This window comes from Nuphar pumila, chromosome 4 (assembly GCF_984573655.1).
Source record: "Nuphar pumila chromosome 4, dmNupPumi1.hap1.1, whole genome shotgun sequence".
NCBI classification, from domain to species: domain Eukaryota; kingdom Viridiplantae; phylum Streptophyta; class Magnoliopsida; order Nymphaeales; family Nymphaeaceae; genus Nuphar; species Nuphar pumila.
Genome location: NC_143252.1, coordinates 28,175,149 through 28,319,327, shown reverse-complemented (window position 1 = coordinate 28,319,327; position 144,179 = coordinate 28,175,149). Strand labels below are relative to the sequence as shown.

The following is a 144,179-nucleotide window of genomic DNA, read 5'->3' as shown; positions in this document are numbered from 1 at the left end:
GGTATGTGTTCTCGGATTTGAATGAGTGCCACGTATGTAAGCATGTGGGGTGTGTTTCCCTATGTATGTCAACATTACTTAGCATCAGAGTCTGTTGTGTTTGTAAAGACTTAAGTACCCTTTCCCGCCATTAGCGTCATAAAATGACATTTTGAGTAAATGACAAAAATGTCCTCCCACCAAAAAGGGTTAAAATCATCATCATTTTCGCCCTAAGGAGTAAACTCCTCTGCTTTAACAAGAGATCCTCGCAATATGTCACCCTAAACATTTTGGATCACCGTTTGATGATGCACCATCTGCTGTAATAGGATCTCCCTTTAACGACGCAGCCTTTGTCGTAGTCTGCTGCCACGGGAGCACCCTTTGTCGTCGTCTGCTACCGTCAGAGCACCCCTTTGTCATCGTCTGCTACCGTCGGAGCACCACTTTTTGTCGTCTGCTATCGTCGGAGCATAGTCGGAGCATTGTTGCCACCATCGGCGTCATCTACCTTCTAGGTGTTTCTCCTCCACTATCGGAACAACAAAACTTGTGTCCTTTTAGAGAGTTTTGTGTAAGGTCTTGTTATGTAAATAAATCAATTTGTAAATCTGAATGCTAAATCTTACAACTGGTTGTACTATTCATGCTAAATAACACCTATTTTCATATTGAAACAAATCGATTTGTACCTATCCACCTTCTGGGCATCGAAAAATAGTTAGCACGATTTGTTCGTATGAAGGCCAAACATTACAACGATAAATACTTATGAAGGCTAAATTTCTACAATGATTTGTAAGTTTGAATTTAACAATGATTTATACATTTAATGCAGTAGCGATTTATTTGATGCAGCAACGATTTATACGTTTGAAGCAGTAGTGATTTACGATTTATAATTCATAATTTATACATTTAAAGCAGTAACGATTTATACATTTAATGCAGTAGCGATTTATGATTTACAATGATATGTACTTATGAAGGGTTCGATTTTTACAACGATTTGTACGGTTGAAGCAGTGATTTGTATGTTCGATGCAACAACGATTTATACGTTTGAAGCAGTAGTCATGTGTTTTTAATTTATGAAGTTACCACGATTTGTACTTAAGTTTGCTAAATTGTACTACGATGTTTACTTATGAAGCCAAAACGTTATAAGGATATGTACTTATGAAGGGTGTGATTTGTACAATGATTTGTATGTTTGAAGCAACAACGATTTATACGTTTGATGCAGTAGTGATGTGTAATTATGAAGTTACTTCAATTTGTACTTAATTTTGCTAAATCGTACTACGATGATTACTTATGAAGTCAAATATTGTGATGACTTGCAATGTTGGTGATTGTGTAATGAATGTGATAATTTGTAATAATATATATTTGGAGAGGCGGTTGTAACATATAATGCTGCGGTTAAATTTATGTGTTTTGCAGGTTATCATTGACTATAATTCGTAAGCCAAGAAAGCCTTCGCCGTTGGAGGGGATGACTCTTGCAAAAATCATACGCCAATCCAATATATATGAGGATTATGTAAAGTACCAAAATATAATGAACATTGAGAATGGAAAAGACAAGAACAAATTGTTGGATATTTATTATGTGGAGCATGATCCATCAAATATTGAAGATGAAAAGCAAACAAAGAAAGATGAGGAAGGACTAAGGATGACAAAGAGAAGGAAAAGCAAAGGAAGAATGAGGAGAATGAAAACTATGCACACTATGAGGCAAAAGGATTTCTTCCTGCTGACCATGCAAAATTAAATCTACATGCACATCACTCTTCATATTATCTGTCATGATCGTCAATTATGGCTGACATATACGTCATTGCGTAAATCACATAAATCATCAACCGAAATCCAGATCTCACAAGGTATATTGATTTTTGACAACGAGCGGGATGTGGAACGGCATTTATTGTTGAAGCCCAAATGTTATAACTATATGTACTTATGAAGGGTTTGATTTCTACATTTGTTTGTATGTTTGAAGCAACGATTTGTACGTTCGATGCAGCAATGATTTATACGTTTAAAGCAGTAGTCATATGTTTATGATTTATGAAGTTACCACGATTTGTACTTAAGTTTGCTAAATCATACTACAATGTTTACTTATGAAGCCAAAATGTTACAAGGACATGTACTTATGAAGGGTGCGATTTGTACGTTTGAAGCAACAACGATTCATACGTTTGATGCAGTAGCGATGTGTAATTATGAAGTTACCTTGATTTGTACTTAATTTTGTTAAATCGTACTACGATGTTTACTTATAAAGCCAAATATTGCAACGACTTGTAATGTTGGTGATTATGTAACGAATGTGATAATTTGTAATAACATATACTTGGGGAGGCAGTTGTAACATATAATGATGCGGTTAAATTTATGTGTTTTGCAGGTTAGCAATGACTACAGTTCGTAAGCCAAGAAAGTCTTCGTCGTTGGAGGGGATGACTCTTGCAGAAATCATACGTCAATCCAATATATATGAGGATTATGTAAAGTACCAAAATATAATGAACATTGAGAATGGAAAAGACAAGAAGAAATTGTTGGATATTTATTATGCGAAGCCTAATCCATCAGATATTGAAGATGAAAAGCAAACAAAGAAAGATGAGGAAGGACTAAGGATGAAGAAGAAGAAGAAGAAGAAGAAGAAGGATGACGAAGAGAATGAAAAGCAAAGGAAGAAGGAAAAGAATGAAAACTACGCGCACTTATGAGGCAAAAGAATTTCTTTCTGCCGACCATGCAAAATTAAATCTACATGCACATCATTCTTCATGTTATCTGTCATGATCGTCAGTTGTGGCCGACATATACGTCATTGCGTAAATCGCATAAATCGTCAACCGGAATTCAGGTCTCACATGGTATATCAATTTTTTACAACGAGCAGGATGTGGAACGACGTTTACTGTTGAAGCCCAAATGTTACAACGATATATGCTTATGAAGGGTTTGATTTCTACATCGATTTGTACATTTGAAGCAACAATTTGTATGTTCGATGCAGCAACGATTTATACGTTTGATGAAATAGCGATTTATACTTGTTGACGATAGCAATTCATGTGACAACTATTTAATTACAGGTACGAAGCTTTGAAGCGATTTCCATAGAAATCGCTAAATGAGCAACGATTTGAACACCAAATGGCCACCTCATGTCGCTACAATGTAAATTCCTCCCGCACAGTTTTCAATTACATACTACAACATCTAACCTAAACCTAAACTCTAACCATAAACCCTAAACCTTTTATCCTAAACTCTAAACCCTAAACCTTTTATCCTAAACTCTAAACCCTAAACCTAAACCTAAACCTAAACCTAAACCTAAACCTAAACCTAAATCTAAATCTAAATCCTAACCCTAAATCCTAAACCCTAAACCTTAACCCTAATCCTATACCCCAAATCCTAAATCCCTAACCCTAAGCCCTAAACCCTAAAACCCTAAACCCTAAACTTAAACCCTAACCCTAAAAGTAAACCCTCAATTTATATGTTGATTCTGTATATCGATTTATAAGCTACCAACATGAATTTTCATATCGATTTGTATGATATTTGATCATCGATTTGTGTGATACTATGATAATATTTTTGTAACAAAGGCAAATTGATTAAACATTACAACGATTTTTAAGATATCAATAGGAATTGCCATATTGATTTAAGATATTGTTTTGATTCTTAATATCGATTTAAGATATAATTTTGATTCTAAATATCGATTTTTAAGATATCAATACGAATTTTCAAATCGATTTAAGATATTGTTCTGAATCTTAATATCGATTTTTATGTTGATTCTTAATATCGATTTAAGATATTATTTTGATTCTTAATATCGATTTAAGATATTGTTTTGATTCTAAATATCGATTTTTAAGATATCAATAGGAATTTTCATATCGATTTAAGATGTTGTTTTGATTCTTAATATCGATTTAAGATATTGTTTTGAATATAAATATCGATTTTGTAAGATATCAATGTGAATTTTCAAATCGATTTAAGATATTGTTCTGAATCTTAGTATCGATTTCTATGCTGATTCTTAATATCAATTTAAGATATTGTTTTGATTCTTAATATTGATTTAAAATATTGTTTTGATTCTAAATATTGATTTTTAAGATATCAATAGGAATTTCCATATCAATTTAAGATGTTTTTTTTATTCTTAATATCGATTTAAGATATTGTTTTGATTCTAAATATCAATTTTTAAGATATCAATACGAATTTCCAAATCGATTTAAGATATTATTCTGAATCTTAATATTGATTTCTATGCTGATTCTTAATATCAATTTAAGATATTGTTTTGATTCATAATATCGTTTTAAGATATTGTTTTGATTCTAAATATTAATTTTTAATATATCAATAGGAATTTTCATATCGATTTAAGATGTTTTGATTTTTAATATTGATTTAAGATATTGTTTTGATTCTAAATATTGATTTTGTAAGATATCAATACGAATTTCGAAATCGATTTAAGATATTGTTCTGAATCTTAATATCAATTTCTTTGTTGATTGTTAATATTGATTTAAGATATTGTTTTGATTCTTAATATCAATTTAAGATATTGTTTTGATTATAAATATCAATTTTTAAGATATCAATAGGAATTTTCATATCAATTTAAGTTGTTGTTTTTATTCTTAATATCGATTTAAGATATTGTTTTGATTATAAATATCGATTTTGTAAGATATCAATATGAATTTCCAAATCAATTTAAGATATTATTCTGAATCTTAATATTGATTTCTATGTTGATTCTGGTTATTGATTTAAGATATTATTTTGATTCATAATATCGATTTAACATATTGTTTTGATTCTAAATATCGTTTTTTAAGATATCAATAGGAATTTCTATATTAATTTAAGATGTTGTTTTGATTCTTAATATTGATTTAAGATATTGTTTTGATTCTAAATATCGATTTTGTAAGATATCAATATGAATTTCCAAATCGATTTAAGATATTATTCTGAATCTTAATATCAATTTTTATATTGATTGTTATCAATTTAAGATATTATTTTGATTCTTAATATTGATTTCTATCCTGATTCTGTATATCAATTTACAAACTATCAACAGGAATTTCCATATCGATTTGTGGCCGACAAAGACGTCATTGCGTAAACCGCCTAAAATGTGAACCGCTTAAACGTATATGTTATTTTATTATAAAATCTTTGGCGGGTCCCATAAGCTTTAAGCTCCTTTGCTATAAAATGAGATCCTTGCAATATTTTCCCATAAACGTTCCACAAAAAATCTAACGCTTTGTCTTCTTTCGCCGGAGCACCCTTTGTCATCTTGGTGAGTTTTTGTGTTGTGCATGTTACCAATGGCTTACATTCGTAAGAGAAGAAACACTTTGTCGTTAGAGGAGAAATCTCTTGATGAGATCGTCAAGAGATTTATTTGTATGAGCAATTAGAAGCGTACTACAAAATAATGATGATTGAGAATGATAAAGAAAAGGATCTATTGCTGGAAAAGTATAGAGCGAAGCCTAATTCGTCAGATATTGAAGATAATAATCCAACGAAGAATGATGAGGAAGAAGTACAGATGAAAAAGAGGAAGAACGGTGATGAAGAGAAGCAAAAGAAAATGAAGGAGGAGGATAATGAAAAAAAGCAAATGAAATCAAGGCAAATGAAGGAGGTGGATGATAGGGAAAAGCAAAGGAAGAATAAGGAGAAGGAGGAAGAAAAGCGAAGGCAAAAGGAGGAGGAGGAGAGGAAAAAACAAAGGAAGAATAAGGAGAAAGAGGAAGAGAAGTGAAGGCAGAAGAAGGAGGAGGAGGAGAGGGAAAAGCAAAGGAAGAATAAAGAGGAGGAAGAGAAGCGAAGGCAATTAAAGAAGAAGGAGGAGGAGGAAGAGAAGCAAAGACACTTGAAAAAGAAGGAGGAAGAAGAGAAGCAAAGACAATTGAAGAAGGAAGAAGAAAGGCAAATAAAACTGATTCAGGATGAGGAAGAGAAGGAAATGCAAAGGAAGGAGAAGGAAGACGAGGAAGAGAAGGAAAGACAAAGGAAGGAGAAGGAGGACGAGGAAGAGAATGAAAGACAAAGGAAGGAGAAGGGGGACGAGGAAGAGAAGGAAAGGGAAAGAAAAAAGCAGAGGATAAACACAAAAGAGCAAAGGAAGGAAGAAGTACAAAAGCAGAGGAAGGGAGGGGATGAAGAGGAGAAAAGTGTGACCAAGGTAAGTTAATTGCTACTGTCTGTCGTATACTGTTATAGGTATTATTATGTATAGCGATTACTATGTATAGTGATTACTATGAATAGTGATTACTATGAATAGTGATTACTCTGTATAGAGATTACTGTGATAGTGATTACTATGTATAGCAATTACTTTGTATAGCAATACTCTGTATAGCAATTACTACGATAGTGATTACTATGTATAGCGATTAATTGTGATTTGATATTTTGTGTTACAGGCAGGTTAGAAGAGAAGCAGTGCAGCAGGTGAAAAGCTGAAAGGGCGGTGTCAGTGGCCTGTAGTTCTGTCGTGGTACAAAAAGCTGAGTAAATATCAGAAGGACCAATTACGAAAGATGCACTTCGGCGGCCTTCTGGACCAACATTATTTTAAAAATTGCTGGAACACCATGACCCACCTAGTCAATAAGTGGAACCATAAGACAACATATTCCAGATTGGGGGTTTTGAGATCACCATGACCCTAGAAAATGTGGCACGAATTACGGGTCTTAAGTGCCATGGAAGTGTTGTCCTAACACAGGATTCAAACTATAACCCAAGGGACAATTGCACGGCCCTTCTAGGAATGTCGATGGAGGAATGGCGTGAGTGTATTTTTGGTGGAAGCAATTCCTCATCAATGAAAGCTTATTTTTTCCGTAATAAATATGAAGGTCGGTCTGTTGCATGTGCATCTTAAGCGGCTGACCAAGAGTTACGCGACTTCATTCTTTATTTTTTTGGACTGACTTTATTTTTCGATTATTCTGGTTCGAGAAAAAGTTACTTGTAGTTGCAGTTCCTTGAAGACTTAGATGAAGTCAACAACTGGGCATGGGGTGCTGCTATGCTCGCACACTTGTACAGTCAATTTTACCATGCGAGTAAGGGTACAAAAACCGTCAGGGGGTTTTGGTTATTTGTTTATTACATATTTAGTACTTGTAGACTAAGCTCGTTGAAGGTTGTAGTCTTATTAATATATTATTTTTATAGGCTTGGATGTGGGAGCATATTGTTGCCTTGTGTCCTCAGTGTGGCCCTACAGTTTGTGGTTTTCCCAAGATCGGCTAGTGGGCTTCAATAAATGTCAAGGAAGAAAATGCTCAGTTCATTTTAGATGGACTGCAATTAAATGAGGTAAATGGTTTTAAATTATTGTAATGTTTAGCATTCTTAAGTAATCATCGCTTTAGGATTTTGTTTGTATTAGTATAAATCATTATCTCCTTAGCATCTAACTTTCATTAGCGTAAATCGTTGTAATGTTTAGCATTCTTAAGTAATCATCGCTTTAGAATTTTGTCTTCCTTAGTACAAATCGTTTTCTCCTTAGCATCTAACATTCATTAGCGTAAATCATTATAATGTTTGGCATTCTTAAGTAATCATCGCTTTAGGATTTTGTCTATATTAGTACAAATCGTTATCTCCTTAGCATCTAACTTTCATTAGCGTAAATCATTGTAATGTTTAGCATTCTTAAGTAATCATCGCTTTAGGATTTTGTTTTTCTTAGTATAAATCATTATCTCCTTAGCATCTAACTTTCATTAGCGCAAATTGTTATAATGTTTAGCATTCTTAAGTAATCATCGCTTTAGGGTTTTGTCTTCCTTAGTACAAATCATTATCTCCTTAGCATCTAACTTTCATTAGCGTAAATCATTATAATGTTTAGCATTCTTAAGTAATCATCGCTTTAGGATTTTGTCTTTCTTAGTACAAATCGTTATCTCTTTAGCATCTAACTTTCATTAGCGTAAATCATTATAATGTTTAGCATTCTTAAGTAATCAACATTTTAGGATTTTGTCTTCCTTAGTACAAATCGTTATCGCATTCAGTATTTTGCATAAATAATTATGTCTATATCTAAACCACAATCTCGATTGTACAGGTTGTGTGGAGACCGTATGGACAAGAGGAGGACGAGGACAAAGAGGTTGTTGCTGTGTCTGCGAGACTGTTGTCTACAATATTTGACTCTTTAACAAATATAAAGCCGAGTTGCAACATGGTAGTCGAGTACTCCTATAAACTGGCTTGGGACAGTCGATACCAAAAGTGCATGTGCTATTGATAAGGAAGATGAATAGTGGTAGGGACAGGAACGTGAATTGGCATGAACGCTTCAGAAAACAATTGGATAGCTGGAACAAAGGAGGTGTTCATGCCATATCATATGATTATAAAGAACGACAATATGACCCCAACTATTTCAAACAATATTGGCTACCCATATGTCGAAATCGATAGATTGAGGAGAAGCAACCAGAAAGTAAGGACACTCTTGTCCCCGAGCATGTCATCTTCCAACATAGACGTAACGTCCATCGTGTCCCTTTAGCGGATACTATGATTCTCTTTGTTGCAGTACACGATAAGGAGCAAACACAACTCTCAAAGGAGAAGGTATTGTTCGACAACAGGTTAGCGATGCTGGAGAGGGAGAATAAGAAGTTACTGAAGGACGTGCAGAATTTGGGGAGACAAATTGGGTCACTGGTTGAGATGATTACCAGTGGGTTTAATAAGAGCAAAGGAATGAAGAGGCGAATAAAGAGTCTCCACCAAGGCAAAGAAAGAGACGATTTGTATGTCCATCTGACTCGTCAAGTACCAGTGAATAAACATATTAGGTGATTTGTGTATCCTGATAATTCTATGTTGTAATTCTATCATTCTTTGTTGTAATTATATAATTCTTATCTTAATAAGTGTAACACAGAAATACCACTGAAAATTGGCAAGACTACAAAAACTTAGGTTTGTAATTATAGAATTTTTTGCATGATTTGTACTTACATTTGCTAAATCGTATAACAATTAATGTCTTAGAGTTTATTATGTACGTGATTCCTGTGATAGCAATTACTCTGTATATCGATTATGAAGTTACGTTTGCTAAATCGTATAGCAATTACTAATTTTGAGTTTATTATATATAGTGATTCTTGTAATAACGATTACTTAGTATAACGACTATGAAGTTACCATGATTTGTACTTGTGTTTGTTAAATCGTATAGGGATTACTGTTTTAGAGTTTATTACTTATATCGTTTCTTGTGATAGCGATTACTCAGTATAGCAATTATGAAGGTACCATGATTTGTACTTACGTTTGCTAAATCGTATAGCGATTACTGGTTTTGAGTTTATTATTTATAGTGTTTCCTGTGATAGTGATTACTTAGTATAGCAATTAATAGGTGTAACGATTATGAAGTTACCACGATTTGTACTTATGTTTACTAAATCGTATAGCGATTACTAGTTTTGAGTTTATTTTGTATAGTGATTCTTATAATAGTGATTACTAGGTATAGCGATTATGAAGTTACCACGATTTGTACTTAGGTTTGCTCAATCGTTAAGGGATTACTGGTTTAGGGTTTATTATTTATAGCGTTTCTTTTAAGTGCAAGGAACATCGCATAACATTAGTTTAGGGTTTAGGGTCTAGAGTTTAGGGAAACGTCATCTGACACGCTACTGATGTTATGTGACGTGTCATTCATTTACACGTACTAACATCGTTTTGATGATACTAGCAAATGAAACAATATCTTTTAATTAATGTGCAATGTAATTTATTTATTTGTTAATATTCTTTGGGCATGATTTTTTAAAACTGACGGGATGTGAAACAACATAAAGAATAAATGAATGAAGCATCGCATAACTTCAGTAGTGTGTTCTGCAAGGAACATACGACGTTTCATTTAAAGAAGAACCAGAGCCTTTCCTATAACCTGCTTCGTGAGCAACAAACAAAAAAACTGACATTTCTTTAACCTCCTTCATCGTAAAAGTTGTATCGATGTTGAAGAAAGAAGCTGTGATTCAGTCGAACATCCACAAAAAAGGGTACCTTTGATTCCTTTAACCAGCTTCATCTTTTTATGTCATTTACAGTTCGTTTACTGAATATAATGTTACAGTTCGTTTACTAAATATTCAGCTAATTTCAGTGCAACATGCACAAAATAAGGTGCTAGAAAACTCAGCAAAGTGCTCAAAGAGAACATCGATCGGATGCGAGATGAATTTGCAGAAAAAAACACTATCAGTAATTTTGTACATATAAAACCACTATCAATTATACATTTACGTATGCCATGGGTATGCATATTAACAAGTGCATATTTGTTGTAAACAGACTATACACAATGTCGTCATGTATATTCAAAGCAAGGGAACAACCATGTCGGTCCACGTTGTCACCATTTATTTTGATATATATTGGTTATCTTATATGTTTATTTTCTTTTTTAATTTACTAATGTACCTTCATGTTTTAAACTTACTATTATTATTGTTTCATTCAATAGAGTATTGTCCGTTGAATGCCATACGCGACTGGATTTCTAGACGGACTACAATACTGGAATAACGATGACCAAATGGCAGACTTTTGGTCAAGTGAAAAGGTTTGTGACCATATTGTTTTGTAAGATGTTAAATCTATTTAAGATCATGTTTTGATTCTTAATATTGATTTTTAAGCTATCAGTAAGAATTTACACATCAATTGAAAATATTGTTTTGATTCTTAATATCGATTTTTATGCTGATTATAAATATTGATTTTTAAGATATCAATAGGAATTTCCAAATCGATTTAAGATATTGTTTTGATTCTTAATATTGATTTCTATGTTGATTCTTAATATAAATTTAAGATGTTGTTTTAATTCTTAATATTGATTTCTTTGTTGATTCTTAATATCTATTTTTATGCTATCAATTGGAATTTCCATATCGATTTAAGATATTGTCTTGATTTTTAATATTGATTTCTATGCTGATTCTTAATATCGATTTAAGATATTGTTTTGATTCATAATATCGATTTATATGCTGATTTTTAACATCGATTTTTATGTTATCAATATGCATTTTCATATCGATTTTGTAAGATATTTTATAATCAATTTGCAGGTATTGATTCTTATATTGTGACAATTGAAAAAGCATTGGGTCTTATATGTGTTGGATGTACAAAAAAAATATATTTTTATACAACTCCTTGGACTATAACATTGGTGTAGACCGTGACATTGTGCATTTGGTAAATTTCTATCTATAAGATTACTGTATTTTGTACTGTGGCCCGAAATTTACTTGCTTTTGCATAAACCATAGGTTAGATTTTTTAGAGACATGTTGGGTGTCGACCTTGGTCCATGGAGGTTTCACGTCGTAGGGGATGCTCCTTTACAAAATAATGGCAACGATTGTGGCATCTTTGTAATGAAGTATATTGAAGCAATATACTATCAACGACAACCAGAATTCATCGTTGTATGTTGTATACTTAAACATGTTTTATTATACCATATTATTGGTGACTACATTTCAATATTGGTCTGACTTTAATTTTTTTTTTTTTGCAGGATGATATACCTAGATTTTGTACAAAACTATGCGAAAAAATGAACGATTTTCTAATTGCGAAAGATACAAAAACCTAGATTGCAAGATTACCTAAAAAGCAACGAAGGACGCAAGACCCCCAGGAGTAAGAGGAAGTCGTTTTAAACGTCTACCTATTCTCAAGGATAACGTTAAGAGGGTTACGTTCTACTACTGAGAGAGAGAGAGATATAACAATTTTTGGTTCAACATTCAATTTGCCAAACATGATAACTTTTTTTTGTACAGAAATTTGTAATAGATTTTGTAGACTGTGAATATAAATTTTGTAAGACTGTGTACAAAATTCACAATGATCAAAAAACCAAAATTACGCATGTGGCACACGTGTGTTGAATACGCAAATTGCCACATTAAGCACACAAATCGCAATAATGTAAATTCTGCAGGCACACATTTCAAAATAATAATACAAATATCTTGCAAATCGATACTAGTAAACACATAATATCTTACAAATCGATATAATATTGCATAATATATTACAAATTGATTCTTAATATCAATTTGTATGCTTATTCTTAATATCGATTTCTAAGTTATTAATAGGAATTTCCCTCTCAATTTTTATGATATTTCATCATCGATTTACAGATATTGCTTCCTAACACGATGTCTGCTATAAATTTATAGGATATTATATTGATTGAGATGACGGATGGCATTATTTTTCAGTTGCCCGTTGAGAACATGACATCGATTTAAAATTTTGAACAGGCAAGAGAGAAAAGCAAAGGAAGAATGAGGAGGAGAAGTGAAAAGGTTTATGACCATATCGATTTGTAAGATGTTAAATCTATTTAAGATCTCGTTTTGATTCTTAATATCGATTTTTAAGCTATCAGTAGGAATTTGTATATCGATTTAAAATATTGTTTTGATTATTAATATCGATTTCTATGCTGATTATAAATATCAATTTTTAATATATTAATAAGAATTTTCAAATTGATTTAAGATATTGTTTTGATTCTTAATATCGATTTCTATGTTGATTCTTAATATCTATTTTTAATCTATTAATAGGAATTTTCATATCGATTTAAGATATTCTTCTGATTTTTAATATTGATTTCTATGCTTATTCTTAATATCAATTTAAGATATTATTTTGATTTTTAATATTGATTTCTATGCTTATTCTTAATATCGATTTAAGATATTGTTTTGTTTCTTAATATCGATTTTCATGTTGATTCTTAATATCAATTTAAGATATTGTTTTGATTCTTAATATCGATTTAAGATATTGTTTTGATTCTAAATATCGATTTTTAAGATATTAATAGGAATTTCCATATCAATTTAAGATGTTGTTTTGATTCTTAATATCGATTTAAGATATTGTTTTGATTCTAAATATCGATTTTTAAGATATCAGTATGAATTTTCAAATCGATTTAAGATATTATTCTGAATCTTAATATTGATTTCTATGTTGATTCTTAGTATCGATTTAAGATATTGTTTTGATTCATAATATTGATTTATATATTGATTCTTAACATCAATTTTTATGTTATCAATACACATTTCTATATAGATTTTGTAAGATATTTTATAATTGATTTGCAGATATTGATTTCTACATTGTGGCAATAAAAAAAGTATTGGGTCTTATACGTGTTAAGAATAGGACATCGATTTAAAATTTTGAACTGGCAGGGGAAAAAAGCAAAGGAAGAATGAGGAGGAGAATGAAAACTACGCACTTATGAGGCAAAAGGATTTCTTCCTGCCGACCATGCAAAATTAAATCTACATGAACATCATTCTTTATGTTATCTGTCATGATCGTCAGTTGCATTGCACTATACTATGCATTGAGTTGTTATTTATCGTTCCAATAAAAGAAATGACTTATCACATATGTGTGTTGACGATAGCAATTCACGTGATAGTGATTTAATAAACAACGATTTGAATATGCAAATCGCCACCACAATTGTACAATAATGTAAATGTCGCACGCACACGTTTCAATATCATAATACAAATATCTTACAAATCGACACTAGCAAACGCATAATATGTTACAAATCGATATACATATCGCATAATATATTACTAATCGATACGAAAATTCAGCATAATAGCTTACAAATCGATTTAAGATATTGTTATCAATAAACATCGTGTTGATTTGTTATTTCTTTCTTTTTTGCCTTTTATCTGTCATTATGTAAATCATGATAGGACAAATCGTTTCTACCTATTTTTGTGAAATATTGTTTTGTTTGTTAATATCGATTTGTAAGCTATTATGTTGAATTATCGTATCAATTTGTAATATATTATGCTGAATTGTCGTATATCGATTTGTAAGATATTATGTGTTTTCTAGTGTTGATTTTTATGATATTTGTAGTATAATTTCTATTTTAGAATTACAATAAAGAATTACAACATTACAACAAAGAATTATATAATTACAACAAAGAATTATCGATTTACAACAAAGAATTATAGAATTACAACAAAGAATTATCGATTTTCAACAAGAAATTATAGAATTACAACAAAGAATTATATAATGTTAAACATTACAATAATTTACACTAATGAAAGTTAAATGCTATAACTATTTTATAGCTGAAGAATCCACACGCGATTTCTGTGTTGTATTGCTCACTTTTGAATTGAACTGAGTCTGTCATGAAATAGAACAATATCAGGCACTACATTAAGTTCAACAAGAAATGCAAACATTCTCCCAAAATTGTTACATACCAAAAGACTTGTCATACTCATGTCATTGTTCCACTCAAACAGGTCAGGAGGATTACAGTTTCCAACGTTGTAGTGCACGTCTGTAGGATATTGCTGCATGTTAGAAATCATAAGTTAGATATTGATAAGTTGCACGTAATATAATTTACATGGGAAGCAATATACTGTATTATATACATGTTCATGTGAAGGGTTTGGTTTCTTAGGGGTTGGTTGTTTCTTAGACATTTTCTTGCCAACCAATTCTAGTGCACCCTTTGTCCTTCGACAACTGCGATCAGAGGCAGGTTTTCTTTTGATACCCTTCACTAGGTAAATAATTCTATCATAATCTACAACGTTTACTCTTGACTTGTCGAAGATGATGTTTACGCTTCGGCGCAACTTCTCATAAGGGCCAGAGGAAGCATGATTTTCACCTATGTTGTTCAATTCATTTTTTTAGATTGGTCTTCATAAGCTGCAATGGACTCATGATGAATTAACTGCACTTTTTCAAGTAATTCCCTTGACACTTTTCTCATACATACATAGGCTTCTTCGCTTTTCGATGTCAAATCTGCAACATGCATAAGTGACCTACATAGTTGTTGATAATATAAGGCTATGTGGCATTTCTCATCAACACCAGATGAACTGACATTATTTGTATCCAGCAGTTTAATCTTTGCTTGTCTCATCCATCTTCACATTATATATGACTCAGGTATTTCTTGTATTTTATCTTGATTAAGTGCCTTTAATGCATGACGACATAAAATACCTTTGAATTCAAAAAATTTGCACGTACATTCAACTGTTCTGTTACCACATTGTACGTAACATGCGCTTCTTTCCTTTTTGGATGCTCTCCGCCCTCTCATACAACATGGTATTTGTGTATATTTATATATTGCATACATCCTTCTATGTTGCAATTCATGACGTGTATAACCTCCTTCTTAGTCTATTCAAATACAGTTAGTGTATACAGATATGCAGATCACGTCAATATTTTCATGTCCAAAGTTACAAGGCGGGTGTTGAAGTATTTCACATCTTGTTCAAGCTCATTTTGTCTAAGACCGTCTACAAATAATTCATATTATTCCATGAAGCGAAACATTGTTAAACATGAATACAAGGTTTTTTTCAGTATGACATGCACAGATTCAGCTCTTTGTGTGCTTATCATACCTGCACAAAAGTATTGTCTTCCATATGCCAATACCCACTTCTCTTTATCTGCATATAAATGTTGTAACCACATACAGTCTTTAAGGTCGTGCATCTGAATCATTTGCTCCCAATCAGACATAAAGGTGACCTCGTCTATGCTCTTAAGTACACACTTTCCAAACTTTTTATCAAACCCTGTCTTCTAAATTAAAAATGTGTCCTATGTTCTTTGTTGCATTTTAAAAGATATGCCACAAACATAGAAGATAATGCGCATATGGCCATACATGAGACACTGCAGCCACAATTGCATGATCACTATCTGTAAGTACAGCTCCAGGGTGCTTTCCATTCATTGCCTATGTAAATACTCTGAACAACCACTCAAAGGTTTCCTTAGTCTGGTCATACAAAAAAGTGTCGCCTAATATGCAACTCCGTGAGTGATGGTTCACTCCGGCAAACTGCACAAATGGCCACTATTTCGTAATAATTTTCACTATCGTATAAAAAACAAGCACATCAATGAAGCATTCATAATCTACTCTTGACTTTGAATTTGCCCAAAACATATTCACAGCATACCCATCTTTATCCAGTTGCATTGCACTAAAGAAACCAGAGTCATTGCTTGAATTCTTCTGTAGATAATCAACCAAAGAACATATTCCTCCATTCTTCATGTTGTCTGACCTCTTCCTTCTCAAGTGGTTTCTTAGATCTATAGGTGTAAATGGTACATTCTCGCGATCACCATCTATCTGCGCGCATAAATTGTATGTCTTCTTTAGTGCAATGTCGACGCTATCAGTTATTTTAGCAATTGCAGCATGCGCTTCAGTTACTTTACAATGTAACCTTAACATAGGAGTCATAAATGAAGCAGCTAATTCATGGTTATGATCATTGATTAAAGTACGAACTACATATTTCTCATTCGGAAGTCTTCTTAACACCATTCTCGTTGGACAGCCACATCTTGAATCTGGCTTGCTCCTTGTTGGATTTTCACTTGATTTCTTTCAACCTTGCTTAGAACAAACATATGTCTTTCTCACCACGACACCCTGTCCATTTTTCGCCCAAGAATACCTTCTAACACTAAAGCCAAGTTTTAAGACATAATCATTGTAAAATTTGTATGCAGCTTTCTCATTATTAAACTGCATTTTCTCTACGGGAACAGAGTCAAGTGTACTATCATGTAGACTTGAGGTGCATGCACCTTTGTCAAGTGCACTGTCATGATCGTCTACCTCATTATCGAATTGCATTTTGTCTGCTTGAATATTCAAGTCAATAGTGAATTCAATGCCTGCACCTTTCTTATCATGTGCATCATTAGTGCACATATTTACTTCTTCAGGTGCGTCGATAGTACGGATGTCTGTTGCTCTATGACTTTTCAATGATTGAGATACATAATCTTCACTGCAACTAGTTGATATGCTCAACACTGTCATGAGCACAATATCAATTTGTGTTAGCCATCACATACATTTACTGTGATTTATTCAGGATGCATATAACAACGGCTACTGATTAGTTAAGCAAGTCAAAGAAACGATTAAATGAATCACAGTATCAAAGCAACAACATAATAACTTACAAATTGATAATAACAAACAAAACCATATCTCACAAATCAACACTAGAAAACATATAATATCTTACAAATCGATATACGACAATTCAGCATAATATATTACATATCGGTATACGACAATTCAGCATAATATCTTACAAATCGATATACGGCAATTCAGCATAATATATTACAAATTGATATTAAAAAACAAAACAATATCTCACAAATCGACACTAGAAAACACATAATATCTTACAAATTGATATACGATAATTCAACATAATATATTATAAATTGATATTAACAAACAAAACAATAGCTCACAAATCGAGACTAGAAAACACATAATATCTTATAAATCGATATACGGCAATTCAGCATAATATATTATAAATCGATATTAAAAAATAAAACAATATCTCACAAATTAACACTAGAAAATACATAATATCCTACAAATCGATATTAACAAACAAAATAATAACTCACGAATTGACAATAGAAAACACATAATATCTTACAAATCGTTATACGATAATTTAGCATAATATATTACAAATTGATATTAACAAACAAAATAATATCTCACAAATTGACACTAGAAAACATATAATATCTTACAAATTGATATACGGCAATTCAGCATAATATATTATAAATCGCTATTAAAAAATAAAACAATATCTCATAAATCGATACTAGAAAACACATAATATCTTACAAATTGATACAACAATTCAGTATAATATATTACAAATTGATATTAACAAACAAAGCATTATTGTCAACAGATCCCTTGCTCGCATCTGTAAGATACCGAATGGGGTAGAGGCCCTTGCTCGCATCTGTAACCAAGCATTCTTGTTAACAGATCTCACTGCCTTACAAATATCTTTAAGTTTCCAATCGTCGAAATGATAAAATCTACCTGCAATAACAAAACAATGCCTTAATGACACTCACAACAACATGCATTCTTCAACAATAGCATGATGACATGGAAAGGTACTCACCACGCTTTAATGGTACTTATTGGAATATTTGTGTGTAATTGCTTTTTTCTATACTGCCTAACGAAAATAAAGAAGAAGAGAAGACTGTAAAAAGAGATGGTCGACAAATCCCCTTATGACGCCCACTAATGATCGAACCAGTCGTTCGATTTATAGTTATCTTCATGAGGTAGGAACGAACCCAGAAAAGTTTTATAACACAAGGCAGGAATGAGAAGGCAGCCATGTGTTGTAACACAAGCTAAAAAAAAAGGTGGAACATGCAAATCTATATACGGGGAGCGGGAGAACATTTTTGTCCAACACATATCTATCTTATGGGAGGACATTTCTATCAAAAGCATATCTACCTTTTTTATAGGTTATTTTATTATAAAGTCATCATGGGCAACATTGGCATATGAATTATCGTGGGTCCCAAGATATTCCTCCGTACACACCGGAACACGCAAATTTGTGTGCCATGGAGAACACACAACACCCTCTCGTATTCCTTGCATGGCAGTAAGAAGGACAAGTTGACATCTCTAGTGTGTCGCCAATGAAGGCCCTCGACCGTTTTCTCAATATCTTCCTTGGTTTCATGCTTGAAGAGCCAGAGTACCTTGATTCTTCCAGCTGCTCGATTCCATCGTATCCTGCGTGTGCACCTTCGTGTCGGGCAATGTTGTTGACAGAAGCATCGCGTGCAGGCGCAACGCCCTCCTTGGTTGCTTGAGCGTAGCTTCTGAAGGATCCATCTTCCGGTTTAAGGCCAACCAATATAGCAGTTGTAAGATGCACCGTTAGCCAACCCTGCTCGAAAGACACCCACCGCCGAAACCTCAGGGGTCCCTGGTTTGCAGACATCTCTACACTTGGGTTCTCGATCATTGTCGCCCTCCCCTCAGATCTCAAGAGAGAGAAAACCTAGCACTATTCGCCAGCTAAGAAATGAAAATTTTAGGTGGACTGAACATGATAAAACTTTCTAATATTTATATTTATCATTTGGCGGTTGGATCTATGCAAACAAGAGTTTGCTACCATATTTGATCATGGTATATATATATGTATGTATACTTTTAAAGGTGTTCTGACAAACGAAAATCACCATAGTTTTCCAACCTCTCTACCTCCTAATGTGGGTTCAGCGAAACTTGTTACGGTGAATCACGACTTTGGTTATGCTTTGCTGAACTACTTGGTATTCTACGTAGCTTGTTTAGGTTTAGTTGGCTTCATTATTGTTATTATTAATGAAGAGAGAGGACTAAGATAAGGACATAACATGATTTCAAGATTTATGGCTAACATGATTGCAAAAGGAAGAGGAAAGCGTATTGGGAGTAAATAGGGATGTAAACGGTTCGGGTGCAACCCGATACCCAACCCCAATCAGAGTCTATTAAGTGGGTTTGGTAGTCAAATCTAGATCTGATTAATAATCGAATCCGGGTTTGGTATTAAGTTTTGCATTCAAACTCCAACCTGAATCCCACTAAAACCCAAATCAAACTAAAAACCTCACCCGAGTAAGTGTAAATACTGGGTTTTAAGCTTGTCGGATCCGTCTTTAGTTTTATCTTTTTTCATCCGAATCTGAGTCCGACTCTGAACCTGATTAGGCCAAACCCGATTAAGTCGGACTTGGTAATGCCTAGATCCGAACCGAATCCGAACCGTTTACATCCCTAAGAGTAAAGTGTTTGTAGTTGACCTTTAAGCATGTGTTGGGTTTTGTTGGTGGACTTTGTTTAAATTGGAAATTTGTTATCACCGGTGGGCGGGGGGACCTCGAGGGTTTTACCAACTGAAGGCCAGCTAATGTGCGGTCGGTGATGGGGAAATTTTTTCCTTGGATTATACAAAAGAAGGAGAAAAAAATCACCATGTTGAGGGTTTCCATAGGTTTTATTTAAAATAAGAAAAAGTGGCTATCTCCAATTTTCTCTATGGGTAGGAACAGTAGAAAATCAACTCGACCACATTGATCTATCCCCTTTGCGAATGTAAGGTACTATGGCTTAAAAACTCAATTAAACTTAACTTAGAAAAGCCAAGGCAGAGGAATACAATTTTGATACTCTTATTTCTTAGGCAAGGTGATTGGTTGCAGAGAGCATGAGTAGGACCATGGTCAGAAAGGAAAATCTCACAATAAATTAAAAACCTCTCTTTCGAAAAAAAATGAGAAAATATCAGTATATTTAAAATTTAAAGATTTATGAGAAAATATATAAAAATATAAAAAAAATAAATATCACATTAATAATGTGGTAATATTGCGATAAAAATGATATTTGCAAAATAGGCAATATGTTGAAAATATCACACATTTTTTGCTATTGTATCTGTTTTGAAAATCTGGTGATAAAATTGTGATATTTTAATAAAAAAGCGGCAATATTGTGACTGAATAGGACCTTTATTTTTGTTTTCCTACTTAATTTCTTATTTTTTTTCTCAGGCTTTGCCTAGTTGCCCGGGACTAAGGCTGGTAAACAAGCTGAACAACTGTATTCAAGCTCGGCTCATGCTTGTAGTGAACTGAGCCAAGCTCGAGTTGGCTCATTTAATAAAAAATTACATAGATTTAAACTCTAGACCTATAGAGAGTTGGCTCGTCTAGAAAAGGAATACATTGTTCCAAAGTTGGAAGCAATAAGATTTGAAACTTAAAACCTATTGTTTGCAAATCAAACACTTTAGCCATTTGTTATGCACAAACTCTATGATGTAAAAAAAATCTAACATATATTTTTTATTACTTAGCCAGCCTATACAAGCTGAGGTCAGTGGAAAACCTATTGTTTGTGTTTAGCTTGTTGAGCCCATTTTATGAGTTCGAATAAGCTCTTTACAAGTTGAGCCATGAGTAGCTCGACTTGTCTCCCAACCCTGCCCAGAACCAAGTTTTGTAGGGATTAGGGCGAGAACTGGTGGAGAATTCAACTCCACACACAACAGTCTACACTTTGACCAGTGATATGGATAAAAATAAAAGAACCTTGAGTCAAGGTGCATCTCATAGGGCTTGACATTATGAGTAATTGAGGGCAGGGGTGTCCGCACCATACCCTATAGAGTCAGGCGATAAACAAGAAGCTTCATTTAGAACTGAAATCAAATGTTTTTCAAGAGAGAACATGTTTTCTCCATACTACCAAAAAAATCAGCTTTCCTAAAAAAGATTTTGGGTTTTAAAACCTTCATGCAAAAACAATATCGGTGTCTATGTGAATCTAGACTAACACGCATTTGGAGATCATCCAACGCCATGTTCATGTATTTTAACATTATACACACATACAAGTTAAAGTGTACCTACTTCAAAATTGTTGGGCTTTACGAAAGACTCTTCCTGTAATTTCGTCTTTACGGAATAGCTCCTTCACATAGCTGCACACTCAATGGAGATGAAACCAGAATAACTCTTTCCCATAGGCATCCTTTTCAGATAGGGGCGTGAGTAAAGAAGAAGAGCGAGAGAGAGGCATGTGAGAGAGAGAAGAGAGAGAGAAGTCCTCTAATTAAACCAAGAAACCTCTTAGCAATCTTAGCTAATTATGATTTTAAATAAATTAAGGAAACCTCTATGAATCCTAACTAATTAGGATGCCTAATCAATTAAGGAAACAAGTAAGCAATCTAGCTATTTAGGATTTTAATGAATTAAAAAAACAATTAGGAAAATCTTAAATAATTAAATAAGCTAAGTAAAAGAAAAAAGGAAAGTAGGTGAGGACGTCCCACCTTGAGGTTGACTTGGCTTGGCTTGAGTCCTTCCTATCTTGTACTCTCATTCTAAGAGGGCCAACATTAAATGGGCATCTCACCCCATACATCCTAATTGCCATATTAAATGTCCATTTTAGGATGCAGATACTGAAATTGCAAGTATCTAAATTAATATCTAAATATTAGAATTGCAATTATCCAAATTTAAATTGAAATTCAAACAAAACTTGAGATGTGAATTTCATCTTTGTTTCTCAAAAATTTATCAAAAAAACTCAGGTATTACATTCTTCTCCTCTAAAAATATATATATCATCAAAATTTGATACAAGGACTACTCAAACAAACTGGAGTATTTCTTTTTCATACTTGCCTTAGGCTCCCATGTACATTCATCAATACCACAATGCTACCAACACACCTTGATGAGTGAACTGGTCTTGGATCTCAACACTTATTCTCTTCTATCAATAATCTCCACTGACTTTTCCTCAATTATTAGGTCTTCTCAGATATCCATATCCTCATATTAAATAACATGAAACTCATCATGAATATATATTTTGAAAACATTGTGAATCTGTGTGTATTAAGGAGGTAATGCCATACAGTACACTTCTTCGTCAATCCATTTCAGGATTTCAAAATGACCAACAAATCTGGGACTCAATTTTTTTTTCTCGAATCAAAACATATTCTTAGTATGAGATACCTTGACAAAGACAAAATATTTCATATCAAACGTGAGTTCTTTGCATCATTGGTCCACATAGCTCTTCTGTCGACTCAGATCCGTAAGCATTATATCCTATATCATTTTCACTTGCTTAGTATAGTATTGCAGTATAACTGGTGTATCCACAATTCACTTATAAATTTCATCCTAATACACAGGCAATCGACAAGGTCCTCTGTATAGAGCTTCATAAGGTGCCATCCCAATGTTGACATAATAACTATTATTGTAGGTAAATTTTGCAAGTACCACATGCATGTCCCAATCGCGCTTCGAATAAAAAACATAAGCTCATAGCATATCTTTTAGGGTATGTATAGTTCTTTCCGACCGACCATCAGTTTGAGGATGAAAAGTTGTATTAAACTTTGATTTCATACCTAAGGCATGTTGCAACTGTCCCTAAAATTGAAAGGTAAAATATTGATCATGGTCAGATATAATTGAAACTGGTACTCCGTGCAGTTGAACTATCTCTTTAATATATAGGTCGGCCAGACTCTCAAGGGATTGACTAATTCAGATAGGTAGAAAATGTGCTAATTTGGTAAGCCTGTCAACTATTACCCAAATAACATCATATTGTCGACGGGTTCTGTGTAAACCTATCATAAAATCCATGGTAACATCCACCCATTTTTGCCATGGAATATATATTTGTTGCATCATTCAGTCATCTCTGATGCCCAATCTTGATTTGTTGGCAAGTTAAGCATTTTTAGGCATACTTTGCGACTTCGCACTCCATGTCTTTCTAATAATACCTTCATTGCAAGTCCTTAAACATCTTTGTATTCTCCGGGTGAATGGTGTACTTAGTCTTGTGTGTCTCATCTAGTAGTTCTTTCCTCAACTTAGGATCATTAGAAACCAAAGTTGCTCTTTTATCCAAATGCTTCTATGTTTTTTTTATGTAATAAAAAGGTATTTTCTTGTTGAGTGAGTGCCTTTAATTTCTCATAGTCTGGGTCCTGTTTTTGTTCAACAATTATTCTTGTGATGGTTTTAGGTTGGACAACCAAATTGGATAACCTGATAGCACCATGATCATCGACAAAAGGCTTCAAACCAATGAGATCCTCAAATAATGTTCACCCTTTTCCCACTAGATTAGCTAAAGTACCACTAACCTTGTGGCTAAGAGCATCCGGTACAATATTCGCCTTTCTTAAATAATAAAAAATAGTAAATTCATAGTCCTTAATGAATTCTAATCACCGTCTTTGCCTTATATTCAACTCTTTCTATACGAATATATACTTAAGACTTTTATGATTATTTAATACTTCGAACTAATCTTCATATAAGTAGTATCACCATATCTTCATAGTAAATACTACTGTCACCAACTCCAGGTCATGGGTAAGAGAATTTCACTTATGGATATTTAATTGTCGAGATGCATAGGCAATAACCTTAGCATACTACATCATGACATAACTCAAGCATATACTTAAGGCATCAATATATACCACCTCGACCGGATGACAAAAGTCAGTACCTGGGTAGTTGTGAGCTTCTCCTTCAGCTTTTGGAGGCTTTCCTCGCACTTATCATTTCACTCAAATTTTACTCAATTCCTTAGGAGCTTAGTCACAGGTAGTACAATTCATGAAAAAAATTGAATAATATGTCAATAATATCCTGACAAATCAAGAAAACTCCTAATGTCTTTAACATTCTTTACTTGTTCTCATTTATAATCAAAGATGCATCATATTAAAAAACCTTTAAGCATGCTTTATTATCCAAAATTGATTTCATGTTTCAATCTTGATTATTTTCAACTAAGAAGAAGAGGGGCCATTATGTTAGTCGTAATGTTATAATTTTGAGTGTGAAATATATGGTCTGAGATGCATGATACAAGAGTATGAATGTCATCATATGCACACTCATTGTCTCATAACATGGTACCACCTCTCTTGGTACATTGGGTCAACACCTATAAACTAAACACACATGGTTCAACACCCGCAAATGCGCTATCCCATTCATAGATCATACATCACAACTTAGTCTCATACTCAACAAATTCCCAATACAAATAGCATGTCAATATGCCATGCCTGCATCCAATGTAATCTTGCACCAATCTGATCCCATTTAGACCCTCACAATCCACATAAGTGCCTTTTAGCACAAACTACAAATCAAAACAAGATTGTATAACAAATCCATTATTCTTATACAAATCAGGATCATAACATAATCCAAGAATCACAATAACATTGAATCATAATCCATGCCTCTAGCATAAAATTCAAGATTTCACAACAAGATCAAGTCCCTCTGACCCTCTATGATCCTTCAAAATGGGTGTAGACAATCTGAATTCAATCTTCGAAAAACCTGGTCGAAAAGACACTAGCATAATATTCAAATAACTAGTTCTTGCCCAATATGATGTCATACACAGTCATATTGAGTAGAACAAGATTAGCAAGTTGACTTTGTCCACCTAATTCTATGTTTATGTCTAGCACGTAAGCTATGCACATGAAGTTATAACCAATATGGTTGTATACATCTAATGCATGTTTTTCAAAATGTGAAAAATTGACAACTTGCAATGCATTTAAAGCTTTACGATATAAAGTTTTATGAGGCATTGATTTTACTGTTTTAAAAAATGCATCTAAATATAAAAAATTCATAATCTAAAACATGAAAATAAATGATAAAAATCCAATATGTAAAGCCTGATCAATGAAAAACTCGATTGTTAGAAAAAGAACAACTTCAATCATGATTGGTTGTAGATTTTGAATGTTCCTTTGGTTGGACTATATATATATATATATTGAAGTAGAAATCATTGGTACAAGCTATGTCAACTCAATCCGATTATGGGATAATGTATTTTGATGTAAAAACATTATTTTTGAGCTATGAAACTTTGGTTCATTGCAACAATTGATTTTTGAAAGCATTAAAAACTTGCTTAAATGTCAGATTTGCATGATTCAAAACTCACTAAATAAACATTGTAGATTACCTCCATAGGATCTGATCTACAAAAAATAAAATAAAAAAATGAAAAATAATTTCTACTACTAATTTTGTAGCTTCATTAGTACTAAATATTTACCCATATATATATATATATATATATATATATGTATGTATGTATTTGTGTAAGTGTGCATGTACATATATAGAAAAGTTAAGAGTTGCCGCAAACTCTACTCACATGTAAGAAAAACATTTTGTGAGAAATTTTCTAAAACCAAAAACCTAGCATTTCTGAAACTTGTAGAAAACTTCTAAAAATGCATGGGAAACCCATTTAACATTGAGTGAGAAACTCATTTCACATCACACAGGAAACCTACTTATTTTATATGTGAAACTTGTTTTCTCTATTTAGAAAATATGTTTTCCATATGTTTTTTGCAAACTTCTCTTTAAGAATTTTTTTTTTCAATCAAAAGTCAAGATACATGTGTTATTCAAAATTTTTACTATTTAAAAAACTAAATTCTGCATATATTTTTAACATTAAGAAGAATATAATGTATTGTATGAAATTAAAAAATTTCAAAATTTAATGCAATAGCATTAATTTTTCTTATTTCATGATTCTATGTAAATGTATGCTACATTTGAATACTTGTGATATATACACTCATTTATATAAAATATAACCAACTTTATAATGGTTTTATACTTGCAGTCAATGTAATCATATATTCTATAAAGAAATTAAATTTATTAATTCTTACTAGTTATTATAATATTCGTAAAGCTTGTGTAAGCTTATAATATTTTTCATGCATATTGTCAATATTTGCATTTTTTATCCACACACACGTATAATCTCTCGCCTCGCATGAACCTTAGAAAGTCTCGTTTCCCATCACCTTGACCTTCTCTCTCTCTCTCTCTCTCTCTCTCTCTCTCTCTCTCTCTCTGCATTGTATTTTCTTTATATCATCATGAACTTGAAGATTTATTGTCATCTCCCTCTCTCTGTGGCTATCACAAAAATCAATATTTTCATTGATACTTTAAGAATGTGACCAATATAATAAAAATGTTTGATAGTTAACCAATTTATTTGTGTTGATGTCTACATAATATGTTTCTATTTCATATTTTGTAAACTTCAAGAAAGATTGTTCAATGGTTTCTATATGTTTAATGAATTTTCAAATTTTGATTGAATTGATATTATCTTATAGTAATTAATCAATGGCTAGGGCATTAACTTGTAACCAATATCTGAGTTCACATTGTTGCGTATGATTACAAACTTGATTAATTTAGAGAAATGAACTTTATATGGTCTTAAATTTGTGTAGTCAATATGATCAAAATGTTCGTATGATAAGAATTTGATGTTAGTATTTACTATTTAAGGAAAACCAAATTTGTTATTTTTCATAAGGCTATAATACGTTGGAGGATAAAATTTGGAGGTGGGCAAAGTTCCTAAGAGCCTAAGGGTAGATTACTTGTAAGTACATATATAAAAAAAAAGAAAAAGAAAATATCTTAATTACACAAAAAATCAGTTGCATTTCTTCCTCTCTTAACATGGTTATTTTCTTCTTTTCTTAATCATAATTACCCTACAATAAAATAATCACAAAGATCTTAATTAGTAAGTTGACACTATTTTTTTATGCAAGGCTTCTTTTTAATGGTAATAGATTGACAGAAGGTAATTTTTTTTGTGAGTACTCCATCTTTCTCTTTAAAAAAGAATTTTAAGATTTGTTTTTATACTAATTAAAGTTTAATACTAATAAATATGTTCATACTCTTTCATTCATATAATGTTGCCATTATGCATTTCTATTCCATGGAATTTGTTTTGTTTTAAAAAAAATGGAATATGCCTTATGTATATTATATGTTTGCATGTAATATACATTAGTATAATAATAATGCATGAAAAAAATCTTTTGGTTCTTGTGGTGGGATTGCATTTAAGTATTATTTAGTTAGTAGTCAAATTATTGACACTTTTACCTAATGTTACGAAAAACGTTGAGGTGAATCATCACAAGGTACCATGATATACTTAGATCAACGTGTAGGTTTTAAGGTATACGTGTTATAAATAGATAATGAAATATTAATATTTAAACAAAATAATTAAAAAGTGATTCATATAGATATTTAAAAATATAATACATATATTTTGTATTGATTTTTACATTGAAAGAAAAATATTGAAATGTTTTACTAGATAAATAAATTTGCATGTTTTACCTTATTTCAAAATAATATATATTATGTATATAAAAATGCAATATATTTGTTGTGGGTTGATTGTTAATTTTAAAAATGTTGTAAGATACAAGTTTCATCTTTTATTTAAACTTAACAAGACTCGAGCATAATGCTCTTATGCATGTCTAATTAATCTAATAATATTCAAAATTAAGGTGGTGATTGTCAAAATATGCAACTATTAAGTATTTAATACAAAAAGAAAAAAAATAAAATGGAAAAAATCATTCTTTAACTTCTAACTAGTTATCATGTTCATATTGATGCAATATGAATTATTGTCTTTCTAAAATACATTGCCTTAATGACCTAACACACATGTATATATATAGTAATGACATTTACTTATGATAAATATTTTGATTTTTTTTTAAAATTAGGTGTACTCTTGAAAATGCATGTTTGTTACCTTAAATTTGGTGAAGCATGACAAAAAACTATATTACTCATGAAGAACACCATAAGAAGGGCATAAATTTAGTTTTAAGAAAACAAATATATAGTTGTGCTCTTATTTTCTCTTTTGATTTTGGATTTTTTTGGTGTTTTTGTTGAAGTTGGTGTTTTTAACTATTTTGACCTTCGGTTACATTGCCCTAAAGGGGTTTGGGGTGGTGGGATGGGGCCTAGGCCACTGAACGGACATACTACATTCAAATCTCACGGGTGTCATCCTCTTGTGCAAGACAAAGCAAGGTGTCTTCCTGGGGGCGAGGGGTGCACCCACAAAGTTTTACACTATCGGGGTGACAACTGTAAGGACAACATGCTGGGTCCAGCGTGACTATAGTGACAAATATCGTGAGATTTATGAAAATCTCGTGAGAAATTGCCTGAAAGTTTAAAACGGCAATTTCTCACAAGATTTATGAAAAAAACATAAATACCGTAATTTAAACATGATATTTATGTTTTAATTGGCTATTTATCACGAAACCCATGTATTTTTATTTTTAAATATTTTTTATTAATATTTTCTTATAAAAAATTTTATTTTTTAATTTATTTTTTATTGCTGAGATTTTGCCAAAAAAAACAAGCCATTTATAAAAATATTTCAAATTCTCGCAAGTTTTTGAAAAATGAAAATTTCCCGTTTTTAACGTTTTTCACTATGAGCGTGACTAGGTCTTTGATCTCGGGGGTGGTTCAAGGGAAATCAAAAGTTAATGTGAATTACATGGAAAATGTGGTTATCATTTTATTAATGGAAAAGAGGCAAACACCATAATATAAAGTGCAAACTCACCTTAAGGCATGTCCTTCTGACCTTGAAATGCACGTCTCTAAGAGGTTTGCATCCCATCCTCATGTTTTGAGACATGAATGGTGCACCTCACCTTGAGGAGCGTGCTTGTTATCTTAAAGCGTAAGTATTTACTAATTTTAGGATGGTTACTGTTGATCGTGTAATTAAATCTTATATACTTAAAGTAATAAACATTCAACCATTTATGCATATAATCATAAGCCACCCTATGATTATGGACTTCATAATATCCTCCCTCCCGTTATCCCCAAACAAAATTAGCCATATGTTTCTCAATGATAGTATGTACTCCTTTAGGGATGGGGTTACATGCAAAAGTATAAAAATGTGCTTACTCACCAATCCAACCAACAAAGGGGACAAACATGTCAATCCAAGCAGAGCAACTATAAGCCCATAAAGCACTTGTAGGGTGAAAGATTTGTTTGTTGCCTTATGTTACGTCCTAAATGAGCAAGATATAGGCTTTAATGGTCAATCTCTTTGGAAGTTTGCATGGTGTAAATATGTAACGCCCCAGGTTTTTTAATCCATTTTAAAGGGGGCTTACTTAATTTTATACGAGCCTTTGCATTGGGATTTGTATTTTATATTGATGAATAAGGGTTTCTCATTGAAATCAGATTGAAAAATGGTTGAAATTGGGTTTGGATCGGACCCATTTGGATTTGGAGATATAGTTATTATTTTTTAGAAAGATGATCGCATTTTGTGCAAAGGGTATGCCCGATATTCTTGAAAAAGGTCTAGGGTATTTTTGTCACAAGGATATAGAAGAAAATATTAAGAAAGATCTTGGTTTTAATGTGTAATGGCATAATTGAAAAATAGGTTTGCTAAAAGGGTAAATCTAGTAGGAGGATATGATGGGAAATTAACATGATAACAAGGGCAGTTTAGTATTTTCGAAAAGAGCAACTGTTAATTTAATGCACAACTCAACCCCACCCCATTTTATTTGGTGTTGACATGTTTTAGCATGCAATATTTAAGTTAAAACCTAATCTAGTCTCTATTTTTCTCTTTCTCTCTTTACACATCTCTTCTTTTCTCTCTTCTCACTCTCTCATCTCCTCACCTTATTTTCTTTCTTCTTTTGCTCGCCCTCATTCGTGAGTTCTCCTTCTTCTCTCTTTCGTTAGTGGAACTGACCCCTACAGGTGGGCGATTCCAGCAAGTTGAGGAGCATTTTTCGGTGGAGTTGGAGCTCTTTAAAGGAGAGGTGAGTCTCAATGAATTTTCAAGCTTGAGAAGCGTTGCAGACCATGGATTGTTCATCGTTGTGGATGATTAAAGAGGTATGATCTTGTACTCCTCTTTTTTATTGCTAGTGTGCAACATGTGCATAGAATAGTAGGTGTTTGGAATAGAAGAATCTGTAAATTTTTATATATTTTGAGATGTTAGCATGTTAAACCATGTTTAGATGATCTTGATCTACAAGTTTATGGTATGTTTTAAATGTATTCATGCATAGATTTCTGAGTGAAGCATGCTTATGACTATTCCATACCTAGAATTATGTTGGTTCGGGAGATGACATAAGATCAATGGTTACATGCTTTGATATTTTCATTTTTAGCATGATCTTGCATGTTATAAAGTTATATTCGATTTTAAATCATTAAAAATTTGAAAATTTTTGTGTAAATCGGTTTGGGATACCCCTAAAAATGTTGAAGAAGATTTTTGAATGCATAATTTTTGGTGTTTTGGGGGTTCCAAAAGTGGAAAAAACAAATTATGTGTTGTTAGGAGTCAACTCTGCAATTCAGGAATCGACCCTTATTATTGGTGTTGTTTTGGTTGGACCCGAGAGTTGACCCTTGGTTCTTTAGGGGTTGATTCTCGTGAAGTTGAGTCAACTCATGTTGTTTAAAGAGTTGACCCCTACAGTGAAGAGTCAACTCATGCTGTTTGAAGAGTCAACCCCTATAATGCTTGAGTAAACTCCTGAGTGGTCTAAGTCGACTCTAATACTTGCGAGTGTGTTTCTTTTGATGTTTTGTGTGCGGATTGATGTGGTTAGCTTGTGATCTGAGGGATTTAACCTAGTATTATGTGGTGTGGTATGTGAGATCCTATCTAGTTGATGATGAAGGTTCTATACATGGGTTTCATATATATATTAGGTATTTTTGGCTAATGGTCGACTTATGGAGGTTAGGGATTGACTCCTCTATGTTGTGAATAGACTCTTGCAGGTTGTGAGTCAACTACTGTAGTGGAGAGTTGACTTCCTCTATGTTGGTTTGGTTTTGTTTTAGGAGAGCCAACCTTTAGAGTCTAGCAAGTCAACTCTTCTTCATTTGGATGTTGATTCGTGGTATGGAACAAGTATTTTAAGCTGGCCTTTGTGTTGATTGCTATTGTTTGTGCCACGTCTTGGCCTATACCCAGGTATCAGTGTAGTACTTTGTTGTTTATACTTGCGTGTACATGGACGTGTTGTTCTTGTGGCTTGTAGCAAAGGGATATTATGAGTTTTATCCTTGGGTGCCAGTACCTAGAGGATATAATGTTATGTGGGTTATATGTCATTTTCATGGTGGTAGTTTTGTCTTAGCTAAAATACTAGTATCGTGATGATACGATACATTAAACATTGGATTGGGTTGCCTTAACCATGAGTGTATGATGCAATGATGCATGTTGTGCTCTAGTTGCAAGTTTATGACGATTGGTTTGTGCCATTATATAGAGTGAGCCTTTATGGATTGTGTGTGCGTTGGCCCATGATATCAAGAGAGTACTGTATAATGCATAATGAATTAATATTTAATAACAAGCTACACTAGATAATTGTTATGCTCATCGAGTTTTCTTGGGGTTTAAGCAAGCTTATCAGATATGTTATGCTCGCATGATTTTCTTATGGTTTGAGCCAGCTTGTCAGATGTGTTATGCTTGGTTGGTTTTCTTATGGTTTGAGCCAGTTTAACAGATGTGCTATGCTCACCTAGTTTTCTTATTGTTTGAGTCAGCCTGTCAGATGTGAACAAGTATGCACCAACCTCGTGAAAGAATTTTTGAGACAGTTGAGCAAGTTTTTGTCATGTAGATCTAAGGGATTTGTTCTCCACCACAGGGCTTAGGGAACACTGGAGTTTGATACTTGAGGCGGAGATAGAGCTGTTGTAGATTGTTTAGTAGTGCACTACGTTGACTTAAGAAAGAGGGATAAGGTCCCAGTTTTTGGGTCCTAGGAAGAGAGAAGCCTTGACGAAGGATCTCAGACTCTGGTGCAAGCATCATGATGACTATCTGATATTTTATAAATGAATTGGATGAATGAACATCCCTTGAATGACTCAGTGATGCATACATTTTTAGGAAGTGTAACGCCCCAATTTTGTAAACCGGAAATTTAGGATTTAAAAAAAAACTTTACATGATTTTCAAAATACACAGCAGGAACTCTTTTTAAATATGGTTCAAGCCTTGGGTGGGTTACAGATACCACACATACAAATAAGACTAGAATAACTCAATCAAACCATAATTTATATTTAAAATAAATTAAATACTAGTCTCAAACATTATCAGAGTCTATAAGACTTAATCAAATAAATAAATTAATAAAATATCAAGTCCTCTCAAAGCCTTAAAGAATCGTAATCCTCTTGGCGCCACCCCGAGCCTACTGTGATCACCCTCCAGACTACTCATTACCTGAAATATTATAAATAGAGGCATAAGTCCACAACCACAGTAGGTAATCACCAAAACACATGAATACAAATATTTCAATCACATCAATATGCATTAACACATTTTTAGATAACATCTAAATCAAGCAACATCATAATATCAGAATTAAGTATAACTCACATTTACATAGCTAATCATGTTCACATTCATATTGTAGGATAAACATACTACAATGCATCATTCCAATGAAATAATAATTTATGCACAAACTGAAATATTACAATGATTTTATTTTGATTTCTTATTTTTCACTTTTCCTCCTGCCCGAAGGTACACTCTCGGGTTCCTAACTTCGATTTAATCAATCCAATGAGAGGTATATTATATTATATACTTTATTAACTTCATCGAACTGAAGAATCTGCAACATCATACCAAAGTTTCACTAGAGCAGTTCATAACCGAGAAAAACTCCCAATGGTCATACACAAAATTGATTCATACTTTCAAGAGATTTTGGACCTACCACCTAGGACACATAGTAGTCCATACCTCCTACGACCGAAGACAGGGAACCAAGAGACACCGCCACTCTCCAAAACAACTCAATGGTCAACCAGTCGTGTGTACCTTCACTTTCTCCAAAGTGGGCCACAGTCCAAAGGACATGTTCCGAATGGGTCATGGGTGTTATTTAATTATTAGGCTCATAAATTAAATTACATGTGCTCACTGCACACTCACCCAGGCTCACAAGCCTAATCTCTTCACTAGAGATTTCATAAGCAAGTATGTTTTGACCCATCTAGATACCCACAGTTCATATTGTGAGCCCGACCTCCACAAGACAATTATGTGATTACGTGCATGAATATCCTTTCCGTCTCTGGTGCACTACAGGCACCTGTAGGTTCCACTGAACCTAGGTTCACACCAAACCACACACATGCTCATATCATACATCATCATCACTATGTCATATGTCCATATGTATAAATAAAGGCTGCAACCATATGAAATTTTTTATTATGCTTAAACAAGCAACAACATATGTAACAATTTACTTTATATTGATCATGTTTTATGATATTCAATGTTCATTAATATGCATGTTAGGTGAATAGTTATAAATAAAAAATAACATGAAATACATTTAGCTTCCATGTATGTCAGCTCAAATTTCAAGATAAACATCCATAACTATGAGGCATAATATAAAATACATTTAAGCATCCATACATGTCATAATGTGTAAACTCAGATCCTTATTAACCCATTTTTGAAAAATCCACTGAAAATCACAGAAACTAAATTACACTCTCCTATATTTACTAGGATTGCCCATATATCTCAGGAACACACTCCAATAAACGTAACTAAAAAATTTATTATAATAAAATCAAAATATTTCAGGACTAAACCCTGTTCAGAAAAAATATAAGACAGATCCTGTCAACTACAAAAATTTATCCCGATTTAGAGAATTTCTCTAGGCCTACAGAAAAATCTTTTGACAAAACCCTTTTTATAAGATCCTCTGATACCTATTACCTTTCACTTAGATTTTTTTTTTTAATTTATTTTAATCAGTCTTGATTGGGTCTTTAGAACCATCAAAATCGTTGGTCGGAACAGTCCTGCAAACAAGGCAGAAAACCTATGCTCTATTGCAAAGGATGTTTCAGCCTCAATACTGATTCAAACAAAACAAAACAAGATTTTAAATTCAAGCCCCAGATGTGTAGAACACTCAAGTATTTTTTTATTTATTTACTTTGTTTTATGGAGATGTCTATTTTTTTCTGAAATAGGTCGGGATAAAAAATGATAAAAGAAAAGTCAAGATTCAAACTCATGCAAGATCCATTAAGAAAGAACAAAATTCAAGGTAAAAATCTATACAATCATGATTTTTGATGCTCTAAACATATTTATATCATATAACACACATTTGATCCGATTTATACTAATCTTACTAAAACAATAACATACATCATCAAAAAATCACAAAACCTTCAAGAAATATCTTAAATATGATTACATCTATGCAAGAATCATAAGAAACCCTAGACAATCATAAAAATATGAATTTTGTATGCAATAACATGTTGTTTAATCATGCTAAACATTAAATAATCCATCATACATGCTCAGATCAACTTTCTTTATCAAGAACCTCAAAACCCTAAAAACATTTTTGTCTAAACCTTCTTTAAAATTATCTTTCGCATACAAGAACATAGATTCAAGCATATAATAAATTTTTAGAACTTATAAAACTTATATTTCATCATTATAACCTAAGATTAACATATTAAATATGCTAAAACAAATAAGATCTAACAAATAGCAAGAAAGAACCTTTCTCCAAATCGTTTTTCATATTAGAAGCCCAAAAATCGTCCTATTTCAAAAATCAGTTTTCTTTTTTATTCTATGGTAACATAGATTTATAAAAATATATTTTTTAGATTGAAACTCAATCTTAGAGAGGTATTTCAAGGTCTCTGATCTATCATTGGTTCAGATCTGAAAATTATGCCATGCATATTTCATGCGATTGAAAAAATCTATGCCTACGTGATTGATGTATTTACCTTAATCGGGTTTTTAAACATAGATCGGCCTTCATATCCCATCTTAAAACTTTGGAGAAGCTTTAATGGCTGCTGAAAAAACTCTAAAAAGAAAGAAAGAAAGAAAGAAGAAGAAGAAGAAGAAAAGTTAAAAAAAAAAGAAGAAAAATAAGAAAGAGACCTATCTTTCTTTTCTTTTCTTTTTATATTAGAAAAGCCCACTCGGGGGGGCGTCCCCTCCTTGGATTCCAAAACACAATAGACTCTAGTTAATCTGATCCCTAAGTGTCCTATTCCAAAAATATACTAACTAATCACCTAATTTTTTAAGTAATTAATTTAATTTACTATTATTTTTATCTTAATTAAATACTAATTAATCTAATTAGTTACAAATCCACTAGGGAGGGTGTCTCACCCTCTCTAGGGTTTAAAGGCTCTCCTAATGAGGTCTCTAGAACCTAGAGTGGATCCCACTTAAGTCTAAATTCAAAAACAATCTGGATCCGAAAACCTAATTCAAATCCAAAACTCGATCTATATCTAATCCTCAACTGGGTTGGATCTAGGAACCAAACAAAAAAATTTAAATTCAAAACCAAATTAAAGATTCATATCCAATCATAAGATTCAAATCAACACTGAATCCAAACTCAGGTTTGGATCTAAACCTAACCCATCTAAGATTCAAATAGCCCTGAGTCACCCCTAAACCCTTGGGATCCACCCTAACCGTACCTGGCACCCTATAAGGCTAGACCCCTCTGAGCCTCTCATGGACCCTTGTCTGAGTCCAAAACATTTCTTATTCAATGTAGACTCTTGAATCTCACCTGAATTAAAATTGATTTTAACAATAATTTAAAAGTTAAATTAAAGCAAAATCGCATATGTTACAGGAAGTGGTGCCCCCTTGGAGATAATCAGAATCATAATAATAACTGTGTATGGTGCATAGCATGTAATACAACAGTAATTAAATAAAAAGATTTAATAAACTATTCTTGAATATAGGTAGACATGACATGAGTTTATGGGCTTAGTGCATGAGGACCTGAGAGTTGACTTGTCCTAAGTTGGGACTCATACCTTAGAGTTTTTCCTTGTGTATGGTGGTTGTTGGGATTAGAGGTTGACACCTTTGTGAGGGGTTGACTCCCAGTATGTTTTGTTTGGTGGGAGGGTTGACCCATGAGTTGGGTGATCATTCTTTTGTTTAGTTGGTGGTTCTATCGAGGGTCTACTCTCAAGTTGGGAGAGTTGACTCCTTGTGTTTGATTAGTGATTCAGTTAGACTGAGGGTTGACCCCTGAATTGGAAGAGTTGATTTTTTTGGGGTTTTGGGTATTACGTTCTACTCTGAAAGTCGACCCTTGTGTTGGGTGAGTAGACTCCTCTTTATTTGGATTTGATGTTCTATTCTGAGAATTAACACTTAAGTTGGGTATGTCAACTCCTCTTAGTTTATGTTGAGTGTTATATTCTAAAGTTGAGAGTCGACCCATGGGATGGGTGAGTCGACTCCTTAGTTGTTTATGATGGATGGTTTTGTTGAGCTAAACATCGACTTCTAAGTTTGGAGATTTGACTCATCTTCTAGTTATGGATATTATGTTTGGTTTTAAGAGTCGACTCCTCCTTGCTCTTTTATAATCAATTAGTTCAGTTGAGGGCTGACCCTTGAGTTGAGAGGGTCGATTCCTCTTAAGTTTTTTTTCTAGCGTGTGTTCTTTTGGTTTACGAGTTGACTTCTTTGTGTTTCTTCTCTTAAGGGTGAGTTAACTTGAAGGTTGACTCCTGTTTGCAAAGGATCGACCTTTTTGTGTTAGGACTTGAGTTTTGACCATGATGGGCTTTTTAATTGTAGATGCTTGTTAAGCTAGTTTTATGATATGTGGAGTGTTGGATCATACTAGACTATGATTTGTCTCACCCTACTACTTGAATTATTTTTCAGGCGATGTCTTGGCAGAACAGATCGATGAATAGCACTGGGCTCAGTGGACTTTTGGATGATGGAACCACTACTTCTAGGTGTTGTTTTGAATTTTTGAACTCTATTGTGTACAGATAAGATGTATTTTGTAAACTCATACTTGATGAAAATGAATGTTCATGTTTTTTCGTGAGTGTGCAAATTGTTCTGTGAATTTGAATCCTGGTTTGAAACCTGTGCTTCAAAAAAGGGTTTTAAAAGGTAAAGCCTTCCGTTGTGTTTGCTTTCAAAAGAGAAAATTTTAAAATAATGTTTACTAAAAGGAAAAAAATCGGGGCCTCACAAAATATATCCTATATTATGTTGCAAATGAAATGTAATTTAATCTCTTGCTTATAACTAGTCATCATGAACAATAAGAAATGTAAATTCAAGAGCTTGGGTTGTTTCATGTGATGCCCAAACTTGCTGAAAATAAATTTCAACTGATTTAAATAAATATATTTGATATTCTTTAAAAACGTCTGATTGATTTTTATAGCTATAGAAATTATGAATATTGGTTATAATTCAAGTGAATTCAAAGTTATTTCCTTTTCTATATTTACAACTAAGCTGGTAAATGAGTCGATGAACCAAATAAGCCTTTTCGAGCTTAGTTCATTTACAACAAACCCTTGCTTAGATTTGGCTCACCTAATGTTAAAAGCCAAGCCAAACACACCACCCGTACGAGCCTTAGCCGTTCAAGTCAAACCCAAGCATACCACTCGTACGAGCCTTAGCCATTCAAGTCAAACCCAAGCACACCACTTGTACAAGCTATAGCCATTCAAGTCAAACCCAAGCACACCACTCATATGAGCCTTAGCCATTTAAGTCGAACCAAAGCTAGCTTGTTGATTAAAAATAGACCTCTTTTTTACATGGCTAGTTGATTTACTTAAACTATACAAGTTGCTTGTAGCTCAACTTACAAAGCTCATTCGAAAAGTTAAAACAAGCTTTGCACGTTGTGAACTAAGTTGAGCAGCAAGCTGCTTGGTTCATTCCCCATTCAAATGGCTATAATGCCCTAAAGATAAACATAAGATTGACATAGAGTCTTAAGTCACTTAGTAGTGTGTTACTTGTTAGATACTTGTATACATTTAAGATTTATGCAATTTTAAGTATTCAACTAAGACAGTATAAAAAGTAAAAAAAATGGGTAAAAATATGATTCAACAATAACTCAAAAAAAAATTCTATCCTTTTTTAGTGCTTGGTCTTTTCTATTTTTTTCTCACCCACATCCATGTGTTATCCTTTCATTTTCTTATAACTTGTGAAAGATTAGACATAAGCTATTCGAAATCCAACAACCCAAGTAAAGCTTGTTCTAAAAAATAAGGGTTTGATTGCAAATCAATTTGCGATAGTGAGTATACCTCTCTCTCTCTCTCTCTCTCTATATATATATATATATATATATATATCCATACTCTAATCTTTTATGTTCAACATATTGCATATGATGTTTGGATCAATTAATTATTTTTTTCATGAATTTTATCTCTTAATAAGTTTTGATAATTTTGTAATATTTAGGTCTTTTGTTGTAAAATGAAACTATGCAAATTATATTTCTTTAGGCAAACTTTTGTGATACACCAAATATGTAACATTGAGAAATGAAAAAAAAAGACTTGTGTTCTTGCAATAGAGATAGACTAATTATTATTTGGTCTCATGTTTGCCAATTTAAAAAAAGTTAATTTCAATTGGTAGTTCTATATTCTAATTTTGATTACCATGTAAAAAAATTAATTTACATATGAACTATAGTTGACCTAAATTTGATCTCTAGGCAAACACAACATCAATGTTGTTGCCCTTTATCTAATTGTATGATAAATAAAATCCTAATAACAACTTATCATCTCATTTATCATATGTTTTAGCATGCAACTTTTGTTTTGTTTGTTTCCTTTTTAAATCATGCCCCAAGAATATGATATACTTGAATTGTTTAGTAAAAAAACATGTTTTGGATAGTTTAGATTGCATTGCATAGGCAAGTTTTTGAAGAGCTTCAAAAATCAACCATCCACAAGTTTTATTTATAAATCACTCAATCTAATATATTATTCTCTATAAACTAATCATGTTGAACACATCTATGGGGTTCAATTTGATTATATAAAACTCATATTTTGGGTCTTTCCAAGAGAATATAGTAAGGAGTGTAGCCAATATTTTCCCGCTTATATATATTTTTAAAATACATTTAATTAAGATAACACAAAATTATCAAAGAAAAAGGATGATTCTTCCACTGCTTGTGCATATATATTTTGTCTTTGTCGGTATTTTTCCATTTTCATTTTTCTTATAAATATTCTTTCGCTAGTTCCTTGTTTTTTAAGTAAAATAGTGGTGAAAAAACTATAGTGACCCTATTGGTGAGCATGTATCCAACTTTCTTACAAGGCTTTTCTACTTTCTCTTTTTATGGTAGTAATTTGGTTGTAGAAGTTTTTATCGTGAGCTCTCTCCCTCTCTCACACACACATGCATGCGAAAACACATTATAACCAAAGAAACAATAAAACACAAAGGTTATATTTTGATTTTTGTGAAATGGTTTTTCATACTTGGGGTATATGTTGTAAGTCAAAAAGACCATACATGCTTTCACATGAATTTTATATCTATCATTAAGTTTTTATGTTTTTTTATGTTATTTGAATCATGTATGTTTACACATATTTATGTATATCATCTTAGAATATTTTCTAAGAAATAGATAAGATGTTTCATTTGAATCTCCCAACGAAGAATTTAATTTTGGCATGTATTTAAATGCCGGCTCAAATTTACATGTGTTCCTCAATTAAAAATAAACATACTCATTTTTTTTAGAGTAGAACTTGGTTTAGTACACCATGTGCAATGTTAAGTCAATATTTCAATTTACTTGGGACTAAATAGATATGATTTTGTAGGAGTAATATGATATCCTACTCCTCTTGCCTATATAAATATAGTTGGAATCTCATAATGTAAATTGTTTTGAATCAAACTTATAGATGTATCTAGTATGGGTAAAAAGAATACTAGTGCATTTACAACTGCCTTTTTTTGCATCATTGGAAAAACTTGTACACATGTTGGATTGCGGTGATTAAAAAGCCCATTCTCACTAAAAATAGCATTAGAGTAGATCCATGGGGTTGTTTGAACAAAAAAAAAGACAAAAAAAGGAGTTTGCTAAGTTGTTTGTATATATGAAGAATTGTAGCAAACTTCAACCCTATATAGTTTATATGGTATGGAATAGTAGGCTATATCAACAAATGTGATATTTATAGTTTATATAGTGGAGAACATTTCCTAGTTTAAAGAAATCTTGTGTTTAAGAGAGGCTTTAAAAATAGTTTAAAAATCAATGACCCATATAGCAACAAACCTTGCAATAGGAAATTGAGTTTTTCATCCAAATAATTCAATATAAAGCATGTTTTATGGTAAAAGAGCAATGATACATACTTCTACAACTTCAAATTAAACAAAACAAAGCCTCCCACCCTACTTTTGAAATTGCCCTTAATGGTCAATGCCAAGGTGGTTTAGATAGGCCATTTGTGTGGAATCTATCAGATTCCCTTGTCATGAAAGTGTTGTCAAGCAAGTTTGAGGATCTCAAATGAGAATCACTCTCTCCCAATGGTGAGAGGATGACTCCCATTTGGCCATTTCTCACATGCAAAAAAAGGTGAAAAGGGTAGTGAGTTTCCAAATCACAATTGGGGCCCATTTTATTTTCTCATGAGATTTCAAATCACATTGTCGACCATGTGATGTGGAATCATACTTTTGAATCATATTAGATGCAAGCAAACATTAGTCTTTTAGAAACTTGCATATCATTTGATTCCAAATTACATGTGATTCATAATCATACCATTCAAAAAGGCAAGGTGGAGAATGTGATTCAAAATCACATAAGAAGGGAGTAAAATGAATTCAAATACGATTTCAAATCTCACTACCCCATTATCTCATGTTTGTTTGCAAATTTGAATAGTTGGTGAGAAAGATTCTCATTTGGGGTCAAGCAAACGTGCTTTGTTCAGTTCATCCTTATATTAGATATGCAGTCACTAAACCATGATAACTTATCATGGCACACTCTTGGTTTAACATATTATATCCTATTCCTACCCCATATAGGTCACTAAAGTGGGGGAAAGTGTGTAGGGTAGGCTCTAATCTAACCCCATATACCAAGAATATAAAGATAAACCCAATAACTGATCTACATGACAAAAAATACTAGACTAACAAGAGGGGATATACCCTTAGATTAGATCTCACTGAACCATGATAACTTATCATGGCAAACTCTTGGTTTAACATAGTTCCTACCCCCCAAAATGCACGTGTTCACATCCAAGCCACGAGTAACTCCAATAACATATCAACTAGCAAGCCACATAAGACATGCGGTTCCCCCCCAACATGACCCACCTTGCTTATCATCTCATCAACCCCGTATCATCAGCCAAACGGTTGATCTGAGCGGTTAGTTATCATACTCGATTTCTTATCGAGTTGCAACTGCCACGTCATCACCTCATTCTCAAAAAATGGAGCAGCCAAGCCACATCATTTTGAACCGTCAGTGCCAGGTGGGTTTGCCGCGTCAGACGCGTACCCAGGGTCAAGCTGCCACGTCAGATTAACTTTTTCGGTTCAGTGGCTTCTGATTGGCTGGAGGGGAGGAGTGGGATATCCAGGTCAGCGAGTTGTGTCCGGACCAAAACCTATAAAAGGGCGACTCGCTATCCACGTCGCGTCCTCCCGTTGCCTTTTTTAAAAAAAAAATTTATTTCCCCATTTCGGCCCCCATTCGTCTACACCGCCTCTCTCTCTCTCTCTCTCTCTCTCTCTCTCTCTCTCTCTCAGGTGGCTTCGCTTCTGGGGAAGAAGGGGGCGCGGCTCGATTTGATCCCTAAAGTGGCGAATGGGTCTTCTTCTTCTGTGGCTAGGAAAGCGCCGGATGGATCTGTCGTTTTCTTGATGCCCTAGTTTTTGCTCTTTCATTTTGCTCCTGGTTCTTCTTAGATCGGGGAGGGATTTTGGAGTTAGGTCTTCTGGTAGGGCTTTTGTGCCGCTCGCTTTTGTCGGAACCACGGGATTCGAAGAGACGGAAACTGAGGGGATCTGTCTCCCTGGTTTCTGCAGCGTGGAGGTTAGTAGTATTGTTAATTTTTGAATTTTGGGGTTGTTTTTGGTGGATTAGTGTTTCATTTCTGCGTTGAATGTTCTGTGGTTAGTAGGAACCTGTTTTGGGGGGTTTCAGGTCATTTTCAATGAATCAGGGCTTCCTTTCCGTGGAGACTCTCTCACTGTAGGTCTTATTCTGCGGTTTTTTGGTTCTAATAGCGTTCCGGTTGGTTAGATTTATATAACTAGTGTTATTTTTTGGTTGAAATGGACGTGATTTTTGTTATCTGATCGTGCTTGAGTGTTGCTTTCTACATCTATGGTCACTTCGTCGGTCTATATGGATCTATACTCACTTTTAGGCAATGAATGCCTTGTTTTTTTATCTCCACATGTGATTTTGATGATACTTTTTCTTGTTTCATGTTCTCCTTTTCTTCACCATTGCTGGATTTTTTTTGAAATAAAGAGACTGATTGGTAAAGACTATTTATAATCTTGGCATTAAAAAAATGTGATTTTTTTGAAACTGGTCGCCCATTAATATTTTGTTTCTGATATCAAGGAAGATGCTGCAATTTTATTTTATTGGGTATATTTTGTTGTTGGTTTTTGCAGGCTCTTTTGTGGTGGTTAAATGCTGGCAGATGGTCCAAAGGTTTGTGGTAGTCCAGTGACTAAGATGGGTGCACCTGCCAATTTTGGACGTCCTCACCAGTTACATGATGGTGAAGAACCTGTTCCTCCAGCTTCTAAGAAGCGGGATAGGGAAGTGATTGATAAGGATTGCGGGAAAGGTGACTCATTCATGGATTTGGTGGAAGGGGCTATTCCTCAGTTCGAATTCGACTCAGAATTGCATACCGATGATTGCTTGGTGTATGATATAGATTCTAGAGTTGCAGAAGCTGGTGCTTGCCTTTTAGTTCCTCCAGAAATGAAGTCTAGAAATGTGAATTTGGTTGAGTCTCGTGAGAATGGCTCAAAAGTGGAGCTATATGATTGTGGTGGCTCCATGCATTCAAGTTTCAGTAAAACTGTCAAGGTAGAATCTGGTGGTGGATTTGAGTGTTTGAGGACAGAACATTCTACTATTGAAAGCTCTGGTGATACCATGATTCACAGAAACATCGAGTTTGATGTTAATGGGTGCACAGATAAAAATGGATTGGTAAATAATCCAAATGTTGAACTTCAAGGGTCAGTAGGTAGTTCTTTTCCTCTCTCCACTCATGATAAAGTGGAATCCTGTTCTGGTGTTCAGCATGATGATGATGCTATTAATTCTTCCTTCATGGCAGCTATGAAAAATCTTTCTAAGGATTTGGATAGAGGAATTTATGAAACTAATATGGCAGTTGATAGTGATGAGTCTAAATGTTCAGTGGGACCTTCAAACTGCAACATGGAGGACCGGACTTTGGCTGTGATTGGCGAAGAATTGGACAGTAAAACATCATCTAATGCTTTTAGCTTTTCACAACAGACAAATTCTTCCGTGGGAATTTCTGGTTCATCTGGTGTTCTGATGAATGGAGAACATTTTGGGGCAAATACAGATGGGAGAACGGAAATCGCTGAACTGGATGTCACGGATACTAACAACGCTGTATCACTATGTCCTAAAAAAAAACTCGAACTGAAGATGTCAAAGAAGGTGGCTGTAACAAAGTTTCCTTCTAACGTCACAGCATTTCTTGGAACTGGTCTTCTGGATGGCTGTCCAGTCAGATACATCAATCCTGGAGAACAGGTTGGTTGACATGCACCTATGCAATGCATGCTTGCAATGTACCCTGCATTTATGAACACATAGAGTTACTCATATGCTTACTATCTGTTGAAGGTTAGGGTGATTCAGTTTTGAGGTATGGATTGAATGGACAGACAAAGACAAACATGAAAAGCTAACACATACCCATTTACATGCATGCGCACTTTTGTATGCTATATGCACTCAGAGATACACAAACATGCTTTCAAGAATGAAGTTGTTTAGTTTTTTTTTTCCTCTGAGTGAAATATTTGTCTAAACTGTTGCTATACCCCTGTTTTAGTCATGACTAGGATGATTGATACTCTAAGAACGATGACATCAACCTGATAAAATAAAGTGGCTCCGGCAGGATTAGTTCTTGGTTGTGTGACATAAGATTGCTATGGGTTCATGATTTAAAATAATAATCAGGAAGAATAGGTGAGTTTGGTTGGTCATGATTTGATTGATTGACATGATTCGTTAATTATGAATCATGGAAAGCTACTTTGCATATGTGTGGGTGCATGTGCATTAGTGTTTTGTCCTCTTTTTCTTTTTTCTGTAAGGGGGAGGGGTTTGTTATGATATGCCCATAATAATCAGGAAGAATGAGTGAGTTTGGTTGGTCATGATTTGAGTGATTGACATGATTCGTTAATTATGAATCATGGAAAGCTACTTTGCATATGTGTGGGTGCATGCGCATTAATGTTTTTTCTCTTTTTCTTTTTTCTGTAGGGGGGAGGGGTTTGTTATGATATGCCCATATATGCTTCCATTTTTTTTAATCTATTGTTTTGGGGGTAAGGGGAGTGTGGGTCTGTATGCACATATATCCTCACATTTATTTTTTATCATTTTTTGCCAATTTATTTTAACATGGCTTCTCTTATTTGGAGAAATTCATCAGAAAATACTCCATGGAACAATAAAAGAAGGTGGATTTTTGTGTAGCTGCTCCTCATGTAATAGCTCTAAAGTAAGTCAGACTGCTTGCCTAAAATGATGTTATAGGGCATAACACCTTTGTTCCATATGCTACTTGATGTGGTGCTGCTATTGAGTATATCAATCTGATTGTTAAAATTAACAGATAATCAGCGCACTGGATTTCGAGCGTCATGCTGGTTTTTTAACAAGGCATGCATACTCATATATATTTGTACCAAATGGGATGCGACTATATACAGCAGTTCGCAAACTAAGGGATGCTCCTCGTAGCATGTTGGATGAAATGATTAGATCCATTACTGGTCTGGCACCAAAAAATGGCCATGCTGATCATCGCGATGAAAAAGGTGATGACCTTTAATTTAGCATGTTAAATGTGACGCTCAAAGCTTTTGATTATATAATTCGATTTGAATTTTCTCTTTCATAGCATTATGCTACTCTTGTGAAAAAACCAACCCTTTGGGGTGCTTTTGGATTCATTGTGGCTATATGTCATGGACCATATCTAAGTGCTTGGATTTTTCCAAGACACAGACATGATGACTTTAGCAGTCTTAATTTTTAGGATCTTCAAACTTTCAATTTTTTTTGTCAGTTATTTTTTTGTCCTTGCTTTGTGCAACCCAAACACAAGTACATGGTTATTGATGTTTAGTTATATTTTTCCTTGGTCCTTTTCATGCTGGCTATCCTTACCCAAGAATGAATCACTACCTTCATGATACTATTCTACTTCTTTCAAGCCAGTGAATCTCTCTCTCTCTCTCACACACACAGATACACAAACACACATGGAGACATAAAGCATTGTTATTTTCATGTCCAGAATTGGTTCAACCACCAGTGGATGAGCTTCCAAGATTTCGAAGAAAACGCAAGGTGTCTCAGCATTCCCCAGACAATTCATATGTTCAGACTCAAAGAAAACGAACTGTGCCTCGACGTTTTGAAGACAGTTCATATATTCAGACTCACAAAAAGAGCAATAGGTCCGAACATTCTTCAGATAATTTGTGTGCTCAGACTTCCAAAAAAAGAAAGGTGTCTCAACATTCTTCAGACAATTTATGTGTTCAGAGTCTTCAGACATCTGCTAGCAGAAGGTAGCATGTATATGTCATCATTTAATCTTATCATTCCATTATGATTGCAAAATCAAACTTTTGAATTCCCGAGTTCTCCAGGATGTGTTTATTATTTTATGTTTAGAAGTTTTGTTCAATGCACCTAATTTCGATGTATTATGAATTCAGGTTGCAGAAATTGATGATTTGTACTTGTAGACTGTTTTTGGTTTTTCTTCTAAATCAAAGAAAAAGTTTGTCTTATATTGGTGTGATCATGTAATATGTTGCAGTCTCACTGTGGCAAAAAAAAAATCTCTTTGTTCAAAAGAAAATAATTCCAAGTAATTATAATAGGGGAAACAATATTGAGGACTGTCTAGGATGGTTCTTTTGTTCTAAAGAAAATTGGGAGTTATTATGGAAGCCTAAGTATATATAAGGCTGTGGAAATGCAAAAATTGTAGAACAAAATTGAAATCTTATTAATTAACAGAATGAAAATTATATAATCTAGAAGGAAGCTTCCGATGCTTACACTCCCTTGCATACCAGTAATTTCTTAACCAGATAATGAAAAGGTTGCTATAAGATTAAAGTAAAAAAGGATTAAGGCTTAAAGCTTCATCCGATTTATTAAAGAAGCCAGCAAGCAATCTGCAATAGAATTGAACAAGGAGTTCTTATTCTTCTGTGTTCTACCTTTCAGACACTATTAATGTGTGCTCATAACAGGCTGTCTAGAAATTTTGAACAATCAATATCGATGCATGCTCGTGAAGGGCTTCATCTAAAAACATGTGAACCATGAAAGTGCATTGATTGGAATGATCTGTGTCTATAATGACAGATTGTTATTTCATCAGGTAGGTGATGGATATGGTTCCTCTATATGATTGTTATTTCATTAGGTAGGTGATGGGAGATGGTTTCTCTATACTTGTATTCTATAGTCAGACTAGCAGTATGCCTATTTTTGACTCATAAAGAACAGTTATCAATCAGCATGAGGTGCAGAAATGGATAAATTGATGTTATGAATTTCTGCTATCTTTGGTTTGGACATGATACTGACTGCCAATAAGGTATCAGGTAATCCTAGATTCCATCAATTATTCAGGTTTCACATTTTGGCTGCTTATTTTGTCTAATTTGGCATTACTTGAGCTTAAGCATTAGATGGAAATTGAAATGGTGTATTGCCTCCAATATCTTTCATAGATCCCTAACCCCTTGGCTGTTTCACAGTCGGGTTGAGAGGCTACTTCCAGAGGTCGAGCTGGCCACCTCCCCCAGGCTATGGGGGGGGGAGGCTTCAGATGGTGATGGTTCTGCTCATCTGGATTCCAGGAAGCATATTATTGATACAATCATGATCTCTCATGAGAAAAAGGGTGATCATGTAGTTTCAGATCGTGTCCGAAGTAAGGTGTTCTCTTGGGCTCAGATCATGGGCTGTCTTTCTATCCCTCCTCCGAGCAAGGATTTGCCTCCTCTAGAAGATGATGAAGGGCGTAAGTCTATTCGAATTCCATCATCTTTTTTGGAGAGTAGGATAAATTCTCATGTGTGTGCAAGTGGGACCATAAATCTATGGAGAGAGAATTTTATATACGGGAGTTATATAATAGATGGAAGCTATGTCACATAGGTGCGGATACGGGTGTGGGGAGGGTACACATATAAATTTTTTAATAGTTTTCAGTTAACACTAATGAAATAAAAATAATTATCATATCATCAATTCATCATACATAAATTCATGCAATAAATCAAATTAATAATCTACAATTGCTATTCCTCGTCAATAAAAAATCACACCATTATTAAATCAACCTAAATATATTATGGCTACGCTAAGTGAAACATAAAACAATTAAACAAGTCAAGCAGAAAAGAAGTAAATTATACTAATAAAAAAAAGTAAACAATGCATAATTGCATACCAAAAGTATATCATACATAATGTTATACCTGGGTTCGGTTTTGGTGAACCCAGGCCTGGGTTCACCAATAGGCATGGGTTCAACTTTGGACCTCTGGTGAACCTAAGTCGGGGTTCACCAGAGGCTTGACCCTTGCGCCAACAAGGGGAAGAGGAGGAAGAAAGACGAAGAAAGAGAGGAGGCGACGACGGAGGAAGGAGGAAGAAGAAGAAGAAGAGAGAGAGATACCTGTGGTCGTCATCGCCGTCGTTGTCAGAAGAGGAGGGGAGGAGGAGTCGGGAGGGTTGTGCCCTAATACCCCCACACTTTTTATTTTATTTTTGAACCAAAATGGACTCGGTCAAAATTGATCGAGTCTATTTTGGACAAACGTAATCCCGGGTGCAGGTCGCACCCAGAATTGTTTGACCGCACTCGGTTCATCAAAATTTCATATTTTCCACACAGAGTGTTGCACCCACATCCGCCCCCGCATTGCATTGCATCGACGTAGGTACGACAACCTCTAAGGAGAGTCCCTGTGGTACAGGATGAAAGTTGTCTTTGTAAGGAAACGAGTTCCTCCGAAGTTGTTCACTAAATCACCAAAAGTGGACACTTAAAAGAGTTCCACCAAAATACCAAAATACACACACAAAGAACCACAAATGGGTTTACTCACAAATACCCACTAAAGGGGACACAAACAAGAATAAAAAATAATGAATTTATTGATCTCAACCCATGAAGGAAGCTTACATTTGAGAGGGGGTATCACTCCTATTTATACACAAGGAATGGTCTCTAAGGGAGATGGTGGGAGAGGTCCCAACGGCTTCAATAGAGCTGTTGGACTCTCTCTCCAATGTATCTTTTATCTAGAAACAAACCAAAAAGAAAAAAAAAAGTTAAAGAGTAAACTAACCTAGTTACTATTTACTAGTTAGGTGCAATCTTAGTTTCTATTTATAAATATGTATGTACACATACGTCGTATATATATACATTTACACTTTTAACATATCCCCTCAAACTTATAGTTGAATAACTAAAAGTTTGTCCAAGAGAAAGTGAAATCTAGGAGCAACGAGAGGCTTGGTAAAGAAGTATGCCAATTGATATTCTGAAGTAACGTAGAAAAAATTAGTATTGCCATGTAGGTATTCCTCTCGTACACAATCCATCTTAATGTGTTTGGTTCATTCATGAAAGGTTCAGTTGCTAGCAATGATGAAACTTTTGTTGTCACAACACAGTCGTGATGCTCCTGTACTCTGAACGCCCATGTCAGCCAATAATCTCCTTAGTCAAACCACCTTCATAGTGGTTATAGCCATGACTCGATATTCTGCTTCGGTTGAAAAGAGAAAAACTTTCTGTTGCTTCTTACACCTTCATGAAATCAACGAGTCACCTAAAAACACAAAAAAACTAGTGGTTGGGTGTTAGTTATTTTGATTACCTTTCCAGTCAGCATGTGATAAGCAATTAAATCTAAAGGAGGAAGAAGCAGACAAAAAAAGTTCTCGAAAGATAAAAGTTTTGATATATCTAATAATACACAAACGTGCTTTCATATGGACAGTGGTGGGAGCATGCTGAAACTAGCTTATTGTGTGAACTGCATGCACAATGTTAGGTCTCGTAATGGAGAGATATGACAGTGCCCCGATAAGTTGTTTATATGATGTTGGATTTTCAAGTGGTTCTCCATCATCAATCTTCATTTTAACATTGACAACTTTAGGAGTGTCAACCTTCTTATCATCCGAGATACCAGACTTGACAACAATATGTAGAGCAAATTTAGATTGGATCAATAGATAACCTCTAGAAGAATAAACAACTTTTATACCAAGAAAATATTTTAAAACCCCAAATCAATCATTTCAAAATGTGTTTTGAGAAGCCTTTTAATGTGTTAAATTTCTTGTTTATCTCTTTCTATAATGATCATGTCATCCATGTAGAGTAGAAGGACAATAGTACCTGCATCAGAAATCTTAACAAACAAAGTTGTGTCAGTCAAACAAGATTAAAATCCAATATCAAGCATAACTTGATTAAACCTGTCATATCAAGCCTTTTTTGCTTGTTTAAGGCCATACAAAGCCTTATCTAGATGAAGAGTCTTTCCTTTATGAATAATTATACTAGGTGGTGTTTTCATATAGACTTTTTAAACCAAGTTTTCATTAAGAAATATATTTTTAACATCCATTTGATATATAGGTCATTTCTTCACAAAGGCAAGAGCTACTAAGGTCTTAACAATGGTCATTCTGAAAACTGGTGCAAAGGTTTCCTCATAATTTATCCCATATTCTTAAGAGTATCGCTTGACAACTAATCTGACTTTGTACATTTCTAGAGTTTCGTTAATCTTGGTTTTAATCTTATATACCTATCAACACCCTATAGGTTTATTTCCTGGGGAATATCTTAGACGGTCCAATAGTTTGCCTTTTCTAAGGCATCTAATTATATTTTCATTGCTTCTACCCATTTAGGATGTTCTTTTGCTTCAACATAGTTGGAGGGTTTTATATAAGAATGTATCAACACAATGTAGGCTTGATACTTAGGTAAAAAAGACTTATAAGACACAAATTTTCCAGGGGGTTTTGGTACTTTAGATGATTTTCTAGTTTGTATTTCTACATGTTTATCGTTAGTGTATTTTTTACAAGCACGTCGATGTTCGACGTTATTACGCCTGGAATATTGGATACAACCTTGATTCTTATGAAATGGTTCTTCACTCATATTATGAGGTTCTTCTTCACTAACCTCTTGATTGAGAATTAGATCCAACAAAAAAGAATACTCACTTATTTCCTTAGTTTTCTCAATTTCAAAAAGCTTTCTTTTTCTAAGGACACATTTCTTGAAACATATAACCTTTTATTTTTAATGTCAAAACATCTGTAGCCTTTTTTATTATTTGCATACCCTAAGAAAAGATAAGGGATAGCACGAGGAGAGAGTTTGTCATTTTTTTTCGATAAGTTTAAAACATTTATACCCAAAGACTCTTAATATAGAGTAATCTGGGACTTGTTTGAAAAGCTTTTCAATAGGAGATACATTTTTTAAAGAAGATAACATTCTGTTAATAAGATAAACCACAATTAATATTGCTTCAACCCAAAATTCTTTAGGTACTCGTTTGTAATAAACAAAGTTTTTGTTTCTATAATATCCCTATGCTTTCTTTCGGCTAAACCATTTTATTGAGACGTGTAAGGACAAGATTTTTGGTGTGATACCATTTAAGTTTATGTAGTCTTTAAATTATTTTGATAAGAACTCTCCCCCTGAATCCGTGCAAAAGATGAAAACACATTCTTGAATTGGTTTTTGACCAAATTGTGAAATATTTGAAAATGTGAGAAAACTTTAGACTTGTGTTTACGAAAATAAATCCAAGTGTGTCTCGTAAAATCATTCATAAAAATTACATAATACACAAAATCACCCTTGGATATAATAGGTGTTGGGCCCCAAACGTCCAAATGTATTAACTCAAGTAGTTAGAAAGAAATAAAAGTTCTTGAAATGATAATCTCTTCATTTTGCCAAGAATACAATTTTCACATGTAAAATTTTCATCTTTGAAAAAAACTGAATCTTGGATATACTAGGGTGATCAAGTCTCTTATGCCACAAATCCAAATCTAATTTCTGAACATTGCAACAAAATGTATTTTTGGGTATTTTCAAAAAATCCATGTAGTATAAGCCTCCTTTATGGCCTTCCCCAATCAACTTCCCTGATTGGCGATCATATACTTGACAATTATGAGAGGAGTACACATGGTCAGATAATTGAGAAACAGATAAAAAGTTTAAATTTAATTTAGAAATATATCTATTTTTTGGAATAAAAAATCTTTTTGAGTTTTGAGAAATGTTTTCAAAATTTTCTTTTGTTTTTATCTCAAGAGATGTTCCATTAACAGTAAATACATTTGATCCACTTGAGTTATGACATTTGGATAACACATCACCATTTGGTGTTATATGAAAAGAAGCACTAGAGTCAAGAAGCCAAAAAGATTTACCAGGATCAGAGAATCCGTAGGAAGAAACTTCAGCTCCAGTTGATGAGGATGCTCATTTGAGAAGAGGTTGAAGAGCCTCCACTAATTGTGTCAATGACATATTTCCAATGGATGGATTGTTAAATTATGTAATCAAACTTGTAATTTCGCATATATATTTTATATATATAAGGTAATACATATACATATATATAATATATGTATATGTATTTACCAATTATATATATAAAATATATATATTCCTAGTAAGGGTAGTTTAGGAATTTTACACATATTCTTTTTCGAGAATATGTTTTTTGTATTTATTTTTCTTTTCTTTTTCTTTATTCCTTTTTATTTTTCGCATTTAATGCTTGTACTTGCATTGGGAGGGGCCCAACCCACTAGTCGTTGGACCCCTCCAACGGTCACATTTGTGACCGTTGGAGGGGCTCCAACGACTATGTGGAGCCCCTCCCAAGGCCTCCTCCAAGCCCTATATATATGGGCAGCTCCTCTTGTATTTTGTCAAGGGATTTGGGATTATAGCCCAACCTCTTTAGTGTTTATGAAACTTATGGGTGCAAGTGCACATTTGTGATTCGGTGTGTTGTGCTTGTTGTGCACAAGTGTTCTTGGGTGTGTATGTTCACACATTTATTCTTAAGGTTATTGCGTTATCGACTAAAGTATCTTGTTGAAGATACTTTCACATGGTATCAAAGCCTCGTTGAAGAAGAAGAATTGCGTTTCGCCTCCTCTTGCATTCCTCGAAAAGCGTGCCTTCAAGGTTTTTGAAATCAAAGGGGATCACCTTCTTCGAGCAATATTTTAGGAGCCTCTCTTGTCAAGAAAGACGCGAAAAGTAATTAAGGTACGTACTATCCCTTGCATTCTTTCCTCTCTAATGGGCGAAAAAGACTCCCATTTCTCCCTTGGGTTTAAGCTTAATGGCTCAAACTATCATGTTTGGGCCGGTAATATGGAAGCCCATATTAAAGGAAAGGGGCTTTGGGGTTACGTTCATGGATCCATACCGGAACCGGAACCCAAAATTACTATTATTGAAGGAGTGGATATTAAGATCCTTAAAGGGGATGAAAGACAAAAGGCTCTTGAAGAGTATTCTAAGAAACATGATGATTGGGAAATGAAGAACTTCAAGATCTTATCTTGGATGTTTTCATCCGTTGAGACCAAGATAAACGCCAATATCATCAAATTTAAAAGGGCCTCCGAAGCTTGGGTATATCTTGAGAAAATGTACACCTCAAGAGATCTATCCCACAAGTACTTTCTCCAAAAGAGGGCTTTGACTCTCCAACAAAATGACATGACCATTCGGGAGTACTTTGCCGAATTATCCTCTATTTGGGACGAGCTTGCAATTCTTGAACCTAAATGGAGTGGTGAGGCAATCGAATTAAGGCACAAACAACTTGAAGAAGACCGGTTCTTTAATTTTTTGAATGGCCTTAGACCCGAATTTGAACAAGTTCGGTCCTCTCTTCTCTCCGCCTTCACATCCCCCTCACTTGAAGATGTTATCACCAAGCTAAGTGGTGAAGAAACCCGTATGGGGATTGGCAAAAATATTCCTAGCATTCTTGTTACTTCCTCTACTCAAGAAGATGGTGAAATGGCTAATGCCGTGTCAAGACCGGGAAATAACATGAGGACCTATAGACCTCATTTTAAGAATCAAGGTCAAGGAGGAAATGATCGGTATGGTAAAAGAGACTATAGCAAAGTGACTTGCTATCATTGTAAAGAACCCGGACATATCAAACCTTTGTGTCCTAAATGGAAAAAATTGATTGCAACGGCTATGGCATCTCAAGTTGAAGAACGACCTTCCTCATCAAGTGAGTCTTTTTCTCTTCAACAAATCGTAGAACCTCTTCAACCTCTTCTCAAGGGAGGCACTTCCGGAGCCGCTATGTCATCCCCTTCCCCTGGTAAGACATCTTGGCTTTTAGATTCCGGGGCATCCTTTCACATGACCCCTAGCTATTGCTCTCTTTTAAACTTTTCTAAAAACTCTTTTCCATCCTTTGTATCAACCGCGGACGGAACATCTCTTGAGATTAAAGGAATAGGGAATTTTGAAAAACAAGACTTCTTTGTTCCAAAAATTCGTTTTATCCCAAAATCTTCTTTCCGTTTTCCAACTCTCGGACCATGGTTGCGATATAAAATTTTCTTCTAATAAGTGTTGGATACAGGATCGCCAGTCCGGGAGATTGATTGGGGAAGGCTCTAGAAGAGGAGACCTCTACTACGTTGATTTTCTTCAAGTTCCCAAGAGTCAATTTTGCAACGTCGTCCAAAACAAAGATATTCATGAATGACATAAGAGATTGGGTCATCCCAATATAGTTAAAATCTCCTATTTGCCTTTTGTTAAACATCTTTGTAAAAGTGATTTTTTGTGTAATGAATGCATTCTTGGGAAAATGAAATGTTTGCCTTTTCCTCAAAGATCCATGTTTACGACAAAACCATTTGAAATTGTCCATTCCGATGTATGGGGACCGGCTCTGGTAATGTCAAAAGGAGGATTTTCATATTATGTGATCTTTGTGGATGACTATACTAGGTTTTGTTGGATCTATTTCCTTAAACATAAACATGAAGTTTTTTTAACTTTTAAAAATTTTCACATGATGATTTCAAATCAATTCAATGGATGCTTGAAAATCTTTAGGTCTGACTCTGGTGGAGAATACCTCTCAAATGAATTTAAGAGTTATCTTGAAAATTTTGGTATTCTTCACCAAAAATCTTGTCCGAAGACCCCTCAACAAAATGGGTTAGCGGAACGAAAGCACATGCACATCATTGAAACAACTAGGACTTTGCTCATTTCTCAAAACATTCCAAAAAATCTTTGGGCTGAGGCAACCCTTACTTCTGTCTATCTTATAAACCGACTCCCATCGAAAAATTTAAACAAAATTTCCCCTTTTGAAAAACTGTATGATAAGGAACCTGATTATAGCAGGTTAAGGGTCTTTGGGTGTAAATGTTTTGTTCTCACTGATAAGAATGACAAACTTTCTCCTAAAGCCATTCCTTGTGCCTTTCTTGGCTATTCTGAAACCCAAAAAGGGTTTCGTTATTATGATATCAAAAGTGATAAATTGTATGTTTCCAGAAACGTAAGTTTTTTGGAAAATATTAGTGGATTTGAACGTTGTGACCCCCATAATGAAAATATGGATTATTCTTTTTTATTTGATTTACTAAACAAGGGCGATGACACTAGTGATAATGAGTCAGATCAAAGTAACCCAAATGAATTTGAAACCGAGGAAAACATCTCCTTACCTCCTTCGTCACATCAACCTATTGAATTACCTAGAGACCCTATCACCTACTCTCATAGAGATCAAAACAACTTTAGGAGTGCTCTTGACAGATATAATGATGCCAGTTCCAGTACCTCTCAGAATGAAGTGATTCCTCGTAGAACTGAGAGAAGTAGAAGGCCTCCTTCTAGGTTCATTTCCTATGACTCTTTTTCACCAAGATATATAGCCTGCCTTAGTGTCATCCACTCTTATACCGAACCTAGAAATTTTGAAGAAGCACGAAAGTCTCCTGAATGGATTAATGCCATGGACAATGAACTTGAGGCCCTAAGAAGAGCCAAAACCTGGAAATTTCAAAATCTTCCTGAAGGCAAGAAAACAATAGGGTGCCGATGGGTTTTCAAAGTAAAAACTAAAAGTGATGGATCCCTTGAAAGGTATAAAGCTCGCTTGGTTGCAAAAGGATATAGTCAAGAATATGATATTGACTATGAAGAAACTTTTGCTCCTGTAGCTCGTATGGTCACCGTTCGATGTCTTATAACCATTGCCTCTATCAACAAATGGAACATCTATCAAATGGATGTGAAAAATGCCTTTTTAAATGGCGACTTAAGCGAAGAAGTTTACATGGATGCTCTTCCTGAAATGGAGACTCCTAAGGAAAAGGTGCTTCGTCTTCAGAAAGCACTCTATGGCCTAAAACAAGCCCCCAAGGCTTGGTATGATAGATTTAACTCTGTTATGATTGAAAATGGTTTTTCCTCTTGCTTTACTGACACTGCTCTATTTGTTAGAAAATCCAATGCAGGGATAGTAATTTTACTTCTGTATGTTGATGACATGCTCATCACTGGGAGTGATTCTAACGGGGTTAAGAGTATAAAATCTATCTTAAAAGATAAATTTGAAATGTCTGACTTAGGTTTTCTAACTTATGTTTTGAGAATTGAAGTAGCTTACTCTCTTAGAGGATATTTCTTATCTCAAACTAAGCTTGCTTCTGAGATCATTGACAGGTCAGGTATTACAGATGAAAAGCTTTGTGAAACTCCTGCGGTTGTAGGAGCAAAGATGAAAATTGATGATGGGGTTCCCCTTTTGGATCCGACACCCTACAGACAGCTTGTAGGATCTCTGATGTATCTGAGTATTACCAGACCAGATATATCCCATGCAGTCCATACTGCAAGTCAGTTCCAGCATGCGCCTACATCCGTTCACATGAGTGTCATCTTACGGGTCGTAAGATATATAAAGGGTACTCTAAATAAGGGAGTTTTTCTGTCATCTTCTTCTGACTTAAAATTGATTGCTTATACTGACTCAGATTGGGGAGGTGACCCAAATAACCGTCACTCCACCACTGGTTTTTGTGTGTTCTTAGGAGACTCACTAATCTCATGGAGATGCAAGAAACAACAAAAGGTGTCGCTCTCCTCAACTGAAGCTGAATACCGGGCCATGGCAACTACTACCATGGAGATTGTTTGGATTCACCAACTGCTAGAAGACATGGGAATCAAAATTGAAGGACCTACCAAGCTATGCTGCGACAACAAGAGTGCAATCTACATTGCAAAGAATCACACCTTTCATGAGCGGACTAAACACATTGAAATGGACTGTCACTATGTTCGTGAAGCATATCTCCGAGGAGTTATTGATCTCCCCTATGTCACGTCCGAATATCAGTTGGCAGATTTCTTTACTAAAGCCCTGTGCGCCCCACGGTTCAACTTCCTTCTTGGCAAACTTTCGGTCATCTTGCCCTAAGTTTGAGGGGGGGTGTTAAATTATGTAATCAAACTTGTAATTTCGCATATATATTTTATATATATAAGGTAATACATATACATATATATAATATATGTATATGTATTTACCAATTATATATATAAAATATATATATTCCTAGTAAGGGTAGTTTAGGAATTTTACACATATTCTTTTTCGAGAATATGTTTTTTGTATTTATTTTTCTTTTCTTTTTCTTTATTCCTTTTTATTTTTCGCATTTAATGCTTGTACTTGCATTGGGAGGGGCCCAACCCACTAGTCGTTGGACCCCTCCAACGGTCACATTTGTGACCGTTGGAGGGGCTCCAACGATTATGTGGAGCCCCTCCCAAGGCCTCCTCCAAGTCCTATATATATGGGCAGCTCCTCTTGTATTTTGTCAAGGGATTTGGGATTATAGCCCAACCTCTTTAGTGTTTATGAAACTTATGGGTGCAAGTGCACATTTGTGATTCGGTGTGTTGTGCTTGTGCACAAGTGTTCTTGGGTGTGTATGTTCACACATTTATTCTTAAGGTTATTGCGTTATCGACTAAAGTATCTTGTTGAAGATACTTTCACATGGATCTTGTGAGATTTTTGTATCAATTGACTCTTGTGGAGATCCAATAGAGGCCACCTTCATATCATAAGGTTTTTCAATTTAGGACAATATGTTTTCATATGTCCCGGTTCATGACAATAGTAACAAATAACTTAATTTCTTTCATACTCATTGCCTTAATTTTCATAATATTCATCATTTAGCCTCACATAGTGTGGTGGCTTGTAGGTATGAACATAGTTTCATGGTCTAGATACGGCTAAAACCGAGTCATCATCACTCTTAGGGGTTCACTTTTTAAGCATATTTTCTTCCATACTCATTTTTTTATAGTATCTTCTATTGAGGAAACTTTTTCTCGATGAAGAAGAGCAGATTTAGTGGATTCAAAATCCGATCTCAAACCATTGATAAATTGGTAAAAATGCTCCACGTTTGTTTGATTTTTGATTTTGGTGGAGCTCAATATATTCGGGACACTGCTACTTTGGTTCAAGAAGAGCCAACTCTTTCCATAATTTAGACAATCCATTATAGTATTCTCTAATACTCTTATCTTCTTAAGTCATATTTTGTATCTTGTTTTGCAAGTTGCACACATGTGCAATATATTTAAGAAAATACATTCTCTTAAGGTAATCCCATGCATTATTTGCATGTTCGAACGTAGCAAGACTAAAACACTTTTTAATGTCTACACTAATATAATCTTGGCATGTCTCGTTCTTCATTCCTTCCACTTCTTCTAATAAGTGATCATAGCTTTATTTTTCTCACTCTCCGTAAGAGGCACCTCTTTCTCACCTTCTACTTTGGTGAGGATTAGCTTGGGTTCCGGATCAGACCCATCTACTAGTCCCTACAACTCTTTTCCCCATATAAGGTGCTTTATAATTGAAGCCCATGTTACATAGTTGAAATCATTGAGCTTAATGAGTTTTATGATGACATTTTCATTATCATCCATTTTTAAGTATAAGCAAATAAAAGAAAAGACAGAGGTAGAGAAAGAAAAGAGGAAAAAATAAGAGAAAAGATGGAAGTCACGAGTAATCCACCACTAAGCAAACGCCACTAATCAGAAGCACTTTGAATAGAGATTGCAGGAGAGCTCCAACACTTTCAAATTCGGAGTGGCATGCTTCCCAATGTGCCGAAAACGATTTCAGCTTGATCACCAAAGTTTGATACAATGTAAGTGCTTATGCACATAAAATTGTTGTCTCAATGGCTTAACTAAATCCTATGCCCTTCATGCTTGTATTTACTCAATTATTGCTACACCTAAATGTATCTATTCTTAGATGAAGAATGATGTTATATGAAAACTTCAAAAGCCACACTCATGTATGTATCTAAGTATACTAAGGCATACTTGGGGTCAAACACATATAGTATATAAAGTTAATTTAACATCATTTAACATGAACAAATCATACGATAAACTTTTTAACACTTTAATCATTCATAAGAACATGTATTAGTTAAAGTGACTACACACATTTATCACATAAAAGACATGATCATTAAAGAAAGAAGTCATAAAAGAGTTAAAATCACAAGATAATTTTACTGAGCAAAAGACATAAAATACAAGTGTTAAAAGAAACATTATTTTTTCAAAAGATAATACCAAGTGTCAAATACACACAATAGCCACTATGGGCATACACAAAAGATTTTACTAATGAAATGCTTAGAAAAACATGTAATGAAATATGCGGAATTACAAAAACAAAGTGCAAAGGCATATATAAGTCCAAGTATGAACAACACAACGACATGAAGGTACAATACAAGAACAAAAGTGCATAAGCACAAGTCCACTATGGGACAATACAAAGAGCCAACAAAGGGCAACACAAGCAAAATATATATTTGTTTATTGAATATATTCTTGGAAAAACATAACCTTATGCAAAATATGCTAAACAATTAATCATGAAATAACTTATGCAACTAAAGCATATACAATGCTAAATGCATGAAAATATTTCAACAACCATTTCTCGTAAAAGAGCAAATGAGTAATTTTGCAAATTAAAACACTAGTTTGACCAACATAAGCAATCACCTCACTCGATCTCTAATATTAAAAAATCAAGTGTATTTACGACTAGAACAAGAGCACAAATATAATGCCACTAAAGGGCCAAAGACACACATGAAGGTGTATATAAACATCTCTTGTCTACATATAATGACACTCAAAACAAGTGTATCAGTGACTAGAATAAGAGTATAATCACAAAGCCAATAATGGGCTAAAATCACACACAAATGTGTGAATAAACATCTTTTGTCTACGTATAATGACACTAAAAAAACAAGTGTATCAGCAACTAGATCAAGTGCATAATCTCAATGCCAACAATGAGCTTAAAACATACGTGAAGGTGTGAACAAACATTTCTTGTCTACATATAATGACACTTAGATAAGAGGTATAAAAAAGGAGCAGACACTCGTGGTAAGAAAACTTATAATGAAAACACACTAATATTATCAATAAGAATATTAATTTTAATCATCTTTCGAAACACCATGATTTAAAAAATAGATAGCAACAACAGATAAACAGAGTTATAATCATCCATAATAACAATGACCATACAACAAATGAGTGATACAACACACTCAGATCCCGAGATCAAACAACTGTCCGTTAGAGTCAAACTATAAGTTGACAATTTAAACTGACATAGAACGAGGTGCATACTCACCACACAACTCACCCCAACAAATATTTTTGAATCAACAAAAGCATATATGGATTCATAGGCCAATCAACCGTCAATTAGATCCAAGTTTGGTGTCAACACGACACTCATAAACTTTGATAATTGCAGATTGATAAGATGATTTAAGGTACACACATAACTCACCTCGACGGCTAACTTGGAATACCAATAACAATGCTAAGAGAGATGATGTATCATATAAAATTCTCTGATGGACAAAATCAATGCCATAAAACGACAATAAATACTTACGAAAATCAATTTCTAAATAGGTGAGTTTATATCAAATAATCGATTTAAAAAAACAAGTTTCAAATCAAATTCACTAAAGGTATATGAAAACCTTAGCACGAATATATTGCAATCATATGCCCAACAATATGTCAATTGATGCAATTATATGCAATACATGTTGGCCATTTTTTATAAATTTGGACAAGCAAGCAATCAGCACAGAGAAGATGAAATTTTTAGATTACCTTTCATAAATTCGCCAATCAAGGGACACGTGCACCAAGGCATAAAGATCCAATAAAAGGAGAAAACAATAGTTTTAAGAAACTTAATCTAAATAATAAGTCTACTATGAGACAATGAAAGCACATATGTAGAGATTCATGAAGATCTTTCATATAGCAATTCAATACATAATTTTTTCTGATCACAAACTCACATATGTCATCCAACAAATATGAAATTTAATTACAGGAAGTGATAAAAAGGGAGTTAGTGAAATTAAAAATATTTTAAAATAAAATTTTGATATGTTTGATCTGGGTCTTTTGGGATATTTCTTAGGTATTAAGGTTGTCTATTCTCCCATAGGATATATCTTGTCACATATGAAGTTGGAGGCTAACATTTGTGCTAAGTCAAGGATTTCTGACGACAAGGTTGAAAATCCTCAGTTTGTCAATGCAAAGTTAAGACTTGAAGATAAAACTCTTTTTGAAGATCCTACTTCCTATAGACAGTTGATTAGATTCCTCACCTGCTTGTTGATTACTAGATCCAACATAGCCCATGTGGCTCATTTAATCAGTCAATTTCAGCATGCTCCAGTGGCTGTGCATGTGAGTGTTGTGTTAAGGATTATTCAATACATTAAAAACTCAATAAACAAATGGCTTTTTTTATCCTCACCCTCCTATTTAAATTTGTTTGTTTATACTGATACTGATTTGGGAGGAAACCCCAATGATAAAATCTCAACTACTTGTTTTTGTGGCTTCTTAGGAGATTCTATAACCTCGATGAGGTATAAGAAACACAAAAAATTATCTTTGTCCTCAACTGAAGTTGAATATCGTGTAATGACTACAATAACAATGGAGCTTGTGTGGCTAAGAAGTATTCTCAAAGACATGATAGTGATCATCTCAAATCCTTCGAAAATGTATTGTGATAATAAGAGTGCAATCTACATTGCGAGCAACCACACCTTTCATGAGTGAACCAAACACATCAAGATGGATTGTCATTATGCACACGATGAATATCTGAGAGGAACTATTGAGTTGTCGTATGTTACATTGGAGTACCAACTTGCAGATTTCTTTACTAAAGTTCTTGCTGCACCTCAATTTATTTTTCTCCTTTATCAAACTTTCAGTAATTTTACTGTAAGTTTTAAGGGTGTTAATATATATATATATATATATATATATATATATATATATATATATATATATATATATTATGTAATAAGTAATACGTATTAGGGGTATTTTCATCTTTTTGTTCATTATAATAGTTGTCCTCTAGGGTTACTTTTTTAGTTTTTAGGACATTATATGGCGGGGGGGGGGGAAGAATGGTCATTGAGACCATAGGGTTGTTGGAAGCTCCCAACGATCACATTTATGACTGTTGAGAGCTCCCAATGACTCCTTTGGGAGCTCCCACTTCATGTGTAGCCTATATATATATGGGACCTCTTGTTCCCATCTGTTGATGCCTCTCTTAAGTGTAATGAAACCAATAGCTCTTTACACACCTCAAACAAGACACATCTCAAACAAGAGGCCAATACAAATCTTACAAGGAGGACAAAGCACAATAGCCACTTATGGGCTTAGAGGAACACACCACAACAACAATATAAAAAATAATATTTATTCACTTCAAATTCATACAAAATGCATTGATTTTACAAGAGGATCAAGGCCCATATTTATATACAAGAGAGGGAGTGAGATGCTCAAAGTAGCTGTTTGGGGCTCCCCAACAACTAGAAATCTAGCCCTTGGGAGCTCCCAACAACTATATTGTTGTTGTATTGTCAAGGACAAAAATTTCCTTGACAATACAACAATGTATAAAACAAAATAAAAATAATAAAAACAAAGAGGGGCGACACCTATTACAGGTGGTCAAAAGACCAAAATACCCCTAGACCTATCTATGAGAGTATGTACATAAAAAATATATATGTATATGAACACACACAGGCACACACACACACACACACATATATATATATATATATATATATATGACAACTACCCATTTTTAACACCCTCCCTCAAGCTCACAAAATGACAACTAAGAGTTTACCAAGAAGAAAGTGAAATTGATGCAGCGAAAGAAGGACCGAAGCTTCACGTTAATGGGTGTCGTGTCTACCCGCCTTGACGCAGTGAAGGAGTCTATGCAGATGGGGGTTATCGTTGATGCTGACTCTTCAATGCATGATGGTGCAGCACACGGTAACTCAATGGCACGTTGAATCAAAGGCTCTGTTCAATGGGTCCGAGTAACATGTTATTAAACAAAAAAAAAGGACTGACAATGCTTACAGGGAAAACAACCATTAACTAACAGAAAATAAAGAATGACATTGCGTTGGGGAAGAGGAAGAATAAAAAAAAAACTGACAACAATGGACGTGAGCTGTAAAGGAAAACAAAAAAAATAGCAAAGAAAACTGCTGAGGAAAGACGGTTGCTGCAAAAAAAAATGAATGTTGTCTTCTTTTTCTTCACTGTCGCACACAACCCTAAGTTGGGTTATTTAAAAGGGTTTGGCTGGATCCGAGTCTCGGGTCCGGACCCGGACCCGAGACGAACTTTGCCTGTTGCTGGATCTGGAACATGCTCTGCATCATTCTTCTAGGTCTGCTCTGCATCATTCTCCCCGGGTTGGGAAGAAGTCTGCTCTGACGACTGATCTTCTCCACAGTAAGCATATAGATCAGACACAACGAAGATAGGTGCTTCCATTTAAAATTGTGATCTGCTCCTGACTCTGCAAGCTTACCAATGACCACATTTCCAGCTTGCAAGTTGGCACCAATAAATGAGAATCCATCATCATCAAGGCTGGCCACCCTACCATACCCACAGAGTGCTTTTCCAAAATCTACCGCTCCTTTCATTTTGCAACGCTCCAAGGTCTCCTTCACAACGTCAACTTCAGATTTATAAATTTTGATATGCTCAGCCCTGAACATGCCACGCGGATGGGGAGAATTGCCGCAACCTGCATCCCTGTGCAAGGTTTCCTCAACGCCTTCTCGTCGCGCTGTGTGCCGGAGCATCATCGGGGCTGGATCGACGACAACAGTATCAACAGGGTTAATCGCCCACGCGCCTAACTGATTCAATTGCACTGTGTGCGCATTCACCTTGGATTCAAGTGCATTCATCCGTGCTTCGACCCCATCCATGTGCTTCGACAAACCGGCTACCTCCTTTTCTAGGCATAGCATATCTTCCTGTATCTCCGTCAACTTGTTGAGTAGCCGCTTCATGATCTCCTCTCGTGCCTTTCCGCTCATAGGACCGTTCCTCGCTTCTTGCGTCATGCCGTTGACAAAGGAGGAGGGGTTGAGCTCTAAAGAAAGTGAAATTGATGCAGTGAAAGAAGGACCGAAGCTTCACGTTAATGGGTGTCGCGTCTACCCGCCTTGACGCAGTGAAGGAGTCGATGCAGATGGGGGTTATCGTTGATGCTGACTCTTCAATGCATGATGGTACAACACAGTAACTCAATCACACTTTGAATCAAAGGCTTTGTTCAATGGGTCTGAGTAACATGTTATTAAACAAAAAAAAAGGACTGACAGTGCTTACAGGGAAAACAACCATTAACTAACAGAAAATAAAAATTGACAGTGCGTTGGGAAAGAGGAAGAATAAAAAAAAAACTGACAGCAATGGACGTGAGCTGTAAAGGAAAACAAAAAAAATAACAAAGAAAACTGTTGAGGAAACACGGTTGCTGCCAAAAAAATGAATGTTCTCTTCTTTTTCTTCATTGCCGCACGCAACCCTAAGTTGGGTTATTTAAAAGGGTTTGGCTGGATTCGGGTCTCGGGTTCGGACCTGGACCCGAGATGAACTTTGCCTGTTGTTGGATCTGGAACGTGCTCTCCATCATTGTTCTGGGTCTGCTCTGCATCATAAATCTGGGAGATGCATATGGTGAAGTGATGATCTTATTCAAGAATTCTTCACAGACATAATGACAATCCATTTTGATATGCTTTGTTCGCTCATGAAATTTATGATTGTTTGCGATATAGACAACGTTCTTGTTATCACAACATACCTTTGAGGGCACAGATATGAAAACCCTCAAATCTGCAACTGTCGCAACCACACCAATTCTGAAGTCATAGTGGTCATGGCATAATATTCGGCTTTTGTGGAGAATAGGGACACCTTATGTTGTTTCTTGCACCTCCAAGATATCAAGGAATCACCTATAAAAACACAAAAACCAATGGTTGAGCGGCGATCATTTACATTTATTTCTCAATTAGAGTCAGTATATGCAATAACATTTTATGGGTATGAGGATGACAAAAATAAATAGTGATTAATAGTATTTTTAGCATATCCAACTATTCTTAATTACAACACTCATATGTACTATAGTGGGAGAATGTTGGAATTGACTAACAATATTAATAGCATGAGCAATATCAAGATGAATAATGAAAAGGTAAGATAAGACACAAATCATTTGGCAATATGGAGTTGGATCTTTTAGAGGTTCTCTATCATCTGTCCTCATTTTCGCATTGATGACCTCTGGCGTGTCTACTCTCTTTTCATCCGTAAGACCTAACGTTTAAACTATCTCGGCTACATACTTAGTCTAAGATAAAAAGTACCCTCAGGGTGAGTAAGCACTTTCTATCCCAAGAAAATATCAAAGAAAATCAAGATTTTTCATATCAAAGTTCTTTTTTAGAACAACTTTGATATGAGTTTATCACCTCGCTGTGATAATCATATCGTCCACATAGAGAAGATAACTATACCTGCATCAGAGTAATTAACAAACAAGACAATATCAGAACAAGACAATATCAGTATAACATGATCTAAATCATTGTTGAACCATCACATCTCTAAAACGATCATACTAAGCCTTAGGAGCTTGTTTTAGACCATATAAAGTCTTTCATGAGCGAAGAACTTTTCTATGTGCCTAACCTAACCCGGATGGAGGTTCCATATAAACTTCTTCATTAAGGGTTTCATTTAAAAAATAATTTTTAACATTCATTTAAATGATAGGCCATTTTTTAATAGATGCTATGATGATGGGAGTTCGAACTGTGGTCATCCTAACTACTGGGACAAAGGTTTCCTCATAATCTATTTCATATTCTTGACTATATCCTTTAGCAACTAACTTAACTTTATACTTTTCTATTGTTCATTTCCCAAATTTGCCCTTTTCTAAGGCTTCAAATTCATTATTCTTGGTGATTTTTTGTCTCATTATAGGAGGAGGGCTCGACACAAGTATGTATGGCCTTAAGACAGGCTCTATAGTAGGGTTCAAAAGACTCGATAAGATACAAACTTATTGGGGGCTTGGGATATCCTTGTAGGTCTTCTAAGACTAGGTTGATATTGTTCTTGACTTTGGGTATACCTTTCTAATGCACATGGTGGTTGGCCTAGTGTACGGCAAAAATATGTTTGAAGTTCATTGTGAGGTTCAACAATAGGCATATCACCTTCATGATCATCACGAGTGTTATCATTGACACTCTCATGCATATCATGAATATCACTACTTTCATTCATATCAATATCATCACTTTCATCAATATTATCATTATTATGCTCCTTCACTAGATCAAACAAAAAAGAGTACTCACATGGTTTCTTAGACTCAGTTTTTTTGCAAAACCATTTTTACTTCAAGAAAAGTTACATTTCTTGAGACATAAAGATTATCCTTCTCAATATCATAACACTTAAATCTTTTTGGTTTTTGGCATAGCCTAAGAAAATACAAGGAATGACGTTAACGAAAAGTTTATCATTTTTGTTAGAAAGAACAAAACATTTACAACAAAAAATTTTTAATCTTAAATAATCAGGAGAAATTTTAAATAGTTTCAATAGGAGAAGTGTTTTCAGGAATACTAGAATGTGTTCTATTGATTAAGTAAACCGCCGTAAGGGCGGCTTCGGTCCAAAACCTTTTTGAAATATTTTTAGATATTAGAAGAGTTCTAGTGGTTTCAATAATGTGTCAATGCTTTCTTTCGGTCAAACCATTTGTTGTGGGGTGTAAGGGAAATATTTTTTATGAGTAATCCCTTGTTGATTAAGAAAGCTTTTAAACTTTTTTGACAAAAATTCTCCTCTCAAATCGGATCTAAATATTTTAATAGATGTTTTGAATTGGTTTTTAACATAACTATAGAATTTTGAAAACATTCAAATATTTCGGATTTGTACTTAAGAAAGTAGATCCATGTGTACCTACTATAATAATCTACAAAAATTACATAATAAGAAACTTCGGTTGACATAACAGGTGTCGGATCTCCGTACATCCGAATGTATTAACTCAAAAAGTTCTTTAGATACAAATTGGCTATTTCCAAAAGGTAGAGATTTCATTTTTCCAAGTACGTAATGTTCACAAGTCAAATTCTTTTCATTATAATTTTCAAGAAAAAGGAAAAAATACATTTTTGACATGCTTGGATATCTAGTCTCTTATGCCAATTCTTTTCAACAAAACTACAAAAATTTCAATTTGATAGTTTCAAGTTGTCCATGTAGTAGAGGTCTCCTCTTCTATGGCTTCGTCCAATCGACTTCTTGGATTGAAGATCCTGTACTAAGCAATCATTAGATACGACCTCACACCCATGGTAAATTGAGAAACTGATAAGAGGTTTAGGTTAAGTTTGGGTACTATTCTAATGTTTGGGACATAAAAAAAATTTATAATTTCTAGAAATTTTTTCAAAAGTACCCAAGCTTTTAAGTTTTAAAAATGTTCTATCAGCGATTGAAACATAAGAATCATTTGAGTTAATTAAACATTTGGATAGTATGGACTCATTTGGAGTTATATGAAAAAAGACACTGAAATCAAGAATTTAAGAGTTCTTACTGGGGTCCACTCATGTTGATACGACCGCACCGGAGAGGGAAAATGATTGACCTTTAATTAGTGGTTGAAGGATTTTCATGAGTTGGGCGAAGGAGACGTTCTTGAAACCTTCATCTACACCACTCTTTTTGCTTGATGATCCCATAGAGGCCACTTTCTTTTCATTTCTCTCTTTTTGGGGCAAACTAGCTTGATGTGATTCAGTTCTTTGCAAAAGTGACATATTATCTTACCACTTCTATCCATAATCACTAGAATTCTTTTATAATCATTTGAGCTCTTTCCATAGTTATTTTGGCCTCTTCCAAAGTGAGGAGACATGTATGCTTTTGTATGATTCTAGAGTCTTGACATAGCAAGCACTAATTGCTATCTTTATTAGAGGAGGTTTTCTTCAATCTATTATCTTACATAATTAGTTTTTCTAGAGTTTCTACTATGGAAGAAACACCTCCTCTATGAAAAAGAGCTGATTTTGTTCCTTCGAATTCGGGCCTAAACCCATTTATGAAATGCTAAAAATGCTCCGAGTTGATTTACTTTTTTCAGAGTTCAATGTCAAGTAGGCAATGCCACTTATGCTCCAAGTGAGTCAATTCATCCCAAAGGAGAGAGAGAGCATTGTAGTATTCTCTTATGCTCATATCTTCTTGGGCCATGCTTCTTTCTTTTGAAGATTACATATATGATCTATATCTCTTAAAATATACGTATCTTGGAGATATTTCTAAGCATCACTAGCAAATTAAAACTTTGTTAAGCTAAAACATTTCTTTATTTCTACACTATTAATGAGCCATCCATGATTTTGGAATGGCCCAACTTCTATTCCTTCCATCTCTTTTCATAGTCGGCAATAACTTTATTCATTTCATCTCCTTGAAGTTCAATTTCTTTGTTGCCTTCATTCTTAGTGAGTACAAGCTTTGGTTCCTTCTCGGATCCATCTGTAATGAAATATGCGGAAATAAAAACAATGTCCTATAATGGACATTCACATATAGAAAGCAAAGAACAAGTCCAAAAAGGACATACACAAAAGCCAACAATGGCTTGCAAACATAAATTCTTATAAATGCAAGAAAGGGCTTCAAGAAGCCAATACTTTACAAAGGGGGAGATCCCACTTACTTACAGGCAAGGAGGAGTGAGAGAGAGGGAGAAAAGTAAGAGAGAGAGACCACGTTGGGAGGCCCAACAAGGTGTCGTTAGGCTCCCAACAGTCACAATTGTGACTGTTGGGGGCCCAATGATCACAATTCTGACCGTTGGGGGCCCAACGACTCCTAGTTGGGGACCCCAATGCGAATGCATTAAATGCATTTAGGAAAAAGAAAACAAAAAAATAAAAGAAAGAAAAAGAAAATTAAAAAGAAAAACAAAAATAAAAAAAGATTATAATGCCCCTATTGGGCAGAATTACAGAAATACCCTTATCAGGTATGATTGAATATATATATATATATATATATATATATTAATTACATGTATTTTAGCACCCTCCCTCAAGCTTTACGGGAATATAACCGAAAGCTTGTTGAGGAGGAACATAAAATGAGGAGCAGCAAGGACTTTAGTGAAAAAGTCCGTCAACTGGTACTTGGATGTAACGTAAGGCAGTGCTATGGTTCCTCTTAGGTATTCATCACGAACGTAGTGGCAGTCCATCTCGATGTGTTTAGTACGCTCATGGAAGGTATGATTGCTTGCGATATAGATTGCGCTTTTGTTGTCACAACACATCTTCGAATGAGTAGAGATAACTATGCCCATATCACTGAGAAGACTTCTAAGCCACACAAGTTCCATGGTTGTAGTGGTTATTGCACGATACTCCGCTTCTGTTGAAGACAATGATACTTTGTGCTGCTTCTTGCATCTCCAAGAAATCATAGTCACCTAAGAAAACACAAAAACCAGTAGTTGAGACTCTATCATTGGGATTTTCTCCTCAATCGGCATCAGTATAAGCAATTAAATCAAGTGATGACGAAGAGGAAAGAAAAACTCCCTTAGTTATGGTGTTTTTGATGTATCTGAGTATCCTTAAGACTGCACTCATGTGCACAGTTGGAGGTGCATGCTGAAACTGACTGACTGAGTGAACTGCATGAGCTATGTTTGGCCGAGTGATGGATAAGTAGGTCAGAGACCCAACAAGTTGGCGGTAGAGTGATGGATAAGTAGGTCAGAGACCCAACAAGTTGGCGGTAGGGAGTAGGATCCTCGAGGAGTGTTCCATCTTCCAACCTTAACTTTGCATTGATAACTTCAGGGGTTTCTATCTTCTTATCATCGGAGATGCCAGACTTGGAACAAATGTCAGCAGCAAATTTCATATGAGAGAGAATGTACCCTCGGTGAGAGTATGTTACTTAAATTCCTAAAAAATATCTTAAGAAACTAAGGTCAGACATGTCAAAATTCTCTTTTAAAACTTTCTTAATATCATCGATTCCTTGCTCATTACTTCCAGTGATGATCGTATCATCAACATAAAGTAGTAGAATAACTACTGAAGACCCTGCACTTTTCACAAACAAAGCAGTGTCAGTATAGCATGAGCGAAAATTCAAACTTGTCATTACATTGCTAAATCTATCATGCCAAGCCTTTGGAGCTTGCTTTAAACCATATAATGCCTTTTTAAGTTTGAGAATTTTATTTTCACCAATACATACTTCTGGTAGAGGATCCATCTAAACCTCTTCATTTAATTCACCATTTAGGAATGCATTCTTAACATCTAATTGATAAATAGGTCATTTTTTAACTGACGCGACTGCAATAAGAGTCTTAACACTAGTCATCCTAGCTACTGGAGTGAAGGTTTCTTCATAGTCTATACCGTATTCTTGAGCGTATCCTTTTGCTACCAACTGGGCTTTATAGTGTTCTAATGACCCATCACTTTTAGTTTTAATTTTTAAGACCCATCTACATCCAATAGGTCTGATTCCAGTGGGTAATGAGGTTATTTCCCAAGTTTTTTCCTTTTCAAGGGCACTAAGTTCTAAGTCTATGGCTTCAACCCATTAGGGAGTGTTTTTGGCTTCATTATAATGTGAAGGTTCATAAAAAGAGTGTAGCGCAATTAGACACGCTCTATACTTTGGTGTTAGAGACTCATAGGAAACAAACCTATTAGGAGGATTGGAGATTCGGCCGGATCTCCTTAAAGAGGTTTCTTCTATGTTGGAACCTTGAGAGTATTTTTTTAAGGCACTCATGGGAACTTGTTGACCACGCCTAACATAGGTTTGGATGGGTCTATCACATTCATTTTCAACATTGTTAAGAGGAATATCCTTTAGATCATTCAACAAATCATTTGAGATTTCCTCTTCTTGAGGAGTCGCATCTTCTTGAGAGAAAAGATCAAATAAGAAAGCATATTCTCTTTCGTCAATATCTTTAGTTTTCTCAAAACCATTTTCATTTTCTAAAAAGGTTACATCTTTAGATACATATAGTTTGTTATTTTTAAGGTCGAAGCATCTAAAACCCTTTTGATTTTCTCTATATCCTAAGAAAACACATTCAATAGCTTTAAGAGATAATTTATCTCTTTAATGTGTAAGGACAAAACATTTACTCCCAAAAATTCTTAATCTATTGAAATTGGGTGTTCTTTCAAATAATTTTTCATATGGAGATGTATTTTGTAAAGATGAAGATATCATTTTATTTATCAAGTAAGTTGAAGTTAAAGCGGCTTCGGCCAAAAAACTTTTTGGAATTTCTTTGGAAATAAGTGTCCTAGTGGTTTCCAAAATGTGTATGCTTTCTTTCGGCTAGACCATTTTGTTGAGGAGTCCTAGGACATGATCTTTGATGACAAATTCTATTTGTTTCCAAATAATTTTGAAATTCATTTGATAGATACTCTCTACCCGAATCGGATCTAAGAATAGAGATATTACTTGAAAATTGATTTTTGACTATCATATGAATTTTTTTGAAGAAGTCAAAGACTTCGGATTTTAAATTGAGAAAATAGATCCACACATATCTATTGTAGTCATCAATGAAAGTAACATAATAGGAGTATTCCCCTTTCGATATGACCAGAGAAGGGCCCCAAACGTCCGAATGGACTAACTCAAAAGGTCTTTTGGATACAAAAGTTCTATTTGGAAAAGGAGTGGATTTCATTTTTCCAAAAATACAATTCTTGCAAACAAAATGTTTCTCATTACAAAATTTCTTTCCAAAAGGAAACGAGTACATTTTTGAGAAACTTGGATGTCCAAGTCTTTGGTGCCAAGTTTCAATATTTTTATCTTGGACGTGATTACAAAAAGAGTTAGTGGGAAGTTTCAAGTTGCTCATGTAATATAGATTTCCCCTCTTATGGCCTTGCCCAATCTGCTTCCCGGACCAGAGATCCTGTATAGAGCAATCCTTAGTTGAGAATGAGATTTCACATCCATGATCACATATTTGAGAAACAGAAAAGAGATTTAAATTAAGTTGAGGTACCACTTTTACGTTTGGCACAAAGAAATCTTTGGAAAAATTTAAAGTTCCAAATCTTTTTACTTGTAAAGATGTACCATCGGCGGTTGAAACATAAGCGTTTTTAGAGTTATTACACAAATCAGAAAGCCTATTTTCAAGAAGGGTCGTATGAAAAGAAGCTCCCGAATCAAGAATCCAAGAAAACATACCTGGAGGAGAAGAAGAAGCTATGGCGGTACCCGAAGTTGATGGCGATTTGAGTAGAATTTGAAGTGCTTCCGATAGTTGAGCAAGAGAGAAGGACTCCTTCCCTTTGATAGTCTCCTTTTTTTGAGTAATTTCTTCAACGGAGGCAACCTTACTTTTTGGTGCTTCATTTAGCTTGGGGCAATTAGGTCTTATATGACCCGGTTCTTGGCAATGATGGCAAATGACTTTTCTATAGTTGCCATTATAGTTATTTTGCCTCCCAAAGTGTGGAGGCTTATAGGCTTTTACATGATTGCCGGGTTTAGATACGACCAAAACTTCATCTCCTCCCTTAATCATGCCAAGACGAGTTTCTTCTTGGCATATTTCGGCTATGGCATCTTCCAAAAGAAGAGGCTTAGATCTATGAAGTAGGAAAGATTTAACTTGTTCATATTCGGGCCTAAGCCCATGTAGAAATTGAAAAAAGTGTTCTTTTTCCATTTATTCTCTTCTTAGTTCCACATCTTCACTAGAAACCCACTTTGGTTCTAGTAGAGATAGCTCATCCCATAGGGATCAAGGGTGCTAAAGTAATCTCTTACACCCATTTTCCCTTGCTTAATAGTCTGTATTTTTTCTTGGAGAAAGAATTGACGAGCAAGGTCTTTTTTAGTATACATACCTTTCATAAAGAACCATGCTTCATTTTTCATCCGAAATTTAGCAATGTTGGCGCAAATTTTAAGCTCCACATTGTTCATGAACCAAGCAAGAATTTTTGCATGCTTGCTTTCTCAATCTTTCACTTTAGATTGGTGATCTTCAATGGCCTTCATGCGGGCATTTCCTTCAAGAACTTTTTCTTGATCACCATCCATCTTGGTGAGTTGGAGTTGCGGTTTCGGAATAGTGCCCATGACGTATCCCCAAAGCTTTTTACCCTTGAGGTTGTTCTCCATAGCGGCGGCCCACATCATGTAGTTGGAACCATTAAGTTTGAAGGAGAGATCAATCTTTTGTTCTCCTTCCATTTTAAGCTCAAGAAGACAAACCAAGAAAGAGAAATACAAAATGAAAAATATAACTAGTCAACTAGCTATATCAAGAATCAAGAGCGTACACTTGGCTCTGATACCATGTAATGAAATATGTGGAAATAAAAACAATGTCCTACAATGAACATTCACATATAGAAAGCAAAGAACAAGTCCAAAAAGGACATACACATAAGCCAACAATGGCTTGCAAACATAAATTCTTATAAATGCAAGAAAGGGCTTCAAGAAGCCAATACTTTACAAAGGGGGAGACCCCACTTATTTATAGGCAAGGAGGAGTGAGAGAGAGGGAGAAAAGTAAGAGAGAGAGACCACATTGGGAGGCCCAAGCCCAACAAGGTGTCGTTGGGCTCCCAACGGTACAACCGTTGGGAGCCCAACGACTCTTAGTTGGGACCCCCTATGTGAATGCATTAAACACATTTAGGAAAAAGAAAACAAAAAAATAAAAGAAAGAAAAAGGAAAATAAAAATAAAAACAAAAATAAAAAAGGACTACAATGGCCCTATTGGGCAGAATTACAGGAATACCCTTATCGGGTATGATTGAATATATATATATATATATATTGATTACATGTATTTTTTAACACCATCCACCAAGCCCCATAGACCCTTTTCCCAAATCTTGTGTTTCACTATGGATGACCACATCACGTAGTTTATGCCATTGAGAATCACGAGAATGGTGGTAATCACTTCTTGTTCATCCTCCATAGGTATAAGAAGAGAAAGAGAGAAAAAGATAGAGAGATAGAGATGAAGAAGAAGAGAATGAAGACAGAATTCTTTTGGTCACTACGATCATACAATCCACAATCTCACGTCTACATGAGTACACTTTTACCATGACCAAAATAGCAATGGCTCTGATATCATGTAATGAAACCAATAGCTCTTCACACACCTCAAACAAGAGGCCAATATAAATCTTACAAAGAGAGCAAAGCACAATAGCCACTTATGGGCTTAGAAGAACACACCACAACAACAATATAAAAAATAATATTTATTCACTTCAATGCATACAAAATGCATTGATTTTACAAGGGGCTGAAGGCCTATATTTATATACAAGAGAGGAAGTGCGATGCTCCAAAGAGTAGCTGTTTGGGGCTCCCCAACGGCTATAAATCTAGCCGTTGGGAGCTCCCAACAGTTATATTATTGTTGTATTGTCAAGGACAGAAACAAGTAGTCAAAAGACCAAAAATACCCGACCTATCTATGAGATTATATATATATATATATATATGGAGTAATGGGTAGGTGCTAAATGAAATATGCTAAATGATGCGTGCTAAATGGGTTTTTCTGCTCTTCCGGTATTTTTTTCGCAGTTCTGACCCCATAAATGTATTGGGCATGGTCAATTTACGAGGAATCCGCACCTGGATCATGTGTTTTCGATGAAAAAAATGATATTTGGAGCCTTGAAAATTTACAAAGGTTTTGGACCATTGATTTTTTAAACCTTATAAAAACCCACCCATGTCTCAGAATCGAACACTTAAAGGGCTGATCCCTATAAAATCAAGTACAAAGATTACATCTGTAAGGTCAGAATTTACAAATAAAACGAAAAAAACTTGAAAAATGCATTTAGCACGTATCATTTAGCATATTTCATTTAGCAGCTACCCATTACTCTATATATATGTACGTGAACATGCATATATATATATATATATATATATATATATATATATATATATGACAACTACCCATATTTTAACATTATGCATTTTATGCACAATAAAAATATATTTTTTATGTTGTTGTGTTGATCTTTTTGACTCTTTGTCTTGTGTATGCACTATGTGCTTGTTTAGTGCCTTGTGTATTATCCCATATTGGGCTTGTAATAGTGCATGTGCAGTTTGTTTTATATTCCCACTTACTTCATTACAATATGTACAGATAGGACTGGAGAACGTGTTGGGCAGCCCATGGGTGGACCGTGGCCACACACACACTGTAGCATTTGCATTCTGGAGATATATGACTTGAATTCTGTATTTTTTGGTTTTTACCTTTAAATAGCCATTAAGAGACTTTGCAAATTTGCCAGGCTTTAAGGAAAAAAATCTTTGGCCTTGTGTAGTACCCAAAAAATCTTATACTCTGAAAAGAATCAGTAGCAGGTCTTGTTTGCTTTCAGACGAAAATGTCATTTAATTTTGTCAGACTCATAATGTGGTTAATTTCTGATGAATCTTAAGAGAAAATTTTGATTATTTTTTATGTCTCTTTGCTCATGCAAAGAGATGAAGTCCATGTTTATATGTCTTTCTTCATTCTGTCCATGAACTATCATCATTGACTATACCTTTAACCTTTATGTCTTGAATAAAACATGCAGTTTTCTTTTATTTTAATTTTTTAATGTAGTGGATGCTTTTCAGGCCGTCACTGTCAATCAAGATATCCGGCCCCAGACATGATGCATCCACCTTGCAGATGGATCAGACCGATGATCCTCAAATTGCAGTGGAGAGAGCTGAGCAGAAAAAAATCAAGCTAAGATTTTCAATGAAGACACCTAGTCCCAAGGATATGGTTTCCATCTTTGGAGTACAAAAGACAAATAATTCTCACGATGTGATCAAAGAGAAGTTTGTATTTATTTGCATTGTGATTCTTTTGAATGAAATGCATTATTTTTCTCTTCCTTTTTTAAGATAATGACGGTGCAGGTCACCAGAACTGGTCAAGGCATGTGATCAGAAAGAATTTGATCCTAAAGATAGTGCTTCCATCTCCACAATGCAACCGATAAACAGCCATGTAGTTGTCAAGAAGAAGAAAAAGTTTGTTTCCTATTCTTTAGTTGGGATTGGTCCCTGTTCTCTGTATTGACATGCTAGAAAACCATATTGTCCCTATTAGGTGCTAGATTGTTTCTACAGCTAGTTAACTTGATGTTTTCAGGGATACCAGTTTGCATAAGTTAGTCTTCACGTCAAATGGATTGCCTGATGGAACAGAATTAGCCTATTATATCAGGGGACAGGTCAGTTTTTTCTTAAATTTCATATCTTCTGAATGTGGCGGTCTCTAATTTGTTCTCATTTTCAACAGAAATTGCTTGAGGGATATAAGCAAGGGAATGGTATAGTTTGTAGCTGCTGTAATGCTGAGGTGAGATTGTGTCTCATGTATCACTCAAGTATATGCAAGGTTGTTTTGTTTTTGAGCTTCTAAATTCTGCTGAGCAGGTTAGCCCTTCGCAGTTTGAAGCTCATGCTGGATGGGCATCAAGGCGCCAACCGTGAGTGTTATTGAAATTATATGGTTTAAATGCATTTATAATTCAGTCCTTTGACAATGAATTTTTTGCTATGGGCTTTTGCAGTTATCACTATATCTGTACTCCCAGTGGACTTTCGCTTCATGAAATTTGTGTTTCCTTGTCAAAAGGTCAGAAGCTCACTGCTAGGTACAATGATGACCTCTGTACCATGTGTGGGGATAGTGGAGACCTTCTCCTTTGTGATGGATGTCCTAGGGCCTTTCATGCAGGTTCACTATCCTCCTTTTTTTTTCAAGCTTCCTCATTTATCCTATTTTATTTTGAAAATTTTAACATGTCACATGAAGGTGGTCTTATTTTCCCTTTTTAGAGGGTCTTCAGATCTGTTGCCTTATTTCCTTTTTAGAGGATCTTCAGATCAGTTGCTTTGTGCTTACTTCTTATCTTCTTATTTGTGTGCCAAAGCTCTACCGTCAGGAAGGCTTGTTCAACCAGTGCTCAAGATCTACTAACCAATTTCTTCATTAAATAGCTGGAGATATTCACTTATTTACTATTGAATACAATGTTGGAATATATGTAGGTATCATGTTTAATTTGAGAGCTTTGAAAAAAAGACTTCTCCATTTATAATAGTTTCTGATAATTTGAACATTGTCAGTTGCAAAACTTGTTCACATCTGTTGTTGGGAATTCAGTCATGTTGTTTTTACTTATCATTTGTCACCTTTAACAATGGATAAATTAGGTACATATAAATTGTTATAGTTGATGATATATGTTACGTTGAACGCTTAGAAATAATATGATCTTTGATGTCTAAGAGTCCAAAAAAAGAAAAACATGTGGTGTAAACTGTTGGTCAAATATACGTTCTAGAAATTCCTTGTCGTTTGAGAGTTATAATGGATTGATGATTTTGAATTTGGTAGACTAACTAAAATATGGTTGCTGTCACTACCTGTGTCAGAAGGAAACCAATGATATTCTTTTGATATACATAGTTTATAACTGGGGATGATCCTATGTACAAGTATATATGGATGGAAACTGGTGGAATTGGCACTTTGGAGAGAAACTTTTCCTCTACAATATCCATCCTTGACATAGCTGAAAACCCTTTCTTGAGAAGAACTCCCAAATATGACCTATGTGATGGATATAGGCATATAAGGAAAATTTCCTTTAGCAATATAATTTTTAAACAGACAGCATTTTAAATTGCTTATGCTAGAAATAGATTTTTACCATCCTAAATTTGGTCAATTATCATTTTGTATGGGACATATCCTTGTATTGATACTATTGAATGTGTAGCAAGTAGCACATGACGAACGTGGATACTTCATATATAACTTATAACAGCATTTACCAAATAAGCATGCAGCATTCGACCAATTTGGGCTCCATCCTTCCATGTGGATTCAACTAACCAACATGCAGCCAACCTCTCCCGCCTAATTTCAAATCATTGCTATCTTTTGTTCTTGTGCATCCTCTGTTCCATCTATAACTTATATGCAATACTCCTGATTAACTGCTTCTGACTATTTCTGGTCATCATTTTAGCCTCAGATTGTTGATGCAATGTATATCCATGCTGAACATCTTATATTTATATCCTTGTATTTACTTGATTGCAGGCTTTTTCTTTATCATGATGTGAAATTGTTTACCTGTCTGGTTCCTTAGGTTGTCTGGAAGAACAGAGAATTCCTGAAGAAAATTGGTATTGCCCATATTGCAAAGATAAGGCTGTGCATGGACACACATCAGTTTCTGGGGAATCACAATCAAATGCCTGGCCCAACTTTGAAACAAAGAAGCATATTACCATTCGATGCAAACGTGTTATTAAAGCACCAATAACTGAAATCGGCGGCTGTGTTATCTGCAGGTACATTGAAAAAACCATCAGATGCTTATATCGCATTCCTGTATCCCATCAGGTTTATTAGAAATTTAGAACACATCCTATCCATCTTAATAAAGATGTTATGAACTTTTGATTGCACATGAACATGTCTTGAAGGCCTTGGGCCTCGATGATTTGTCCAGTCAGGTCTTGTGAGCTTTGGGGTTCAAGTTGTCACAATGGCTGAGATTGAAACCAAAAGTGGCTCACCTCTACTCGAGCTGAAGCCTGAGTCTTGAGCTCCATGGCTGCAGTTATCTTGGATGGGCTTAACTGAGCCTATCATGGGCCTTTGGCAACTGAGGCCAACTGAAATCTGGTTGTTCGGGTCTGACTCTCTTAGTCTGTATGAACTTGGGCTCCATTGCATAAATTTGATGGAGTCTCTGCTTGAGTCCATTAAATTCCTGTTGGAGCATGACTTGCTTGGGCATGTCTGGATAAGTCCAACTGAGCCTCAATCCTAGCTGAGTTCCAGTTTCCAAACTGTGCTTATTAGTAAAACGTGTCTGTGTTGTCATTTCTCAATGGTGTTCTTTATGAGGGAGAATTAGAAATTCTTCCACCTTGTCTGTATTACTTTCTGTCGATTTTGTCTTTTGTAATTGTTACTTCTTCCTCCAAAAACTTCTCTGAGGCTGCTGTTGTTCTCAAATTTCTCAACAAGTTATTTATTCAGGTGTCATAATTTCAACAAGAGGAAATTTGGTGAATGGACGGTGATTCTTTGTGACCAAGTACGCTTCTATTTATCATGAAGTGTTTTGCTCAACTTTGTGAACCTTGTCATAACATGTCTGATGCTTTGATTTCTTTTCATTGTAGTGTGAGAAGGAGTTCCATGTTGGCTGTTTGAGGGATTCTGGCTTGTGTGACCTAAAGGTGACGGCAGGCTGGTCCCTTGGCATTGTGAGGTTGCAGATTTAATATCTTACCAGTATATGCTATAACTACTGATATTACTTCCTTTGCCGCAGGCATTACCAAAGGGAAAATGGTTCTGCAGTGGAGCTTGCAGTAACATTCATTCTACTCTTAACCAGTTAATAGCCAATGGACCAGGGATGCTTCCTGATTCAGTTTCAAGTATTATAGCCAGAAAGTATGAAGAAAAATGCTTGACTCTGGATGTTGGGAATAATGTGAAATGGCAACTTCTTAGTGGGAGAATTGTTTCTCCCAATAGCAGAATGCTTCTTTCCAGATCTGCTGCTATCTTTAGAGTAAGTTTCTTCTATGCAGACTTTGGATTCTGTGTTATTGACTTGGATAAAGTCAGCTTCACTCCTTTCATCAAGTCATAATGGATCCTTTGTTCTCTTTTTTTTCAATAACTTTGTCAACGACAAAGGAGTTTCCTAAGGTGAGCAGTCCCCTCCCTTTATTCCAAAGTCAACCAAACCATCTGTGCTGCACTACTATATTTTGTTGGCTACTTTTCGTATATTGTTCTATAAAACTATTGTTGTCATAAGAACAGGGGAGCACAAACCTTTATTCCTTCCGTGGCCTCTTTTCCCTCTCCTTTTTTCTTAAATATAATGGTAGCTGTCCCTACAGTTTTTTATGCTATAGAAGGGCATGAAAGCTATTAAGAAGAAATAATTGGCCAATATATAACATTAGCGCTGGAAGATGTAGCTTCTACTATCAGTTGCCATATATCATTGTAGATGTGGGAGTGGGACTGCTTGTTTGTATTTTGATAAGGGTTTTCGATGAAAATTCTGTAGTTCAAGGTGCGTTAGAAATTTCTTGCTGTCTGTCTTACTCTTATCTGGCAAGAGTTGTCAAATTCTGTGGCTCTAGTTATCTCAAACTGTGTAACACTAGTTTCGAGGAAAGATTCACGGCATGTTCTGCTTGTAATCATCTGTTGGGTCCAAGCTGTGATGCTTGAGATCTATTCAAATGGTCACTATATTACTTCATTTATTTCTTGCTTAGTTCTGTATTTGGTTTCTTCTGAATCGAGTTCATGAATAACACGTCTATCGCACCTTGTTCATGTGTTCTTGCAAAAGTTGTCCTATTCTATTTGTTGTATTTGCACCAAATATCTCTCTACATTATTGCAGGATTGTTTTGATCCTATCATTGAAACGTCAGGCCGTGACCTGATACCATCAATGGTCTATGGGTAAGCTAATCTTTTATTGCATCATACATCTTAGCTCCTTACAGCATTTCTTTTTCCTTTTCATTTGCAAATATTATCTATCTATGTTTGCTTGTGGATCTGAGCTTTTCGTTTGTGGAACATTTTGCAGGAGAAACATAGGGGGACGAGAATTTGGGGGAATGATTTGTGCAGTTCTGATTGTAAAGTAAGTATCAATTTCTTGGACATTGAACCTATTCTTCAGTCTACTAGCATATTTTGCGTCACTTGCTTTACATAAACTAATCCCAAGGTTCTTAAAATTGTTAATCTCTCTCTCTCTTTCTCTGCAGCTCAGTAGTTGTATCAGCTGGAGTTCTCAGAATTTTTGGTCAGGAGGTTGCAGAACTCCCTTTAGTTGCAACAAGTCGAGAAAATCAAGGACAGGTAAATTTCATTCTAGTTCAAGAAGGGCATGCTCTTTTATTTGGCTGAGAGGATTGATTACCCTGCTATTTCAGCTTCCTGCATGAGTGTTTGTTTCGTTGCCATTTCTCAGTATTCATATGCCTTGTTTTTAAGGCAACTTTTGTCAGTCAGAAATATGAATCCTCGAATTATGTTTTGCTTTTTTTCTATGAACTTGCAGTCATGGGTTTCTAGTATGGTTATACAAGCTAATAATGATGAAGGTTCATGTTTTGCCCTCAATGCATACAATGGAGAAAAAAATCAAGGGAAAAGGAAAAGAACAAAGATGGAGATTAAAGGAGAAGAAAAAGAAGAAAGATCAAAGAGGGATAAAATAAGATTGTCTGAATCCAGCCATGTTTCATCCATTACTTCCAATAACTTGATATTTTTCTTATAAAGGCACATAAATAAGATGAGAAATAAGTCACATAAATGACTGTGCCACGGCAAACACTTCATCTCAAATTGCTGCAAGGATATTTTTCATGCACAGCTTGGAAAAATTTCATAAACAATTGCTTTTCCTACTTACTAGGTGAGTCCATCAGAAATTGGTCTTGGGATCTAACATGTGCAATGAGGACGATAGGAGTAACTTTATCCCTAAAGAATTGACAGTCAGTGTCTGCCCATTAAATCATTGACTGATGGCAATCTGAGATCCCCCGTTTGAGGGAGGTTAGATCCAGGTTTTGGCCCGTCCGCCTATCTGTGGATCTTTGCAGAGATCCTGGCATTCAAACACACCCTAAAGTAGTCTAATGTTACTGTTTCACCTCCTTTGACAAAATATATGATTTTATTCAATTGGAGTGAGCATGATAAAATTGGTAGTATGTATAAGTTTGGTGGTGGAAGTTGAAACTACGGGCAATTCTTGTTGCACCAATGAATGAAACATGAGCTCTATGGCCAGTCAAATTCCTTGAATCTATGGAAAAGGATCTGTTAAGGTTTTCCCATCTTGCCTTTTGTACTAATGGGGTATCAAGTTCAAGCTTGCTGAGTTCCAAACAATGTTGTTAAAATTGGTTCATTAGGCAAAATCGGTTTCTCAGAAAAAACCCTAAATCGAATTGAATCAAATCGCTTTTTGATCGGTCCTTTTTCGTCACCAGATGACATGTCATTAAAAAATAAAAAATGCAAAAAAAAACTTTTTAAAATATTAAAAAAGGAAATGAATCGACCTTGAATTGGACCCTTTGAATCATTTTGGGGCCGATTCGATCTGAATCGGCTGATTCAGACCGATTTTGATAACATTGGTTCCAAAAAACTCTAAGTTAAACTACTTATTAAACTGAACAAGAAAAAAATTGATCATGAACTGTATAAGACCATCCCATGGAGTCAAAAGGTACCTTCTGCTGAGCAATAGGCATTTCATTCATGAGACAAAATTTTCTGTTTCTAATTTCAAAGTTTTCCTTTGGTGTGAACAGGAGACTGAGCCACTAGATAAGTTTCCTTAACACGAATCTAGAATGTCAAGGATTTCCTTGAAAATTGATCTTACAGAATTTATTTATATTATCTGTGTGGCATTCCTAATGGATCCTGAGAATAACTCTCATGCATCCAGGGGTTATGGGCTGGCCATATTAAGTTTCTAGCTACACACGCACACGTGTGCACACTTGAGAATGTTTTGGTTGCACAATATGGTATACAGTGTACTACAGTACAATCTATATGTGAAGTAGGCCATTTTCCGCTGTCCCTTATTCATGGGCATGCTTCCCTGATCACATTGTGTATATTACTTTTATCATGACATACATTGTTTATGTCTTTCAGTTTCCACCCAGATGCAATCGATGTGGAAGCTGTCCTTTTAGCTATACTGTGGTCCTTTTTTCCTTGTTGGTTTAGTTGTCCATTCTTTTTAGTTTTAAGGGAAGATCGATTTTCACTTTGCTTGCTGTTAGTATTACGATTATGATGGTATCTTCATGCTAATGATCATGGAATTGCTATGATATGTGCCAGCTGCATGTCCTAATATGCCTACGATTTTGACAATCCTTTCAAGTTGTTTATAAGGAAAAAGTAGTTGTTTTGTGGCATCCCCATAGGCGCATGGCTTTTTCTAACTGGCGATACAGAAGTAAACATTTTCTTTAAGCTTGTTCATTGGATCATCAGTTTTGTATTTGACATTATCACAGAATACTGTGTACAATTGCGTAAAAACTAAATGGTTTGGAGTGTTCCAAGGACGTTTTGTTCCTCAAGTTCTGGTTTCCTGCTTCGCCATTTGGTTTTGATTGTTTTATTTCTCATGTTGTTTCAATCCCTTTCCTCAGGGTTACTTCCAGTCCTTGTTCTCATGCATTGAGAGCTTACTCGTTAGTTTGAATGTGAAGAAACTTGTTCTTCCTGCTGCTGAAGAAGCTGAATCTATTTGGACAAAGAAATTTGGTTTTAACAAGATGTCTGATGAGCAGGTAACTTTACCATCTATATTGCTTAGACTATTACAGGAAAGATGCTGGTGGATTATACCGTGTGCCTTTAGACAATCCTTGTACTGAATCCCATACTCTTGGGATACTTATGCTCGAGGTACATCTGCCATGAACCATTAAGGATCATGCCCGTCTTGATGTGCCTTTATATGAGATATCATTGGGCATGCCATCCAAGGTACATTATGTGGGAGTGATTTCAGCCTTCTGGTAGGTTGACCCAAGGTTACCAGACTAGGAAGCGGAAGCGAGAAACAAGGTATTTTAAAATTTATAAGAACCGGGAAGCGAGGAATCAATTTAAAAGCGAAATAGGAATAAAAAAAGTAAAGATGAGATCAAATGGGAAGTGAAATACTAATTGAATAAGGAAATAAAAACTAAAATAAAAATGATTATTCTTAAATTTTATGTTTTTGTAGTGTAAGAATTAAATTTAAAAACGATGGTTACCAATTTAGCGAAAGTACATGAGAAGTCAGTGGAAAGCGTGAAAGGAAGCACATAAAAAAAAACTTGAGAGAAGTGCATAGAAAGCATGGAAGAAACATGTGAGAAGCATATGAGAATCGAGATTCCCATTAAGTTTTGGAAGCGAGGAGTATTGTGCTTCTGAACCGAGTTTATGGGAAGCACACTTCCCACCTATCTTTGAAGCTTCCGGTAATTCTAGGTTGACCCTATCAAATTCACGCACATACACGAGGTGTCATTGTCTAGTTTGCAATGGTGCAGTCAAGTAAATTCTGGAACTATTCCCATTTTTCAGAGGTATAACCTTGGTTAGAAAATTAGTGGTCATTTTCTATTTGATGCCAGTATAATTTTGAGTCGTCTATATCACTTTTTCGGTCTTCTAATTTGCCTCTGTTTTCACTTTTAACCATCCTCTTATCCGAAGATTTGCTGAGGTGGTCAGCAAATTAAGTCCCATCATCTTCCACAGTAATACTCTCAATTCTTTAATGTTAGATTCCATTTTACATGAGGAAAACATCCAGTTTTCCAGCCATAGGTATAATTTTGGATTCTGTTTGTTTTGTTTTTTCTACTTTATCCATCCGTCCATTTTGAGCTAATTTCATCATTAAGGACATTTTGTTGATGGCCAAATCTCTCTCTTTCTCTCTCTATGTGAAAGAAAACATGCTATATTACTAATTATTTTCTTGGTTGCTTTTGTAACTGAAGCTCATTTCTATCCCATACATCATTTTGTATTAGAGAAGTTACAGAACTCTAGTACAGCTATCATTATTCTGTGTTTAATGCGTGGTGACAAAAAGCTTGTTGTATGAGCAGTTGCAGAAGTACATGAAGGATCTGCCGATGATGGTATTCCAGGGGGCGTCAATGCTTGAGAAGGAGCTGCCTCAGTAGCAGGGTTGCTGCAGTGACCATTGCCCTAGTTGTAGATTCAAAACTGTTTCTTCTGCCCCCTGTTTTTTGTCCTTATAGTAATTGTTGCTGCAATTTTTTGTTCTAGGAAAGCAGCTCATTGTCGAATTTTAGTTTGGATTCTCCATAGAAATCCATATAAACAGGAAAGCAACATGCGGTGAATAAGAGATGATAGAGAAAAAAACATGTATAGTTTTAGAGGGGTGTCAAGGAATATAAGGCATTGATTCTTCAGTTAATATGAAAAGAAAGAAAAGTTTTGGTTAAATGTTTCGGTTGAGAGAGAGAGTGTATTTCCTCCCCTTTTCGTGTGAGTAAATAAAAGAGCCTGCTGGAGTTCCCGGGTTTGGTGAGTCCGTTCTATCATGGGACTCTATGTTAGATGACCTTTTTCTTTCCTTCATTTTTTTTGATAAGCAAGCTGGGGTTAGGCGGACTCCTACCAACAACAGCCGCCCCATGTGTCCGAGGGATTCAATCCTGGGCCTTCAGCTTGACACAAGGGGATACCACCTCTTTGGTTCAATTTTCTTTTTCTGAATGAATAATGTGACAATTTTGGTTTACTCTCGACAGTATCAGGATGAAGTATTGCACTAAGACTCTGTTTGGTAGCCTTGAATCATAAGTGTGTTGTGGTTTCCATCAGTGATCTATAGGGGTGGCAATCGTGTCGGGTTGGCGGGTCAGCATACCTCAACCCGAACCCAACCCGTTTATTAAACGGGTTGGCTGTGGCAAACACGAACCCGGCCCGTTTAATAAACGGGTAACCTGACACGACCCGCCAACCCATTTAATAAATGGGTTGGGTCGGGTAAACGGGTTCTCAGGTTGGCGGGTCGACCCACCCGCCTAACCCGTTTATTAAATGGGTCAGCCAGGTTGGCGGGTTGGCATACCCCCAACCCCGAACCCGACCCGTTTAATAAACGGGTTAGGCAGGTCAACCCGTTTATTAAACGGGTTGGCTTAAGCCCAACCCAAACCCGCCTAAGAGGCGGATTGGCGGGTCGTGTCAGGTTTTGCCACCCCTAGTGGTCTATGCTGTTTGAGAGCAGTGGTGTTGCTAAAACATTGCATTGGAAAAGAAGTTGGCAGCTCCAACAAAGGCAACACCACATTTAGGGATGGCAGTGGATCGGGGGACAATGGGGCCTCGCCCCGTCCCCAATCCTTCAAGGGATGACTATAGACCAAGGGGAAATGGGCCCTGCCCTGCCTTGCCCCCGTTTGGACCCGGGATGAAGGACATGAAACTGGGATGGAGGCGGGGGTGGAGGTTAAAATCCATCCCCATGCGGGATGAAGATTTGGATTTTGAAATGGGGCGGGGGTGGAGACCTTGTCCCCCGCCCGGTCCACTGCCATCCCTAACCACATTTTAACACCATTGACAAGATAATAATTTTGGCAATTCCACCAGCACCGCGTTTTTTGGGAACACATGTAAAATAGTATTTTCATTCTCAATGCAAGGCTCCCAAAGAGCCTGAATGTAGTATTTTTCTTCCAAAAAGTCCCAGTTCCCTCATATGCCTAATCTTGTATTAGGACTGCATGGTGGTGGGCTGGGTCTGGGTAAAACTTCTTTCTGATGAAGTCTTATCCAACCCCATGGGTGCCTAACTGAGTTTTCCATGTATATGGGTCTAGGTCCTGAGCTTGATCCGAACAATATCCAAGCACAGTTCCAGGCTTGATAACAACTGGGCCAAGTCGTTAGTATGTCTAACCTTCATTGTTGCCTATCAGGGTGTAACTCAGCCTGGCCTGTTTTCCGCACCTATCAGGATTGAGAGCTGTGGACATCTAGGGTGGGCTGAGTCAGGTATGGATTCAGCCAACAATAAGTCCACCAGAACCGAGTGCCGCACGGCCTGGCTTGATCCAGTTCACATGAGTTTCTGAGTTGTGGAGATTTATCCAAGACCTTAGCCCCATTGGGCTAAGTAGCCCTTCATTGAAATTGGTCTCATGTTACACTTATGAGTTCCTAGCCAAACCGGGCTCATCTCACACTGTGTACCTAGCACGGCCCGATATGCACTCATTACTGCAGTTACGCATGTTATAGGCTCCAAATATTGAGAGTGGATCAGGTCAGGGCACCCCACAGTGTCATTAATCTAAAGATTAACGACATTCAAAACCCATTATTTGAACAGCTCTTCCTGAGCCGGTCAAACTACAAGATGAACGGCAGAGAAATTAAAGTTTATCTACTAAATATTGGATGCCGTTCATCTTGAGATGAAGTGCCGAGGGGCGAGAGCACACCTCTGATGGGTGCCATGAGCTGACCCGCTCGGCAATGCAGGCATCACCCCTTCGGTTTGAGAGTTGTGATGGAATGATCTCTTAACTTATTTCCTATGTCAGAGCTTTTTGTGGTGAGGTGGATCAGGTGATACGTCAAAACACAATTTGTTTTTGTTTTTTTAATTACCACTGTCAACCCGAGGAGGGTAGCGTAGTTGGAACAGGCCTCGACTTTTAGACGGGCAGTCAGGGTTCGATTCCCGTAGGCGTTATTCCCCATTAAGTGATCCAGTTCTTGGTGAGGGTTCCTTTGTCATAGTAAAAAGACATCACCTGATCCGACCTCAGGGCATTTCATGACCCGCACAGCAATATAATGCTGGCCTCACTCGAAATGCTGCCATATAATTGGCACTCACAAAGGTGCAAAGGTCGGGTACTCGACTCGAGATGGGCTGAGTTTGGCCTGCCTTACACAGCCTGAGCTCGATGAAAGTTGGCACCATGCCAATCCGACTAACAAACGGCCAGGGTTCTGGTTAGAGGTAAAATTCCAACTCAATGAAGCCCATCCAGAACCACTTGGAACCCAATCACATAAGACTTAGGCATGGCTTGATTAGCAAATGGGGCCGAGTTTCGAATAGAGGTAAAATTCATACTCAATGGAGCTTCGCTGACTTGCCTGAAAGTAAGTAAAAAAGCTATAAGAACAGTGCGTTGTTCCTAGGTGTGAAGTGGGAGAGATGAATATGTTTTTATGTTTTATCCCTCAAAAACTTGAAGGAAGATCATTTCTTGAGGAACATATTTAATAGTTATATCATCTGCAATAGCTTGAATCTTGAGACACTCTTGTATTTGAAAAATGCATCAGAAGATATTCATACTCAATGGAGCTTGGCCGGATTGTCTTGGACCTAGTCCATATGACCCAGGCTTAGCCCAAACACAGCAAGACTCTGGCAGAGCTTTCGATCTCTTCGGGTTTGAGGCATACCTGTCAGGCTTTAAGGGGGCCCTTGGTTGGGTCGGCCTGATGTCCATCCTTAAGAGTTAAGACTTAAGCTGTCACAAGGACATGTCTTTTTTACATTGAAAATTGCGGGTCATAATCGTAACTCAGGTCGAGCCCAGGTCTGGTATAAAATTTTACAAACTATACCCGGCTTCATGTATTAATCGGACCTTCGGGTACAGACCCGGGTCTTAGTCGAGTCTTCTTATTTATCACGGTACTCGGAGCCTATAAGGTTTAGTACAGGTCGGGTCTGGGTAAACACGACCCATTGACACCCCTACTTATAACACTAGAACTAGGACTAGAACACATTTTGCAAGTTCATTAACTAAACACATCTGATCATATTTAAGAAACTAAAAGATGCATTGAAGATTGTTTATAGACCAACATTAAAAGCAGTTATAAATGAAAACCCTCAAATCATATTAAAAATAAAAAGGAATCTTATTATCACATTTCCTCTCCAAAGTGGGTAATGCACAATTCATGCACACAGTAACAAAGTATTCCTTTATGGGGATATGGTGCAAAGGGTAGTCACAAACATTGTTGACATGAGGACTATGTAACAGGGACACGCCATTTTGGTGGTATGTCCATGGTGACACGAGTGGACACTCGGACATGGACACTGACATATTTTAATATTTTTTAATGATTTCAAGTATTATTTCAATAAAATACATTTCTAATATTAAAATAACAAAAAATAGTTTTTGATTGATTAAAAAAATGTGTGCCCTTGTGTCCTATTTTGCAAAAAAAAAAAATCAAACTTCCCAGTCAAACTCGCGCCACTTATCCTGGTGTCATCCTTGTGATATAGCATGAGGATCACGCTATATCTAAAAAAATGAAATGTTTTCAAAATATCACCTATATGAAGATATCACATTTTTAACTAAACATTAATGCATTGAAATTTTTTTTGCAGGTGTTTTTATATTATTCATATTTTCTTTATTTATATATGTTTGGGTGTGTATATTTATGCATTTTTTATTTATATACCAATATTTTTCTCTGCTGTTTGAGAAAAAATCATTCTTTTAAGAATATTGTAAGATTTTCCTGAAGATATATTTTTTTTAAGAATGAGGTTTGTAATTATGGTGGAGACTAGAGGTGTGGTTTAAGCAGACCCTACCCGAACCAAACCCTATAGGGTCCAGGTATGGTGATAAATAAGAAGACCTGATTAAGACCTGGGTACCCGAATGTCCGATTAATACATGGATCCGGGTATATAGTTTGTGAAATTTTATACCAGACCCCGACCCAAGTTTCGATTAAGACCCACAATTTTTTTAATGTAAAAATGATTAAAAAAAAATGTGGTTTTACCGGGTTTGTTTCATGTAGTTTTTATCGGATCCGGGTATAGTTTTTCTTATAGTAGACCCGATTAAACTTGCGTGCGAACCCGATACTATACCCAAAAATCTTATCCAAGTCTGGTTTCATATAGTTCCGAACCAAAACCGACTTGTTGACAGTTGACACCCCTATAACCCAATAGATTTTAACCTAGTGAAAAAAAATTAAGTGGTAGAATTTATTTTTTAAGATAACCGGGTAAAAACTGTCTGGTTCATCAAGTTCATTATCCTAAAACCCCAGGTCTGTCAGTGAGTAGACTCAGCTTTCGCCTCACAATCATAGTGACAAATCTCGTGAGATTTATGAAAATATTACAAAAATACACAGAGAAACTGTCCTAAGGATCAGAGAGACCTAGTGACGCTGCCTTTGTCTGCCGTAGTAAAACTCTGTGAGCTTACTCCATGCATGCAGGGAGTGGCGAAAAATTACTTGAATCATAAGTGTGTTAGGTCTCATCCAATTCCAGAAATCGGTCTGCAAGCACCAGCAGTAGTCCGTTCGAAAGGAAAAATTAAGAGGTCTCCGGCCGGCCACCAACGATGTCCACCACGGCCATGACTCGGAAACCCACACAACAGACCAACAGCAAACCGTCATATGACGGGATCCCATCCACGTTCAATCTTGGCCGCTAGACACGCGGACACCAGGACGCGTGACGCCTGTTCTTTGGAGACATAAAGACACGTAATTTTAATTTTTATCAGTAAAGAATAATTTTTTGATATTTTAATAATAAAAAGTAACTTTTTTATAACGATAAAAATACTATTAAAATATTAGCTATACATGTCCAGTGTCTGTGTGCTCATGTGTTCAAATGTGTCATGACGGACACGCTACCTATGACGTAGCTTAGCCGTCCAACCAACGTGTAAGACTAGTGCACCAATTCTATTCAAATGCATTGTTGCATCAGCTGAGGACCCTCAATATCCCGAGCAGGTTGTATGTTACCCCCTGAACACGGGGCCGCGTATTCAGGGGTCCGAATGAGTGCCACGTGGCACTCATTCGGCTGATTATGTACGGAGGAAGATCTTGCAATATTCCTTCCTCCGTACACAACCAGCCGAATGAGTACCACGTGGCACTCATTCGGACCCCTGAACATGCGGCCCCATGTTCTAGGGGAACATACACCACCCTCTCCTCAATATCATTTGTTTTTTTTATTTTTATTTTTTAGAATGAAGAACTCTCACCCAAGTTAGAAAAACCCTAGGTTGAGCTCCACCACCATCAGAAGCGGCAAAAACCTTAGGTGGGTGATCCACGACCACCCTGCCTTGCGTGACCCACCTCTGAAACCCTTTGTGAAGAGGGTAAAGACCTTTTTTTTTTTTCATTTTACTTATTTGTTAAAGATCCATCTTTTAATGCTAATTATAAATGTACTTTTTCAATTTTTCTGATATGGAATACTGGTTTTATTAGAGCCTGTTTGGGATTGGTAGCTGGGATGGGCGTCCTTTATGGACTTTAGGCATTTGAGAAAGTGGCAGCTGTTTTGCCGGCTACTGCCAAATCCATCTTTTAGTGTAAATACAAAGGAGAAAGGTCCTCACTTTCCATCCCAAATGCATAAACGCCCATCATGGCATGTGGCGCGTGGCGCTGAGATTCAAACGTGACCACGATGGGTGATAGACCAAGATTTTGCGTCAAGAACACCAAATCATAAACACCCAACCCAGCGCCGAGATTAGAAACAGGCCCTAAAAACTGTCAAACAGAGACTTCAGGTTAACCATCAACTCCTATCCCAGTTCCCAGATTCCAAACAGGACCTTATTGTCATTTGACCCACTTTAACCTTATTCTTGTGAAAAAATAAGGTTGCCACCCTTATTGGCATATATTTTCCCCTTTTTTTTTTTATCCTTGTGGGGAATTGAACATGTTGCCACTCTTATTGTAAAAGAACTTTCTTGGGCTTGTGTTTCTTCCTTCATAGGGGGGTAAGTATATCTTTGCTTAGGCCAAAATGATTTTTTTTGTTTTGCCCCCCAAATCATTGACCACACATTGCCTGACCTCCCGTTAGTAAAACCCTTAGATCCCCTCTGACCCTGCCCACGACAAAGTAAACCCAGCTTCAACCTTGCCGCAAGAAACACTCATTGTGGATTTCAAACTTATGATGTCCCATCAACTTGATATTGACAAGTCGCCTAAGTGAGCAGGCGTCTTGTGGGTTAGGCAAAAATGATTTTCCCGTGTTTTTTTCTTATTTTTTGAATTAAGCTGATTTGGGGTTGTAAATAAAACTATACTTTGGTTGTCCCCTTGTGGCCTACTTTTGTAGGTTTAAAGTCTGTTTTGCTTTAGTTGAGTCTTGATGTAAGTGTTGAGTCACTTGTAACTTTCTCTTAGTCACCATGTACTTTAATTTAGGTTGATGAATATCCTGAAGGGTTAGCTCATAGATCTGCACTGTAACGAGCTTTCAAACAAAAAATATGAATGAATGCAAATGCGAAGAGCTTTCTTTTATTCACCCTCATTGTGATTGCTTTTGAATGATTGTGATTTTTCTTTTTCTTTATTCTCTCGCTTTCTTTCACTCTTAATTATCAAAGCTTACATGACGGTAAGTATGCGATCAAAAGGCTTGCGACGATAAGAAAGGACCGTCGCATTGCACTGGCCTATTAAGTGGCCGTAAAAAGAATTACCACCAAGGTGGTATCTCATGTGGTTAGCAGGTTTTGTGTCAAGCTGAAGGCCCGGGTTCGAATCTGCGACATGAGGCTTAAGAGATATCTGGTAGGGGTCTGCCTAACTTCAGCTTGCCTTTAAAAAAAAAAAGGAATTACTCAAGTGAACTAATTTTTCTGCCATCAATATAATATGTTAATGATAGTGTTTCAATTTACATTTGAACAAGAAATACAACTTATATTTCAAACAATACAAATGCCATTGCATTACCTTTTTCTAGGGCATCACAGCTTCATTGATTTGAGTTTTATGTGACATCAAGGGAAGGGAAATGATATTGACGGATTTCTTTAAAAATAAATACATCATTATTGATTTATTAATGCTACTATGGTGATCATCTATGCCACAGGGACATGTGACATGCTATTTTTGTGCAATTTTCTATAAAAAATAATATACAAAGGGACACGACACCAGAGCAAGTTGAAGAATCCCTGTGACATGGGTGATCATGTATTAGGGTACTTCTATCTGTTGCAAAAAACACAAAAGGTACTAATATACTTCCCTAAAAGTCCTTTTTATGTTAAGGCTAAAATTTTAAAGCCTTTAGAGTGATTTCATTGATGCTTGATCGCCCGCTTCTAATTGCCAACAGTTGGTCTCCCCTTTTGGAAAGGTAAGAAATCCCTTTGTTACTAGGAATTACACCGCCGTGTATCTTTCCTACTTCACTACTTCGGTAAGTGGGGTGTTTGGAAGCAAAAAAAACTCATATGGTAAAATAAAATTTTTCTTATGAAAAGTTTTGATAATATAATTTTTCTAAATAAAAATTTTTCACTTGTTTGGGCAGCATGAGAAAAATAAAATGAAAAATCTTTAAAAAATGAGAGAGATGGTGGTGGAGCCTCTCCGGCATGGTTTTTCGAGAGGTGGGTGGTGGTGAGATGGATGAAAGTGTTGGTGGTAGTACTTTTCTGGCAAAGTTTTTTGAGAGGTGGGTGATGATGGGTGGTAGTGGTGGTGAAATGGATGATGAAAAAATCATGGAGAGGGCGCATTTTTTAAAAGGTGAGTGATGGTGATGATGGAGCTTTTTTGGTGCGTTTTTACGGAAAGTGGGTGATGGTAGACGGTAATAGTGATGGTGAGATGGATGATAGTGATGGATAGTATAAAAAACATCGCAGGGAGGGCAATTTTTTTGAGAGGTGGATGATGTTGGATGGTGGTAGTGATATGGATGATAGTGATTGTGATGAGTGGTGGTGGTGGTGAGATAGATGGTGGTGGTGGTGAAGAATGATGATGGTGGATAGTGATGATAGTGAGATGAAGAGCGAGCATACAAAAAATTTTTCGCAAACATTTCTTCACTAATCCTAGTAGAAGAATGTTTTATATAAAAAAGTATACTTTTTAGAAAAACTCATAAGAATAATGTCTCGTTTGAAAGGGTCAAAGAAGCACATGAATTTTTCATTTTGTATCACTTTTCTTACATCTTTTTCACTTTCAAACGTGCCTTAAGGGTGTATTTAGCGAGGATTTAATAAATACCACCTAACCCCACAGGCGCTTAAAAACCCTGCTTGGGGACAAAAAATGGTGTTGGGAATGAGTTGAGGACTAACAGAGGGTGTTCGGATAAAAAATGTATGTAGATTAACTGTAACATGTAAAAACAATAATAATTTTGGCATGCAAGAGCTTAACGGGGCAGAGCAGTTAGTGCACGTTACCTTGTGTTGGGATGTTGCAAATTCGAATCTCAATGGTGTAGTTGTATAACTGGTAAGGGTCTGCCTAATCCCAGCTTTGTCTGTTGAAAAATGTTCACATATATTTAGTATGTCAAGGCTATCAGGATCGCACAATCAAATGCAACAGCAGAACAGGTCCAAGGCCCTTGCAATGGAGTTTCTCGTCCAGTGGATCTGATCTATAGTTCGAGGGGGCAATATAAACCAAAAGGTAACAATTCCGAACGAACCATCTTGTAACCATAGTGTCAAAAGTTAAAATCGGCAAAATATCGGCAGTCAAAGACTCAAGAATTTGATTTTTTTTCTTAAATTTCATGTTTTTTTGGCAAAATCTTTGCAATAAAAAATAAAAAAAAACAATATATAAAAATATTTTGTATAGGAAAATATAAATAAAAACCACATGGTTTTTCAATGATAAATAGTTGTTAAAAGCGTAAATATCATGTTTAAATCATGATATTTTAAAAATATCGCAAGAAATTGCCGTTTTTTTAACTTTCAGGTAATTTCTTGCTATATTTTCATAAATCTTGCAATATTTGTCACTATGCTTGTAACGGCAGATGCCGTTCATTTAGGAAATGAACGGCAGCAGGAAGACTTGTTGGGACCCATCTACATGGGGACCTTCGTTTTGATGGGTTTTTGGATGCCGTTCAACTTGGCGATGAATAGCATCCAGAGCTCCTTGGACACTTTTCCATACCTGCTGCCTTGATCCTCTCATCTAATGCATGTGTTTGCACTTTGCACTCTTAGTCAAAATATGGCTCTCTAAAATAGTTCGAATCCTACTGGCATATGGTTATGGTTGTATAACTGCTAGGGTTCTGCCTAACCTAGGGCTGGCAGTGAACCGGGGGAAAACAGGGTCCCGCCCTGTCTCGCACCGTTTGAACCAGGGATGGTGGACATGAAATGAGAAATGGACAGGGGATGGAGGTTAAAATCAAAACCCGTGTGTGGATGAACTTACTCTTGGCTCCTGTCCCTGTTTCAAATTTAAGAAAATTATTATCATACATTATACATATTATAAAATTTTTTTTTTCTCTCTCTCTCTCTCTCTCTCTCTCTCTCTCTCTATATATATATATATATATATATATATATATATATATATATATATCAAGGTTGTTAAATGCGATGAGGCGAAGCAAGGCGTTGAGCCTGCGCTTCGCCTCTGAGGCATACGCCTCTTACAACATAAGACTCTCAAGTATCCGTGGTATTATCTAAAATATCGTAAAAATATGTGGCATCACACTCAACGCCTCGCACTAGTGATCTTACTTCTCTTGGAGGGCTTCGTATCACACTCTCAAGTGATCTTACTTCTCAAGTATCTGTGGTACTTTTTTTATATTTACTTTAAGCACATCACAGCAACGCCTCAGTACCTTGAGCGTACGCCTCGCCTCTGAGGAGTACGCTTCAGGTACTGAGGCGTACACCTCTCACAACATTGATATATATAGCCCCTAACATAAAACCCTTTCTCCAATCTCTTCTTTCTCCTTCTAAGGAGCCGCGCGAGCTCCCATTTCTCTCCTCTCTTTCCTCTAACAGTGGAAGGCGACGGCAAGAAGGATGAAAGGCAAAATTTTGAGACAGGATAGGGTGGAGACCGTGTACCCCCACCTGTCCTGGCCTAACCCCAGCTTTCTCTGTAGAAAAAAAAAAGGTGTAACAACAAAATAAGGGTGGAGATTGCATCTCCTATGCCCCCACATGTTTCTATGACAAGGTACCGTTAGATACATGGATTTTGTTTGCCTTTAATTGAAATTATCAATACGTATCCTTAATATTATTCCATATTGTACCAATAATATGATCATCATAAAAGGATGTGAGGGCTGCGGGCCTTTTTTATTCTTCTGATAAATATCTTATACTTACCTCTTCTATCAAGCATACTAAGTGTAAAACTTTTCTTTTCAGGTGCTAAGCATGCCATATTTTAAGTACAGTTACGAACACATTAACTTCATTTTAATTTTACATGCCATAAAAGAAACTAAAATTTTGAATTGAATTGTTATTCATTTTTTTTTAATGGAATGAAAACCCCAGGCCCAAAACACCAGGCTTCATTAAGGCTAGCCACCCAGGTAATCAGGCCTGACATTGATACAAACGGGTCGGGTCAAGCTTGATCGATCTGACACTACATCCAATTTTAGGGCACGTTTGAATCATGGGACAAACGCCGTGCGGACAGAACATGTGGTGTTTGTCCCGAACACGCTGGTCAGGGGTGCCAGACGAATTATTACCTACCAAAAAAACTAGACAGGTTTGGGTTTTACTAAGAAAAGTTGTGCTCCAAACACGAACCTTGCTTATATGTCTATGGGCCTAGACTCTGGTCCTGTCAGGCTCACAATTCAATCAGCAAAGACAATATTCATTGCTTGACAATAGGAATGGGAAATGTGACAAGTAACTCATGGCTCAGCTTGTGATCGGCTCATAAAGAGCAAAGCCGGACCTGTAAAGAGGCCAATGAGGCTTGAGCCTCAAGGGCCCTGGTCCCCAAAAAAATTTAGGGGCCCATTTTTAAGGCCCGAGCTCCCCATCTGTTTGGTTAATTTATGTTAATTGATGTTATTGCTAGTTAAATCTAAAAATAATCTAAATATTTGTATTAGTTAATCTCTGTTAATTAATGTTGAACAACTTGATTAAACTGATTTGATAACTATTTTTGCCTCTAAAACAATCAGACAAATATTGTTTAGGTAGTTTATATAAATATTTTATACATTTTTATTTAATATAATATAAATATTTGAAATATTATATTTGTTTAATGTAAATGCAAATTTTATTGTTATTTTGATTCTTTAAAAAAAACCATTTTTTCCCTCCGCCTCAGGCCCCATAAGACACAGGTACGACTCTGATAAAGAGCTCATTCAAACTCGTGAAATAGGTTCGACAAGCTAAACATGAGATTGGCTTGGCTCGAGCTCAACTCATATATGCTTGTTCACTAGCAATAAAAATGTTCTAAATATATTTTATATCATAGGGTGTAGATGAAGTGTTTAGCTTACAAACAATAACTTTAGGGTTCAAATCTTGTTACTTACAGCTTTGGAACAATGTGTTTTTTTATTTATTTTTCAATCGTATCAATTTGAACTTACTTTGGATTTATAATCCAAAGAAATTGCACCTGGCACAAAGATCTACTCTCACTGGCTCAGCCTGCCATACTTGTCGGCGTAAAACTATGAGGCTAGGACTCCTGCCCCAAGGGCCTATGCTAAGCGTTGGCTTGAGCAGAAGGGGGATGCCCATGGGATTTGAACCGTGACTGCCCATCTAGCAGCCAAGACCCCACCCCACTACGCCTTTAGTATATTTAGAGTTTGAATTTTATTTTTCTTAATTTTAATTTTTTCAATAAATGAGCCAGCTAGAACTCAGCTTTGGAGCTCGAGCTTGGCTCAGCTCAGCTCGCCAGAAGATGGCCACTTTGGGCTGCTGAGCTTCCATTTTCTCATGTGGCCGGGTGGCCTTGGCAATGAGTTGAAAACTCCAAGTGAAAACTTGGATAAGGGTTCTGCAAGGGTTTGGTCAAGCTCATGAAGAAAGGGAGACAGAACAGGATCATGGTGCAAGTTATTTTGACTCACTTTCATCCCATAGATGAGCTTGTGTTTCTTGACAAAAAAAAATGCAACTTTTTTTGTGTGAATTCAATATTTGGTGCACTTATAATTGCTCATTATTGTAACACTAGAAAATCATGTTCATGTGAAAAAAAACATGGACCATGTATAACTCATCTCCATTGTTAAATATGTAAAAAAAAAAAATTGCTAAGCAAAATATGCTCATACTTGATGATACACTTGTGACAAATGTTTTATTAGAATTTGAAAAATATTATGACAATATCATGTCATTTTGTCCTTCACAATGTTGTCAAAATTAGGGATGGCAATGAACCAGGGCGGGGGACAAGGTCTCCACCCCCACCCCCACCCCCACCCCATCTCAAAATATGAACCTTCATCCCTGCATGGGGGTAGATTTTAGCCTCCACCCCCACCTCCATCCCCGGTCCAAACAGGGGCAAGGCGGGGCGGGGCCCGTTTTTCCTCGATCTATTATCATCCCTTAGAAGGATTAAGGATGGGGCAGGGAAAGGCGGGGATTGGGACGGGAATGAATTTTAACCTATCATCATAATAAGAAAGCAGCAACCTATATCCATAACATGCAGCATAATGGGACGAGACTTAGACGGCTAGTCAGGTGGTTTAGGTTCAAATTTTGTGGGCATCACTCTTTGTGCAAGTTAAAGAGTAATGACTCTTTAGGGGCAACCCATTCAATTTTATGTAGAACAGGATATATATATATATATATATATATATATATATATATATATATATATATATATATATATATATATATATATATATATATATATATATATATATATATATATATATATATATATATATAACGACACATAATTTAGCACAAGTCAGACTCATTAAAAAAACTAGTTAGGGCCTAAGAGAGCCAAAAGCAATTCGGAAAGCTGAAGCGGTCCTGTTAGGACATTAAACCCAAGTACATACCATAGCGACAAATATCGCAAGATTTATGTAAAATCTTGGGATAATATCATGAGAAATTGCCTGAAAGTTTAAAATGATAATTTCTCGCAAGATTTTCAAAATATAGCGATTTAAATGTGATATTTACGTTTTAAACAGCTATTTATAGTAAAAAATCATGTATTTTTATTTTTAAATATTTTTTATAAAAAATTTATTTATATATTTATTTATTTATTGCCAAGATTTTGCCAAAAATGTGAGATTTATGAAAAAAATTCAATTTCTCACGAGTTTTTATAAAATGAGATTTTGCCGATAAAAACTTGTCACTACAACAGACAAAGCTGGAATGATTAGGTCTCTGAACGTGAGGGTGGTATATCTGTGTAAATATAAAACAAAAAGATTGGTAACTTGCTGAATAAGAGAGGTAAACAAGTATTATAGCATTGGATTGAGAAATAAAAAAAGATGAGCTTGAATTTGGATTCTGATATTTGGATCATCCATAAAAAAAACAAATCTGAATCCAGAAAAGTCCACTAACATAAGAGTCTGAATCCCATGTAAACGCACACCGAGATATTATCATAAGACCCAAATGGACCGTACCCGATAATTAAGTATCGGATTCGATCAAAAGTTCCGACAGAATCCGATCCATTTGGACCCACATTTCATTTTCGCAATCTCCCGACCGCGCCGTTTTTTCTTTAAATTTCCGTACTCTCCCTGATTCCCGTGCGCGAATATCCGTAACTCTCATCCGTGGGATATCTGTCAACATCGACGGCCAAGACGAAGCCACGCGCACGATCCGTGTCGTCTGCCATTCTCCAATAATATCGCTTCTCCGTCCCCTATATAAACAATTCCAACCTCCCCCTTCACTGCACCATCAGCTTCTTCTTCCTCCTCTTTGTGTGCTTCCGTTTGCGTTTCTTGCTTCCTCTTTTCTCCTTGTTCTCCTCAACAGTAGCGATGGCACCTAAGGCCGAGAAGAAGCCAGCGGAGAAGAAGCCGGCGGAGGAGAAGAAGGCGGTGGCGGAGAAGGCTCCGGCGGAGAAGAAGCCGAAGGCGGGGAAGCGCCTCCCGAAGGAAGGTGGCGCCGCCGGTGACAAGAAGAAGAAGAGGAAGACGAAGAAGAGCGGAGAGACCTACAAGATCTACATCTTCAAGGTGTTGAAGCAGGTCCACCCCGATATCGGGATTTCAAGCAAGGCCATGGTAATCATGAACTCTTTCATCAATGACATCTTTGAGAAGCTTGCCCAGGAAGCCTCTCGTCTCGCTCGCTACAACAAGAAGCCCACCATCACCTCCCGGGAGATCCAGACCTCCGTTAGGCTCGTCCTCCCTGGAGAACTCGCCAAGCACGCCGTCTCGGAGGGTACCAAGGCGGTGACAAAGTTCACGAGTTCTTGAATTGGACGTTAGATTTTGGGTGGAAGGTTCTATCTTTTAGGTGGCTTTTAGTTTTAGGTATTATGTAGGCTTTTCTTTTTTACTGGTTCTTCTTCAGGGTGTTTGTGGAAGAGGATTGTTTTATGTAAATTTGGAACCGTTTAATCTTCTTTTTTAACTCCTAGTCTCTCTCTCTCTCTCTCTCTCTCTCTCTCTCTCTCTCTCTCTCTCTCTCCGTGCATAGAACTTGTTGTTGCTTGCTTTAATGGTAGTGTTGGTTTCATGGGTTCACATTTCTTATTGTTTTCGTTTGGTTTGTGGTTGGATGCATATGCAAAGCATTGTGACAAATCTCGCGAGAAAAACGAATTTCTCGCAAGAAATGTAGTGGACGACAAAAACTTTGATATTTTCACGAGAAATAGTAAATCTCGCGAAAGTATCAAAATTTGACAAATCATTCGATATTATCGCGATAAATACAAAATCTCACAATAATATCTTCGTCTTTTCGTTTTTCGTTCTCCAAATAAAAGACGCTGCTCAGTCCGCTCCCCCTTCCCTTTCTCGTTTCTCTTCCCTCTTATTTCTCTACCTCAACGGAACAATGGAACCCTAGCTTTGTTGGAGCTCAGAGGCGTCAGCGTCTGTTTGAGTGTTCGGCAGCATGAGGCGTGACTCGTGATTTAGCGTTGAGGTTCTCTCTCTCTCTCTCTCTCTCTCACGCACACACACACACACACACACACACACACACACACACACACACAGCGACAGAACCCCCATCCTCCACCCTCTTTCTATTCTTTGTTTGTACCTTTTTTGGTGGTGGTCCCTGGTTGGGTTTAGTGCATTTGAAAGGTTAGTTCCAATCACTAATAGCTGCTCATTCCAACCTTCATTAGCTGCATACACTTTGGTGTTTCACTTGGATCAAATTTAAAACATGAATTCATTAAACCACTTAGTATCCACACGGAAAATATCTGAAACAGATACTAAATTGATTCTGCACTCTGTCCTCATAACTAGCAATGTCTTGCTTACACAGTGATGCGATTCTCCCAATGTCAAATTTCTGCAAATTCAGCCTCTTTACATGCACCAATTCAACGTGCAATATTATTTCAAATAATGTAAGCCAGCACAAAAATTACCAAAGCAAAAACGAACAATTATTTGAAGGCCAAGAAATAAACACAACGATGTTGCTCAACTCTGTTCTCTGAGTTTTGAAAAGTTGATTAAATCTGGAATTCCATTTTCAAAATGAGCATTGGAATTTGCTAGTCGATTTTTGCAAAACTCATGCTTTATTATCTGTATATCAATCGTATAAATTTAGTAATACACTGAAAACAGTTCCTGTGAACTACATTTATTATAAGCATGCATTCATTAGTTAAAAAAAGGTTAAATTTTAAAATTAAGAAATCATCTTAAAGGATTTAGTCATACAGTACTAAAGGAACTTAGTTTAAAACATGATGAATAACAGCAATGGATATTGAACATAGCTGTGTTGAATCTAGGTCTAACTGGGAGTTAGCATGATCATGTTAGGGCTAGGTCTAACTGGAATGAACATGTTATTTCTTCTGTTTCTGCATCCAGCTTTAGGTGCCTCCATGGTATGAACAAGGCTAGTTGGAATTCAAAGTAGATTTTATATTTTTTTGCGTGTAAAATTTAATCGTATAACTAGTTTGTTTTATTTTATTTTTTATTTTTTAAGAAATTATTTATTTTTCATATTTTCCCCAAGATTTTGCCTATAAAACTGGAGAAAATTATTGTTTTTAAATCTCAGGAGAAATTCATAGCTGAGAAATTGCGGTCCTAAACTTTTGTCACTATGATGAAGAGCATCTGTGGTTGTGGCTATATGGTTCAGACCTTTGGGAATCTGTGGTTTTTCTTCACTATGATCGTAGTTGCAGTTTCTATGTGTAAAGGGGCCTCTTTGGTGTTTCTGAAAGAATTGTGTTTATTCGTTTGATCTTTTCTCTCCCTTTCCTCTAGGGTTCTGTTTTGTGTTTTGTTGAGCACCTGGGGGCGTTTATTGTGCGTTCCTGTGTGTTGAACGAGAGGCATCTGGTTTTCCCTGTTGAAAAAGGTTAGGTGGGTATCCTAGAAAAAGTTCATTTCTTGTTGCTTCCATCTTTTTTTTTCTTAGGGTGAAGATTCTGTTTTTTGGTGTGAATGTTTGTTGGTTAGGGGTGATGGCTATGCACATGGTGAGAAAGTCTGTAAGTGACTGTTGCTGCTTGGTTCCAACAAGTGCATGGGTCATCGGTTCGAGGGCTTTCAGCACCGAACTCTTTGTTAGTAGTGAGTGGTTGAATTTTTTCTTATTGCTTCATCATGCGGATGGTTTTTCTTTTATTTTAGTTTTGGTTGGTTTAGATAGCATATGAAATATTCTGTTGATTTTTTTATTCGTTATATGTTAGTTTGGGGTTTTCTATATATTTCAAAAGCTCTTCAAGTTCTCTTCTTTAGGAGGCTTAATGGTGGTCATTGGACGCTGAATTTCTGTTCATAGTGTTTGGATATTGCATGTTAAATTTCCTATTGTTCATTTTTGGAGGTATAAGCCGTAATCGACTTAGCTCATTCTATTTCTATTATAGTGGTTTTCAAGTTTCCTTGAGTGTCTATTCATGCATAATTTGGTTGCTACAAAAACAGAGTTTATCCAGTTCGTCCAGCTCTTTCTGGAGCCAACACGACTTTGAGGAGTTTTTTCCTTCAGTAGAAAAATCATTGGGATGCGTTCATATTTGGCATTGTTTCCAGCCTTTCCTGTGGCTTGATATTTAGGTGATGTTGGGGGATCACCCGTTTACCAAAAAAAGCAGGATCACCCGAAATTTTGTCACACTCCATGATTGAATTGTCCACTTTATCCCACTTTTCTGGATAAGTGGGTGAATTCATACACCCCTTGGGGAATAATGTTGTTTGTGTAATGTTATTCACTTATTTGCATACATATTTGAGTTTCATAGGAATGTCACAAGTGAAGTGTGTAAACATATGTTTTCCTGTTCTACATCTAGGGGGTCTTTGTTTCATCCCTCCAATCGGCAGTGAGACGCCCCATGAGAAAAAATCAGGGGCCCACCATCTTTCACATGTATGTCGCTTCGTATGAAAGTTGTATCACACACCCCTTTGGGGAGGGCGTTTTCCATGCTGGGCAGAGGTTCAAGTGAAAGAAGCTTCCCACCTGCCATTGTGCTGAACTTATCCCAAGCTATGCCATCTTAAAAGACAAATAAGCAGACAGAAAGAATTGTCGAGCACCTCTGTATGTATTATGAGTGGCTGTGTTTTCAAAGTTTTAGATATGGTTTTTTATGATGACCTGCCTAGAACAATGAAAGTTTTCTTTTCTTTAATGTTCTCTGAACTATTCTCTACAAAACGTGAAACTTCTTTCAATATGGAGTTGGTTCCAAACGCCCATGGCCTTGTGCACATTACCTTCATGTAGGATGGTTGAAGATAAATTGAGCAAAGAGCTGCAAGAGCACTGTCTACTATTCTTTGCGACCTTAGATGTTTGATTAGAGCCTACTCCTTTTACCTTGTGACAAGGTTGCATTGGAGTACATGCATCTCTATACAATCTTAAACACTTCAGTGACTCACTTTCTCATAAAATCAAAGTGATGGTGTCTAAAGAAATGACATTTGCAACGTTTTGTGACACAAAGTTGCTCAGATCTGTCTCCATGAACTGGGCATTTCCATAGTTTTGAGAAAATTGAGATGCTTCAGAAGCTGTTCTGAATTCTGATGTTTTGGAGTTTATTGCTTTGATTTAGTGTTCTCAAGAGCAGAGAGCGAGGAATTTCCCTCTTCATTTGCCTCCTGTTTTTTGTTCTGAATATATCTGGAAATATGGGAAGTTTTGATGTTTTAGGTAGTTTTGGATTTCTAGAGCGAAGTTGCAGAGGTATGCTGGTGTCTTGCGGTGTATCATTTTTGGCGGTATAACTATTGTCATCATGGTGAAAGGAGAAAAGCAGCAGTTGCCAGCATTTGATGGTGTTGTCTACTTGTCAATGTTGTTATATTCATATTGGCTATCGAATCGGTAGGCCAATGATTCAGGTGAATGGGGCCTGAATTGATCTGAATCAGCCAACTTTTAACCAGTAGTTGGCATGTGTCATAAAATTATTAAAATAATATTAAAAATATTAAAAACTATTTTCTAACATTTTTTATTTATTTGAAAAAACCGGAATCGGGTCAGTTGCGAAATGATTTTTCTGATTTTTCACCAATACGATACGATACAAATTGGCCGATTCACAACGATACTGACAACTTGTCTTCTTTCCTGATTAGACTTTTTGGGATCAGGGAAAGGAGTTTGCGGCAATAACTAGTTCAGTAAAAAAACCTTTGTTCTTTGCAATGTTCCTTGTCAACTGTGACTATTAGGGAAGATGCTTGCCTCCTGTTCTTGTGCTTAAGGAAACTTTCACAAATTATTGGTTGGATCTTCGAAGGCACCTTCCGTGATTTGGACCAGACACCAGCTATTAGATTTGAGAATTTCATTCACTTGAGTTTTGCATGAAGTGATGACACTTTGAATGATGCGCGTGTTGCCCACAAGGGCTCCACTCATCTGGTAGGGGCTACTTGTGAATGTCACTATGTTGAATCGTTGATGGGATGCCATAAGTTCGAAACCCACAGGTGATGTCCCTTGCCACAAGGTCGAAGCTGGGTGTACTCCTTGTTGGGTAAGGGGACGTCAAGGATTTTACCAAACAAAGGTCAGCTAATTTGTGGTTGGTGAAGGGGGGGGGGGGGGTCCCTTGGATTATCCAAAAAAAAGTGATTCACATGTTACTTTGTTTTGTTTGAATAGTGTCCTTACCTAGAATAATTATTTAAAATGAAGAAAGTTGTGACCTATGTCATATAGATATTGGTGCAGGTGCAGATGTAGATGCGGCGATGCGACACTTTAAAAAAACTTAGGTGAGGGGGTGTAGGGAGTGTATATATATAAATTTTAATAGTTTTAAGTTAATAACTTAATGCTAATAAAATAAAAGCAATTATCATATCATCAATTCATCATGTATAATTTCATGCAATAAATCAAATTAACAATCTATAATTGCTAGTTCTCATCAATGGAAAATAACACTATAATTAAATCAACCAAAAATATATTATGGCTATGCTAAGTGAATTAAGAAAACAATCAAACAAATAAAGCAAAAATTATGCTAATAAACGAAGCAAACAATGAATAAGTGCATACCAAAAGTATATCATACATAATGTATATGACAATGACATAATGATCCAAATAATTTTCTTCTTCATCATAGGAAGCATGATTCAGGATGCTTTAGATGCATGTGGTTCCAAGTTAATGGCAGATAAAAAAGATTTCGGGTATAGTTTCCCATGCGATGGTCCAGGACGAGGTGGTACTTGTGATATTTCGGCTTAGGACGCATTTTATTTAGGAGTTTTTTGGATGTTAAATACCATTGGATGTGTTACCTTCTATTGGCATTGGAAGCATATCACGTTATGGCAGGGTAATGTTTCACAATTTAATGAATCTTCCACTTATTTGATGGGATGATTAAAAGATTATCTATAGTTAAACTCTTCACAACTTATCAACGGATATAATCCTTTTGGTAATAATAGTTTATCTGTCTGGGCGTGAATGTTCTTATTTGGGCATCTTGTTTGGGCTACTGGATTCATGTTCTTAATTTCCTGGCATGGATATTGACAGGAATTGATTGAAACTTTAACATGGGCTCATGAACGCACACCTTTGGCTAATTTGATTCGTTGGAGGGTTAAACCGGTGGCTCTTTCCATTGTACAAGAAAGATTGGTCAAGAGTAGGCTTAGTTAAGTCTATGTTTATTGTGGTAAAATCATGCTCCCCCACTAAATCACACTCATATGCATTTATATCCAAAAATTTGGATAATTTTTATCTGCATTACAATTAAAATTTAAAAATATTAAATACATGCATATTTAAATGAAGGAACTAAGAAATAGTCAAATAATTAAAAGAACAATTAAAAAATAGTACATGTATTCATCTATGCCACAGGGATTCGGCTAGAAGGGTGCGGCACCGGGTGCGGTCAACCCGATCTTGGGTGCATTGACCACACCCAGGGTCATTTTGGTCCATTTTTTGGATTTTTTTTTTAAATTTGCCCTACGAAATGGGCTGCGGAATTTAAAAAAAAAATCTGCTGACAGCTGCTTGCTGCTGTTGCTCTTGTTTTATAAAGGGGCACTTGTGTCCAAACATATGACGAGCTTTGTTGGCATCCCATGCTATTCCTGCCTCCAAACAATTAATTCGCAGCGTTGGAAAACATACTGTTAACTTAGAAATGATGATCCATCTTCCTCAAAAATTAAAACCAAAATTCAAGAGCCTTTTGAAGTCTTTATCCTTCAAGGCTTCAACGATCCAGATCCTTCTTCGTCAAGGATTTTCTCTCTCCATAATAAATGATAATGGTGTTGGTAGCCTTGGTGGCTATTAGTATTCACTTTTCTCCTGACGAGATGGGTGCTCTAGCCGTAGCCTTGTGTAGACCTCTCTTTTCCACATGTCAAATCCAATAAATTTCTTTTAGCTGTCATCTGTGTGCAACTGTATATAAAATGAAATTTAAAGAACCCTAGGCAGTGGCGTGGCAATGGCGGTGGAGCCATAGGCCTCGTGAAGACTCTCTCCAACAAACCACATCAAACCTTTGCTAATATTTTTTTTTGTGAAGACCAGGGAGTTTCAGACATGATTGAATCATGACAGTCAGCAGAACGCAGCAGGCTGGGTCGATCAGATTGCCAATCCTTTCGGTTCATCAATTTTATCCCGTTGCGCCAAAGTACACAACAAGCAGAACGTGGGTAATAAGTCTTCAAACAAACACCAACAAAAAAAAAAACTGGACCCCCGACCCACGTCGGGGGAACCTACGGTATATATATATATATATATATATACATACATTTTTTCCCCTGTCGCACCCCCGCACCTGGGTTTTTTGGAAGTGCTGAATCCCCGCATTTGCACCCGCACTCATGTGACATAGGTATTCATCATTGGTTCGCGAAAGTAATCGAAGATTGGAATGAATAAAGACTAAATCCTCTACATGCTTGTTAGTGAGTTTGTTTTTCTTAATGTTGTAGATTTGAACATATGTGCTCTAATTTCTTTACAATATGATAATGTAGCAGACTGAGATAACAATCTCAATAAAAGATGTTGGAGAAGAGGTGTTTCTGATCTATATGTTGACCACCATGTGATAGGATCTATATCCTCCTCCTCTATCGCTAGTAATGCCTATCTATATGATTTCCTAGAAAAAACATTTTTTAACTCTTGTGTGGCTTTCTTTATAATATATTGTTCTCGATAAAGTCTTGCTACACACATATTCCTATGCTTTGATAGCTCTGGGTCTACATTTGGATGAACACGGCTCACACCCTTCTTTCTGCCACTTCTTTGCATAATATTTGGGATTAAAAGAATACACAATGCAATACAAATGAGTGTTACTCTTATCCCATCTTTTTACTAAAATTGAATGTTTATAATTAAAAAATTCTGAATCATCAAGTGCATAGTCTTTTTCCTCATGCTTAAAAATTACAACTTGAATATTTTTAATCATATTATCTCACATTTCATAAACTTTATGAAGCATGGGCTCATCCTTGTCAACTTCTCTCAATATTTCTCAAATAGGTTGCGTAAACTCAAGGAAGTACATGACTATATCCCAAAATTTAACATTAATAATACATTTCTTAATTTCTTGGGCCTTGACAACATTATTAATGCGATAGAATGTTCAATTATCATCAGTCACTATGTTAATCAAAACATTCTTTATTTCCTTAATTTTTTTCACCATCTTAATGCTGAACACAAAACGTATTTCAGCAACCTTCAACAATTTTAGATCAAAATGTTTATTAAATGTGACATTAGCATGATGGTGGTTAACAACAAAATTCTTAATGGTTTTTGATATTTTTTTTTAATTTTTCAATCCTTGAACATAGAGCATATATATAGACAAATCTTCTTTTTTGGGGTTGCAGATGCTTTTAAAGGCCAAATTCACGCAGTGTGCTACACAAGGAGTCTAAAAAATGTGAGGATACTCACCATCTAAACTCAATGTTACATTTTTATAAACTAGAGCATCGTCTGTGATAATTAGCACTACTTTCTCATTACTCACTTCTTTTATTACTTCTATAAACAACTCGTTCAAATACTCTTGCTCAGATGCATCAACTGCTTTTAAAAATACTAGCCCACTAAGCGAAGAAGCAATTAAATTAATCAGTGAATGCCTTTTAATATCCGTCTACTCATCAGAAACAATAAAAACTTTATTTTGTTCTCATTAAATTTTTTTAATCTTTAGCAACCTCTAAACATTTGCCATCTCCTCTGCAAGAATTGTCATTCATAATTTTGCTGAGCTTGGAGGTACATCGCCACTGAAGTTACAATTTGCTAGTGAAGTAATTAAATTCTTTCAATAAGGATTTCTAGCTGCATTAAATGGAAGTGAAGTAGAATAAAAATATTTCTCTACTTTTTTATCAATCTCCTTCTTTCCATATGTATTAAATGATACTTGTTTTATTTCTCTACTTCCTACATCTATTTTTTTTTAAAGCATCTTCTTGGTGGCTTGAAAGTGGTACATTGATTGCTCAAGAATCAATCATTCTCTTCCTCTTCTCATATTCATATTGTATTTTTTCTTTGTCTATGCACTGCCTCATCAACTCTTTTGGATCCTGAAATGCCATGTCTTGATATATTCAACAAATGAGCTATAACTCGTGTAAGACCCAACGAAAATTCTCTCACAAAGCTTGTATCGAAATCTCATATTTTCATCACCTCCTTCAGTTTATTCCAATATTATCAGTATTGGTGTGTATCGGTCGATATGCATCATATGGGCAAAATTTCGATACACTGTAAGCCTAAATTGGCTATTTTTTAATACATGTAAAAGATAACAATATTTTTATTTTTTAATATTATTTTAAAGTTATTTTAATGGTTTTAACATGTGTCACATTACGATTGACACAATAATTTTTTATTATTTTTGGGCCGATACAGAACGATTCAACTGAGTATCGGTATTGTCCGATACAACTGAATCGGTGGCCCAACGATTCATGGCTGATACCGATAATGATAACGTTGGTTTTTCCATGCCCCTTCATATGTGTCCGTAGAAGAAGGAGAGCCGAAACTACCACTACCAGCAACACTAGCACTATCAATAGGACTTGCACGTGGAGACGAGGATGACACAATTCCTTTCTTTTTATCCGCCATTTTTGTCCTTACAAAAAGAAATTCATAATAAAAAAGCTGGCCGAACTTAGAACCCTACCCAAGCTTGAGTTCGGTTCTGGTGAACCCATGCACGATTGCTCCCTAACCCCCACCTCCACCCCCACCCCCTATTTCATTTAAAAAAAAAGACAAAAATGGACTCTGTCAAAGTTGACCGAGTCTATTTTCGACAAATATAACCCCGGGTGCGGGTTGACCACACCTAGAGGTATTTGACCGCACCCGCGTCGCGTGCAGGTGTGACAGCCTTTTTAACGAGTCAGTGTGACATAGGTCGTGAATTGGAATGCTTGGAAGCAAAGTTCCTTTGAGTTAGCCAGTAGACATAAGTGAGACTCATTCTATGACTCTGGCAGTTGATGTGAAATAGAAAAAAAAAAGTCTGAAGGCTGCTATTTGTTGGTCAGAAAATCTTCAAGATAACCATGACCTCCTGAACTAGAAACTAGCAATTTTTTCCTAGGCTTAGTTGGAGTTGCATGTCAGATTTTTTGATCAATTTGTCTAAGAAAATGTCAAAGCAATCTGATGGTGAGGAACTTCCATGGACAGGATGAGCTTGATTACCAACTGCTTTCCATTCAATAATGTGGAAACTTATCTGAGGTGCGCCAGAACAGAGAGAGAGAGAGAGAGAGAGAGAAGTCGGTTGAGAGAGAGAGAGAAGTCGGTTGAGAGAGGAGAAAACTTGTTGAATTCTATTAGGGCTAATCTCCTCATTAAATAAAGAGACGCCACTATAAAAAATTACTTACAAGTCCTTTATTTATGAAATATCAAATAACCTACCTTTGAGAAAACTTCTGCTTAAAACCTCAATAAGACAATTAATCTTAAGACTCCCCCTCAAGCTGGAGCATAGATATCAATCATGCTCAGCTTATCACAACATTTTGAGAAATTTGGTCTAGCAAGAGACTTTGTAAACATATCTGCAACTTGGTCCTCCGACTTTAGATATTTGGTAGTGATATGACCAGCTTGAACCATATCTCTTACGTAGTGGCAATCAACCTCAATATGTTTTGTCCTCTCATGAAAGACTGGATTGTTCGCTATATATGTGGTTGCCTTGTTATCACATATCATTGTCATAGGAGATGAAACCTTCACCTGAAGATCATTTAGTACAGTTCGAACCCACATTAATTCAGCAGCTGTTTGGGCCATAGCCCTATATTCTGATTCTGCACTTGACCTAGCAACCACATTTTGCTTCTTACTTCTCCATGAAATTAGGTTATCTCCCATAAACACACAGAATCCTGTGGTAGATTTTCTATCAACTACAGATCCTGCATAGTCAGCATCAGAGTAAGCCATTATTTCCAGGGTTCTACCTTTCTTGAATAATAACCCTTTTCCAGGAGAAGATTTTAAGTACCTGAGAATCATTATTGCTGTATTCCAATGTACCTCAGTTGGTTTGTCCATAAATTGGCTAACCTTGCTTATTGCTAAAGCAATATCAGGTCTGGTCACAGTTACATATAGTAGCTTCCCTACCAGTGAGCGATAGCTTTTGCTATCAACATGTTTCGACCCTTCTTCAAACAACTGAACTTTATGGTCCATGGGAATATTTGCTGGTTTAACTCCCAACATTCCAGTCTCTTTTAATAAGTCAAGAACATACTTCCGTTGAGACAAAAGCATCCCTTCACGGCTCCTGGCAACTTCTATACCCAGAAAATATCTAAGTGAACCAAGGTCTTTTGTAACAAAATGTTTTTGAAGATGAGCCTTTGTAGCTTCAATATCTTTCATATCGTCTCCTGTAAGAATGATGTCATCCACATATACCACCATAACAACTATACCTGAGTTAGTTTTCTTAATAAATAATGTATGGTCTGTCGCCGACCTATTAAAGTCAAACCTTGACATCACTTCAAACAACTTTTGAAACCATGCACATGGACTTTGTTTCAAACCATATATCGCCTTTCTTAATCTACACACCTTCTGACACTCTCCCTCAACCTCGAAACCAGGAGGTTGTTGCATGTATACTGTCTCATACAGATCCTCATATACAAATGCATTTTTCACATCTAATTGATACAAACTCCATCTATGGTGAACAACTACGGAGAGAACAAGACGAATGGTACCCATCCGTGCAACAAGAGAAAAAGCTTCAAAGAAATCAATACCATAAGTCTGAGTATACCCTTTTGCTACTAATCTGGCCTTGTACCTTTCAATAGAATCATATGATTTGTACTTTATTGTATATACCCATTTGCATCCAACAATGTCAGCATCCACTGGGGAATCAACTAGATCCCATGTATGTTGAGACAATAAGGCATCCATTTCTTCTTGCATAGCCTGCTTCTACCTGTTATCGAGCTCTGCCTGTTGATAGTTCAGAGGAATAGTTTTAGCTGATAAGGCTGAAATCAATGCTTTTATCTGATTTCCAATTCGGGCATCGGATACAAAATGAGATATGGGATATAAGGTACATTGTCGTGTCCCTTTCCGTAGAGCGATTGGTCTGTTATCATCATCATGAAGGTCATTGTTGTCGGTAGTACTTACCTTAGGAGAAGAAGAAAATAAAGGCCTTGGAGGAGGTGGAGCTCTACGCACATATACCAATGGAGGATTATGAAACTGTGAGGAAGATAAAGTTTGGTTAGATAATGAGGGCACAAATTCCAAAGGAAAAGGAGGTACATGAAGTGAAAAAGTATCAGCTGGATCAACTTGCGTCTGAGTACCGGTACTAGAGTAATATGGAATGGATTCCAAGAAGGATACATCCGCACTGACATACTCTCGCTGAGAAATTGGATCATAACATCGATACCCCTTTTGATTTTTTGGATGACCTATAAACATGCATTTTGTAGCTTGACCAGCTAATTTATCACAGTCAGGTCCAAGTTTGTGCACAAAACAAACGCAGCCAAATATTTTAGGTGAGAACGAGAAGAGTGGGGCATTAGGATTTAGGATATGTAGCAGAATTTGATCTCCCACGGAAGATGAAGGCATGCGGTTGATCAGATAACAAGCAGTGATAATCGCATCACCCCAATATATCGCAGGAACATTGGATTGTATCATAAGGGTACGTGCTACATCAAGGAGGTGCCTGCGTTTTCGCTCAGCCACACCATTTTGTTGAGAGGAATAGGCACAAGTAGTTTGGGGTTGAATACCATGGTCTTGATAAAATTGCAACAAGGCTTTGGTTTTGAACTCAAGAGCATTATCAATGCGAACAATCTTGACAACAGATTCAAACTGAGTTTTTATTTCAAGAATTAATGATTTAATAATACTTGGAACTTCAGATCTTTCTTTTATTCAAAACACCCACGACAACTTAGAAAAATCATCAACAATAACAAGATAATATCGACACTGAGTCCTGGTAAGAATCTTACTAGGACCCCATACATCTGTATGAAGAAGTTCAAAAACGTTATGACTAGACTGACTCTGACTAGAAGGGAATGAACTCCGATGATGCTTGCCCAACTGACATGCTTCGTACTGAAATGATTTAGTAGACGGAATTTGAGGGAAGACATAACGAAGCTTTGACAATGAAGGATAACCAAGACGACGATGCCACTGAACAGGACTGGATGAGTGTTCTACTGCAGCATAAACATTGCCCACTGGATGATTTAGGTAGTAGACTCCATTTTCTTCATAGCCTCCACCAATCTTCTTTCCCGTCAGCAAATCCTGAAAATGACAACCCATTGGGTCAAATATCACTCTACAGTTTAGTTCTTTGGTAAGACAACTAACAGAGAGTAAACTTTGAGGTAATGAGGGAGCATGAAGAACATTTTTCAACTGCAAGGAAGAGGATATAGAAATATTTCCCTGACCAACAACTGGTGAGGAACTCTCATCTGCTAATGAGACTCCTCGATGAACAGTAATATCCTTTAGATCTGAAAAGAAAAGCGAATTCCCATACAGATGTCTGGATGCACCAGAGTCAATAATCCACTTACTATCATTCAGATGAAGATGATCCCCTGTTGAGTAGGCCACACCAGCTACAGGAGAAGAGGAGCTTGAAGGACGACGAGTTATCAGCTCATCATATTTTGCTCGACTAAGGGTGATACTGTCACTTGCAGAAGTGTTATCATTTGCATTTTCTACCTCTAGTGTAATAACATTCGCTTTTGGAACATTAGGCTTTGATGCAAAAGAGGTTGGCCATCCATGCTTATCCTAGCAAAGATCTTCTAAATATCCAGATTTTTTACAGAAAGTACGTTGAAGTTTGTCTCTGCCTCCCATACCTCTTCCACGACCTCGTCCTCTAATAGTCTGAAAATTTCCACGTCCATAACCGGATGGGACAGCTAGAGCAGATGACTGGGACATAGGTTGAGATTGTGGAAGAGAAATCACAAGTCTACTCAGACGATTGTATGCATCAACAAGAGTAGGTACATCGGATCCAGTCAACATTTGGACTTTTGCAACAGAGAATTTGGAAGATAAGCCTGTAAGAAACCGAGCAACCATAGTCTGTTCTTGATGATCCTTGTGCTGCGAACAACAAAAAGGCCTGTGGGCATTGAGTCTTTCAAATGCTGCTTTGATGAAGGCATAATACTGAGCCAAGGTCTGATCTCCTTGCTGTAAATTATATATCTCATGTTCGACTTGCAGGATACGACTCACATTAGTCTCTTGAGAGTACGTTTCTCGAAGGTTGTCCCACATCTGGTTGGTTGTATTATAGTAAATTAGACCATCTGCAATATGAGGTTCGACACTATTCATGATCCATGACATAACAATGTCATTATCTTCGTCCCAAGTAATATATTTTCCCACCTTTTCATTTGGTTCAGTTTCCAACAGAATATGTTTTCTACGATGTTCATATACCAACATCATAAAAGTTCTGGACCATCTGGCATAGTTAGTTTCATTCAATTTCACAGAAGAACCATATGAGAAGGGATTTGCAAATACCTTATACTCCCCCAATAGCATCATTTTTGGAAACAAGTTTCGAAGCTTCACCCATACTGAGTAGTATTAACAAGATAAGAGATATATTTGATGCTAATACAATTGCAAAAAAAAAGGTTCACTTTCTTAATCACTCAGATTTTGAATCTGGGATGTTCATCAAGCACACGACAGTTGACACAGGAACAACGTGTTTGATGATCACGCGTCAGCCAATTCCACGACCACATAATACTGTTTCACCATATCAGAAACCAATTCACGCCAGCAGAGCAAGAAAAGCAGTGTGTTTCATGATCATACAACAACCTAATTCACGACTTCATTAGGTTATTCAACCCACATCAGTAGCAATTAAAAATTAGATCAGAAATGTAGTTCTGAGAAAACCAGAACAACATCAAACACGACCTCCAAGGACAAGATTACTTTGTTCAACTGCATACGACACAGAAATCACACCAGCCTCCAAAAAAAATTTTTAACACCTGCTCCCACGAAACATGATTTACGGCAAGTCAACAAAAGAAAAAATAATTTTCCCGACATCCAGATCCTTGGTCTGATAGAAACACCCAACTCTGCCGCAACCAGATTCAGTTGACACGCTGTCACCGTGACCCAACTCTGCCGCAACCAGATTCAGTTGACACCACCATCACTGTGACCTTTAGATCTGGTTACAGATCTGTGTCATGACACAAATCTGTAATCAGATCTATGCAATTAGGAGAAGAACAAGAAATACGCACACCTGTTTACTGTATATAATTTTTTTCGAGCCTTTTTTGTGTAGGTCGATCACGTTCTCACGCTCCCGCGATCCACCGCTTTGATACCATGTGGAAACTTATCTGAGGTGTGCCAGAACCGAGAGAGAGAGAGAGAGAGAGAGAGAGAGAGGAGAAAACTCGTTGAATTCTATTAGGGCTAATCTCCTCATTAAATAGAGAGACGCCACTATAAAAAATTACTTACAAGTCCCTCTTTATTTATGAAATATCAAATAACCTACCTTTGAGAAAACTTACGCTTAAAACCTCAATAGGATAATTAATCTTAACAAATAATATCTACTATTTGGGATCTATCATTCAAAAGTATGGAGAAATTGATAGAGATGTAAATCATAGGATAAAGGTTGGGTGGATGAAATGGAAAAGTGCAACCGGAGTGTTGTGCGATTGTAGAATGCCATTGCGGTTGAAGGAAAAGTTTTATAGGACGACTATTAGGCCCGCTTTACTATATGGTACGGAATGTTGGGCTGCCAAGAGACATCATATTCAAAAAATGAGTGTAGCTGAGATGGATGTGTGGAAATACAATAAAAGATAAGATTCGGAACGAGGAGATACGTTAGAAGGTAGGCGTTGCACCCATTGAAAATAAGATGAGAGAGAATCGTGTACGGTGGTTTGGACATATTCGGCGAAGGCCTAATGATGCTCCAGTTAGAAGGATGGAGAAATGGAAAAATATATTAGTTAAAAGAGGTCGGGGTAGGCCCAGGAAGACATGGATGGAGGTGATAGGAAAGGATATGAATGCTTTGAACCTCACCGAGGACATGACATTGGATAGAAATGATTGGAGGAGAAGGATTCATGTGGAAGACCCAGAATAATTTTCTTTTTTGGTTCATATCGCCGACCCCAATTGTTTTGGGATGAAGGCGTAGTTTGTTGTTGTTGTTGTTGTTGTTGCTGTAATGGTACCTACACTGTGACATACTTCTCTGGATCGGTGTGTGTGTGTGTGTGTGTGTGTGTGTGTGTGTGTGTGTGTGTGTGTGTGTGTGTGTGTGTGTGTGAGAGAGAGAGAGAGAGAGAGAGAGAGAGATTTGTAAATATCCTTGTTTGGTTCCTGTCAATCGCCATTCACTATTGTGTGTTACAGGAGGCATCTGCACTACTAAGCATTTTATAGAACACTGTCCTCTTGATGGCAACGATTCTCTTGGGTTATGCAGGATTATCATTTTACACTACTGAAAAGCAACTCAGAGAACTATTTTCACCCTTTGGAGTTGTCACAGAAGGTACCCACTCAAATTCCTGACAGTATTTCTTTCCCTCCAAAGAGAATCTTTTAGTGATTTGCTCATTTTACCTTTTCCTCGTGATTCCTTCAGTACTTTTGTTCTGTTGCAAGCTAGGATACTTGGCTGTAATGCAAAATTCACACGAAAAGGAAAAAAAAATGATCTGCAAGAAATCTTCTGGAGAATTATGTGTATGTGTGTCTGTGTTTTCATAAATGCACATTTGTTAACTTAGTTTATTGTCTGTGGTTCACAGCTAGGCTTGTGATTGACAAAAGCACACAGAGGCCTAAAGGATATGGTTTCGTGACATACAAATCTGAGGATGATGCACTTAAAGCTGTGAAAGCCATGAATTGCAGGGTACATCTGTCTTCCTGTTGTCTGTTACTCGTCTGTTATTGGAGGGCACTCTTTTTACTGTTTCTGATTCTGGACCTGTGGTTTCCATTTCTTGGGAACTATATGAAGATCTGTGCTCATCATGGTTCTAATGGGTGCCACCTGCTCTTTGGGAGGGAATATGGCAATATATGCCAAGCATTGTAAGGACGCATACACTGGGGAGGTACAGCTGGAAGTTGTTACTCGTCTGTGCAGGAGAAAGGCCATTAAATCTTTTAATGGGAGTGGTTTAGCTCTTGCGCTTGCCTCGATCCTTGATTTTGAAAATAAAGACTAGCACAATTTGAACTGATTTGCAAAATTTTTCTTGTACTAACGTTTTTGAAAAGTTGAATGTAACTGATAAACTTGCTTATGAACAACTACATTGTTACTTACATTGTTCGGGCTATTGTGTTGATGTTTCATTTTCTTGTTGAAGTAAAATGAAATTAGGATCATGTCCCTGACTCGTGCCTCTGGTAAATGACATAGACCTGGGAATTTGAATGCATTTAATCAACTCACTTTCGAGTATTATATGTCTAAACCCAGCTTTAATACTCAACTTACTTTCAACCCACAAGTCGTGCTTAAGGCATGGTAGCAATACAGCTGCCCTTCACAGATGTTCATGATTAAACCATTTCTCCATTGTTGGTCTGTCAACTTCTTTGGATGGAAAAATCCTAAATTAGCCTCTCAAAAAAGAAAATTTCTTACAATAATCATTTCTGGAAAATGCAGGGAGCCTTATTCTTTTCCAAGATATCCCACTTTAATTCCATGTTCCCTCTTAAGAAAACCACCCTTTTTCATAGCACTTTCTTTTTCATTTAGTTTATCATTGTTTGGAATTGATCCCGTTGGATCATACCTATCTCTAAGAAGTTGCACAGAAACCCATTTTGGTCCTCCAAATCCAGTTTTCTATCGATATCTTTTCAACACAATTTTTTCAGTTATATTTTGAAACTAGAGTTTGATTAGGGGGATCTAAATCCATGTGAAAACAAACACTTAGAATGTGACAAACCCAAATGATACTATTGTTTGACATGCATTGGAAATATTTTCCAATCAACTAGCCATCTTTCCAATTTCAAAGAAATTGTACTGAATTTTCTGAGAACATTTTTTTTTCACTATCATATATTCACTGTGTTATTGGTCTTTTTTATTTTTTATTTTAGTATGTCAGTTTTTGCTGAATCGCCTTATATTTTTTAATTCTGGATGATTTGCAGATTATTGATGGAAGGTTGATCTTTGTGGAGGTTGCAAAACCAACAGGCCGTACAGAAAATTCTTCTTAGATGTTTGTGGTTCGCTATATGGTTGCTATCACTTCCATGGAGAACTTGAAGCCACTGTCATAAATTTCTTGCATTCTTCTCAACTCCCCTCCGTAGCTCCATATTGTTCTGTTTTTATCTTTGGTTCGCTAAGAACTCGGTGGAAATTTAGGCTGTTTTGGATATTTTGGAGGAGAATTCCCATGGAAAGGTGAATCCTCAATCTAAAGAAATGGCAAGAAAAGGAATTCTCAGTCTTTAGATTTCTATTATTTGAGTAACTCAGGTGTGATAAATAGTTTCTTTTGAGAATTCCCTTGTTCTTGTTTGGTTTATGTGATTCATATAAGAATTCTCAATCTTTTTTTCCGATAACTTTGAGAATTTTACATGGATCTCTTTTCAGAATCCTGAATCGGATCAGAATAATATGGCTCCCAAATCTAATGAGATATGGTCCAAATTATTTATATTATATTGAATATAGATGTGGAAGGTGCAGTCTACAGAGTTCAGGTCAAGGTCCTAGCTATAGCTTTGCAAATCTTGCAATGTTGAGACTTATTCTGCATGTTTGGTTACAGTCGTCAAGGTTTTAATGGATTTGATACAGGGTCCAGCTTTTTTTCTATCCATTACCAAAATCTCAAATACCTGCAATGTTGATAATTGATTCAGTATGTTTGGTGCTTGTCTCAGGCATTTCAAAAACAAATGGTATACCAAAACCTTATTGTTTTTGGTGTGCCCATTAACCATCATTTTCAAACCGAGCATGGCCTTTGATTGGTGCTGGGAAAGTGAGATTTTGCTGGCTCCGCATCATCCAAAGACCACCAGTTTCCAGCATCGCAGTGGTTCTTAATCACTCCAAGGGAACCTGAGTTTTGTGCATTCAAGTTCTCACATAGGTAGGTGGGAATCTGAATTGCAAAATTTGAAGGAACTGAGAATTCTCAAAATGAATTCCCAAGTGTACCCAAACATAAGAATACAATTATGTGAGAAAAGGAATTTTATTTACCCATATTTCCACTGTATCCAAACACATCCTAACTTTTGAGAATCATTGTATGTGAATGGAATATTACTAGCATACATTATTTTTTGTTCTGTGTTTGCATTGCAGCATCATTGAGCAGTTACTAGTTAATGAACTCTTGAGGTTGTTCCTGTATCTTACGTGGTGTTCACTGAACTATTTCAGCCCAAACTCATCAATCAAGGTTGCAGGTTGTCCCAAATGTCCGAGTCATTGTCCAACCTGATTCAAGAAGTCCTCTGTTACTGCTATTACCATGCCTGCGATGAAGTCGAATTTGGTTTAAATCCAGTGGACCCCTGATGGATATCCTACTAATCTTAGGCCCTGTTTGGAAACTAGGAGCTGGGATAGGAGTTAGTGCATTTGGCAAAAACTTGGTCAAACTACCTTGTGGTGGTCGTTTGGAAACTGGCAGCTGGGATGGGTGTTTACGCATTTGGGATGAGAAGTGAGGTCCTCTTACCTTTGTATTTACACTAAAGAATGAAATCCGTAGCTGCCACCTCCAAGAGGTGATAGCTGCCAAATCCAGGATTTGGCAGTTTCCACTTCCTATCCCAGCTACTAGTTTCCAAACAAGGCCTTAGCCCTAATGAAATCAAGAGTTTGATGCTTGGCTTGATTCATTGCCAGCTATATTATTAGTTGCTGACTAATTTTAGGTGGAGAATGGTTGGGTTGGAATTTGACAGTTGAAATGGGTAGAATCAAGTATCGAGTTCAAGGCTTTGTTTGGGAGCAGGAGATGGGAGGAGATGGTATTTAATGAGGGTATAATTAATATGAAAAATAACCTTAATGTACGACAAAAATAATGCATTTTAAAAAATGCTCCACAATTTACCAAATCTGCCACATGGACAATTATGTAGGTTTTCAATTCTTTTGGACACTTTTGCTCATCGCAATTGTGAATTTTTTATTTGTGTAGGTTATAATGTTGAAAGTGGATGGACTCACAAAACTCATCAACAAAATCGCATTTGAGGTTATAATATTCCAAAAAGATTGCAAATTTCTAAAATACTTGCGAAAATAATGACGAGCATCGCAAGGCACATTGCAAAAATCCTTAAAAATTTCAAGAGTATCGCAAAGGTATTGCAATTTTTTTTCTTATAAAATTTTGTTCTATATAAATGACGTTTCATTTCTCAATCCCTCATTTGCATCCAGATGCTCTATTTTCTCAATCTTAGGGTTCTTTTGATCCCCAATCTTTTTGGTGATCTTTCGATGACATTTCGACAATATTCAAGCTTTGCAAAAATCTCTTATCGGTGGCAGTTCACTGGCAGTGGTAAACCCAAAAACATATGCGGTACTTCATAGACAGTGAGTTTTTTCAATAAAAGCATGTTCAACACTTCATCGACGGTGAGTTTTTTTGGTAAAAGCATGGGTGACACTTCATTGAGGATAAGTTTTTCCAGTAAAAGCATGGTGGTGAGAAGATCGACAATACTTGATTGACAATGAGTTTTTTTTCGATAAAAGCATTGGTGGTGAAAAGATCGACGATACTTCATCGATGGTGAGTTTTTTAAAAACATCAATGATGAGATCTTATAGTATGGGTGAGATAGAAAACCAAAAGTTTGTGAGTTGTGTGTGAGAGTTACATTATCATCATAGAGAACGTGAAGGATAATGATACAGAAGGCATCTGCTCTAACGAACTATAATAGCAAAAAATATGTGTTGAATAATAATGATGCAGAGTCGACGTATCTCATAATCAATGTTTGTTTGATCACATGGTATGGGTGAGATAGGAAAAATCAAGAGAATAACACAGAATATAGAATCAACGTTGATATATTATGTTTTCTCTCTATCAAAGATACAGTGATATACAATATTCTTGAGACCCAAGACATGGTGGTACCTCTGCACATACTTTGTTTTCTCCCACTAAAAAAGACAGTGAGAAATAACATTCTTGTAAAAAAATGGAATGAATGCAATGTATGATTGATTTCATTTTGTGAAAGAATGCAATGAATGCAATGCATGAAAGACTTCTCTTTGTGAAAGAATAAAATGAATGCAATGTATGAGCATATTTACTTTGTGAAAGAATGAAATGAATGTAATGTATGAGAAACTTCGTTTTATGAAAGAATGATGCTTCATTTCTCAATCCTTTTTTACATCTGAATGCCCTATTTTCGCAAACCCCAAATTTTGGACCCTCCAATAACGTGGAAGTGAATAAAAAATTTTGCAAGAAAAAAAAAATCACAAACCCATGCAAATTTTAGAATTTTGCATGGGGGTTGTGAAATTTTCCATGATTTTCGCATCTAAAGTATAAAAATCGTGACACTTCTTGTGAAGTTCGACAATAGTTTCACGTTGTTAGTTGTGAAATTCTTGAAAAGTTTGCAAAATTACTGAAATGTTTTCGAAATTCATGAAGTTTCACATGCGGAGATGTCAAATTACTGCAACATTAAATGTGAAGTTTCATTTCTGATGACTATTTTTTATAAAACACACATCGATGACACTTTATCCATGGTACTTTATCTTGTCGCTAATTTTTGACCCATAAAATAAAGGAATTCAAAAAAACACAAAAAAGAACAGAGATGCTAGAAAAAGTATATTTTCAATGATACTTTATTCACTGAAAAATAATGAATAAGCACTAAGATAGAACCCTCAAGAACGTTCTTAAAATAGAAGATGAGCGGGTGCAATTGAGCCTCTTTCGATGATTATATTCTATTTTCTGGCCACTTATGCCAAGAATTCAGGAAAACTGAAAAAATAATAGAAAAAGATCAAGATGTTAACTTTCTAACACCACCAAGATCACATCGATTTGATGAACGGTCGGAAAGAAACACCTTCTAGAACACAAACTATTCATTTGTAACAGTTTGTAAAATAGTTTTTTGTTCGGATTTTGGATCTCAAAAACGAGAACCCTAGAGAGGTTTTCAGTTTTGACTCAAAATAGAAAAGCTTGATCTGTGTCTCAGCTTTTCAATGACTATAAAAATATGGGTTTTTAATATTGGATGACTGAGATATGGATATGAGAACAAAGACTGCTCTATAGATTTTTAAAGAAATTCGCATAAGGTTCGCACATGAGAAGGGTAAAAAGGTCTTAAAAAATTAAAAACGTGCAAAATTGTTCATTTGGTGAATTTGGTAAATTATGGGGCATTTTTGTCATAGAGTACGGTCATTTTCATAATTAATACCACTTACCCTCACAAGTGTTTGATAACACTGTTTTGGGAGATGAGAATGGTGTTGGGAGCTAAGATAAGTCATTTTCAATTACATCTTCATAAGAATGTTGTTGACAACTCCAGCCTCATCTCTCATTTTCATCTCCACTCCCATCACCTCTTTCATCTCCTCTCCAACACTAGTTCCCAAACAGAACTCAAATATTTTTACGGTTATCGTCTGCTTGGTTATCCTAAAAAGAAGAAAAAAATTCAAAATAGCCATAAATTTTTTTCTGATTTTATATGAACACCAAAAGTTTGAGAGTAATTTTCCATTAAAGTTTTTGCGTGGGTTAATCAAATGATACCCAGTTTAGTGACCTCCAATAACTTTTTTTATTGATTGATTAAAATAATCATGTTATTTACACACCTTTCTCAAATAAGAGGGGCCTAGTTTTTAGAAAACTTTTCATACCATTATTTTTAGTTCACCTCTCTCTCTCTCTCTCTCTCTCTCTCTCTCTCTCTCTCTCGTTGTCTTGGTCTAACTTAGATCCAACCTACATCAATTGATAACCTTTTAAGATATATGAGTTGGATTTGAATCCAAATCTAAACTCATTTTCAAGAATTCCAATAATAACGGGTCGGATTAGGGGAAAGTCAATGCAGAAGTAAGGTAGAAGACTCAAATTCATAAAGATTCATTTGGATTCACTTTGATATTTTTTAATTTTTAATTGTTTTGATCATTTTTAGTATTTGAATCATCTTGTAATGTCAAATTTTATTAGATTTGGATAATTGAAAAAAAATATAATTTTAAGAATTTTATTAAATTAAGTACTTTACTTTGATTGAGATTTAGAAGACCTCATCTATTAAAATATAAGAGTAAGTTCAATTACTTTCTTGTTAAGTTTCTTAATATTTTATTATTTTATTATTTTTAATTATTTTTTATAATTTTCAATATTTTATTACTTTCTGTTCTAGATGCGATTCGACACCTACCCCCGTTACCAGGTCCTCCTCCTTTCTTGCTTGCCACACCACTTGATCCGCCACCTGTTTCCCCATCAATGCCCCACACCAACCTCCCCAACACACACCCTACCGTCGCCACCACCACCCCTCTCTCTACCCATTGTGTTGCAGTGAACAACCAGATGAGCCAGTGATATAACTGACAAGTTTCTACCAGCCTCCCTGGGCCATCTCTACTATCACCATTTGTTTCATCTTCCCCAATTTCGAGCTGACGAAGAACCTGCTGCCGGCCAGTATCTGGCCAGCCGCCATCAGTCGGTCGAACCTGGCCGACCGACATCCCCTTTGTCGTCTTTGGCACACCCACCGGAGGGTCGTCATCTTGTCAGTTCCCTTTTCATCAGCCGTGTTACCCGCCCTCCTTCCTCTTTTGCTCTGTTTTCGACATGCGTCGACATCAGCATGTCCGATGACCGTCCGCCGGACGGGGCCGACCGGCGAAAGCCTAACCCACTAATGATGAACTGCAGCCCACCGACCCCGTGTCTTCTCTCATCACGAGTGAGCAAGGGAGAAAGCTCCCATCGGCTGGCCGTTGTTCAAAGACTTGTGCAAAGCGTAGCAGGCCGGCGGGAACCCCCCCAGTGGTGGGATGGGGCTCCTCCGTCTCTCACTCTCTCTCCTCCCGTTTCCTTGCCCCTAACATGGGTGGTGAATCTCCTCCTGATTCATTAGGTTGGGTCGGTTCAGGGTTACCTCGACGTGATTCACACAGGCCTGAACTCGATTTTGACCAAAAACTCACACCTTCAGGCCTTCAATTCTAGGGGAAACTAAAACCAAGCCCATTTGAACTCCCCTAAACAACCCATTAACCCCTATTTGATTCGATACATGCTCTAATATCCACCAAAACAAACCCAAGATAACCTAAAACCCAATTTGCTTGACCCATATTTGTCTCAAAATCTTACTAAATCATCCCACATATGTGACAACTCCTTCCATTTGACCCAGGACTAAACCCAAATCCAATTGTAAAACACTTGGATATAATTAAATCTTATTGGATCCAAAAAATTTCTTTGGATGAATCTTTCGGGTGTGACCTCTATCATACTTGAAGATCCATTTTTTGTCCAACTATAATAGCTATCAGAGGGTCAGATGGCCATTCCTATGATACTTGGATATTCTTTGGGTTGGATCACACCAGTGCTAGCAGATCTAAGCCTTCTAAAAGTTTCAATGGTTTATTGTTTTGTACAGTTAAAGCACAAATGAAAAAGCATAGCGAGATCTAAAGTTGAGGGCAAGTCTTGTCCAACCTGGGGAAAATGATATAAGAATGTAGCATATGACCCGGGTCCATAAGGATCCGTTTGGAACCACTTTGATGTTTTTTATTTCTTTTATTATTTGGATCATCTTGTAATGGATCTTGGATCCGATATTCAAATTTTATTAGAATAAAATAATTAATAAGAGTTTTTTATCATATTAGGTAGTTTACATGGATTGAGATTTGAGAGCCCTACCTAGAAGGCAGATCAACGTTGATATGAGAATCTCAGTTTCTTTCTGGTTAAGCTTTCAATTATTTCATTTTCTAGTTATTTTCTACCATTTCCAACTTTTCCTAAACAAATTGTAAGTTGGTAATTTTTTAGTAAATTGTGCCCTCTCGGTTTACATCACTAATCCACTCAAATAAACAACTTATAATTATTGGGGCTGAAAATAAAGATCGCTTACCTTTTCATTTTTCAATTCTCAAACCCATCATTATCATTATCATTATCATTATCATTATCATTATCATTATCATTATCATTATAAAAAAGATTGGATTGGGTAGGGTGAAATTTTATTTTTCTAATACATATAAGATTTCCTATCTACAACAAAAATCAAATAGTTGTTATTCTAGTAGTTACACACTTTGCATTTGAAAAATGAAGGATAAGATTTGAGTCTCACTGTTCTCTTTTTTTAATGAAAGTTATGCACAAATATTCAAATGAATTTCATGTTATAAGGGTAAAAAATGCTTTACATGGCCATGTTTGGAGTTTGGACTTCTAAGAGCAAGAGTAAATTAGTAACTTTAATTATGAGAAAAATATTCTACATGCACCTACACAGTTACAGGAGTGACATTAACTTAAGGACATCTGATTGGGCTAATTTAATTAAATAATAACAAAACTTCAGTGGAAAATTGCAAATTTTTGCTATGCACATGAATTAGACTCAAAAGTTTTGTGGGTGCTTGAAAATTTTTCTAAAAAAAAAAAGAATAATTGGTGAGTTCAACTCTTGAAATTTCAACATATTGCATCATTTAACTTCTTAAATATTCAGTTTTTTTTATATATATTTACATAGAGAAACCATCATCAAGATCAGAGACCTATCCACACTGGCTCTGCATACCATACTTACGGTCCAATGCAAAGCTCCATGGCCTCACTCTTTGGCTTCCATTTTCTCACATTGCCTTTTGATGTGGTATTACAAAGGTATGATACATCTGTAGGTACCGTAATTTTGATCAAGTCATTTCAAAGTTCTGCTAGCTTAAACTTTTTTACTCTAAAATGGTATTTTTTAGACTTTTATTTAAAATATCAATTAAACTAGAGGATCGTAGTTTTTCAACAAGCTAAAAATTAGGTCAATACGATATTGAAGAATATAGTTATGATGAAAACAATGTAACTTGTTAAATGAAAATTCAGTTTTTCAGGTAGAGCCTACTTTTAGTACATTTTTTACCACTAGACAGATTGAATTTGATTTTTACACTTAAAAGATGATGTGGGGATGTTAGCTTTCTAACACATCAAACAATACATCAATTTGACATATAGATAGAAAGATATAGCCAAAACAAGTTATCTTGTCATAATGGATATGAAGTATGACCCGATTTAAGGGTGAAGATCTAAAATTTCATTATCCAATCTTCAGAAAACCTCTAGAAATCTTAACCATATGTGCAATTTGGATAGAAACCACTCAAAAGCCTATCATTGTCTTCTTAAATCCCAAAAAATAAAATATTTTTAAATCTTATTTTATCCAATGTCCTATCTCAAGCAAAACTCTTCTTCGTTGTGTCTTATCCTTCATAAGAATAAGAACATATCCATTTTGGTTGGATGCAAAATTCCTATAAATATGAGTAATCCGCTATAGTCTAGGAGGATCAGAAAAATTGAAAATCACATACTTGAGTGTTGGACCTACAGAAAAAACCTACTCAAGCCTTGCCTACACTCTGTCACAAAGTCAATGAAGAACAATCTTATGTACGCAAAAGTGTTGTCGAACCAAAAGGAGTATAAAAGAACGAAACAGACCTTCGAGTCCCAAAAAGGTACCTTTTAGATTCTTGTCTCATTTATCTTGATTTTATTTAATCTATCAATTGATGCTTATCCATGTTTAATCTTTATTTGTATACTTAAACCCGCAGGTATGTAATTCAAGCTACAAAAATCGAGAACTTGTCTGGGCTTTACCTCTAAATTGTAGGTATGTAATTCAAGCTACTTAAACCCGCAGGTATTGTCAACTCATTTTTTCTAAATTTTATCTTTTGTGAGTTTTTCTTGAAAACAAAAATTTCTTGGTCTAAATCACCTGAAAAGTTTATGTTTCTTATTCGGTAGAATGTAAGGACGAAGATCTTAACAAAATCAGTTTATTTTTAAAGCTGACATCCCAAAATTCCTGTGACATTTTGAGAGAAAAATCTATAAAAATGGTTTTCTTAGTTAAAATTCTTTGATAAAATTTTGTTTTGGCATTTTGGGCAAAAAAGCTCAATGTTTTGGAATTCTAAATAGCGTATTTTTGTGTTCTGAAATCCAAATCTCATGATTTTTTTTAAGATAATATCATAATCTTTAAGCTTAATTCTTAGTAGTTAACTTATTGCTTATTTCTTAAAGTCTCCAATAGGTCTCTTGCATTAGGTGTATTCATACACATTAGGTTTAAACTTATCATATTTTAGAAATATTTGTTGGAGATTTTCATGCCACATAGAAAATAGGAAAAATACAACATCCATTAAGTTAGGCCTTATTTGGAACAATGCTTGATCTAATTGTGTGCTCTTTATTTTCATCTATCTCTCTTAAGAAAAAAGTCCTTTTATTGATTTTTTTTTTAAATCCTTTATCTTATCATTTGGATCTTGAGATCCCCCACTAGTATTCTTAAACAATGAGCTTAGGTGTATCAGTGGTGGATCTGAGAGAGAGAGCCTTAATCCATAGAACTTGAAGAGGCTTCGAAAATCTGAGGAACTATTTTTTATGAGAACTAGGGTACCTATTGGTTTTAAAAACCCCGCATTGCTTGTTTAAGCTTATGTGAACCAATTGTTTGGGGTATAATGAATACTTGATCTAAAACTCTAAAACTCAAAATCCAACCCATCCTAGAGGAACCACCTCTAAAAAATCTTACATACGGGATGTCATCCCATATGATATCAAACATCATATTTGATGAGGATCCTGAAGAAAGGACCCATATTGACATTCATAATGAGTCTTGAACGATCAAAAAAGGGAAAAGGTCTTGATGTTCTGTAAGTCCAACTCATATCGATACCCTCTTCGGTCTCATAAAGATCCTCATGCGGGTTATGAGACAGGTAGTTTCAACACGGATAAGTCTACCAAAAGATGAATCCCTAAAACCTCACATTTCAAAGCCTGCTCTGAAGAAAGATACCTTCACCTATCTCATAAAAGTCTTCATATGGGTTATAAGAATAACTCTATGATGGATGAGTCTACCAAAAGATGAATCCCTAGAACCCTGCATTTCAAAGCTTGGTCTAGATAAGAGGATGTGCCAGCACAGGCAAGAGAGAAAGAATGAGAGAGATCCAAGAAAGTTTGGGGCAAGAACATGCACAAGTTGAGAGAAGGGTTATAAGAGATCAAGAATCCGAACATGAATAAACACAGACTACATGCACAAGTTGAGAGAAGGGTTATAAGAGCTCAAGAATCTGAACATGAATAAACACAGACTGACAGAAGAATTAGAAGAGCCCAAGAGTCAGAATACGAAGAAATATGTGCCTATAGAAAGGGTAGAAGAGCTCATGAGTCAGATTTTAAAAATGGTTACAACCAATACAATAAACCCCAGTTGTTTAACTAAAAGAAGAGAATTCACGGGCCCAAGTTGACCCACCTAGTCTAGACCACATCGTCAGAATTAAACAAGAAGATAAAGTCTGTAGAGGACATGGTCCAAAACCTCAGTAACAGGATGAGTTATATGGATATAGACTGAAAAAAAAATCATAGAAGACTTTCTACATGAAGGTGGGATGATGATGATAATGATATTCTTCCTAAGTTTGAAATTCAACAAAAAAGGGGACCAGGGCACACATATGACCCTATTTATAAGGAGTGTAGCCAAATATCATAATAATGATAGGAAGCTGATCAGTTGGTTCCTCAGGAGTCTAGAGAGAGAGAGAGACTAGAATGGTTTGTCACCCTGAATCTTCAGCCGGTCAAGGAATTCAACCAAGGTATAAATCTATTCATGGACCATTTTTACTTAATTTTAGAGACCCTTCCAACCATTAGCCAACTATATGACCTGAGGCAAAAGAAAAAGGAGACGGCTCATGAATTCATAAACATATGAAGGTCCATGAACAATTGGATGAAGGAGCTAATCTTAAACTCTCATACCCTGATGATAGTCATGAACAACTTTTCCCAACATCTGAAAAGCCTAATCAACACGGCTCAGGTTGACACTTATGTCGAATTCATTAAGAAGACTACCACTTTTGATGTAGGATCAAAGCCTCTATGGTTAAAATCAAAGACTCTAAGGAGCTCACTAAAAGACAGATGGTGCAATTGAACATATTTTTATTAAGCTCTAGCCCTTTAGAGTTTAAGCCTTAGTGCAGACCATTAGACCCAAAAGGAATGCCTTGAGACTTAATCTCAGGTTCTTATAACTAATTGCTTGAAGCCAAGACAGAATTAGAAGAGAAAACTCTTGATAAAATTGAGTTTTCCTATCTTATCTAACCCAAGACAAAGAAAGTCATAGGGGTGAGAATCTCAGGGGCATGAATTATCTTGTCAAGAAGGTGTCAAACTTTTAAGAAGGATAAAAGAGAAAAAAAATGACCTTGTATAATCAATCATTCATAGTCGTCATAGGCTACCCACTCTACTACAAATGCATGAGTCACATTGGATACTATAAAAGTTTATTGCATGCACCAAAGTTTCTAGTCATAGGAGTCCTAAGTATGAACTCTGTCATTTTTCTTGATGCCACCTAACCAAAGTATTTTGACTCTCCTCACTGAGGCAGAAAGACTCATAACTAAATTGATTGTCATAGGAAGGGCACTTCTGCTCTGAGTCCTTACTGAGACAACTATACTCTATCCACGAACCTATAAGAGGTGTAGGGCTTCTGGTATTTATCTCCACCTCGTCTCTGCAAAAGATTTGAAAGAAGTTTATTATAAAAGCATCAAAAATAAAAATGAGCCTAAAAGGCATGAAAGAGAGTTACATTCTTCTTGTGCTACCCCTGCTTGAAGCCCAACATTTTTTCTTTACTATAAACAAAGTGGTTCCTAAACTGGTCTAACCTTGTTCGACCCATATTAGTCTCTACATCCTAGTTTTTTTCTTTTTTGATACTCGCATCAACCTCATTTGGCAAGGCCACCAAATGTTCTCGACAATCAAGTTGTCCCTACACAGATACCGACCTCGCTCGACAAGACCACCAAATGGTCTTGGCAATTCAGTTGTCCTCATACTGATTTGATCTCACTCAGTGAGACCTATAATGGTCTCAACAGTCTAACCCCCCCTTCGAATGTTGGCATTGACCTCACTCAGTGGGACCACCAAAATGATCTTGCCAATTCAGTTGTCCAAAAATTGGCCCGACATCATTCGGCAAGACTGCAAATGCTCCTAACAACCTAATGGCACAAAAAATTGGTTGATCCCTACAGGTATCTACTTCTTTGTCATAAATAGAACCATAATTGATTAATGCCAAAGAGGGGCATCTGAAAACACCTTAATTTTGACCATGTCATTTCAAAGTTTTGTCAGCTTAAACTTTCAGAGTCCAAAATGGCATTATCTATACTTTTATTCAAAATATCAATTGAACAAGAGGATCTTAGCTTTCTGACAAGCTAAAAATCAGGTCAATACGATATCGGAGTAGGAAGTTATAACAAAAACAAAATAACTTGTTCAATAAAATTTTTGTTTTTCAGGTGGCGCCCACTTTGAGTGCATTTTTTACCACCTAAATTATTATATTTTGGTTTTCACTAAAAATATGAATTAAATTTAAGGGTGTTGGCTGTAATAACCTCAAATTATTTTATTAATTACTTAAATTTATCTTAAAATAATATGTATTTTTCTGAATTGGAATTGGGATCCACGTTTCAAATCTAGGATCCACAAAGGAACCATATATATATATATATATATATATATATATATATATATATATATATATATATATATATATATATATATGCATATATGTATGTATGTATGTATGTATAATAGTATGTATATATATTATACAGAAATATATATATATATAACATAAAATAAACCTAACGCATGGATCCGTAGTTGGATTCATTTGGATCCGACCTTTGGATCCACTTCGCAAAGCTGTCACGGGTCCACACCGCTGGAGATCTATGGATCCAAATCGCGGACCCTAATAAGCAAAGGATCTGCTGATCCAGATCACGGTAGGTTCGCGGGTCTCGGATCCGGACCCAAGCTGCACCCCGCATAACTAACAAGTTATAAAAAAAATGCACAGCACTAAAGTTGTGCTAACTCGATAAAATGGGCATTAGGGTTCATTCAAAACCCTAATGCAAGCCGATGGTGAGAGGGGTTCTTATGCAACCGTCGGGGTGGGGGTATTGGCCCTTCCTTTTCGGGGGGCACCCTCCTACAAATTCCCTATCCTCTCCCTTCTTCCCACTCTCCTCTCTTCTTCCCGCACTCTCTGCCCCGCCCTCTCCTATCTCCGCCGGCAACCCCGACAACAATCGCTTCCAGCGACCTCACCAACTTTCTTTCCTCTGTTACCACTGGTGACCACCGTAGTCGACAATAGCAGCCGCCGACGACAGTGTCGTAGATCTTCTGTTCTATCTTCTCTATACCCTTCAGCCATCCAGAGTCGTCCACGCTGTTTTTGCTAGGATAGCCATCGCCGGAAGCCCTGTCGATCCTCAGGGTTGCGTTTCTCCAGCAAATCTCCTTCTCGCAACAGCAGCCCCCAAGCGTCGCTCCAAGGTATGGGTTCTCTCTTGGAATCAAGTGAGTAATCGAACGCCGATTCGATTCTCATGTGATAATTAGTGTAAATCCATGATAAAGAGATGAATCTATATGTTCATCCTAGAGTACATGGATACAAACCCATGAAATCCCTTTTTACATGGGTGTACATTTGTTGCAGCATATTTTATATGTAGCAACGATGGATGGCCTCATGCTCAATCTCCCCTTTTGGATTCGACCTTATCATAGCAATTGTTTAATATGGAAAATTGTTGCATTTGAACATACTGTCACATAATTTTGTATATAATTGCAACATTTCTTGTGATAGTTATATTCATATCAGCTCTTCACTTTGGTCAGCAAATGTGATAGTTTGAAATTGAGCTGGGAAAAAATTTCAAAATCCTTTCTAATAAAAATTTAACAACGTTTTGTGGGATCTTTTAGCTTTTTATAAATTATTTATGGGAAAGTGTTTAGATTGACAATGTTTAATGGTGGATTCTTAATTACTTGACTGTTGGGAAATCCTTTGTTTCCAATCAATGGAGTGCTTAGCACAACTTGAAACACTATGCGAAAGGTTGTAAAATTCACAAGATTCAGCTGAAAGGGCTCATGCCGAGAGCACATTAAAGTGCCTGGCAGTGAATACTGATTACATTTCACAGTGTCAATACATTCTAGACAATGCAGTTGCTTCTTATGCGCTTGTTTTGGCAAGTTCAAGCTTGTTGAAGCAAGTGACAGAGCACAATCTTTCTTTGCAGCTTATTTGTTTCAGCATCTCTAACTGAGCATGAACTTATTATGTCTTTCAGCTTGTCATATTAGCCTCAATGACAATCGTTTATTTATTTCTTTGGGTATATATAATAGCATGCTTGGTTTTGTCAATTCCATTACCTTTCATAATTGTCCTGTCTTGATTTACTTCAAAGAAACTACTTGATCAGCTATTGGGCCACCAGAGGACCTGAGTTGCAACCTTTGGTTACCACCCCTCCGTTTCAACTGATTTGAATCATTTAATTAATGCACTATCACTACATCCCTAGAAGTTTCATTCAAAGAATTAACAATATGTGCAGTTCACATTAACCTGGCACGGACCACTAACAATATCTTTGACTTCTGAGATGGATCAAACATGTATTGAAGTCATAGTGCTTTGAGTAGGGAGATAACACATTGTCAAATCATCTACTTATAGCTTCTTGTAGTTTATTTGGCATTAAATTCACTGGCTGGTCACATCTATGAGAATTAATCATCTGCCTTTGGTTCCCTGTGTTTGCTTAACTGAAGATCAAAATGTCACATCCATAGGAGTTAATTTTACTTGTTTTTTTATGCATCAATCTTATGCTTTTACAATTGGTTTATAACTAGTTGTTACTCTTGAAGTCTTGTATGTTCTTATTCCCTAATGTGCGGATGTCAAACTTGCACAACTTCAATCCATACTCCTTGTTTTAGGATAAGGTCATGTAATACCAAGAAGTGATTGCTTTTATGCAAGAAATCTTCACTTTTAAAGCTCACACGTTAACTATGTTGCTGATTAGTCGACTGGGCTTGGTAAACCAACTACAATAAATATATATATAATATATATATATTACTTGATGTTATTTAAATCTGAAATTTTACATTTGGTATGCGTGTTAAACTCCAGAGCATGATTATGTGCATGTGTGTTACTTCTAATACATGTGATGAATGAATTATATTTTTAAAAACAAAGTTTTTATAAAAAAAAAAGACTTTGTTTTGGACAAGCAGGTGGCTTGTTTGGGATCAGCCAAGTCGGGGCTGAACCCTAGTCGACGGCGTCGGCTAGGCTTGATAAGCCAACTTTATATATATATAACACTTATGTTATTTAAGTTTGGAATTAGATATTTAATATGCATGTTAAAATTCCAGAATTTCGTTATATACATGTGGGTTGATTTGAATTCATGTTGTGAATGAAAACTTTCACATGCTTTGAATTGATGTGACATACTTAAGTATTATGCTATACGAAGTTTGTTTCAAGTGCATGTGCATCCATGAATTAATGTGTGTTTCGCGTGTACATAAATGCATTGATTGTTCACTTGTCCAAATTGAGATGATTCATGAATAAAAGCATGTCTGTGGAATGGTTATATAAAGGTACATGCACGTGAATACTAAACATATGCATATGAAGGTGGTATACCATGCACATGTTAAATTGACATATATGAATGTGCATATGATGCATCGATGATCAATGGATCATCGCGGGCCTGGTGAGCCATGAACTTGGATTGTTCCTTTGCTTGTTTTTCATGCATCAAAAAAATCACATTGATATTGTTTTCTATATTGCACTGTTCTATTTTTCTCACGGGGGGTTGGGGTCCCGTGATGAGCCTCATATTTGAAAATGTGAATTTGTGATATTAATTTGGCATGCTGAATTGCAAATTAATGAAACAACTATTGATAATAACTTAAAGAAAAAGAACAGTGTAATGTACTTTCTAAGATGTCTCATCGGGAGTACGAGACTCTTGGAGTTTCAGTTTTGTGGGACCACGAGGATACAAAAACTCTTTGTGCTTTATTTGATTACCCCTCAACCCGATATTGAGGTTCTTTCTCCTGCCCACGATTTTAGGGAGAATCCTCCACTTTGCCTGAGGGTGGTGTGTAGATACAGCTGTTGTTTTGGTATATCAAGAAAGTGACACTTATGAACATGGGGTGTCCCTGGTGTCTCCAAAATTAGATGTTGAAGTCTAATATTTCGATAGATGGTGTTGTTTCCTGATATCGGTTGAGGGCTGAGTTTGGAACCCATTAATAAAATATAAATTCTGTGTTAAACTACATTGAGAACCTAACTTGACCTCGGGGATTTTACCTGTTTGGTATATCCGCGGGCAACTGTAATTAAAAAGAGAAACTTAAATTGTATGCATTTAATAGGGCATGCATATGGAAAATAAAAACTTTAAGGAAAGATAATAAAGTATTCATGCATTACATATAAATCATGCATATTCCTGCTATGCATTAGAACATGCATATTGTACTTGTTTCTTTAATTATTAAATGATGGTGAATGCAAGATGTTTAATTTCTAATGCATGTTAAATGTCTTGCTTACTTAAATTGTGATCCTTGATATTGCTTAATGTTTTCTCGTGCTTAGAAATTATTTCATGTTGCATGAAGGCTTAATTGAAATTATAAAGTTGTCATAATTGCTTTCCTCTAAATGATTGCATAAAATCTTATTTGTATTCGTTATGCTCACTTGTTTCATTAGAAGTACATGTGCTCAGGATTTCAGTTCTGACACCCTACTTCTATGGTTTTTCGCAGTCGCAGGTGATCAGTGAAGTGACTGGTTTCTGGGAGAGTTACGAGTGTCACATTCTTGCATGACAGTTCACAGAGGGACAGTGTGACTCAATTTTTCTTTATTTACTTTTATGTCATTTAAATAACTCTGATATGTCTTCTGTAATTATTGCTTAAACATTCTTTCTTTTAAATAAATGAATAATGGTTTAGTTTGGTATGGGTGATAAGTGTAAGCTCTATTGTGGTGTGTTTGGTTATCTAATTGGGAGTGGAACTGTAAAGACCCATGATCTCTGGGAATATTTTTGCAATGGTTTAAAAAAAATAAAAAAAAAATTATGCATTTTCAAGGGGTATGAGTTGGGGTCATTATATTAGCTTTCTAACACATCAAACAATGCCTCAATCTGACAACTGAATAGAAAGTCATGGCTAAAACAACTTATTCTTTTTTAATGAATCTGAAATTCTATTATCCAATCTATAGAAAACTTGTAGAAACCCCACCCATGCATGCTATTTGGATAGAAACCACCCAAAATTCTATCATTGTCTTACTAGAACTCAAAAAAATAGAATATTCTTAAATCTTATTCTACTCAAAGTCTTATCTCAAGTATAACTCTTATTGAATGAGTCTTATCTTCCACAAGGATAAGAACAAATCCATTTGAGTTAGATTCATAACTAGTAATTCTTAAATCAATATCCCATGTAGAATTTCTATGAATAGGGATAGCCCCTATAATCTGGGAGGATTAGAAAAATCTGAAAATCACATACCTGAATGTTGGTAAGAAGCTTACTCAAGTCTTGCTTGCATTCTATCTCGAAGCCATTGAAGAACCCTCGTACATATGTGAAAGTGTTGTCGGACCAAAAGAAGTGTGAAATAACTAAACGAACCCTCAAGTCCAAAAAAGGTATTTTTCATACCCTTGACTCATGTATCTTGATTTTATTTAATTTGTCAATTGAAACTTATACATGTTTAATCTTTATTTGCATACCTGAACTCATGGTTGTGTGATTCAAGCTACAAAAATCGAGAACATATCTAAGATTTACCTTTTGGGGGAGGGGGGAGAGAGAACAGTCAAGACTTGCAAACAGCGTCACACATCTTTCAAAAAAGATTTTAGTGAAATCCGAGTAAGTCAATCCTTCCCCTCTATAAAATTTGTATCAACATCTTATAAGTATGACCATATCTCATTCTAGAAACATACAGATTTTCATAGGCTGCCTTCTTTTTGCCATTTTTGATTAAGCACATTTTGTTCTTCCCATTATTCTTCTTTTACACAGCTCATGATGAAAGATGCCTTGAAATAGTGATCCAGAGAATGCTTCCTATTTGAAGGCTTTCAGTTTTACCAAGTTGGATGGTTGTAATCATAATTTGATTGAACTACTCATAAGCTTAAACACATGTACCCTGAAGGAAGTGACCTTATTTTATTTTTGTTATCACTTCATAAAATGTGCATTTTAGCTTTATGCTACGTGCATAGTTTTTTTTTTACTCAAGGAGCCCACCCCAGGCGTAGAGACTTAGCCATGTTGGCTCAACCTACCATACTTATGGTCATCCTATAAGTGTAAAACTTTGATGGTTTACCCCTCGACCCTAGGGAGTCGCCAAGCTTCGGCTTATGCAACAGGGTGATACCCATGGGATTTGAACCTAGGCTGCTCATCAAATGGCTTAGGCCTCATCCCACTATGCCAAATCCCTTGGGTCTATATTAGGAGCATAGTTACCAAAGTTTATTGATACATGGTGAAACTTGCTTAAGAAGATGCAAACTCTTCGCTTTCCCACTTCGCTCTCCCGTAAAAAGGGGAAGCTTTGTGAAACCCACTTTTAAACTATGGGAAACTCGATTTCCTTTAGTGGGAAGCTTGCTTTATTCTCATTTCCCAAATCAATTTTCTTTTGCTTTCTTAATATTTTCTTCTCGCTTCCCACTTGCATCCCCCTCACTTCCTATATTTTTTATATTAGGTGGTTGAGAAAGTCATTTTCCTTGTTATAATAGACTAATGCATGGAGGTCCTATTGCTAAGTAGGCCAGAGCGCACATTTATAGCAGCACAATCTGTATTAAAAACATGCATGAGGGCATTACTTGAGCATCAAGTCCATCATATGATTGGTGGGGAGTGGGGACATCACTTCAGTAACAAGTCCATCATATGAATGGTGACACTAAGATGAGGCATGATATGAAAGACAAGCTAACTGGGCTAAGGATGTGAATGGCATAGAATTGGTTTTGTTGTGTGTGCACTATCAAAACATGCATAACTAAATATGGCATAATCAGATTAATTATGTTAGACTCGACATTAGTATGGAAGACTTATCAGAACCAATGTTGTAAGTATCGTACGATACAATACAATGGCTATTGTTATTATGGGCAAAATCGGTATGATATATAAATCACGATACGAGTGTATATCATATCTATATCGGGTGTATCATGTGATACACTCCTGTATCGTACGATACACCTGTTGACTTTCTCATTTGTATAGAGGTTATTAGAGCAATATCCATGCACCATATGACTCGTGAGAGCAATTTGGGGGTCGATCCATGCACACAAAAATTTATATTCTTCCATTCTTGTTGAGTTTTTGAGGGGGGAGATGACATCAGATGATCCGGAATGCAATGGGACACTCAAGTAATAAGTGAAAATCAAGTGCAACTGTTGCTATCATATTTTTTTGAGTGGTATCTCTCAGTTAAAGCATCATTTAACTGGGACATGTGATAATATTGTCGTTTGCATGTTGAGGCATTTGCTGAATGTCATAAAATGACAATGCTAGTAATTACTCACTGGTCTTTGAGAAAAAGGATGATAAAAAGAGATGAATGAGGCAGAAATAAAGTATATATAGTCCTAAGAGGATGTGTATAATAGAGATAAACTTCTTATCCTATAGCCCCTAACATAGCATTAGAAATATGAAGTTCTACAGCAAAAGTGAGTAGTGTGACTGATGTTAGTTGTAGTGTCATCGCAAGTACAAAAATAAGAGGTGAGAGTTTTTTTAGAAGAGGTAAATCTAGATGCACTATTAGGAGTTTTTTTCTCTTAGGACTGCCCCTGGATTGTAGCCTAATACTCATATTGGTATGATTCCTCAACATTTAGTCAAATAGACAAATATCGCAATATTCCTTTTAATGCAGTAAATTCTTTTCATTTTCAGAACATGACAGATGTTATAACCAGTGTCAGGCCTGGATATAAATGTCTTTATATCATATTTTAAGAAAAAATTAGATACTAATGTGAAAGAAGCAAAGACATATTGTGATGAGATGATGCAGTCATGAAGAGAAGCTGGGTGTAGCATTATAATAGATGAGTAGACAAATAGAAAGTCAAGGACCTTGATAAATTCTTTTGTATATTATTTTAAAGAAACTATGATTTTAAAGTCAATTAATCTGTCTGATATGACCAAGACAATAGATGTATTGCTCAGAGCATTTGATCAGGTTATGGAAGATGTAACCTCAAAATATTATTTAATTTATTACCGATAATGCAACAAATTATGTGGCAATATGTAAAGAATTGGTAAGAAATTATGGGTCTTTTTTGGACTCGTGTACTGCCATTGCATATACCTCATGCTTGAGGATATCGGCAACATGAATGAGATAAAGCACATAATTGAATATTGTAAATAAATTACTAAATTTATTTATAATCACTCATCAGTTCTGAGTTTAATGAGAAAGTACACCAGTGGTGCTGAGTTAATTCGTAGTATAGTTACTAGATTTGTTACAAATTTTTTTACAATGAAAATCTAGTAAAGAATAGACTTGCACTAAAAAAATATTTTTATTAGATGAGTGAAATACATATCCTCATGAAAAAAGAAAGCCAAGAAAATTTGTATATATTATATTCATAATTGAATTGTGAGATTCATGCCAGAAGTTGTTAAGAATCACTATACCTTTGGTGATAGGGGTATCAGTGGGTTGGGTTGGGTTCAGACCCAACTGAAACCAGACTTGGACCATATTTTGGGGTATGGAATCAGGTTTGGACCCAGGTATAATCAGGTCCACTATAAGAAAACACATACTTAGACCTCATAAGAATTTCACGAACTAAACCTGAACCATACCTGGTAAAATCATATTTTTTATCATTTTTATATTGAAAAATTGTGGGTCTTAATCGAAACTCGGGTTGGGTCAAAGTCTGGTATACAATTTTACAAACTAACTCGAGCCTTCTTATTTATCACAATACTTATACCCTATAGGGTATGGTTTGGGTCGAGTTTAGGTAAACCAGGCCCGTTCACACCCTTATTTAGTGAATGTGCTTCAATTGGATGACAGTGAAGACAAACCAGGTGAGTTATCTCTATAACGAAATGGATAAGGTAAAAGAGACCATTAAAGATAATTTGAATGGGAAGAAAAATTGTACATGCCTATATGTAACATATGGACTAGACAACTTCATCAACATCTTTATTATACAACATATTATTTAAATCATGTATTTAGATACTTTCATGCATTTAAAATGGACAGAGAATTCAACAAGGGATTTTTGGACTGCATGGAAAGGTTGATCATTGATTATGATATTCAAAATCAAATTTATAAAGAAATAAAAATTTATGACAATGCATTGTATGATATGGGGAGACCTGCAACAGTGCGAAAATATGTCACAATGCGTTCAGATGATTTAGTTTATCTATTTCAATTTTAATTTTATATTGTTATATAATTATGATGCTTTGTATGATTGTATTTGTTATTGTCTTATTGATTTCTTATTTTCTTGTATTTTTAGGCATGTGGTAGACCAGGTTTGGAGTGATGTTTCAAATTTGACAGCTTTTGTCATTCACATTCTCAGCCAAATGTGTAGTGCAAGTGGATGCAAGAGAAACTGGAGCATCTTTGAGAAAATCCACACAAAAAGAAGAAATAGATTGTAGCACAAAAGGCTTAATGACATCGTCTATGTTCATTACAACTTACAGCTAAGGCAAAGGTATATAAAATTATAAAGTTTATTTGTTATTTTTATGTATTTATTTAAAGTTTTTTATATAATACAAAACCCAACTAATTTTAGTTTTTTTATGTCATTTTTTAGGCAAATGAAAGAGTTATCATCAAGGAGGCACAAAGAGCAATTTGATTCTATCAGTTTAAAATATTTTGATGAATTGAATGCATGAGTTAAAAAATAAACAATTATTTTAAATGATGAGGACATTCAATAGATCATCGTGAAAGGGGCACATAAGGCAGATGATAAAGAGTTTGTGTATATTGAAAATGATGTGGATGTCAAAGAAAAAGGAGAAGAAGAAGATAATGCTCAGGTAATATATTTTCAAAAAACTTGGTTGTTTAAGACATAAGTATTCAGAAACTTGGTTATTTGTTTTTGTTTATGTAATATGAAAGTATGAGTCGTGTGACATGTTCTTTATTGCAAGATATTTAATGTTTTGCATTGTTCATGTGAGATATGCATGCAATATTATTTATATTAGTTGATGTTTGACGATGTCTTATGCAGCTCATAGTGACATAAATGCTTCTATGTGATTTTATAGTGGTATTTTATGCAATTCATCATTGTTTCATGTGTTATGATTCGCTTAAAAATTTTGCTAATTTTTAATTTTTTAATTTTTTAATTTTTTAAAGTTTTGAAAAAATGTATTAAAGTTTATAATTGTTTACGATATGTTACATATCAAACTTTGGGACAACCTTTTATCAAAACCTCAAACCAAAGGGGGAGTTGGAATCCATCCCCATTGTTCGCAACTAACTCATCGCTTCGAACTTAGTTTGAGGTCAGCCTGTCCTTTGTCCACCTTCTACTTGTCAGATCAGTCGTTCCAAAGTCAGTTCTTGTTCTACATGTGAGCATTCATTAAGTTGTGAAACCTCAAGCCAAATCCAATTGCTAAGTCAGTATGCAAGTTTGGAAGTGTGTTCAAAAAATTATGCAATTACCTAACTTAAACTCTTGATTATGTTTGTTTTGACTTTGACTAAGCCACTCAGTTAGGCCAAACTCATGGTCATGTTTGATTCAACACTGACTTTCTACACTCTTCTAAACTAGCTGATAGAAAAAAATTAATTCAGCTATTTAGTTGTTGCTTGATCATTAGACATTATCCATTTGTTCCACTAAAGTCCATTTATATCTAGGCGTTTGGTGCACTAATGATTATAGTCATATACTGAGCCTAACACACGAGCTTGCTTCGTTCAAGATTAGCTTATTTTTGCGCAATAGAAGCTAATGATTATAGTCATATACTGAGCCTAACACACGAGCTTGCTTTGTTCAAGATTACCTTATTTTGGCACAATAGATGCTCAAGCTTGACCCCAAGCTCACCTCAATCAGATTGAGCCAAGCCCAAGTTCATTTGAATAACAAACATTTCTTGAGAAGAAAAGAAAGTTCCAATGCTCATTTATATATAACCAAAAAAGAAACAAAATAAAGTAAACAATTGAACTCCTAACTTCTTGCATCCTAGTATGTGCAAGAGTCGGATCTTCTACATTGTTATATAATATAAACAAAAAATGATTGTACTACCCTTAAGAATAATGTTATTTCACATAATCATCGCAAGATATCACAATATTCTTCGAATTTTCACCCACTTGATTTTTGTTGAATATGAGGGCATTACTAATGACTTTACCCTTTCACTAAAACATGAAACGTTGAAACTCGCCATTTCAGTGAAACTGAGTTTCACTTTTACCATTTTAGTAAAACTCACCATTTCAATGAAACTAATATTTGCTTATACATTGTTAGCAAAACTCAACCCCAATAAAATTGAGTTTCACAAATAAGTTTTAGCGAAACTCGGCTTTCGCCAACAAAACTCAATTAATGAAACTCGGTTGCAATAGAATAGCGAATAAAATGCATCTAAATTCTAAAATATCTTATAAATGAAGAGAATACACGAAAAATAAAAGATATCAACGTATTAGGTTATTAGAGTTCATACTACCGAGAGAGAGAGAGATGCAATGGAAAGCCAAAAGTCTGAAGCTCAAACTTGATTGTTTAACTGTCAATTAATATCCCATGAAATGAAGACACAGTGTTAGCAAAGCGTAGGACACGAAGCCATGCTTGCTCTCTTCTCAAAGTTGCATGGCATAGGAAAAGCCCAAACATTAATGATAAGAAAAAAGAACTAGATAGCTAAATTTATAGTCTGTATTTCTTGTTGGTTTCCTTTTAAATAGATTCATTAAATGAAAAATGATTATATTTTATGACAAAAAATGATGTGTATCCTGAAATGCCATATAATATTTGAAATCCGCTCGATGCCAAAATTCACAAATTTTTGGCTTGAAAATGATTTTTTTATACTTTGCACAAGCAAATTTTTTTCAAATGGACTTCCTCCCAAATATGTGATTTTTCTCTCAAATATATGAATTTTCTTCTAAATAAGTAATTTTTTTCTTAAATATATGAATTTTCAACTAAATATATGAATTCTCTCTCAATGTGCAAACTTCCTTCTAAATATGAGAATTTATTTTTAAATATACGATTTTCCTTCCAAATATGTGAATTTCGTCTTGTATTTGTGAAAGTCCTTATGCATGTCCCATTTTTTATGGAGGTTCGCAAATGTGTGAAGACATCTATAATGTGAAAATATTTAGTAAAAAGGAGGTTCACACATTTTGAGGACATTTGCAACCAGAAAGTACAGTTATTTTCCATATATAGTGAGTGGTATATATATATAGTGAGTGGTAGTTGCCTACCACTCACTTGGTGAGATGCCAGTGGACTCGCGCATGCTAAAAGGTAAAGGGTCTTTAGTGGTGCTTTTGAAGCATCGCTAAAGGCTTTAGTTGCACTTTTGCAAATACCAGACAAGAGGCCCTTTGCTTGACATGTTCTAACATTCACAAATACAATATGACATTCGCAACCATGAGTGATAAGGTTTCCAAAATATGTGAACCTCTTTTTACTAAAACTCGCACCCATAAGCAAGAGGACATTCAGAAATGTGTGAGGACATTTACATGTGAAGGTCAAGACATTCATAAATGTGAGAGTATTTAGTTAAAAAGGTGTGCACATTTTGGGGACCTTTGCAACTCATGGTTGTGAATATCTCTAAAAGGTGCAAGCCTCCTTTTAATAAAATTTTATAAGGGGACATACAGGAGGACATTCGTAGGTAGGTGTTTATATCCTGTTTTGTTGTATTTTTTGGATGAATGTCATATATTTAAGAAAAATATATATTTAAAAGAAAAGTACATATTTAGTAGAAAATTCACATGTTTGAGAAGAAATTCGCATATTTAGAAGAAAATTTACATATTTGGGAAAAAATTGTATATTTGAAAGAAAATTCACATGTTCACATATTTGAAAGAAAATTTTTTTGTACAAAGGGTAAAAAGGTTTTTTTAAAGTTGAAAATTTATAAATTTGGACATCAGGCGAATTTCAAAAATTATAAGACATTTTGTGAAACACGTCATTTTTGTCTTACAGTGTGATCATTTTTCGTTCATTAAATGTCTCAA

At 35.7% G+C, this 144,179-nt stretch overlaps 3 protein-coding genes across 9 annotated transcripts; all 3 read left to right on the top strand.

Moving 5' to 3' along the window:
• The first annotated feature begins 42,166 nt into the window (after positions 1 to 42,166).
• LOC149839751 (uncharacterized) lies at positions 42,167 to 85,653 on the top strand. 6 transcript variants are annotated; one of them, XM_090002799.1, is made up of 21 exons: positions 42,177 to 42,563; positions 43,157 to 43,746; positions 43,840 to 44,291; positions 45,208 to 45,276; positions 45,391 to 45,595; positions 46,078 to 46,354; positions 76,176 to 76,385; positions 76,467 to 76,580; positions 76,702 to 76,783; positions 76,852 to 76,911; positions 76,989 to 77,041; positions 77,126 to 77,292; positions 78,716 to 78,920; positions 79,618 to 79,675; positions 79,764 to 79,820; positions 79,916 to 80,161; positions 81,017 to 81,078; positions 81,209 to 81,265; positions 81,393 to 81,486; positions 83,823 to 83,963; positions 85,287 to 85,653. In XM_090002799.1, exons 2-21 carry the CDS (start codon positions 43,176 to 43,178, stop codon positions 85,362 to 85,364), a joined length of 3,258 nt encoding a protein of 1,085 aa, XP_089858925.1. In that variant the 5' UTR covers positions 42,177 to 42,563; positions 43,157 to 43,175; the 3' UTR covers positions 85,365 to 85,653. The 6 variants fall into 6 exon arrangements, 5 of the variants coding, with proteins under 5 accessions (XP_089858923.1, XP_089858927.1, XP_089858926.1 ...); XM_090002797.1 differs by having other exon boundaries at positions 42,167 to 42,563; positions 43,157 to 44,291; XM_090002798.1 differs by having other exon boundaries at positions 42,168 to 42,563; positions 43,157 to 44,291; positions 76,711 to 76,783.
• A 14,324-nt stretch (positions 85,654 to 99,977) lies between these two features.
• LOC149839750 (histone H2B-like) lies at positions 99,978 to 100,661 on the top strand. The gene has a single exon (XM_090004217.1). It carries the CDS (start codon positions 100,061 to 100,063, stop codon positions 100,502 to 100,504), a length of 444 nt encoding a protein of 147 aa, XP_089860343.1. The 5' UTR covers positions 99,978 to 100,060; the 3' UTR covers positions 100,505 to 100,661.
• A 408-nt stretch (positions 100,662 to 101,069) lies between these two features.
• LOC149839749 (organelle RRM domain-containing protein 6, chloroplastic-like) lies at positions 101,070 to 118,983 on the top strand. Of its 2 annotated transcripts, none has more exons than XM_090002795.1 (6): positions 101,070 to 101,180; positions 102,506 to 102,599; positions 102,701 to 102,814; positions 116,863 to 116,931; positions 117,191 to 117,297; positions 118,566 to 118,983. In XM_090002795.1, the coding sequence occupies exons 3-6, from the start codon at positions 102,706 to 102,708 to the stop codon at positions 118,632 to 118,634; spliced, it is 354 nt and encodes a 117-aa protein (XP_089858921.1). In that variant the 5' UTR covers positions 101,070 to 101,180; positions 102,506 to 102,599; positions 102,701 to 102,705; the 3' UTR covers positions 118,635 to 118,983. The 2 variants fall into 2 exon arrangements, with proteins under 2 accessions (XP_089858921.1, XP_089858920.1); XM_090002794.1 differs by having other exon boundaries at positions 102,506 to 102,604.
• Positions 118,984 to 144,179: the final 25,196 nt, after the last annotated feature.

What these genes read in the sequence shown, in the direction of transcription:
- LOC149839751 (XM_090002797.1), top strand. Translation starts at nt 43,176, where the DNA reads ATGCTGGCAGATGGTCCAAAGGTTTGTGGTAGTCCAGTGACTAAGATG. An exon ending in CAGACATCTGCTAGCAGAAG is followed by an intron (nt 46,355 to 76,175) that starts GTAGCATGTATA and finishes GATGCTTTTCAG; the next exon opens with GCCGTCACTGTCAATCAAGA. An exon ending in ACAAGATGTCTGATGAGCAG is followed by an intron (nt 83,964 to 85,286) that starts GTAACTTTACCA and finishes TTGTATGAGCAG; the next exon opens with TTGCAGAAGTACATGAAGGA.
- LOC149839750 (XM_090004217.1), top strand. Translation starts at nt 100,061, where the DNA reads ATGGCACCTAAGGCCGAGAAGAAGCCAGCGGAGAAGAAGCCGGCGGAG.
- LOC149839749 (XM_090002795.1), top strand. Translation starts at nt 102,706, where the DNA reads ATGGCTATGCACATGGTGAGAAAGTCTGTAAGTGACTGTTGCTGCTTG. An exon ending in CTTTGGAGTTGTCACAGAAG is followed by an intron (nt 116,932 to 117,190) that starts GTACCCACTCAA and finishes TGTGGTTCACAG; the next exon opens with CTAGGCTTGTGATTGACAAA. An exon ending in TGAAAGCCATGAATTGCAGG is followed by an intron (nt 117,298 to 118,565) that starts GTACATCTGTCT and finishes GATGATTTGCAG; the next exon opens with ATTATTGATGGAAGGTTGAT.